Genomic DNA, 144179 nt, shown 5'->3' on the forward strand with positions numbered 1-144179 from the left:
TAAAATCAATTACAATTTAAAAAAAAATAATAATAATAATAAACAAGTAATTAAAACCAAACTATATGCCAAACATTTCAATCACATTCTGTCTTTGCTATCTTCTCATCTCAACCACTCCAAAGCATCTTCAATTTTCATATTTAACACGCCATTGACTGTCTCCAAGCACTAGAGATAAATTTGTCCCACACATTTTTCTCAAGAATGTGCTGTTTGATTTGATATGAGCAATTTTATCCTATATTAAAAAATTGACGGCCTAATTTGTTTATCATCCTAATTGCATAAAAGCCAAGGGTAGTCAAATCCCACAATTGTAAATTATTGGTTTCGTTATGATTATATAAGCTTTCTTATTTTTAAATTAATAATCTTTAATTTTGTATTTATATTACATACATTACGGATAAATGATTTCATCTTACGAAAAGAGTTATGTTATACATATCTATTTTTGAGTATACAGATGAGTACATACATGATGTATTATTATATAGTTGAGTATTATGTTATTTTTAATTTAAAATTATTTAATTACTTGATAACACGCATCAAATATATATCTATTTATATACTCAAAATAGGTATACATAATTTTATTACTTATGAAAAATCACAAACTTTGAAAAGGATTTTAGATTAATGATTTTGATTTTTGACAAAATCTTTTGGAAATTAATAAATGTAAAAATAAATTTTCATAAGTAATTTTAATTTGATTTTTAAGAGATTAATTATTTTGATAAGGTATACCTTATATTAATGATATCTATATAGAAAAATTCTCAAATGTACTTATAGTCATGATATATTAAATTCACTTTTCCATCTTATGATTTTAATCCTTCTAATATTAATTTTTTTTAAAAATATTATATATTAAAAATGTAATTACATTTTTACTAAAAAAATTAAATAAGATTACATACCAACCCCCCTAACAACTATTGTGGTTGAAGTAATTGAGTCTCATTTTAATTGAAAAGTTGCAATAATATATCTACATATTTGACTTTGAAGCAAAGAGGCTTAGCTGTAGTTGTTGCACTATATATGAAATTATTTAGAAATCCAAACCCCATCCCATGTGCAATATTTTATAAAAAAAAAAAATTGAAAAATATTTCTTGTAACTTTCCATCATATTTAAGTGCCCATTTCCACTTTTCTCTCCTTTTTTTTTTTTCCCAAATTTGAAATTTTTTTTAATCTTGATAAATAATGTAGCTCTTTAATTTATTAAACACTTTCAAGTAAATTTATCATCAACTTTTTTTTTTTTATATATAGTAATTTTATTTTTATCTCTATTTTTTAATAGAGTAATACTACACGTACCTATTTTAGGTATACAAATATATATATACTTATATATATTATCATATGATTGAGTGTTGTTTTATTATAAATTCAGAATTATCCCATTATATGATGACATATATAAATATATCTAGAATGAGTACAAAAAATTTTATTGTTTTTAATAATGCATTTGTTCATGTCAACAAGATCAATAATTGTTGTAAAAATTTGAAATTTCAAACTCACTTGAAAATTATTTTTTTGTTTGACTCCTAATTTTGTTTAAATTTTCTCATAGAGCTATGATGATTTATGTACCCCAGAGCAATGGAGCGTATCTTCATTAGGAAAGACGTTTTTATCAATAAAATTTTGACCTTTTATAGACAAATTATGTTTATCTCTGCAACTCGTTCTCCTTGAAATATAAACAAGAACAATTTTTTTTTTTTTTCTGATGAACTCCATTTTGCAGAGCTCGACCATCCCTTTAAAACAAAACTCAACCACTAAGTCGGTAGCCTTGGAAAAGGAAACATGAATTATTATTTCTTGCACTCCATTTTTCTTGTGATTTTTTTCTTTTTTTTATTGTAAGTGAAATTGGTCACAAAAGCTGCCATGGCTTTTGATTCATCCACATGCCACTTCAATAATTGAGAAATCACATGCACTGTTCCTACTGGCCTAATCCTGTTTTCAATTAGACATTAATTGTTTTTATAATTTAATTAGCAGGAAGAGCAGTTGGTGATTACTTCTCAGCCACATGGAGGAATCAAACTGATTCAAAATTTTAATTTTAGAGTTAGAGTAAATTAAATATTTAATTTTGAAATGGTCTGGCCGACTGGGGAAGCTGTATTTGCTGCATTAATCCAAAGCAGAAATTAAATAGTCCCTCTTTGACAGCTCCCGCATAACGACTACTACTCTTATTTAATCTCACTCTCTCATGCAGTTCTAACTCATACACAAACCCTTCTCCTCCAACTCCATCCCTGGATAATCCTGAATCCCACCCACATTGGCCGGAACTGGGCTCCTTGCCGGGAAATTGATGGTGATTCCAGGTTTGAAACCGGCCACCGGTCGGTTTTGGCCACCATTAGTGGTCGCATTGGCCATGGTACTTGTTTCTAGTAATGTAGGTCAAGTGCATGGTGATCCTTATCTTTATAATTCACCTCCTCCACCATCTCCATCTCCTCCTCCACCTTATGAGTATAAGTCTCCACCACCACCATCTCAGTCACCGCCGCCACCACCTTATGAGTATAAATCTCCACCACCGCCGTCTCCTTCGCCACCACCACCTTATGAGTATAAATCTCCACCACCGCCGTCTCCTTCTCCACCGCCACCTTATGAGTATAAATCTCCACCACCACCGTCTCCTTCGCCACCGCCACCTTATGAGTATAAGTCTCCACCTCCTCCATCACCTTCTCCTCCTCCACCTTACTACTACCACTCTCCTCCACCTCCCAAGGAGTTTCCTCCACCACCTTACTATTACAAGTCTCCTCCACCACCATCCTTCACCACCTCCACCATACTATTACCACTCCCCTCCACCTCCCAAGAAATCTCCTCCTCCACCTTACTACTATAAATCCCCGCCACCACCTTCACCTTCTCCTCCACCTCCTTACTACTACAAGTCTCCTCCTCCACCATCTCCTTCACCTCCTCCACCATACTACTACAAGTCTCCTCCACCACCGGAAAAATCTCCTCCACCACCATACTACTACAAGTCCCCACCACCACCTTCACCTTCTCCTCCACCTCCATACTACTACAAGTCTCCCCCACCACCTGAAAAATATCCTCCACCTCCGTACTACTACAAATCTCCCCCACCACCTGAAAAATATCCTCCACCTCCGTACTACTACAAATCTCCACCACCACCCGCTCCACACCATTATCACCATAAATTTATTGTCAAGGTAGTTGGAAAGGTTTACTGCTACAGATGTTATGACTGGAAATACCCAAAGAAGTCGCATGACAAGAAGCATCTCGAAGGTAAATTTTCTTTGCATAATTTCATCATTTAGTAAATTATCCATATAACAAGTTTTTTATTTTTAAAATTTTATTTAATTACGTTTAGTTTCGATGATTTTTGCATAAAGCTGGTAAGAAAGTTTCTAAATTTCCCACTTGATAGGCAATGATGACAATGAAATCATATTAATTATCCCATGTTTCTTAAAGTCATATAGTTTATCCAAAATAAATGGCACCGTTGTCTAAAAATACTGTTATAATATATAGTTTATTATTATTATTATTTATAAATAATGTCCTTTAAATTAATAGTTTCCCAAAGGCAAAGAAAGTTGCTCATTAGTTGTATGCATAACTGAATACGCTGTAAAGTAATTATTAATTGGCAATTTAGCCCTTTGAAAATCAGACCTGTTTCATTGACTCATTATTCCTTCACGATCCCTAAATTTATTTTTTAATTAAACAATTAAATAATTTAATTAACCCACTAAGGCAAACGGCAAAAATTTAATTCTTTAATTTTATGACTGGCAACACTTGAGCTTACATTATTCGTGGGGTATTTTAATTCATTTTGTTGTTTCATTTGTAAACAGGAGCTGTTGTTGAGGTGACTTGCAAGGCTGGTAAGAAGAAAATTAGAGCATATGGGAAGACGAAGAGCAACGGGAAATACAGAATCACTGTTAAAGGATTCGATTATGAAAAATATGGAGGAGAGGCTTGCAAAGCTAAGCTCCATGAGGCACCAAAGGATTCTCCATGCGACATTGCCACTGACCTCCATGGGGGTAAAAAGGGTGCTGAGCTTAAAGTGAAGTCCAAAACTAAGCACGAAGTTGTGCTTGAAGCCAAGGCTTTTGCCTATGCTCCCAAGACTCCTTACGATGAGTGTGAGAAGCCGAAACCCTCACATAAACCACCTCCTGCTCCCTACTACTACAAGTCTCCTCCACCACCATCACCGGCTTATATATACAAGTCTCCGCCACCTCCAGCATACTATTATAAGTCTCCGCCACCACCAGTTTATTCCCCACCATATCACCACAAATCTCCACCATACCACTATAAGTCTCCACCACCACCACCAATTTACTCTCCACCATACTATTATAAGTCTCCACCACCGCCAGTAGTTTACTCTCCACCATACCACTATAAGTCTCCACCACCACCACCAGTTTACCCTCCACCATATTACTACAAGTCTCCACCACCACCATCACCAGTTTATTCTCCACCATATTACTACAAGTCTCCACCACCCGTAGTTTATTCTCCACCATACTACCATAAATCTCCACCTTACTACTACAAGTCTCCACCACCTCCAGTATATTCCCCACCTCATCCCTATTATTACAAATCACCTCCACCACCATTGCCATCTCCTCCAACACCCTACTACTATAAATCTCCTCCACCACCGTCACCATCTCCACCACCTCCTTACTACTACAAGTCTCCTCCACCACCTTCGCCATCTCATCCGAAACCTTACCACTACAAATCTCCTCCGCCACCATCACCATCCCCACCACCTCCTTATTACTACAAATCTCCACCACCACCGGTACATTCTCCACCACCTCCATACTACTACAAGTCTCCACCGCCACCATCTCCCTTACCACCTCCACCATATTACTACAAGTCTCCACCACCCTACTATTATAAATCCCCACCACCTCCATACTACTACAAGTCTCCACCGCCACCATCTCCCTTACCACCTCCACCATATTACTACAAGTCTCCACCACCCTACTATTATAAATCCCCACCACCGCCAGTACATTCTCCACCACCTCCTTACTATTACAAATCCCCACCACCACCGTCACTATCTCCTCCACCTCCTTATTACTACAAATCCCCGCCGCCACCATCACCATCTCCACCTCCTCCCTACTACTACAAATCTCCACCTCCACCATCTATATCTCCTCCACCACCTCCCTATTACTACAAATCCCCACCGCCACCATCAACATATCCTCCACCTCCCTATTACTACAAATCCCCGCCACCACCATCACCATATCCTCCACCTCCCTATTACTACAAATCCCCACCACCACCATCACCATCTCCACCTCCTCCCTACTACTACAAATCCCCACCTCCACCATCGCCATCTCCTCCACCTCCCTATTACTACAAATCCCCACCTCCACCATCTCCATCTCCTCCACCTCCCTATTACTACAAATCCCCCCCACCACCATCACCATCTCCACCACCTCCCTATTACTACAAGTCTCCACCACCACCATCACCATCTCCACCACCTCCCTACTACTACAAGTCTCCACCACCACCATCACCATCTCCACCACCTCCTTACTACTACAAGTCTCCACCACCACCATCGTCATCTCCTCCACCTCCCTACTATTACAAATCCCCACCACCACCAGTACATTCCCCACCACCCCCATACTATTACAAATCCCCACCCCCACCATCCCATCCCCCCCACCTCCCTACTATTACAAATCCCCACCCCCACCATCACCATCTCCTCCACCTCCCTACTATTACGAATCCCCACCACCACCAGTACATTCCCCTCCACCCCCATACTACTACAAATCCCCACCTCCACCATCCCCATCTCCTCCACCACCATACTACTACCAGTCTCCACCACCACCAATAAAATCTCCTCCACCCCCAGTCTACATTTATGCATCTCCACCACCTCCAACTCACTACTAGTCTCTAAATGCTTTGCCACCAACATTGAATATTCATGTAAGAATTTCCTTAATTTCTCTTCAATTTATTATTAATATTTGACATCAAACAGCTAAATAACTTTGAATTAATCTCATTATATTCGTTTCAATTTTTAGGTTTGAGTTTCAACAATGAAATAAAAGAAGGCTCCAGAATGACAAGATATGAACATCAAGCTTCCGATCCAAGTCAACAATCTAATAAGAGTCTAAGAAGTGCATTGGATAGCTTCCATTTTGATCTTACGGACCAGATTGTTTCCAGTTCTCTAGTGGCCATTTTACACATGCTCATATTGTACTGTTCTAGTGAATTGCCTTCAAATGGTATCTTCAAGAAAAACAGGATCAGGAAGTGAGATTGGAGATGTGTATAGGACTTGGAAGTCATTGTTTTAGTTTGGCATTATCAGTTCTTTGTCGAATTATTTAGCTTTTCCCTTCTAATTTATTGTCGTTTTATAAGGTTAAATTTGTCTGAGTATTCTATTTATTTATCGTGCGGATTTGTTTCTCGAGCCTTCTAGTGATTTGTGCACTCAAATTGTCAGTAATAAAGGAAAAATCTCTGTCACACTCTTGATTCTTTTGTCTCATCTTCTTCATTTGGTGCATGCAATGCAATATTATTTCAATTATTTCACTTTATTTTTTTACGTTGGTTTTTCAGTTTATTACTTTTCATTTGTACGAAGCATGCAACTTTCTCCCTTTGATTCTTTCTCTCTCTCCTGCATGCCGATAATTAAAGCCCTAATACTGAAGCATATTCAAGAACTAAAAATTATTGCCAGAAATGATGACTCATTATTTAAAGCCAACAACATTGCACAAACTAATAACTACAACTTTTTGGCCAACGAATCCTTTGCACTTTATGAGTTTAATTAGGGGTGGATATAAGTCAATTAAATATCAGTTGGCTCAAGTTTAGTTCAAATAAAAAATAATTCAATTCGAATTTAACTTAAATTTGTCAAGTTAAAAATAAGAGTGATTTGAGTTTGACTTGAATAAAAATGATTCGATTTAAATTTAGCTTGAGTTTGACCCAAATTTATGATTTGAATTCGTAGATCGGATTCATAGTTCCAATTTGTGATTGATTGAAAAAATAACGTTGTTTTATTTAATAATAAATAAAATGATATAATTTTAACAATTGTTTAACATAATACTAGTCAAGCTACAAGCTAAGTTTGAATATAATTGAACTATTCACTTGACTCCTGAGTTAAACCCTCTGTAACCCAAGTTTTGTTAGCATTCAAAAATAAGCCAAACCTTCTAACTCAAACTCGATTCGAATTTAAGCTAAATAAATTCTTGCCGAGCCAAACCGAATCGAACTGACTTTCGAACTCGATCCAACTCCGTTTGGGCCATCCTTAGATTTAATATACTATGCCGCTACATTAGAGATTATAATGTTTCATTACACGAATTTATACACAGAGTAGGCTACATATTATATCTCTTGACTGATTCCTTTCAAATATACTTGCTACTAAAACATATGAATGCTGATGAAACTTATTACAAAAATTGAGTTATGTATTCATGGGACATTCTTTTTTTTTTTTAACTTTTTTTTTAAATTTTCTTATAATAAAAGTTAATTATGTAAAACATTTTACAGATGGAGATTAATGTTTGAATGTTGTGCAAATTATAGAGAAAGTTTTAGATTAGATATGTGTCACGCCACTTATTCATAGGTCTGGTAGATATCAAAATAATCATAATAATAAATAAATAAATGTAAATTTCTAACAAATGACATGTTATATATAAATTCATCTCCTTTTATGTGGTTTAGAGAATCTGATAAAAACAGTTTCATTAAAATTATGTGTATCTAGTTTTTAGTATTAATTAGATATTTAGGTAATATATTATCATATAAATAAATTATTTTAAATTAAAGATAAAATAATATATTATGTCATTATCCCAAATAAGTACTTAAAATTAAATGCAAATTCGGCTGATCAAAAAATTTTTATATCCTTAAATTGCCATTATTCGATGGAGCTGCAACTGCTAAAATTAATGGGCACTAACATTAAATCCTATGATTGCATTCAATGCCATAGATGGTTAAAGAGGATACCAAATAATGCAGATATTTAATACATCCATTGATTTGACAAAAATTATTCACAGAAAACATTTATTTCTGTACACTAGTAGTTGCAGTCTCTATCATTTTTCTTTTAAAATATGAAGTCCTAAGCTTCCATGAAGCACGTGAAATTACAGCTAGGAAGTCTTTATCATCATCAGCTGCTACTTGTCACAAGCTGCCAAGTCAAAAGTTCATTACTAAATAAAAAAAACTTCATGGTTTTTATTATTATTATTATTATTTTGGTTGCTGTCTGTTTTATTCTCCTAAGTCTCTTTCTAAGTCTTATTTTGCTTTTTGACACTGAGGTGGAATACTTTTCTTCTCATTTATCCCAAAGCTTTCGTTTTCTTCACTTTGTGTAGAAGAAGTGCTTGCTATCGACTTTTGCTTATATGGGGCGGTAAATATCAATTCAAGTATCAATAATGATTCTCAATTGTATCAAAATTCTAAGCAAAATTCTAAACACTCGGATATTTTTGTCAACAAATCTTGGAATCTGGTGCAAGAAAAAAAGAAGAGGAAAATTTAGGATAAATCTTTCTATCAACTTTTCCCAATTTTATCATAGGAATTTTTACTATATACCTTCCAATTTAAATCAATTTAAGACAATACTATTTCCTTATTAGATATTATTTTATCATTAATTACCAATCACATGATAACATATTTTTATTTGTACATAAATTTATACACATTATTTATTTATATAATTTTATTGTATATATAAATACATAAGCTAGAGTTTTTGAAACTATAAAAAAATTATTTTATATTAATATCAAAGGGTTATTATTATTTGTAGGACATTTATTTAAAAAATATTATACAAATGAAATTTGTATAAATTAACAGATATATTATTATCACTCGATTGACATTTTTTATAATATATTCTAAAAAAAGATTTGTAGATCTACTTATATAAATAAGACCAAATGACTTATTCTTGCCCAAGGTTTGGTGCAAATACAAACTTCTACCTACAGGATTTCAAAACCCAAACATTTATCTATTGTCCAACTTTTATTAGAAATTTTTTTTTGGATTATGGGTAAATTTATTATTTAACCACTAAACTCTAAAAGTTTATATCATTTTCTCATATTGTCTTGAAAAACTAACAAATTTTTCTCAGGATTAAATTTTGAAAAGTTATTATTTTTCCCCTAGGGTTTGGAAAACTAATCCAGTGAAATTATAACAAACAACATTTCTCTCCTAACAATGTCTCCTTCTCTTTGACGTTTCTTTCCCGATGACATTGTCCAGACAAAACCTTCGTTTGGACGACAAAAGGGTCATCCAAAAGAATCATCTTCTTCTAGAGGAAGACAAAGACAATCTCTTCGAGAGCGAAATGTCGTTGGCCAAATTAGTTTTCCAAACCCTAAAGATAAAATGGTAACTTTGCAAAACTTAATCATGAGAGAAATTGTTAGTTTTTCAAATCAAGAGAGAAAAATAATATAAACTTTTAGAGTTTTAGAGTTTAGTGGTTGAATGACGATTTTACCCTTAACTCTAATAGAAAATTATAATAAAAGTTGGATGACGGGTGGATCTTTGAGTTTTTGAAATCTCGCAGGTGGAAGTTTGTATTTGTGTCAAACCTTGGGTGGGAATAAGTCTTTTAGCCTATAAATAAACAAGTGTTTATTGATTGATAAAGGTTTCATAAGTTGATGACTTGATAACGCCAAATATATTTCCTATAATTAGTTTGGCAAATAGAAGATAATACAAGTGTTACTCCATATCAAATAAATATGTAATTTCTTATGCCTTTGGCTACTATAGTTGATCGGGTATGAGATGTGCAAATCTCGGTTCGAAATTCTTTTTCAGGCTTGAGCTGTGGATACGCATATAGTTTCATTTAATTTTAGTTTGCAAAAATCTAACTTGCACGCTTTGACACCTTGAAAATTTTCCCGTGTCATGATTTACCTTTTTATAGTTTTTGTATACCAATAAAACCATATGTATATATTTTTATTATATAATTAAGTACACAGATTATGTGTCATTATATGATTAGATGAGTTTAAATTAATAATAAAATAACATCTAATCACATTATGATATATCATCTATGTATTAAATTATGTATTCAAAAGTATATATAACTTAATAATGCTCTTTGTATACTATTGATTGATATTGTATCATTTTGACCATATACATTGGTTTAAATTGTACCAGTTTGAACCAATTACATATTTGTATGCCTTTACACACTGACTAGGGAAGCAAACAAATCAAACTAAGTTGTGTAGTGCTTGATTCGAACTCGATTTGATAACTTTAAGGAGCTCAAGCTTGCTAAGCTGATAAAATATTTGCTCAAGCTTAGGACATGAACGAATGACTTGAGCTTGGCTTTAAACCTTTTTATTTTAAAGAATTATATTTGAACTTTAAAATATGTATTTTTACCAATTACTTCATATATAAAATTAGAGGATAAGATTTTAGGAGTATAAATACAATATTTGAAATTATTAGAAGTTTATTAATATTTTACTCGAATCAAACTATGAGCTTCCATGTTCAATCACCAAGTTAGTCAACATAAAGCTCGAGCTCAGCTCAAAAATTGAACTGAAGTTAAGTCAAACCGAGCCGCAAACTACTTGTAAATGGTTCAATTCATTTACATGCCTAACTCTGCCCCCATTTGTAGGAACATTTGAGTTTTAAAAGTTGGTTTTGTTTTGGTGGTTGTGATTAATAATCATTTCTTTTATAGTTATTAGTATCTTATGATAAACAATATGTATTGTATAATACGATATGATACAAGTGAAAAAAATATGCATTTTAAGATGTATCTAAAATTATACGATGAGATGAATATATTGTATGATATATATTACCAATACAGATTGATATACTTTTTTTTGGAGAAGTGATGATGTGATAGGGGTGAATTGGAAAAATTTTAGAATTTCAAAGGGTGTTGTGAAATTTTCAAAATGATGATAGCGCAATCAAATTCCTTATAGTATGTTTAAAAAAATATACCCTACGATACGATATAATATATAATACAAAATACATAAAATTAGATTTTAGATATACGACACCACACAAGATTTGACTATCTTGATCTGTAAGAAATTTTTTGATATAAGCTAATATTAATTATGTTTTATGGTTTAATAAAATCAGATAATTAAATAGTTCAATATCAGTTTATAGGTGAATTTAAGTAATCAATAAATATAAGTCTCATATACTAAAAAGTTATGATATAGTGGCCAACATAAGTACGAGTTTTGAGGTTTATTAGACTTTGATTGGGGGGGGGGGGGGGGGGGGGGGAGAGCAAGGTCAATTAACATACTATATATTAGTTAGTTCTCTGTTCTAAAATCTAATGTAGTATAATTTGCTTCATTGGAAAGTTATCATTCATAAAGATTTCTAGAATAGAAGATCAAGTCATATCGAAAGGTAATCTCGATGGTTTTATAGATTCAAATTGCATGGTGATCTTGGTATTCCTATAATCCTAAATTTAATTCAGTATTTTATAATTTGTTTATAGATCTTAAAATTATAGTTGATTGATTTATTTTATTGAGTTTATACTAAATGAATCTTATGTGATCTCCTTTCCTCTCAAAGAAATGAGGAGACTCTACAGCTTCATCTTCCATGTAAGTCATCAACTTTTTTTGATGTTAGAATTCATTAAACGTAAAAGCTAATATTATTACACTATTTTCATGGGATTTTTTCAGGTCGCCAAAGGTTTCATCTTCATCGGAGTTGCACCTCAATGTACATGGTGTACCTTTGAGTGAGACATTTAAATTCTCTCATTTTCTTTTCTTTCTAATTACATATAAACAATTTAATTGAATTTTTTAAAATCATGTGATCCTTTTAAATATTAATTTCTAGGAACTTCTGGCTACAAAATCTGCCAAGTAGTGGTTGCTACATCCCATGAAACATTTCAATTGATTTAGTGACTTAAGAGCTTGTTGCAAGATTTGGGTAGTTAGGTTTCGACCTTGAACGACAAGCTTGAGCTTGAATAAAATTTCGGACAGAATTTTTGCCCAAGCCTAGTTCTCATTTGAAATTTGTTTAATTCAAATAATCTTTTTAGGTTGAACTAGGGCTAGATATGAATCAAGCTGAGTTTAAACACCCCTTACATTAAGTTCGGTTCAAATGAAAAATGGTCTAATTGAGTTTGGTTCAAGTTTGTTGAGCTAAATTTAAGGATGGTTTGAATTTAACTCAAATAAAAATGATTCATTTCAATTCAATTTAAATTCATAACTCGAATTGACGATTCAAATTTGTGGCTCAATTTAGTTTGAATTCATGGTTTAAATTGATGATTCAGAATTGTGACTCAAATTCGTGAGTCATTAACAAAACGATATCATTTATCCAAATAATTGTCAAAACCACCAATTTGGCCATGAATTCGAACCGAACCAAGCCTCGTATTCGAAACACAAATTCAAGCTAAACCAAATTATACATTTAAATATCATATTCGAGCTATAAATTTGAGTCAAACATTTCTTAACTGAAGTTTCGCTTGGTTTAAAAAATGAGTTTAATCTTGCAACTCAAATGCAAGCTAAAATGAATCAAGCTAGCTGACTTGGCTCAGATCTAGACCTAGGCTGAACTTTCAATTCAATTTTTGGCTTTATTTGACTCATTGACTTACGTTGTTTATTTGCAAGCCATTCTTCCTAAAATTAGGTCATATTTAGCATGTTATAGTATACTGCATACAACATTTTGTGTATAAATGATTAAATTATACAGTGCATATATTTTGTAATTACATTATAATTATGATTTTTTAAATTGTAGACTAATTAAAAAATATTTAACCTAACGTAATTATAAGTAAACATTACAAAAATATTATTATTTGTGACAATTTTTGTACTGACAATTTGAATGTCCACATGTTCATTCTAAGATATAACAAAGGCATGACCCAATTCATATTTGGGTAGCTCTGGGCAATATTGGGGCCAAACCCAACCCGTACAAAAAGCTCATGGACTCGATCCAAATGCAGGTTTTATTATATAAGCCTACGAATTCACATAGAATAAAGAAATCATTTTTCGGTCCCAAGAAAATTTACTTGTTGCTCTTGAAGTGGATATGAATCGAATCAAGTATAAATATCCTCTATTTTGAGTTTGGTTTGAATAAAAAAATGATTTTATTTAAGTTTAGTTTGAGTTTGTCGAATTAAAATAATGGATAGTTCAAGTTTGACTCAAATTAAAAATAATTCGTTTCGTTTGACTCAAGTTCGAAGCTCAAATCCGTAGCTTAAAATTTTTAGCTTTAATTTATGATTTGAGTTCATGATTCATTAATAAAACGATATTGTTTAAGTTCATCCAATAATATATAAAATAATACCAGTTTGACAATAGTTTAACACAACATGAATTGAACTTTAAGTCAAGTTCAAACCAAATCGAACTATCTCTTGGCTCCCGAATCAAACTAAGTAAAATATTTCTTTAGCTTAAATTCAATTTAATTTAAAAAATAAATTGACTCTCTCAATTTGAGTTTAATTTAAATTCAAAATGAGTTAAAACAATTTTCAAGACCGGGCACACTTGGTTCAAATCCGACCTTAATTGCTGCCCCTATTGAAAAGACAGATATGTAATATAAACGGTACTTTGCAAAGGAGCAGACATATTTAGATTTATTTTATAGTGAAAATGGCTATCATTTTAGCCTTTCGGTTATTAAAATCTCCCATACCTAATCTTGTTTTATTCCATCATTCAATATATTCCAGTTTGTGTCATTATCTGAAAGCATATATATATTGTCTCCCTCATTCTTATTTTGCCTAAAATTTACCTTACTTTTATTCTTTTTCAAATTATTGGCATGCTCAAACTTATTATTATCTCCTTTTAAATTTGATAATATTGATGCGAAAGTAATGGATTGAGTAAGTCTTCTAACATGGTTTTTGTTTAATGTGATTTTTTGTCACTAACTAATGTATATAGTTTAAAGCTATGCAAGATAAGCTATAATAGTGACAATTAAAATATAAAAATAATTGGGCAAGTCAATTATAGGTGTTTAAAGATTAATCTGGAGACAAGTGATGGAAACTAGAATTGAAAAGGATTATGACTTTGATATCAAATTTCATCTAGGTAAAGTTAATGTAGTTACAGACACCCTTAGTAGGAAAGTGTTTTTGTCATAGTTAATGGTACAAAAAGAGATTCAAACAAATTTGGATTGAGATCAGATTGAGTTAGTAATTAAGACTTTAGCTAGATTGGAGACCAAATCCATTTTGGTGGAGGAGATCAAGATAACCTAACTTTAAGATGATTGGTGTAAGCGAAGAATCGAGAGGATCTAAAATGGTCTCAAGACAGATGTTTAGGTGATAGATGGTGTCCTCAAGTTTAAAGGTAGAGTTTGTGTTCCACTTGTGACAAAGTTAAGGTAGAAGATTCTTGTGGAAGCCCACAGTTCTTTTTACATTGCCCATCTTGGGAGTGTAAAGATGTATCAGGATTTGAGGAGGAGTTTTTAGTGGTCTGACATGAGGAGAGATGTGGGTGAGTATATTGTTAAGTGTCTCACCTATTAGTAAATTAAGATTGAACATTAAAGACCATTATGGTTGCTTCAACCTTTGAGTATACCTAAATGAAAATGGGAGCATATTTTCATGAACTTCATTGTTAGGCTCCTAAAAGTTCAAAGTGGTCTTAATGTGCTTTGGGTAATAGTTGACAGATTGACCAAGTCAATACATTTCTTGTCTATTAAAGACACCACCCCTTATAGATCTGTTGAGGAAGTTAATGTTTGAGAGATTATCATATTACATAGTTTGTCTAAGACGATAGTATTTGATAGAGACACGAGGTTTATGTCAGCTTTCCAGAGGACTTTACATAGATAATTGGACACTTATTTGGCTTTTAGTATTGCTTATCACTCACAGATAGATGGGCATACTGAGAAAACCAACCGGGTGTTAAAAGATATATTGAGAGCCTGTTATTTGGACCATAGGGTAAGTTAGGTTGAGATATTGCTTTTAGTGGAGTTCACCTACAACTTAATCACAATTAACAAAATAAGTACATAATAATAACCATCATAAAAATTACCACCCATAGAAACTTTATAACCAATTTTTATGACTAGCCATAGATATACACATATATAGATATATATATACACAATCACATATATACATATAGGAAATAAAATATATACATATCTACCAATATTTATATAAAGTATATATTTATGCATATAGTCACATATACATCAAGACATATAAATCAACAAAAATATGGTGTCTTTCTCCTTTAGCCTCATGTCTCACTAGTGCTCTTCAAGAACCTTTGCTGCAACTCTTTACCTGTAAAATATTAAATTAAACAGAGTGAGCAACCATGACTCAATAAGAAAATCATACTCAATACTTAAAACATTTTATACCAGTATTAATCTCTTCCATACTCAACGTGTCTGGGCTATTCACATACAAAATAATTGACACGGAACACGTATTAAACACATATTATAATTCTCTTCTTTCACCCATTTATTCATTTCCTTACTATACAAATATGATTCACTTGTTATGATTTATGCATGTATGAGTGTCATGACTTTTCTATTTTCTGATCGTATATCTTTCTCAACTCTTTATCAGCCACATAGGCTTGCATGCATGATTCTAATGCAAATGACTTTCATAAAATATTTGCTAATTCTTTCTCTTTTTTTTTTTTTTTGGTCAAATATTTTCATTGATCGGTCTAGACTACATAAGACATTACTCGCAGTCACCATACAAGGTACAATCCTCTCTTACATGCATGTTTCTCTTTTTTTTTCTTTGTTGTCCATACAGTACAACTCGCGTGTAAGGATTTTAAGCATGCTTTCTGTTTTCCTGTATCATATGAGTCATTATAAAACCAAAAACATTTGTTTTCCATTTTCTAAAAACATGCATAACTTAGAAAATGTTTTTCCTCCATCTTTTATTTTCTGAAATCATGCATGTGTTATGATTCCTCATGTATACATGTATAACTATAACATGAAATATGCCCATTCATTATTTTTCCTTGTTCTTTTCAAGCCTCATCGAGCATCAGATTATTTTCTCAAGGATTTACATATATCTCATGCATTCCATATGAATATACATATTTATTATAATGGTTTTTTTACACATATCATGCACATAATTAAGCAAAATTAACCTACATCACATAAAATGACATTTTTTCGATATAAGGGTTATGCCACATATCATCCACATAATTAAGCAAAAATTAACCTTATGCATAAAATTACATGCTTACCACAAAATCCTTTCATCAATTCATCATTTCCCATCTATTCAACACACAAAATCCACAAAGCTAACCCTAGGAATATGAAATGTCTAAAGTACCCTTATGGCCAAAAATTACATCATGAATCCTAATAAATTTCTTTATCCTTTTTAAGCATAAATCACCTTAATTCTAATACCTTACACACTTATACAAGTAAAGATTATTTAAATAACCTAACTCAAATTACTTCAAGTATGTAAAGTATGAAATTCTTACATTTTCTTTGCTAATTAGGTGATTTAAGTCTATCTTCCTTCTTTTCTTCTTCTTAGCAATCTGAATTCGAGTGTTACACCACGCCTAGTCAGCATCATAGGTTTTGTAGATTAATATGTCTGCTCCAATTTTTAATCTTCTTGGCCTAACTTACTCCAAAATATTCAAAGTTTTCTAAGTGCAAAAGATAAATAATTTCATTAAATTGAATTAAATTTCCTCACAACATAATGGAATTAGAACTGAAAATAATAATAATTAACGACGTTATCAAATTCCCCCACATTTATCTTTTGCTTGTCCTCGAGTAAAACAAAAACAAAAACAAAAAGGTTCCATCAATCCCTCTTCTCATGATCCCAAAAAGTGTGCATACCTTAGGATTCAAACCAACCAAGACTCAAGCAACAAAACACCTCATCATCAAACTTTACAAGGAATTATGCACAAAGACAAATCAAGACAATCACATTCTATAGCATGTATGAAGTTTTGGTGAATCTCTTCACGGTTATCACTTATACCAGTCATGTGTTTAATGGTTCAATGTTTTGCTCAAATTCTTCCAATACAAACATTCTACCATAGGCTTGCTTATGCACCAAATCTCCACCACTTAGATTATATACATGCATAAATCAAAAGGACTTTATTTTAGGTTATAATGGGGCTTTGGGTAAAGGTGAGGATTAATGGATACAAAAGGTTAAAACTATGATCATTAACAAAGCATTTAAACACATAAAAGGAACAAAATATAAATCCGAAAACACCACATTCACCATATTTCTCTTTTGTAATTTCTTTCTATTGCCTTTTTTTTTCTTTTGTCTTTTTCTTTTTTTTTTTTTTGTTTTTCATTTTTTTGTTTTCTTTTTTATTTCTTGAATAACTAAGGGAATTGGATAGTAAAGATAACAACTTAAGGCAGTAACAATAACAATCTTCATACCAACTTTTTTCATCATCTCATCCTATACATTTAAGTCCCATTTTCCCCCACACTTAAATTTTTCAAGATAGTAAATTCACCAAGCAACAAAATTTAGTTTAAATGCCCTGCTAACACTCATGGTTGGGTAAGGATTTTTCCTTGAAGGTTTGGGTTTGTAATATGGTTTTATCTTAAAGAATCAAGGCTTTGTCAGGCTCAAGGGGATAACTAAGGAAATTAAAACAGGTTGGCTTTTTAAGCTAAAGGGTTTAAACAAGAATGTCTTTATCATTTTCATGTAGGTATATATCAAAGCAATCTCAAAACGGTTCAAAGCAAGTTTTAGAGATATATTCACATGGGAGAATATCACTCATCAAAGAAAACATAGATTAATATGTATGTTTCACTTTTTTTTTTTAGCTCAAAACTCACGGGTTAAATCAATTTACCTCAACTTCAAACAAAGCTCTATCATTTAATTGCCAAAATTTGTTTAAGTGCATACCCCTAGTTAATCTAACAAATCAGTGTACATTGTTCTCATACTTAATTAGCTAAATCCTAAGGCATGCATACAAATTAATTCATTCAAAATGAAATTAATGGAACTATTTGGTTGACTAAAAATAGGGAAGAATACACCAACTGCCACATCAATGAAAAACAAAAACAAAAACCAACTTTAACCAGCAACGAACAACAACATAGATAAAACAAGACAAAAAATAAGGCATAACCACAAAAAGAAAAACACAAGACAGAACAGAGAAAAAAAAAACAGAGTAAAGAAGAATAGAGCATAGAAGAACAAAACATAAAAATAGAACATAGGTCAGAATAGAAGAGCAAATAAAAAAAAAATTGAAGACAGGTAAAGAAAAACAGAAAAAATAAAACACACCCCACACTTAAACCAAACATTGTCCTCAATGTTTAAACAAAACACACAATAATGAAACTGAAATATAAAAGAAAAGGAAATGGAAAACTTCTCTGGATTTTTTTTTTTGGAAAAAGAGTAGCAGTCAGCATCATGGAAAGTTACGATTGATGGAGGATTCTTCAGGTTTTGGTGATGGCTCTGGTATATGAGGTTTCCGACAGGTGGATCTTACTGGTCTTTTATGCTATAAGCAGGTTCTGACCATGGCTTTGCAAAATGAGGAAATGGACTACTAGGGCTCAAATGGGAAAGAAAGTGTAGTTTGACGGTATTGACAAATATGATTTCATATAACCCAACATTATACTTGCACATAAGCATATAGGCCCCTTATGTTTAATAGAATAACAAAGCAAGAGCTGGACTTTGACAGAAACACATGACCCAATTCTAGAACACCAAAATACAGATTTTTCCCCTATGAACATTTACAGAAGGCTAACTAAAACCTGGCAGAAGGAAGAAAATGAGTGAACAGTAACATAAAATAAATTAAAATGAACCTAATCGAAAAATCATAAAATAATTGCTAATTAGACATTCAAAAATCCTAAAACTGAAATTTAAAACTAAAATTGAAACACATAAATCGAAATTAAAAACAAATGTCCAGAAAAATTAAAATTGAAGTATTAATTAAAATAAGATTGAAAGCTTGGGTTGTATCCCAAGTAGCGCCTTTGTTTACAGTCGTCGACTTGATGTAATGCCTTCGTCTATTTATCAATGTAAACGAAGCTTTCAACTCCACTTCTTCGACATTTGCAATTTGCATTCCTTCGTAAAATGGTTTAAGTCTATGGCCATAAACTTAAAACACTTTCGAGGTCGCTAAACTCTGAATCTCTATTGCACCATGAGGAAAAATGCTAGTAACAACAAAAGGTCCAATCCAATGAGAACGTAATTTATCTGGAAGCAATCGAAGTCTTGGGTGATAAAGAAGAACTTTTTGGGCAATTGAAAATTCTTTTCTTGAAATCATTTTGTCATGAAATGCTTTTGTTTTCTCCTTATAAATTCTAGAACTCTCGTAAGCGTCATTGCGAATTTCTTATAATTCTTGCAACTGCAATTTCTTATGTTCACCACTCTCATTTAACTTCATGTTGCATTGCTTGACAGTCTAATATGCTTTATGCTCTAATTCAACTAGAAGATGGCAGGCATTACTAAACACCAACTTGTACGACAACATACCAATTGACGTTTTGTATGTTGTTTTATATGCCCATAGCGCATCCTCCAAGTGCAAACTCCAATCCTTTCTTTTTGGACCAACAGTTTTCTCAATGATGGATTTAATTTCTTAGTTTGAAATCTCAGCTTGTCCATTGGTTTATGGATGGTATGACATAGCAATCTAGTGTGTTACACCATATTTTTTTAACAAAACCTCTATTGTTCGGTTACAAAAATGTTTCCCTTGATCTCTAATTAGAGCCTTTGGAATGTCGAACCTATTAAATATGTTAGATTTAAGGAAACCTGAAACAACTTTACAGTCATCAGTTCTAGTAGCTTTCGTTTCTATCCACTTCGAGATATAATCAACCGCTTATAAAATATAAACATAAATAAACGAAGATGGAAAAGGCCCCATGAAATCAATACCCCAAACATAAAAAATTTCACAAACTAAAATAGAAGTTTGAGGCATTTCATTTTTTTGTGAAATATTACATGTTTTCTGACAGCGTTCACAAGATTTACAAAAAGAGTATCTGTCTCAAAATAAAGTTGGCCAGAAAAATCTACAATCCAAAATTTTTCTTGCTATCCTTTTGGCTCTAAAATGGCCTCCACAAGCATATGAATGGCAAAAGGTAATAATACAAGAAATTTTAGTTTCAAGTACGCACTTTCCTATAACCTGATTAGCTCAATGTTTTCACAAATACGAATCATCCCATACGTAATACTTTGCATCATTTTTCAGTTTGTCTTTGTGAGCCCTAGATAAATCAGTTGACAGTATGTTAGTAACCAAATAATTTACAATGTTTGAATACCAGGGTAGCTTGTAGTTTGCTGAAAATAACTGCTCATCAGGAAATTGCTCTTATAGAGTCTGCTCTGTTTTCACATGAACCAGATGGCTTAAATGGTCAGTAACACAATTTTCTTGTCCAGTTTTATCCTTGATCTTTAGGCCAAATTCACTCAGCAGAAGAATCCATCTTATAAGCTTTGGTTTTGCTTCCTTCTTTGTTATCAAATACTTAAGGGTTGCATGATCAGAATAAATAACAACTTTAATACCTAATAAATAAGAACATAATTTTTCTAATGCAAAAACAACAGTCAAGATTTCTTTTTCAGTGGTTAAATAATTTTTCTGTGCATCATTCAAGGTCATCGAGGCATAATATATAACATGTGGCACCCTTCCAACTCACTGGCCCAAAATAGCTCCTACGACGTAATCACTTGCATCGCACATTATTTCAAATAGAAGACTCCAATCAGGTGGTTGAATTATTGGTGCAGAAGTCAGTAGTTGTTTCAACTTGTCAAATGCATTTTGACACCCTTTATCAAACTCGAAAGCCACATCTTTTTGCAGTAACTTGCACAATGGCAATGCAATACGCGAAAAATCTTTAATAAGGCGTCGGTAAAAAGCTGCATGGCTAAGGAAAAAACGAACTTCCCGCATACTAGCTGGGTAAGGTAAAAATTGAATAATATCAATTTTAGCCTTATCTGCCTCTATACCCCTAGCTAAAACTACACGCCCCAAAACTATACCTTGCTTAACCATAAAATGACATTTTTTAAAATTTAAAACAAGGTTAGTTTCAATGCATATTTGTAAAACAAGTGTGAGATTATGCAAACAATGATTAAATGAATCCCCATGAATAGTAAAATCATCTATAAAAATTTCTATAATGTGCTCAACATAATCTGAAAATATACTAACCATACACCTTTGAAAAGTGTCCGACGCATTACAAGCTCTGAATGACATTCGTCAATATGCAAAGGTTCCAAATGGGCATGTGAAAGTCGTCTTCTCATGATCTTCTGAAGCAATTGCAATCTGAAAATAATCTAAAAAGCCATCTAGAAAACAATAGTAAGCTCAGCCAGCTAGTCTTTCCAACATTTGATCAATAAACGGTAACAGAAAATTATCTTTACGAGTTACAACATTTAATTTACTATCATCTATACAAACTCGCCACCCATTTTATACTCGAGTGGGTACCAATTCATTATTTTGATTTTTTACTGTCATGATGCTGGTCTTTTTTTATACAACTTAAACAGGGCTAACCCATTCTTTGTCTAAAATTGGATAAATTACTCCAGCTTGAAGCAACTTCAAAATTTCCTTTTTTACTACTTCCATCATCAACGAGTTCAACCTCCTTTGTTTTTGCCAAATTGGTTTAGCTCCCTCTTCAAGAAGAAGTCAATGCATGTAGGTAGAGGGACTAATTCCTTTAATATCAGCAATGGTCCATTCTATGGTTGTTTTGTGCTTCTTCAGAATCTGCACCAGTTTTTCTCCTTGTTGCTTATTTAATTTACTGGAAATGATCACTAGTAAGGTCTCATCATCTTTAGGGTATATATATTTGAGGTGATCTATAAGAGGTTTCAGCTCCAGCTCAGGTGCCTGCAAAATAGAAGGTACCAATTTTTCATTAGGCACTGGCAACTCAATCTAAGATACATTACCTGTATTTTTCAACTCCCTGAACTCATTCATTTCTGCACTGTATTCTACACATGAATTTAATTTAAATTCATCACTTTCTTTCAAAAGCTTTTCATGGTTAGCCACTTCCAACTCATTTTCACTATCAAGTTCAAAATATCCTATGCTAGAGAATCAATTAAATCAACTGAATAAATAGGAAAATCCACATCAGGATATTTCATAACATCATAAATATTAAATTAGACAGCTTCACCATCAAACTCCATGGTCAATGTGCTTTTATGAACATCAATTTTTGTTTTAGTTATTTTCATAAAGGCTCTTCCTAACAAAATAGGTGCAAATTGGTCATTATTTTCCATATCGAGAACATAAAAATCTGCTGAAAAAATTAACTTATCATTAACCTGAACAAGAACATCTTTAATCAACCCCTTAGGATATGCATTTGATCTATCGACCAATTGAATAACTACACCAGTTTTTTCTAAAGGTCCAAGATTAAATGCAGAATAAATGGAATATGACATTACATTAATAAATGCTCCTAAATCTAACATGGCATTTTCAATTTTAGTGCCACCTATTTTGCAAGAGATATAAAACATACCTGGGTCTTTGCATTTTTCAAGAAGACTTTTTCGAATTATGGCTGAAACATTTTCTCTTACCCTTATTTTTTCACATCTTTTGAGCCTTTGTTTTCTTTTCAATGTACACAGCTCTTTTAGAAATTTAGCATAGCGAGACACTTAGTCACTACATTTTCGGAAGAATTATTTTCTACTACCATTTCCTCTATGTTTTCTGCTTGTTGCATTGTTGCAGGTGGTGCTTTAATCAGCATCTCTAACTCTTTTCCACTCCTCAACACTATTACACTAGCATTCTCCTTTGGGTTCACCATAGTTTAGGATGGCAGTTTGCTTGAATTCTATGCTTCCTGCATACTGATTGTAGTAGCCATCTAACTCATTTGATTTTCTAGATTTTGAATGCTAGTTCTAGTTCCCTACTGAAATTTCACAATGTTAGTAGCTAAAGTTTTAACAATATCTTCAAGAGATGTACCTAAATCAAAATTTTGAGTTAGTTGCTGCTATCTAGGAATGTAAAGCTGTTGATATAGTTGAAAGTTATTCGAAGGTTGATTCACATATGCATTCCCATAACAAAGATTAGGATAATCTCTCCAACCCAGGTTGTAAGTATTCGAATAAGGATAATAATTATGATTTTGCTATTGTTGTCCTAGAAATCCACCTACTACATTAGCTTATTCAAAGCAGTCTTCTTGAAGTGTTGGGCATATATCAGTTGGTTGCCTCTCTATTGAACAGATTCTGCAAACTTTTGCTGCCTTCATTTTTCCTACAGTCATTTGATGTACAAGAGTAGTTAGATCATCAAGTCATCTTTCAAGAGAAGAGACATTTACCTTATTGACACGACAAGACGAATGGTCCTATTCCCAAATTGTTGTGAATTCGACACCATGTTTGTAATTAAATTTCGGGCTGCTTCAGGTGTTTTGTCAGCCAATGCTCTATCACTCATTGCATCAATCATATTCCTATCATTTGATAAGAGTCCTTCATAGAAATATTGAATAAAGAGCTAGTCATTAATTTGGTGATGTGGATAACTTGCATAGAGTTTTTTAAAGTACTCCTAATATTCGTATAAAAACTCTCCAGTATGTTGTCTAATACCATTGATTTCCTTTTTGAGACTGGCAACTCTTGAAGCTGGAAAAAATTTCTCCAAAAATAGTCTTTTCATCTCATGCCAAATGGTGATACTTCCAACAGGTAAGTAATAAAGCCAATCTTGCACATCATCTTTCAAAGAAAACGAAAAAGCTCTCATCTTGATTTGTTCTTTGGTTACTCCATTCAGTTTCATACCTGTACACACCATATGAAATTCCTTTAAATGTTTATGAGGATCTTCACCTGCGAAGCCACGAAAAATAGGTAAAAGATGGATTAGTCTAGATTTTAATTCAAATGTAGTATTAACATCTAAATTAGGAAAAGTAATGCAGTATGGTTGTTGATTCAAATCTGGAGCAGCAAGCTCTTTTAAAGTCTGATTTTTAGCCATGTTTTCCTTTGTTTCGCGAACAGATCTGTGTGCTTGTAGTCTCTTTTTTGTTTTTTTTTTTTCAGCCTTTTTGTAGTCTTTTCAATCTCTAGATCAAATTGTAAATCAGATTGTTTCGAAGATCACATAACAAACATACAAATTAAAAACTCCCTAATAACGACACCAAAATTTGGTACGTGCTGTCATCGACACCCAAATTAAAATTCTAAATTCCTGTAACAAAAATATAGTAAAAGAAAGTAGGGATCGTTCCCTCGAAGAGTTTTAATTAGTACGTCGTCAGAAATCAATTAAAACAAGGAAATAAGGGGGGATATGAATTAAACGCGAATTATAATTAAAAATAAATAAACAAAAATTCAGTGAAGTAATTTGAAAGGAATAAATCAATTTAACAAACTTTGGTCTACAGTCACATCCACCATTGAACTATGATTGATCGTTAATACCAAAAATATCAAATTAATTATTCAAATATTCGTTGCGGTATTAATTACTTGTCTTTCCTTATGAATAGTTAACTAAAAACATGTATTCCAATTAACCTTTATTGATTAATAATTCGGATACAATCTCGAATTTAATTAAACAATATCATTACGAATTAGAAAGACCAATGAAGCAAGACAACACAAGTGTACGATGTTGCATTTAATCCAGTTGATTATTTTCCTAGGATTTATAGTTCCTGACACAATAAACAATAAATCTCAGTTGCCACTTTGATTAGATAGATTGAACAATTACAGATTCAGCATCTAAACTAGTAGTAGATTATATTAATTGATAAACTAATCGTGCATCTTAGCAATCAACCAACACAATCATGAAAAATAATTCAAAAAGATAATCAATACCTGAATAATTAAAAGATGCATTAAAAAACAAAACTTAATCTCACAATTATTATAATTTCATGGTTTCAAATCCCTTCAACTAAGAGAAAATATTCAGCCACTGTAAACCATATTTAGCTCTCTAATCCTCCAATTACAATGATAAATAATCCCCCATCAAAATAAAAATAAAAGTATATATATTTTCTTCCTACTCAGATATGGAAATAAAAGTTAATCATAATCTCTTAATCCAGCCAAGCAAAGATGATCCATATCTTCCCAAAAAGAAAGGAAAAGATATATATTTTAATGTATATCCTTCCTCCAAAAATATTATTTCTTATCTATCTCAATTAATCCCCTTTTCTAGCTAATAATCATCCTTTTTCTAGGAAGCAAATCTTGAGATTTTGTGGAATATCTCAGTTGATCTAAACATCCAGATCAATTTTCGAATTCTGCTTTCGTCATTTCACATGCCCACTCTTAGTCAACGTCACGGATTTTGTAGATTAATAGGTTTGCTCCAATTTTTAATCTTTTTGGCCCAACTTACTCTAAAAATATTCAAAGCTTCCTAAGTGCAAAAGACAAATAATTTCATTAGATTGAATTAAATTTTCACACAACATAAGGGAATTAAAACTCAAAATAATAACAATTAACGATGTTATCAAGTTTTGTTATTATTATTGTTGTTTGTTTGTTGTTATTTATTATTGGTCATGACCATACTGGTTCATTCATTTGTATATGGATAAATACACATATATATGGTTAAGATACAACATGTGTTTCAAGATAAGGTTTCTTTTAAGTATAACAATTCTATGTGTATGTTTCACGAGTATCGAGTAAGGCTGAAATATACGAGTTTCATTGGAAGCAAAGAGAGTTCTCTTATTTCTTTTGAAATATAAGACAAGAAAATTCATAAAAAAAACTAACAGAGATATAGCAAAGAGAGTTCTCTTGTCTCTTTTAAATATAACAATTGTATGTGTATGTTTCATGAGTATCGAGTAAGGCTGAAATATACGAGTTTCATTGGAAGCAAAGAGAGTTCTCTTGTTTCTTTTGAAATATAAGACAAGAAAATTCATAAAAAAAATTAACAGAGATATAACACATGTTTGTGATCACTTTATTAGATGTTATTTTTATCATACTCCTAAATTTGATCTGTATTGATTTGATTATTGGTAATTGTGATCAAAGAAGTTCTTATGTTGATATAAAACATAAGTAACGCTTTGGTTCGTTATTGATGATCATATTAATTAGATTATTTATTAAAGTGTAATTTATCTTTAGACTATTTTATTTTTCAAAATAGTGGTCATTTAAAGTTAAAATGCTGATTACCTAGGAATCAAAAATTTTTTTCTTTTTTTCTTTCTAAAAATAAAATATAACAAAAAATAATTAATGTTGCCCAAGTGAAAGAATGTTAGAAATTTCTTAATGTGGGTAGCATTAATTATGATTTTGGTTTAATAAAATTGGATAATTGAATAGTCATATGTCTGTTTACTAATGCGCTTGAGTGATCAATAAAGATAAGTGCAATACACTTAAAGATTATGATTTAGGTGGACAGTATAAATGTGGGTCTTAAGGTTTATTGGAACTTGATGAGGCATCAATTAATCTACCATAAGTATTGGCTAGGTTCATGTTCCAAAACTTGATGCAATAATTGTAGTATAACTTACCCCATTGAAAGCTATCATTTAAAGAGGTTTTTGAAATAGAAGACCAAGCCACGTCAAGAGGTGAGAGGTAATCTTGGCAGCTTTACAGATTTAAATTGTATGACGATCTAGGTATTCTTATAACTTTGAACTTTAATTCAGTGGTTTTATAATCTATATGTAGATCCTGAAATTAGGATTGATTGATTTATTTTATTGAGTTTATACAAAATAAATCTTAAATGTGGCAGTACACAAATAGGGTTTAAAATCTGAATTTTTTGAAACTAAAATCGGGATTATACAATCTGAAATTAGGATTTGATGATTTTGAGCCCCCTACCATGCACAAGGAGATCACTACAAAACTATCCAACGTCAATCTAATGCTTCCATCTTCCATATATGGCTCAAGAAATCCTATGAACTGAACTGACAGAAATGCACATGAATATTAAGATCTTAGGTTTGCCCGTCAACAGAGGTAATTGATATACTCCAATAATGGAAAAACTATTTTCGAAAGGTTGATTTTATGCCCAGAGAAATCATTATTTAGAATTAAAGCCGTGGTGTCTTGAAATGGAAATCGCAGAAAGCCAAAGATTTGAACCTTCATGGTTCCTAAGTATAGAAGTAAAATGTTTTTACCGAAATGCTCTGTGGCAAAATCAGCAATAGTTTTTAATAAAAAGTAAAGACTGTAATTTAATAAATGTACTCACTTATTCTACCTTTCATATTAACTGAAGCATTCTATTGTCTATGTTGTGTATAATTAAAAGCGGATTTGCTTTGTGCTACTAACAGGACTGATGAAAGTTAAGATAAAGCTAGCAGAACTGTAATGAAAAATTTGTTCTTTACTGTAACAAGGTCACAGAAAAGACCCCAACAAAATGAAAACCTATTATATCTTGCATCAAATCTGCTTCTTGCAGGTGATCTAATCATGTTTAGTAAGAAATTTAAATACAAAATAGACAGAAAGAGAAATAGAATTAACTCAAAACCCCAAACTAAAACTAATTCTCCAACATATCTGCTTTCATATATGTACTTTAAAAGAAAAAAATCAGTACCATGAGGTTGAACAATGTGCACATTCAACCAGCAACAATGGACCATTAAATGGTAAATGACATCCAGTGCAAACCTTTTTTTGTCAGAATCTGGAATGTATATATAAACAGGAAAATAATGCTAAATCGGATACTGAAATAAATAAATTATATTTATTTTTTGTGCCAAGCAAAAATGGGTCTCAATTAGAATTTGAATGAGATTAATGAAAGGAGCAAGATTGCAACATGCAGTAAAGGATACCCATCATCCCTAAGCTATTTCACAAACAAAACCATAAGTTTTAAACAATTTACTCTGGTTTTACCATTTAAACCGAATTATGCACACCTTTAATATCCACTATGGTAAGATATAAATTTAATTTATGAATTGTGTGTTGGATTGGACACATGGAGTTTTTTATGTGGTCTAGCAAGAAAATCGGAAACCTACGTGCATGGTTATGTTATTGATTATATTCGATGCAAGAAATAGTTCCTAAAAATGACTTGATTCTAGATAAAGATCCCAAGTAGAGTAATATGCTAATAAACTCAGCTCCACCTCTTTTCCCCTCTTTTGTAGTGGTCTTTTCTATTTATAGAACAACAACGAAAAATCACAATTAATAGGTGTCAATGCATTCCTAATTCAAATATAATTCTTAAGTTTCATTTTTATTTTAATTAAACTAAATATAATAATTACATTAACAATACAATCCTGATTCAGTGAAACAATATAATTTTCCCTTACAAGCAAGGGATGAAAAGGAAGAGATTGTTGTAGGTGTTAAAAAGATATATTATCACAAGGACTTCTTGTTGTCTTTGAGTAAGAGGTTTACCCATGCTCCAAATCAATTAGTCATATCTATCGTTGCTCTATGGCTAGTAGTTGAACATAATATTCTAGGTGTCATACACGAGAGCTCAAATAAGGAGGAAATTCTCATTTTACAATTGATCATCAGTTTTTGAAGTGCACATTAGACTTCAAAAACTCTCTGGTTTTTTGTTTGTATTGGATCCGGGTCTACCCATGATGGGTCAACCTGACCCGATTTGATTAACTGCCCAAGGGCAGTTATTGGCAGTTGGATTGGCAATTGGACTCTTATTTAAAAGTCCTAACTGCCTCCCCAAAAAAAAAAAGAACGCCATTTTATTTTTACAGAGAAAATTCTCCACCCAACATGCAAAAGCACAATCCAGTCTCCCAATTGGAAAAGAAATACGTGAGCAAATGGCGTCGTGGAAACAAACTAACGTCAACACCTCGCGTAGAATTTGAAGACGCTTCATCGAATATTGAAACGGGTATGCGAAATTTGTATTTACAGTTTTCACAGATTTTGATCCTGATATGTTTAATTATTTCCAACATTGGTATCAAAGCCTAGAATACGTATTTGTTATGTTTTTCTGTGGATCGTATTGCATATATTGTGAGATTAGAACTTGTATATTAAAAATTGTTTAAAATTTCGTTTTTGGGCATGAATTTAATTCGGCCAAAATTGCATGAAATTGGTGTTGCAAAACATGTTGGATGAATGATTAGAATAATATTACATGTTTTAAAATGAAAAACGACTCGAATTAACATTGAAATCGATGAAAATTGACCCAAAATCGAGACCCAACACATGTTATTCTTCATCATCGTTTCAATAGATTTCGACGCCATCGATGCCAGAAATTGGAACAAATAGGCTCAATGTCGACAGGGATATAAAAGCCTCATGGTATTGTTGTCGGAAAGTCACCAAAAAATGGCCAATTAGATGGACAGAGAATCTAGGGTTCATCAAGTGATTCTAGGTCAAAATCGGGTTAAGAAAACCCAATTACCTGATCTGATTGGTCAATGGGTTAGTCAAACTCGATGGTCAAAGAGTTAACCCATTTAGTCAACTAGGTCGACCCAATCTCAATCCTGACCCACGGGTAACCTGGTCAACTGTTGATTGGTCAACAGTCAAATAATTGACCAATCAATGGTCAACATTTGACTGTGCGTGATAACTAGTCCTAGCGTATAAAGGCGCATGAATTGAGTTGTTTAGCGCATGAATGGGGCGTTAATTGAGTCATTTTAGTGTGTGAATGCACGTGTAGACATATATACAATACGTGGAGGTGCGCGCGCTATTGACTCGTTGCGTGAAGGGGCATATGAGCTTATTATGGCATGTGATAGCACGTGAAACCTGTTTTCTAATCCTTGGATGTTGTGTAGTGCTCGGATCTGTATATGAGATGTGTTCCATAGGTCTCACGGCGTATAATGATATGTAATATCTTATTCCAACTCCTGAAAACACATATTGGTGTTTTGAAATACATGTTTCTACTTCATGCAAGTTTGTTAACTAGGGATCATCGCATTGCATGTCGAAACTATTAATATTCTGTTGAATTCTTTTAATTGGAAAATAGAGAATATCCATGCATGAATATGAGCCCCGTAATCAATGATCTTATTCGGGATGTAATTTGAAACTTTTTGGGACTGAGTGGATTCATTACAGCTTGCTATAGAGCGACGTTTAGTAATGGACGAAAGAATATCCATTAGTTTATTGTTATTCCCAAAACTATCGTGATGCGAGGTATTTGACCTAACACAAATGTAATAAAGACTTTATCATGGATAAAGTGACTCAAAGATCAATAGGGTTGATGAAATGGTCCTAGTCAAAATAGATGATGCATTTATTATATCATATATATTAGTTAAGTGTGGGAATTCTGAGATTAGTAGAATTTAATGAAATTCTCATCCAGAATTAATATTAGCGCAATTAGATTAAAGTTTAAAATGTCAAGCATTTGTGTCATGGAAGATGATTAGGAACATAGTGAACTTTCAATTCTGTGTCTTATGTGAGATATTTTAAAATTTTAATACGTAATTGTGACAATTGATGTGTATTTGATTGCATTGATAGTGTTATGTCTGATAGATATGTCTCTGTGATCTAGTTAACCAAAACATCTTAGAAAATGATGGCTGATTTAAATGAAAATTATACTAAATAAAGATAATTAAACCATGTGGCATTTGAAATGCACAATATCCTAGATGAGCAAAAGGCTTTGGAGGCCGCAGATCAAGTTAAGATAGAATTTTGGTTGACTAGGGATAGAAACGAAAATGAGTGCCTTACACAAACGTGACGTGGATGTGCATCACGTATGTAAGAAGCAAAATCCACTTTGTGTGATATCTTGATCAGTTTCATGAATAACGATCTAGTATATGAGTCTAGTAATGTTCAACTGCATATGCCATAAGTATGGTTTTAGTTAAAAAGTTTGAAGGAACTGCAGTTCCCAAATAAAGACAATTGATTATTGAATTTGATTGAATATCAAATATGATCATGAAACTAAAGTCAGTTGCATGTAACCTAATATATGAACAATAGGTTCATTTAGAAAATGATTTCTTCTCAATAGTAGGAGCGTATAAAGGTACATATGACCCACAATAAAGAAAGAATGACTTTTGTTAGTTGTTATAGCCATATAAAATTGGAGGACAAACGCCCTTGAGGCAGTTGAATTTAATACTCATGCATACGTTGCAGAATCAACTTTTAAAAGTAAGTGGCTCAAGTCCTAATATAGGAAGGAGATCGTTTAATGCTCAAAGAATAAGAACAAGGAATTGAAATGAGAAGAATGACAAAAGTACTAAAAGAAGAGACGAAAACAAGATGAGTAGTTGCAATAGAAGCAACAAGAATTATATCACCTATGAATGAACAAAGTTAAAAATGATAGTCTTGTTTAAAATAAAGTGATAAAACTTTGATTTTCTAGTACTGTGATATTAACTGAGTATTATCCTACGTGGATTATGAACTCAGAAACCACTGACCAAGTAGCTCATGATAGAAGATCTTTGGTAGATTTTTGTCGAATTCTGAATAAAGTGAATTGGATATATGGAGGCAATAACACAAAGGTTGTAGTAAGAGGAATAGACACGAGCAAATAAGTTTTGCAAATGATCGAATCCTATACCTACACGAAATCCAATATGCTCCAAATATTCAATAAAACTTGGTCAAAGTACTTGCTCTTCTTAAACTAGGATATAATTTGAATTTCTCTAGGTGTTTTATTGAAATGTGATAGAATTGATTTCTACAAATTTGGTTTGTTGGTTGAATGGTTATATGGTGTTTGTCACCTTACATTTTTGATAATGTTAAGTTTTTCATTATTTACTTCTCCTATGTGTATAGATATGAATGCAAACATATGGCATGTTACATTAGGACATGTTGGCCAAGATGGGTTGAATAAATTGGCCTATGAAAGTTTATTATGAACTTTCACATAAAATATAATTGTTTATATGTAAGCATTGTCTAATTGGAAAAACTTCTAGAAAATCATTTGACAAAACTATATGAGTTTGACTTCTTTTGCAATCTATATACTTAGGTATATATTTACCTATGAATGTAAAGTTTGAGAATGTATCTCATATTTCATTACTAATGATGATAACAATGCTCGATTTGGTTTTGTCTACTTGATCTCTCATAAGTCAAAAGCAATAGACTGTTTTAGACATTATATATAATTGAGGCTGAGAATCAATTAGACAAAATAGATAGGAGTTTTATGAACTCACCAAGGTCTTGAGCATTTATTCCAAAAAGTTTAAGGAACTGAGTAATGCAAGAAATAGTATGGTAAATAGTAATTCCAAAACTTCGCAACAACCAGTGTAGTGAAGAAGAGTAATTAAACTCTATTGGAAATGGTTAAGTCAATGAAAACGTAAACAAAACGTCAAGTCACTTTGTGATGATATGATATTAATTGTTGCTTGAGAACTTAACCGATTGCCTACTAATCCAGTTGCTTTTACTCCCTATGAGTTATGGTCAGGTAGAAAATCTGAGTTAATTGATTGCAACCTTAGTGGTTAGCAATATTATCCCATAACTTTTCCTATAAATTTGAATAATAGGGACTGAGAAGAAATAAATGTATCGTTATCAGATATATTGAGCACTCCAAAGGGTATATGTTCATTAGGGAGGATTTCGTTGGAAGATTAACTGAACTTGTATTAGAGATACTACATTCATAAAGGATATTTTTCTTAATAGGGATGAAGTTGATAAAAGGTCTCATCTGAATAAGATGAGAAATAACGAAGATGGGTATATCTTAATGACCATTAGTTGAGTCCTAAGATATAAGACCTATACTTGTTCTAAATAATAGAAGCAAATGCAATTAAACTCCAACCTATTTCGGATAGTGGGAGTAATGATTTTCAAGTGTTTGCTTTGCTCATCTCTCCTTAGTAGGAGCATTGAGATTAAGTTTTAATCTATTTTGGATAGTGGGAGCATTAATTCTCAATTGCATTGGAGTGGATGTCCAAAAATATTCAAGTGACGTTTTTAAAGTGAAAACAAAGTTTTCATAACCAGTCCCCAAGATGATGAAGAACCTGAAATAAATGTCCAATCCTTTGATAAGAAAATTTAGAAATGCATTGGAAGAAGAAATGGAATACCAAGAAAACAAACCAATTCTAGGTTTTGGTTGACTTATCGCTAGATCAAAAATTTATTAGGAATGAATGAGTTTCCTGAATTAGTCGTAAAGCGAATGACTCAATAATAGATACAATTTCGCTTAATAGCGAAAACTATACCTAATGAGAAGGTATAGATTGTGTAGAAGGATATCTTCGTCATATATAATATTTACTTCAATGTGTTTGGTTCTAGCTGTAATAACGCATTTGAATTTAGAATTACACCAGATGAATGTCAAGACAATTTTTCTTAGTGGAAAACTTGACAAAGAAATCTACATGAAATGAGATATAGATCTCATTATTATAGGTCTGAACGTAGAGAGTGCAAGCTTCAAAGATATTGAATGACCTAAAACTGTCATCTAGATACTGGTACTTAAACTTTGAGATGATTAATCAAGACTATCATGTCTATGTGACAAAGTCTGATGATAAATTTGTAATTCTATCAATTTGTGTGATGATGTATAGATAGCTAAAAATGATTTGAAGTAAGTGATAATCATCAAAGGATAGTTGTCCATATTTTTGACTTACAAGATGTGGAAAAACAGAACACATATTGTGAATTTATATTTAGAGGAATTGTTCAAAGAAACTTTTGACTCTGTCATAAGAGCATAATATTCAAAAGATTCTAAAACAATCCAATATAGTATACTGTGAACCCGTTGATATTCCTGTGTCAAATGACGAATTATTGAGCCGAAAGAGAATATCCCAAAACTTAAGATAGAAGCAGAGAAATGTCAAAAGTTACCTATTCAGATGTTATCAGATGTATTATGCATGTTATGGTGCATACATGCCCAGATATTCATTTTGATTAGGCCGGTTAGTCGATATAAGTAAATGTTAAAAAGAGCACTGAAAGACTGTATGTAGAATTTTGATATTTTAAAAGACTCTGTGGATGATTGATTATGTGATTAAGGATTGAACTTACATTTGATTGGCTATTGAGATGCTAGTTGGGGAAGTGTTTTTTAAACTAATGCAAATTAAATTACGGCTAAGTTTTCTTACTCCAAAAGGGCCCATATCCACATCGGAAGCCTAGTATATAGCCTGTTCAGTAAATGTGTAAGAAATTGTTTGATTAAGAAGATTCTTCATGAATATAAGTAAACAGGACGATATTGTCGGAGCAATGGTTGTCTGTTGAAATATAAGATCTTGAGTTTGTTACAAGATAATCAAACATATCGACATTAGACATAACGTAATAGGTGACTCCATTTTCAAGAGGAAAATGAATGTACAATATAATTCTATGCATTGAATAGTCACTGATCCTTTTGATTGAGATTCTTCCAAGAAAAGTATATCTTGCACATGTTAAATTTCTTGGATTGCGTAGACAATGATTGATGAGTGTTGAGCTTATAAATTGTACTGATGACACAACGTCGAAAACCATGAATTTAAGTTCATTTTATGTTTTGAACTTACGTCTTGAAATTCTTAGGTTTTCACTGCATATACATCGTTTTTAGTTTAACAAGATTGCAATGTCACACAAGTTAGAGATTGACTCACTCACACGAGCAATCGCCTTTGGCGTTGAAAGGGAGAGTAAAGATGAGACATTATTCTTGAGAAATGTGATGTTGAGAAAGCATACCGATGAGAGACAAATTTCTCAAGAAAAGATTTATTGAAATAAAAATGTCGCCTTGCTGATTGATCAAAATGAGGTCATAAATAGATACATTTGAAAATGACCGATTTGGATTCCCCACGTCCAAATAACTTATGAATGTCAGATGTGAGTTCTTAATATAGATTAATACCTACAAGTGTGAAGATAATTAAGAACTCAGGTTAGGCGCTTGATATAGCAATTGAACTAAGATATGTACAGTGTTGTGAATGACATTTGAGAAAGTACACACTGTAGCATATGATTCATACCATGTATGCATAAGTAAGACGACCAGTTAAAGTAATAGAAGGATGAATCTCTGCTCCTTCGCTGTGTGAGACTTTATGAGGATTACCTCATGTTGGTACCCTTTGACTTTTTACTGTTGTTCAATATTTACTCTTAGTGTTGCTATCTTAGCTTGGAACCTATGGCCACACATGATTCGGTCTATAGAACATGACTACAAAAGTAGCTAAGTTTAAATTGAGAATTTTGAGTAAAAGAGAAAGACTTAAATGTTACGTGTCTATTGACCGATCGATCATGTCACTCATATGGAAATTGGACTTGATCATGGATACATAGGAAAATAACACAATGATAAATGAGAGATTAAATGGAGCTAATGTTATCGAGTAAGTCTAGGGTGCTGCGAGTCTATCGCTTTATTTTTGTTTTATTCGGGTTGAAGTAACTATGCTATTCCTAACAGATGCATAGTATTTAGCTCCCAAGTGTAGGTTACTCGCGAGGTCGCACGACACATTTGTAAGTATAAAATATACTGCTATATGGGATTTCTGTGGCTAAGCATTTGGTTCGGGTCTTCCATCATGTGTGAGTGGGAGATATTGGATTCGGGACCACTTATGATGGGTCGACCCGATCTAATTTGATTAACTGCCAAAGGGCAGTTATTGGTAGTTGGACTCTTATTTAAAAGTCCTAACTGCCTCCCCCAAAAAAAAAAGAACGTCATTTTATTTTTACAAAGAAAATTCTCCACCCAACATGCAAAAACACAATCCAGTCTCCCAATTGGAAAAGCAATACGTGAGCAAATGGCGTCATAGAAACAGACTAATGTCAACACCTCGCGTAGAATTCGAAGGCGTTTAATCGAATATTGAAACGGGTATGTGAAATTTGTATTTACAGTTTTCACAGATTTTGATCCTAGCATGTTTAATTATTTCCAATAGTTTGGATTGATGACACCTAGAGATTTAAGATAGATTACAAAATATTATGATTATGGCATCCATACATTGAATTTAATGCATCATATGCTCATGTATTACAATAATTCATGATATCAAAGAGCCTTGATGATCATGCTTCATTGCATAATTGGCTTGATGACATGCATCATAGGGTTACAATGGGTGGCATGGATTATTTTCCACCTAGCCTAAATTAGTCAACTCAACATTAGTCAAGCCAAGCTTGAGTTGATCACGAGTAGGGCTTGACTTATACCCCTTGGGAGAATTGACTTCATAGATCTTGCACATGGTCACATAATAGTCTGATTTATAGGTAATCTTGTTTGGAACTCTTATCAACTAATGATGTTATGAATTAACTCTTAAACTTGTGAGTTTAGGTTCGAATTTTAAGTGGGCACCCAATAATTTCTAAGACAATTGTTTGTGTGTTAACCATAAGAAGAAAGACCTCTAAGCCTTGGGAGATTTTCAATAAAATTATATTTAAAATCACAGTTATTAGTATTTTATGATATATAATACGTATCTTATGATATTGTATGATACAGATAAAAATAATACGAATCCTAAGGTTTATCAAAAATTGTCAATATAGTGGATATATCATACGATATAATACATATTCTACTATATAATACATATTACTGATACAAATCAATACACCTTTTTGAAAAATTGATGATGTGGCAAAGTTATATTTGAGAAATTTTATCATTTCAATAGATGTTTGTAAAGATGATGATGTTGAAATTAGACATTTTAATTATTATTATTATTTTTTTAACATTTTATATAATACAAAAAAATTATATTTTTAATATATAATATGATATACAATTCGATTATTATATTTGAAACAACAAAAGCATTTGTTTAAGGGATTGGCAACAAGGCCTGAAAACACATATGAATTGTTAACAAATTTTTTCCATTAGCGAAGCTTAAACTTTTAATTGTTCGGTTTGATGAACTCATTGGCTTAAATATATTATCAATAAATTATTAAAAGTTTAAAATTTTATGAAGTTCAACTATAATTTATTGAATGGAACTCGAATCAATTGTTTCTATCCTGAGCTTGAGCTCAAGCCAAAAACTTCTCAACTCATGAGCTCAAGTTTTGTCTAAATACAATCAAACTGAGCCTGAGTCAAACAATACTCTATTCAATTTGATTGCAACCCTAATCTTGATTGCTCATGAATGAGGCCCAACTTGAAATTAACTTAAATTTGAAAAAATTAGTTCAAGATCAAACTGAGATCGATAAATTGAAGTTTAAACTTTCAAAAAACTATTTAACTCTAAATTCAATTTTAATCAACTCAAACTTTAAGTTAACTCATTTTATGAAAACGACTCATTTCTCAACTTGAACTTGACTCGTTCAATTCAAGTTCGAGCTTAAATCGCTCAAACTAATTCTAAAACTAGCTCTATTATAAATTTGAGAAGGGTAACTTCCGTCATCGTGTAAATTAGAAAGTCTAACCATTTCTTAAAAGTTGGGGTGTGTTTGCTCTTTTTTAAACCCTGGGGTTGACAATTTCGTCTGTGTTTGATCTTTTTTCAGTTCCAAGATTAGCATAAACCTCTTCTAGCACTGAAGAGGGGAGTTCCTTGAAATTTTATGAAATTTCTCAAAAAATTGCATATTTTTTAAGCAAATCAGGTCACCTGTAATTAAGTTAAACTTTGATCGAGGTCAGTGAGATCTATTCTATTATTTTTAAAGTGTTTGTGGTAGATTTTGAATGAAGCTTTAAAATGCACTTTTTCTTTTCTTCGGATGGGAGCTGTAGCAAGTCATTATAACATACAAAGTGTAGCAAGTCAAATTGTCAAAGGGACAACAATTATATTTTGCTTTAAAGAAACTATTGGTAAACGAAAGGAGGGACAACCAACAAGAATAGATAAGGAAAAAGCTTTATCACCATTCGCCCAATAGCAAGGTTCCACGTTGCCCGATAGCTCAAATATTCCTTATCCTCAATTCATTATAACTTTGCCTTTCATCATTCAATACCATGGCTGAAGCAATTGTTTCGTTTGCCTTACAGCAACTGGGTTCAATTCTTTCTGAGCAGACGCCTGGCTTCATCAGCAAACAAGTGAGCCTTGTTGGGGATGTTGAAGAAGAATTTGACAAGCTTAAACACCACCTTGTAGCCATTAAAGCTGTGCTATCTGACGCAGAGCAAAAACAAATGAAGAATGAAGTTGTGAAAGTATGGTTACATCGTCTCAATGATGCACAGACTCGAACCAGGCTCGGTGATTCTGTTAAATAAATGCATGATGCTTGAAGTTGAGGTGATATTATACTTATTTGTTCTTGCCTGTTTCACCTATTTAATTTTATTAATTGGCAGTTTGTTTGCCATTACGCTTCATTTTCAGAGTTAGAAGCAGAGAGTCTTGTGAAAGTCCTTCCAGGAGTTAAAACTGTTGAGGAAGGTATTCCATAGTCTATTTAAGCAATCAAATAGACGTTCTTAGTTTAAATTTCTGGGAAGACAAATACTCTGCTTTGTTCTAGGAGATGGCTGGTTCAATAAGAGCCTTAGAATTCGGGAAAATTTCTATCTTTTCATCAATTGCATAATCATTCAGGATTAATGGATGAATGGCTGTTTCAGGTGTGCAAATTTATAGGTATCTTTACGTGGAGGAGAAGGAAAGGCTCAATGGTGTCCTTGCAATATGTATTTATAAACTGGCTACTCAGCCTTACATTACATGGCCACTATTCTCTCTGTGAGCTGCTTAATTACTGCAGTCTTTAGTTTTGTGTTTCATCCGTTGGTAGGTTAATTTCATTTTTTTGATTCAGGGACTGGGTTATGAGGGTGTTCAAAGTCTTTTGGGCCTTGCACATACTTCTGGAACAATTTCGGATGCCCTCCCCCCACCAAGATAAACTCTTCTGTCATCATTCTTGTTGCCATTTAAACCAAAGGTAAGATAATGATTTGTTAAGGAATATATGTATGCCTTCATTGTAAAATTGGTTGAAGAGAAATATTTGCTGTATCTAGCTCAAGATACTTTCCTCTTTCTCTTATGTGTTGCAATAATTAACCTTTCTGTTTAATTGGTTGAGGTGAAAGGTAGTACCTGAACTCAAGGAACTAGGGCCTTGGCAAAGCATGTTAATAGGGGCAGCAATGGATACTGGGGTATTTTTCATGGAAGTAGTTAGGGTTGGGACATTTTTAACACCAAATCAAATTATATATGGTATTTTTTAAAATATAAATTAACCATATTCTATAATATATATATAGTGTAAGTATATGTTAACAAAAAAGCAATAACCCTTCTGACAAGAAGGCTAAGAACAACATACACTCTTCTTTCTGATGGGAAGAATAGCTCAAGGTGTAGGTTAAGGCTAGTCAATACCTCCATAAGAAGAGCTAATATAGATTAGCATCATCTTCTCTTATTTATTTGATATAATTTTTCAATAAGTAATTAAGGGTACAATTTATTTTTTTATATTTATTTTTAAATTTTCTTTTAGTGTATATTATATAAATATTTTATATTTATTTTACATATTTATATTATGTTATTGAAAACTATAATTCAATTAATTTTTATTAAATAATATATATTTAGAAGTGAATAATTTTAATAAATTCAACCCATAATCTAAAATAGATCAAACCATATTATTTCAGTTTGAATTAAAACTTAAAATGATTCAGTTTGGTTTAAAAATTTTTCAAACTTGATCATGCATACTCTTAATAGATGTATTTTAGATGATAAAAAATTCTTTATCATCTTAAGGAATGTCTCTGGTACCCCATGCAATCCCTGTTGAGTAAGAAGATCAAGAATATGTACAAAGCAATTAATCTGAAACACTTTTCTGCCCCGATCATAACAAAGCCAGTGCTTTACATGATTAACTATCTTAACAACTTCCTCATCACTACTCACTGCAGTTATACAACACACCTTTTTGCCAATGTTCCATTCAAGTAGCATTCGTTTAAGAGTGCCACTAATGGATTGCCTTGTAACTCTTTTAAAATCAAGAACCATCTCCTTCAGTTTCCAACCATCATCAATTAAGTGTGAAGTCAAACAACAGAATATTCTTGTATCAATCATTTTCCACAAATTTACTGTTATGTTGGAATGACCTGATGAGAATTTAGTAAAGCTTTTGCGGAGTTTTTCCTTCTCCTCTTTGAAAATACGACGTATGTCAAACTTCAATTTTTCAGGTTCTGGAAGATTCTGTAGAGGCTGCAAATCATTTGCCAACATAGAAAGTGGATGCCCCTGATTAATAATCATTCCGGCTATCTGTTGGAGAGGAGAGGTAACTTTATATGAGGGAAAGGCTTTGTATGAGAAAATTATTTGAGAGGAAGAGACTTATAATTTTTATTCATGCTTCAAATATAAAATAATTAGAGTATTTATAGGTACAAGAATGACTTTTAAAATCCTAAATACATGAACCTAACATTGAACTTGTATATTAGCCATTAACACTCTAATATTGTACTTGTGCTACTAACATTGAACTTGAACTTGTATATGAATCATGAACTTATGTCAATAATTTTCAATGATAACTTCTCGTTCAATCTTGTAACCTCATCCTTCTGATGCAAAACTTCATCTTTTAGTCTTGCATACTCATCACGCTATTTAATTTACTCGTGTATTATAGCCTTCAATCGATTTAATTTCTCATTCAATTTTGACGCTAAATTTTCTCCCGCTTGTCGTGCTTGCCTCTCTTGATTTAATTTCTCATTCAATTTTGACGCTAAATTTTCTGCCGCTTGTCGTGCTTGCCTCTCTTGATTTAACTCCTCAAGCAATTTTTTATATCTCTTGATAGAAACCTTCTCTTCAAACATATTGCTTTCCTCTCTATTAAGATCAACAGTTGCTTTTGCTTTAGTCTTTCCAGTTTCACGAGCAGGTTTATCTCCGCTGCCACTTTGAGTACATGGCGTATGTTTTAACAGGTTTGAGGTTCCATTCTTGCTTGAATATTTATACTTCGTTGGGCAGTATTTACATTGTGCCCATGTTGTCCCATTTTCCGAAACCACATCAAAGTGGTCCCAAGCTGGTGAGGCCCCTGGCCTCTTTCGACCAGTAAGTGGTGATGGTGTTACTTCTGAGTCAACAACTTTTTTTCCATTATCATCTGTTTGAATAGAGTCAGCCGCTGCAAGTAGTGGTGGTGCTACTTCCGAATCAACATTTTCATTTTCATTTCCATTTCCATTTCCATCCGTCTGAGTAGATTCAACTGGAGCAACAGTTGGAGCTACTTCTGAGTCAGATTTTTCATTTCCATTATCAACAGGCTGAGTAGATTCAGCTGCAGCAACTGGTTGAGCTACTTCTGAACCAACCTTTCATTTCCATAAGCAAATTTTTTCGTATCAAACAGTAAAGACATAGACATTAATTTACACCTAAAATTCTTGTAACTATATATATGTAGTTAAGAAAACTCATCGCATGTATATGATGAAAACAAATTAAATTGCTTAGAAACGAGAATCATATTCCTTAGATGTTCATAATGAGAGAAAAGAAGACAAATGGATTTATCAAAACAATGTTTTTGGTTTATTTATGGCATGGCGTCACTTACAGTCGGAGCTTGAGAATTTTTAAAAGAATAAACTGTACAAGCATGAATCTATTGAGACAGCCTCAGCTTTTTCTCATTTTTGGAAAAATTGTATGTAATCTTTTATGTTTTTTTTGAGTGAGATTATAATTTGTAACAAGATAGAATTGAGAGAGAAGGAGGTGAGTACCTGTAGCTGTTGTTCAAGTTCTTGCAAAGGGCACCAGTTATCAGTTAAAAAATCCAAAGTACCAGGTGACTGCAGCCAGAATTTGTCAAGTTCTTCAAAATTCGACCAGCTCTCAATTAAAGAATCCAAAGTACCAGGCGACGCCGGCGGGAGGTTTCCAAGATAGTTCAGATCCATGAAAATGGCTTCTCAGAATCGTCGAACTTTCACAACCTGTGAATCAAAATATAAAATTAATCATCCTCTGAAAGACATTAAAGAGCTTCTCTCTTTGCTCAATGAGTAGAAGAAAAATTGACTGGGTTGATTTATGGTTGGCAGTGATGTGGTTTTCTCTGTTTTATAGTGCCAATTGAAAAGGGTAGTGCCACTTGACTGAATTCAAGCGACATGGAAACGAAGGCCGAGTTTCGGTTCGGATTATAATTTGCATGAAAAATTATTTTTGTGCCTTTTAAAAACAGAAATAAAACTCTAATATTTGATAAATAAATAATTAAACTATATTTACATACTTTTAATAATAAAATTAGTTAAATGATATAACCTAATTTAATTTTATAAAACTCTAATATTTAATGAATAAATAATTAAACTATATTTGCATACTTGTAACCGTGGAATTAGTTAGAAAATAAAAAACATATTATTCACATACTTCACTATATTTGTAATCGTTGCTGGAATAATTATGGTGTCAGAATAATTAAAATCAAACACTCGGCTAAATATTGTTTCAGAATAATTAATATCAAATCGTTAAACACACGCGGCTGATCCGATTTGATCCGATAATCCGATAGTCCTGGGAAGAGAAACTGTTTTATGGTATGGCACAATAGTCATTGACACATGCTTAAAAGTCACAGGGGACATGGGACATGGACATTGTTTCAGAATAAATTTTCAATATTTTTTTAATTCTTAATTAGTATTTTATAGTTTATATTTTTTTTATAACTTTACCGGATAGTATTAAGCCAACTTAGCCTTTTTCTGTTTTTTATTAGACTGATGTGGACAATGCCAAATTATACAAGGTCTGTGACAAAGGGTCAAAATCTGTCGTAACTTTTGCAACCTACCTAATATTAAATAATAGCTTCCTCAATTTTGGTAATTATAACTAAAAAGTAATTACTTTCTTACTTTATAGGAATCACGATGCCGTCTACTAAACTACCAGTTTTCGCACTTTATAAGACAATATTGCATGTAACCCTAACTTCCATAGAAAAAAATAATTCATATCAATGAGAGGCTTAAGAGAGGGATAATCCTTAGCATTCAGTTGTTGCTTTAGAATTACAACTTTGTAATATTACTCCTTAAAATAATAACATTATCATGAACATAGACTCTTGGTACTTATAACTTAATTACATTAAAAACTCACTCTTCATTTTCTTTTGCGTCTCTTCATATTCATGCACATTATTCCATTAGGGTTTGGTATACTTTTCATCGACGAAAACTTAGACACCAACACATATATCCTTAGTATGTTGAAATGTATCTACAACATCTATTTTTGTATAGCTTAACAGTGATTAGACATATCCATATTTTTTTTATTTAAATGTAATTTGAAATATTTTTTATTTGGGACGTATTCACGAGGTAGACAATTATTTTTGCCTTTTTTTTATTGTCTTCATCGGGGAACTATCAAAACAATTAATTCCATCCAAATTCAATCAATATATTGTCTCAAATTTGGTATCTCTACGTTATCTAAAGGTTAATCCAAACAATCAATATTAATAAATATCCATCTATATGAATTTTAAACAATTTTTAGATGCCAAAAATTTGATGAATCCGCACATACTAAAATGAATGAGTATGATTAGGTTTAGGTTATTGAATTTGTGGCATTAAGACTAAAGTGCTGTTTATCAAAAAGGAAAATTTGAAAGGGTTAGTTTTTAATAAAGGGTTAAAATACTATCATATAAAAATGCAATATAATTCTTCTTAGAGAAAAATTACATTGTCCCACCCAAGGTTTAGCTTAAGAGCCCATTTTCACCTCTAAATGACATAAACAATATTTTCTCAATCAAAATTAAATTTATTTAAGAAAACTAAAGGTGTAAGGGTAAAATAATAACTTTATCATCTATTAATTTAAAAAATAAAAAATAATTTATTTAAATATCATATTCAAATATTTTAAATATGATAATTTAATTCTTAAAAATGTTTGAAAATTTATAAATTAATCATTGAAATGTTTTGGAAATGCTAGTCATAATTATGCCCCTTCAAATATTATTATATTCATCCTATAATTTTGAAAATACTATTATGACTTTAATGATTTGTAATATAACATTTATATCTCTAATTTATTTTGCTCTATTCAATTTTTTTAGGGTATAATTATCATTTTTGAAATTAATTAAGAAACATATTAAAATTACAAATTTAAAAAAAAAACCCTAAACTTTTTTGAATTTTCAAAGTCTATTAAAATTTTTATTAACACCTTTAATATTTTTAAAATTTATAGTTCACTCACACTTATGATTATATATTATTGATATCTTTATCTATATTTTTACTAGTATAATTACTATTATTTCCTGTCTTCAGTCTAAATCTAAAGCCATAAAGAGAGGAAGAAGAGGTGGAAATGAAAAAATAAACAACATAAATAACTTTTTATATAATTTAAATATTTAAAATATTTATAGGAGATTATATGACCAATTTACAAAATAAAATTGGATGAATAAAATAATAATTTTATTTTTTAAGATTATATCAGAATTTTTTTATTCATTTCATGTCATCTATGACAGGACAAGTGTCCTTAGGTCAAACCCTGGGTGGGGACCTGTAATTTTCCCGTCTTATTTTATGCGCCTATTATTCACAATTCAAATATTTGATTTCTCTCTTATCCCAAAAAAAAGCCACTCATAATTTTTGGGGGCATTGTGTAATTGTTTACGTGCATTTCCTAATTATTGATGCCTTGTGTTGAAGAAAAACCTGAACCCCAATAAAGTTTTTTCCATTATTAGCAAACCTCAAGTTAGGTAATTTTTTCGATCTAGAATCTTCTTTTCCATCAACCTATCCGTTCAGATTTCGTTCGGTTCTAAAAGCCGTCCTATCAATTTTTGTAATTCTAACTTTTGATTGAAAAGCTCTGTTATTCATCGATCATCAGCTATGGTATGTTCCTTCAAATTTTTTTTCCCTCTTTCCCATGAAATTAATTTTTTGATGTTGTATGGATGATTCTACAATTTTGGAATGAAGTGGTTTCTGGGTGCTTTGTTTTTTCGTTCAATTTAGTTTAGGAATTTTTTATTTTCGTTATAATGTAACCACAATAAATGTTTTGGCAAATACTTTATCGATTGAGCGTTTTAATTTTGACGCCTCATATTTGGTGTAGGTGGGCGTTTGGGTTTGCAATTTTTTTCTTTTTGGGTGTTACTTTGTTGCTTTTTATGAACTTTCTTCTGTGTATGTGAGAGGGAGGGGAAGGGGGATTTGAAATGCAACAAAGTGGGATCAATGTGTTCATGGCTATCGACTGAATATTGAATATGATTAATATAACTTGCTTAGATACAATGTGGCCAGCAACATCGGTGAATTATGTGAAGCTATGTAAGAGAGGATTTGAACCATATTCTTGCATGTTGAGGATTTAGCAAACCAATGCCTTGCCCGCGTCATTAGCGCAGTGTAGAGTAGTCAGCATTTAGCTGACTGTTTTTAGGTTCGATACCCACCTGGGGAATATCATTGATTCTGAATTGAAAATTTCTTTCTTTATTTTGGATTATTTGTTATCATATCACTTCATCTGTCTTGTGAAACTTGAGAATCATTGTTAATATAATTATCTGTTTTTGCAGGCTGCAAAGATATTAGCCAATTTAATTATTATGGGCTCTGGGATATTGGCTAGGGCTGTGGTTCAAGCTTATCGTCAAGCACTTGCAAGTAAGTTATTTGGTTGAAATTGCTTTCTTATAGTCTTTAACAACGTTACCTTCTTTAATGTTCCCTTTATAATTTTGTATTTGCTTTTGCATCCTTGACAATCCTTGTTCTGTTTAAGAGTAATATTTCTAGTAATCATAGTTTTTCAATGTTAGGGTTTAGAAGCAAGAATGCGATCATTTAGGTCAATGTAATGGTAGACAAAGTAAAACTTAACAGAAAACTATTGCTAAGATATTGCAAGGTACATCATTGGGCAGGGTAGACTTAGATTTCTATCTTTTCAAATGTATCATGGATAGTAGCAAAATGAACGTTAAGGAATCTTGAGCAGATGTATATAAGAATTCAATCTTTTCCTACAATTGTGATGTTAAAACCAAACTGACCCAATCCCTTATAGTGCTGTTAGAATGCATTAAGTTTGATCTCTTAGCCAATATGCATGCATTAATTTTAAATATTTTGATCCCTTAGCTGTTATACATGCAGTTACTTTAAATATTTTGATCCCTTAGTCGATATGCATGCATTTATTATTTATTTAATACCTTATTGATATTTTGAATATTCTTGTTTCGTGCCAACACGCATGCATTTATTATGTATTGATATTCTAAATATTTTGATCTCGTAGCTGATATGCATGCATTTATTATGTATTTAATACCTTAGCCCATAATGAATAAAAATACGTCGACACGCATGGTATTTTCCAGGTAAATCGCATTCTGGTTTTCCTTTGATCTAGGTACCAAAACTTGTTCTACTTTGACAAAAACAACATATGTTGCTTTTATACAAGTACTGTAGTTATTTTAAGTACAAATAACAAAAGAAACATCATATTTAAAACGAAAAAACAACATGATTTCATTATCAAAAACTTGAAACTATCAACACTAACCTAAACGAATGAAAGTTTGTGTTTTCATTATATAGATCTGAGTCAAGACACTTGGAATATGATGATCTTGTAGGAGAAAGTACGTTTCGATTTTAAGGGTGCTTGCCGTTTGTTGTTTTGAAGGGAAAATGTTGAAGAAGAAGCTAATATGGTGGAAAGGGTATTTTGGTACAATATCTGGGTTTTGCTTAGAAAGGTATAACTAAAATTGAGTTACCTAAAAAGGTATAAGCACTAAAAAATTTGCTTATTTTAATTAATTTCCCTTTTCCACCTGATGTTTTATTTGTTAAATTTATGATATTTTTTGTCATTCCCATGAAATATAGTGGAATTCAAATTGAACTACTGATTCATACTGCAAAGGTCAAAAGTTATAAGGGACACAATACATAACAAAGAAGGAAACATCAATCTTAAATCTAAACTCAAGCGAGCTTTATCTCTTAACCCTTTGCTATTTTTTCTAGGGGTGAAAATTGGGTTGGGGATCCCCATCCCCAATTTTCCCAATACAGGGATGGGATGGGGGTCCTTATGAGTCCTGATCCTGGAATTTACTGAACTTTTTAGACCTGACAGACATGTAAAAACATTTTCTCAAAAAATGTAATAAAAGAGAGAGAAGAAATTAACAGATGAGTATTAATAATAATAATTTTAGACTATGCTAATTCTAACTTATGAAGTTGCTCTTCCTTTGTTTTGGTAGCTAATAAGACAGTTTGCAGGCTATAAAAGAAAGCCACTAGCTATATCATTATTAGTTTAGAAAGTTCACTTGTTGACCTACATTGGAATTGAGCTTGAAACCCCTGTTAAAGCCATAGATTTATTCTCTAACAGAACATTCATATATCTGAAACTTTTTTTATCTTACATTCTGAAAATGATTGGCCAAGTCACAGTCTGAAAAGAAAATGAAATTCCTTGCAAGAACTAGTCACATGAAAAAATTACAATGGCACTCAGTTTCTACTTTGAAAGCAACAACTTAAGTGGTTAAGAATTTTCCTTGAAGATTGTCTCATTACATATTTGCTGGTGTCATCAATATTATTGCTTTTACTTTTCCTTTACCCAATTGACTGGCATCTCCAAAATCATCTATGGCATCTTTTGCTACAACGACATGTATAGTTAGTTAGTTGCTACAATATATTTGTATCCACATATTACTTGTAATTTGAAATCTGATTATTGTAATTCAATAGTTCATAGCTGGGCTTTATAGGACGAGAAAAGAAAAATAAACTGGTGTTTTTTTGTTCAATTTTTATATTTATATTTAGTGCTCAATTTTCAAGATACAATGAGACTTCTTATTCTTATCCCTGCCCTAATAAAAATTTGGGGTCTCCCAATCCTTCCTGTTCCCATCTAGATTTTTGCCATCTTTACTTCCTCTTGCTATTTGAACTTCCACTAGATAAGGAAAAGTGATAGGTCTCCTATTAAGTTCTTCAGATCGTGACCTGGACAAAAGTTGATCTTGTTCCATAGCAAATGAAAGCCCTTCTAGTTTCTATAGATTTTTATAGTTTCCCTGTACCTTTTTTGTTAATTTTATGGGTGGAACAAAAATGCAGGTATAACTATTAATTGCTTTTCTTTTTCATATAAGTCTTTTTTTTAAATAAATAATTTGCTCTAGGACTGTAGTGATGAAAATTTCTCAAAATTGTGGTATAATAGAAATTGAATTTGTCTATGTAGACTCAACCATAGACAAAAATTAGATATTACTTGATTGTTTTCACATTATGTAGACATGCAAAGATTGAGACTATATTTGCATATTATTTGCTTGGTTAGTCCTAAAGAAAATTGAGGCAATTAACTGATATAAATTGCTAGTTCTTAGCTAATAATTATTTAGTCATTTAACATGCATTATCTCTTTCTGATTCCCTTTTTTGCTTTATAGCTAGCATATTGCATTTGGTGTTTAGTAACAATTAGTGAGAGTTGGTAATGTTATTTTGAACTAGATCTAAAATAATCATAAGGTTCATAAGCATAAGCTAAATGTGACATGCATTAGTGTTATGTCATTTGGTATGTACCTGATGGCTGCCAAAGAGCGTGGTGGCTTTCCAGTTGCCAAAATCAGGTTATTCTTGTCAACTGTCAGATTTTTCTCTTACAATTTTTGTTATTAGATCACCTGGTAACCAAGAAAGCACGGAAACGCATAGTGCGATCCTGCTTTTCCGAAACTGCCCGAAACCGATACGAAACGTTTCGGGGCTGTTTCGGTTATTTTGCAAAAATACAAAACACGTTCCTTGACATATCCCTAAGAATAGGAAATGTCCCAAAGCAATATGCTTCTTCCTTATTCCCAATTTCATTCAATTTCCAGTAAGCTAACATCTCTCCATCCCAAGCATACGTCTTGGCTCCTCACCGTCTCTGACTCTGACTCTAACGCGGCATCTCAACTCCTCACCATCTCCGGCGGCTCAAAGTCTTAGGCAAATTTGTTACGTTATTCTTTAACCTTCATGTTCTTCTGCAATTTTCATATTTGTCTTCAATATTCAATTTGACGATTAAACTGTAGAGATATGAATCAGTTTTTGGTAAAAAGAGTTTCTCGAGTAGTTATTAAAGGAACATGTGATACATCTTGTTGTTAGAATTTTGAAGATCAGAAGAAGGATAGAAGAACAAGAGAAAAACCTAAAGAGAAGTTTGAAATATGTTGAGGGAAAAAGTAAGAAGAGACTGAACAGTAAAATATTCATTCAGAAATTAGTGTTGGATTGCAAATACTTCCTGGAAGAGTTGGAAAGAGTGTCCAATTGTTGTGTTTTTTCTTTTTAAAAAAAAAATACAAAGTATTGTATTTTCTTATAAAAATTTGGTATTTATAAATAATCCCAATATTTTTAATATTTATACGTTTCCACACGTTTCTGTTTTCTATATTTTTGAAAAAATGCAATTTAGCATTTTTGTTTCCGCATTTCGACGTTTTCATTTTTGTGCTACTTAGATGGTAACTTGTTTGGAGTTCAAAACTGACAAAATGTATATACAACTAAATGAAGTGTTCCCACCAAGTTTTTTGTATTGAAATTTTACTTCTATTGTTTGCTTGTGAATCCAATTTTATAGGCCTTGATTTCCTGTTTGAAGGTTGTGTTCAAAAGAACCAATAGGTGGTTCTGTTTTTTTCTCTTTTTTTTGGGGTTTATATTCAGAGGTTCCGGTTCTGACATTCTCTAACTTTGACCTTTTTTTTGCACACTTTTCAGGAACATTTCACCTAACTGTCAGGATCTTTTTAGCCGGAAATTACTGACAAATGAGCTGAACAAATAAAATTATAATTTATCATTTTCTCCAAGCTTATTCCAAATTGACTTTTTATTTCAGATTGTGGCAAAATATGAGCTTTGCCAGTGAAGTAGGGAAATAACTGTAGTCTTTAAGGTTGATTATCTACCTACAAAAAAAAAAAGTTAAAAGATGCTAGGTTTCAATACCATATGTTCACCATAACCGACCAATATGTCTTGACATGCATGCTTTTGAGGGTGACACAATTAAAATGATAACATTTATTGTGAATCTAGCATTGTGGTGGCTTTAGATTTTGTCTTTGTTCATAACTAACATGGAGATTATTGCAGATGCAGCAAAAACTGGTGTTGCCCAGGAGGCACTACAAAATGCAACTCGTAGGGCAAGCAAAGCCATGACCGAGCAAGAGGCTAGGCAAATTCTTGGTGTAACTGAAGAAACAGCCTGGGAGGAGATAGTGAAGGTCAGTTCTGTCTGTGTCTCTGTTCTGGGCAGCTCTCTTTCTGTCTATCAATTGAATTGTGTAACTTTTTGCTTTTCCTTGAGCAGAAATACGATGGTCTATTCGAGAGGAATGCTAAGAATGGGAGCTTTTACCTTCAGTCAAAGGTTCACAGAGCGAAGGAATGTTTGGAAGAAGTCTATCGAGGCAAAGCAGACGGTGGTACCCCTAGTTGAGTTCCCATCTTCAAGCTTAACCCTCTGTGCAAATCATCCTCACCTTTGTATGATAAACGATTCTGTTATGGCAGATTTCGTTAAAAAACAGTATTCATAATTTTCTTTTGATATATGTTCGTTTGTTGAACGACATGCTAACAGCATGCATTAATCTAAACTGTTAGTTTAAAGGGTTGTCTTACCAAAATAAGGATCATGGCCATCAATAATTTGATTTCTATAATGATCAAACTGTTTGAAGGAATCATTGTGGTGCTACTTTCTCCTCTCTGTTTGAAAAGTTGAGTGCTTTTAGGAAAGCTATTTTTTTGCTTTAGAATGTTCTTCAACATTATTTTTTTTTCTTGCCATTAATGGGTAAGTAAACTTGCTGATTTCTTCCTTTTCATTTTCAGGCGGGAACCTTTTATTGTTCCTGGCAGCTCAAGGGCATTAATTTCAAATAATACTTGGGGATATATATTATTTGTACCCAGTTGTTTGAGTATTCAATTGACTTTTCAAGTCTGGTTAAACTATGAGTTCGTCAAAATTTAACTTGATTTGATTCAAATTCGCTTCTTATGTCAATACAAGAAATTTTCTCGGAACTTTTGATTTTCTATGCAAATTGTCATTTAAACTTTTAATATAAATTTTGATCAGATCATAAAAGTGTCTATTAAGCATATACACATAAACACATCCTAAAAGATACTTCAAATTCAATAACAAGTAATGTATTATCTTATATAAAATTTTTTGATATCTCAAAGGCCAAAAGAGTCATTTTCACTCAAGGTTTGGTTTATTTTCAATTCTCATATGTAAAGTCTTAAAAGTTTAAGCACCTATCTACGTTTTTGTTAAAATTTTTTATTATAATTAAAAGTAAAATCTTCATTTAAAAAAAAAATTAAGAAAAAAACTAAAATTTTATTTTATTTCCACTCTTTAATTTAAACAACTAACAATTTTCTCTCACCTAAAGTTTAAAAAGTTACGTTTTCCTTTTTAAGGTTTTTTTTTTTTCTCCTTCTCTAGCAACTATCTCTGATCCAATCGACAATTTATCTTCACACCAACTTGTTTTCCCGTTAGATGCCGACGTTTGATGACCCTTTTTGTTAGATGAAGAATTGTCTTCGTCTGTTGTCTCTTTAGTTTGTTTTCGTCTCTTCAGACTGGACGTCCACCCAAAGATCAATGTCAAATGACTAAAGATTGACCATCTTCGTCTCTCAAATAAATATGACACCAATCTTTGGTCAAACGAAGATAAATTATGTTTGTCTAGTTTGAAGAGAGGAAGATGATGAATTTTCTTCGTTTGACGAAAATGGTTGTTGAGCATTAGTGTTTGACGGGATAATCAGTTGGTGAAAAGGTTGACTATCGACTAGTATGAAGATGGTCACGGAAAAAGGAGAAAAAAAAACCCTTGAGAAGAAATAGTAGTTTTTCAAACTTTAAGTATAAGAAAATTATTAATTTTTTAAATTAAAAAGGAGAGAGAAATAAGATAAAACTTTAGTTTTTTTAATAATTTTGTTAAATGATTATTTTATTCATAACTCTGATAGAAAATTTTAACTAGATAATAGATATTTAGATTTTTGAAATTTTATGGATGAAAATTGGGGTGTTGATCAAAACTTGGGTGGGAATAAGTCTTTTGGCCCATTTCAAAGTGGGCGAGACAAGGGAAGAGGCATGTTTTAAAATCCTACCCTATCCTATATAAAAGTCCAATTTAATGGATAAATTATGAGGGAATTATTATGTTTCATCCGAACTCATTTTTCTCACCTACATGTTAATGTTTTTGTTTTTTCTATTGGTAAAAATCAAAAGACAAAATTACCCTTTATATTTATTAAGCTTAATAACAATTTACCTTTGAAAAAACTTACAAAATTTTACCCTCTTGATTAGCACTCATAAAAACTGAAATTTATACAAAATGGCCAATGAGATTGTTCCTCTTTCGGTGTTGTCACCCAAACATGTTAACTTTATGCAATTGTATGACTAGACCTTTTCATTGTCACTATAATTTTTAACTTGTGCATAAGTTTCGAATAATTCTGTCTTTGCTCACATCCAATTTATTCTAAATTCACTAAATCTCATTTATATATATGTATTATTTATTGTCTATATCTAGCTTCGTTTTAGTTACATTTACTATTTTCATCAATTTTAATATATCTTTTCACTTATGCAAGCTCTGATCATGTTAATATCTGTTAACTTATTAATGGGTATTTTTCATCGACCAAGAAAGGAGGGGAAAAAAGACAAAAAAAAAAAAAAAAGGATGACAGTTTAATTTTGACGGCAAGTGGAAAATAAAAATTTTCCAAACTAAAAAAAGTTGGCTCCTCTATTTCCAAATTCATGGCCATGCACGGTATAAGTAGGCTTGAATGGATAAATTGCTCCTGGACTTGGTGTGGTGGTAAGTGATACATGAATAATAATAGAAAATAGATTTCACGTCAAGCTGTTGAAATGAAATTAATTTGTTGGTAATAAAAATTAGAAAAGGAAAAACATGGACGCCTTAATTCACTGCGTGTAAGTTGCGCTGTCTTTTTTCGATTTTAATTATTCAGAGTGCTTTCTCTCTCTCTCTGTCTTCCCGATTTAATAGAAAGAATAACAAACAAACGATTTACTCCCTCTCAACCCGACCAACTCAATACAGAGACTCCTCCCCTATTTCTTGGTAAGCATCTTTTTCCTTTTATTTTTATTTTTTTAAATTTTTTATGCCGTTTTAATATGAATTAAATCATCAATTTACCTTCAGATCCGCCCTTCATTTCCATTCCTTTTCCGCTCTATTCATTCATTTTTTATCTTTTTTCCGCTTTTTCGGATCTGGGTTCGTTTCAATTTCTCTGATTATGTTTGTTTCAGATCTTTAGTTTTCATTTTTTAATCTGAACCAGCTCATTTCGGGTCAGTTTGATTTTGATTCGTCTAGATCACGTCAATTCCGAATGTCACATTTGTTTTTCATGGTTTTACGTAATCTGGTTGTGAGTGAAATCGTTGTTTTTCGGAATTGATTAAGTAGTATGCTGCAATTTTATTTAATTTTCTCGTCTGGGTATGTCTTGGATCTCCTAAAGATTTTGTGGGTGATGAATCATTTTTAATTCCTTTTGTTTTATTTATTTGGATTAATTGTTAATTTTTGTAATGGAAAATGATATTTGATTTTTGATTTGTGACATAATTTATTGTTGTTTTTATGCAAGGAATTGATGGTGATTATTATTTTTGTTGGAAATTTTGTTTTACGTGGATTTAATATGTGTTTTTTATATATATATATATATAAATCTGTTGAAGAGTCATCATGGTTTTAATGTGAATGAAATGAGGCTTGTTGTAATGAGTTTGAAGTTTCATGCTTGTTTATTGATTTGTGTTGGAAAGGTTTGTGCGATTCATAATTATTATGGTTTCATTTTATGGCCAGCACAAAACCTGTTTAAACAGTGCGTAAAAAGATTTTGAAGTGAGCCTATCTTTATTTGAATTTGGAGTAGAGCAAATAGAACAGCTACTGGAAGAGCACTAAGTTTGGACATAGCCCGCGATGAAGAAAGCCTTTGATCAAACTGTTAGAGATCTGTAAGTCTGAGAAATATTTCAGTTAGTTACTACTATGTTAACCTTATTAATATTTCAAACCTTACAAATCTCTATTTTTAAGAATTTATTGTTACCAAAATTTATCTGAACTGCTGTTACACGTGCTCTTTTGATGGCACAACACTTTTACCATTCAGAACCACTTACTTTATTGGCCCTTGTTTGAATTTTTTTTGTCCAGGGTTGGTTCATTAAATCCTAGAAACTTGTAAACATTTTGGCTGATTGTTTTCTATTTTCTTGCAGTAAGAGAGGAGTTAATAAGAAAGTTCTTAAAGTTCCTGGCATTGAACAGAAGGTAAAAAATGTTACACAGATTAGTTTATAGTAAGCCTTTAAATGTGATACCATCTGTGCCTAGCATAGAAGCATAAAATAATAGGGGTAGTTTTTTTTTTTTTTTCAGGTTCTTGATGCTACTAGCAACGAGCCCTGGGGTCCTCATGGAACACTTCTTGCAGATATTGCACAGGCTACCAGGAACTAGTAAGCTTGAACATTTAATTCATGTTTGCTTACCCTCACCTAGTTTGGTACAAAAGAATTCATTGGTGAAACATTTTCGCAGTCATGAATACCAGATGATCATGGCAGTAATTTGGAAGAGGATTAATGACACTGGAAAGAATTGGCGGCATGTGTACAAGGTTAGCATTTCTTGGGATGTATTGGTTGCATTAAGTGGCTTATACTAACTGTTCTTTTTCTTGCATCTACTGTTGGCTTTTTCTGATGTTTCTTCTAAATTTTTCTGTGTTATAATTATTGATTATTCCCTTTGTTCAAACGTTTTTTTTGGTGCTCATCTTTTGATTTTATGATGCACCCTAATTATTTTCTTTTTCTTTCTCATGGTTTCTGGTTATAGTAGAACTGAAATATCTTTTGTCTGATCTTCAGGGTTTAACAGTTTTGGAATATCTAGTTGCCCATGGGTCAGAGCGTGTGATAGATGATATCAGAGAACATGCATATCAAATATCAGTAATGATCAGGATTCAGTTCCTTAATGCTATTTGTCAGCTATAATTTTTCATCAGATGCTCAAAAACCTCTCTTAGCATCTTTATTATTTTCTAAAAGTAAAAGATATTGTTTTCCTGTTTTGTAGACGTTGTCCAATTTTCGATATATTGATTCCAGTGGAAGGGATCAAGGTAACAATGTCAGAAGGAAGTCTCAGAGCCTTGTGGCCCTAGTAAATGATAAGGAGAGGATATTAGAAGTTAGACAGAAGGCTGCCGCTAACAGGGACAAGTGAGTCTGCTCTATTTGATATTCAGCTAAAATGCATTAGCTTGGAATTTTGAGTATTGGTGTCTTTGTGTGTTACTCACTATATGTATTCTCAGTATCTTCAGTGATTCTTTCAACTGTTGAAACCAAACCATCTAATAGACTTTTTTTCCCCCTTTTTTTTAAAAATTTTATAGCATATTATGCATTCTTACAAAAGAGAATGTCATTTTCAATTGTTACTCACATGCAAAATTAGCATTATTGTCAAAGGTGAAAAGTGCCAAAAGACAATGAGGGGTCCTATTGCATAGGTGAAAAAGGCGAGGCGAAAACGCTGCTTTTCTACCTAAGGCGATTAAAAAATTCAATTAAAAATTTTCCAATTTCCATTAAATTTAAAATGATTTTTTACTACATCTACTATAAAATATTGACCGGCAATTTCATCAGTAGTTTCAAATTAGACCATTAACTAGTTATGATGTCTAGTCTTCTTTGACAACCATCTATAAGGGATTAGTGACTAGCGACCTATTTGGAGACCTTAGATCTCTCCAACAACCTCTCTGATAATTTTAGAACTTGTCAACAATCTTTTTGGTGGCTTTAGAGCTTGTTTTCAACCTCTAGGTGATCTCAGAACTCACTGGTGAGCTCTGAAACGACCTCAAATCTTACCATAGACTTAAAAAATTGTCAATAACCCTCATACCTGGTTGAAAATTGCCCAAAATCTGTTGGAGAGCCTGAGTGTGTGCTGAAAACTGCCAAGAAATTGCCGGTAACCCTCAGATCTGGTTGGAGATAGACTAGGTGATAATAAAGTGTGCTTTTCCCGTGCCTAAACCATCGGTCACCTTGAGTAACAGCGTGCCTTTGACAACTATGAGAAATAGAGTCATCTTGCTTTTTGGTGTTTTGCAAGATAGAGTTTATTTCAACATTTTGTTTACAAGTTGCCTTTTTTGGTATCTGTGGAGACATAGATCACATATCACTTAGTGGCAATTGTTCATCTTATTACTTTAAGTTATTTTTCTTCTAGTAGCATCTTTGATGAGCAGCATAATATAAAAGTGAAGTAAGATTGTTTTTATGTTTATGTGTTTGAGTAATTGCTAGTTTTTGCTTTTATGTGTTCTCCTGACTGTATGAAAGAATGCTACTGCATTATTTGCAGTTCTCATTTTTTCTGTAGGATTGGCTAGGATTTCTGGCTCCACCATTAGGGTGGGTTATGATAAGATATTTCAGAATTTGTTATTATCCTACTTGTGATAAACTATAATTCTATCTTTGTAAAGCATACAAACCAAAATTGTGTTATATTCATGTTGTACAATTTAAAAAGTAAAAGCAACTATTTAGTCTTGAATGATAAATATTGGGAAAAGTTAAATCTTGTAAAAAATCCAATTCAAGGATTGACATGGTTAGGATGCAACTGAATTTGACGGTCAAGTGCTCTAGAATATCTAACTACTTGCAGTGTGACTTAGATCCACATCTGTTACTGCTGTGAAGATATGGCAGCTAATTTATGCCCTCAACAGTTCAAAAGCCTTTTAGGGGGTTATATAAAGTGAAAACTAGTATTTCTTTCATGGAGTAATTGCTGTTGGTGTTATATGCCTAGGTTTCATGGGCAATGTGAGTACAGTAGAGCACATTTAATTTGTGGATTTATCGTCTGCTTCTTATTCAGAGGAAATGGCAGCTCTGAGTGATATATTACTGTTTTCTGTTAAACAGATTTCGCAGCCCATCGACAGGTGGAATGTATCAGCCAGGAGGATATGATGACAAATATGATTATGATCGTTATGAAGGCTGCTATGGAAGCAGGGATGATGACAATGGTTATGGAAGAGAGAGAGATTATGGGTATAAAAATGATGATCGGTATAGCAGAAATGGAGACTCTTATGGTCGTGATGGTGATCGTTATGGCAGAGATTATGAAGATCGCTATGGCAGAGATGGGTACAGGGATGATGACTACCGTGGAAGTAATAGTGTTGACCGTTACCAAGATGGGTCAACTAGGAGCTCTGATACAAACCACGTTGACGATGGTCAATCATCAAATCGGTACCTATCAAGTTGTGCAAAGAATGATTGACAATTTTTATCCTGATCTGAAGAATTAATAAAATTCCACCATTTTTGCTCTTGTTGGCAGGCAACTTGAGCGGAATTTTTCTGAACAAAATATTGGTGTTCCTCCTAGTTATGAAGAAGCCTTTAGTGAATCTCGAAGTCCTGCTCGCAGTGATAGGTATTTATATATGTTATGGAAATGCAGTGATATATTTCTTGCAATTGTAACCAAGACTATGGTTAGTTCTAACTCTTATTTTGCTTAAAGGGATGGAGAAAATTCAGCGGCATCTTTTCCTAAAGCTTCTTCTCCAACTGCTCCTGCAAGTTCTTCTCAACCTGCTGCTTCTGGGGGATTACCTCCACCTGTTCATCCAGCAGGTTCTTCTCCAACTGCTGCTCCTTCAACTTTTTCTCCACCTGCAGGCCCTAGTCCAACCCAAGGAACTAACTCATTCAACAATTCTACATCTGGGAACGAGGAAGTTTTGGCTTCTGATGAATTTGATCCACGTAATTCATTTTCAGGTATGCTAATTCCTGTATAGGTGTTAATTGTTTTGTTCAAATAATGAAAAGCCTTGTAGTAGTGTCTTTTTTTGCTTTTATATTTAGACCTCATAAATTCTCATAATTACTGTTTCAAACATTGAAATAGGGTTGATGGTATTTTTATTAAAAACTTGATTTCTTTTGTCTGTTTTAATTCATTATTCAAATGTGAGCTCACTGTTTTGGTTCCAATTTTGTGATAGCAGTGCCGGCTTGAGAGTATGTTCTTGTTTATTTGTAATTTATTGCATTGGTTCTTTTTAATTTCAGTTCAGTTCTGACTGTCTTTAGTTATGGAATGCATATGTTGATTTTAGTTTCCATACTTGCAGCATATGAGAATTTATATATACCAAAAAAAAAAATAGTACTATGTGCACAAACAATGACATGTCACTATATGACTGGATAATTTTAAATAAGAGGTAAAACAACACCCAATCACATGGTGACATGTCATTGTTTGTGCACAAAGTTGCGCATATTGTTTATGCACATATTTTTATTGAAAAAAACTTCGATACTTTTCAAGTGCTGAGTTAATTCATCTAGGTAATTGCTTCAGGTTTTAGGAGGGCAATGTGTCAGTGGCACTGAAAATTCATCAAATATAAATATAAGTTTAGAGAATGAGTAATGCTATGTGTTCTGAGAATGAGTACCAATTTGGATACCAATGATAATGTGTTATTATGTGATTAAGTATTATGTTATTAAGTATTATGTTATTCTTAGTTCAAAATGGCTCAATTACATGGTGACTTATCATCAGTGGTATGCAAATTGATTGTGATTATAGGTGCACATAGTTTATTGTTAGAGAATATGTCAACTCATTTGGAGAATTTGGCTGGTATTTAAGTCTAGGCTTCAGTTGTCGTGGAAACTTTCAATTTGAAAAAATATGAACTAATTTTAGCCCAGAGCCATTCTGATAGAAGGAGCAATTTGTTAAAAATTTGCATTATCAGAAGGTGGCACTGCAGCTTGACAATAGGGAAAAGGCTGTTCTAATTTTCCCTTCTTGATATATATTTTTTTTCTTTTTGTAAAATTACTGGTATCTCTCTTGTGCGACATGATGCACTGCTATTGACAGCAGGTTGGGGCTTTCTGTATGTAGAAATAATTTTTTGAAGAGTTTGTTTCTTTGTTTCTGATACTATTCTATTGGGAAATCATATTTTCTTCTTTTCTTTTATCAGCTGTCCCTACTGTTTCAAGCACTCCTGCCCCTACGACAGCCAATAGTGCTGAATTGGACTTGCTTGGCTCTCTGTCAGACTCGTTTTCTTCAAATGCATTGGCCATTATGCCAGCCATGCCTGCAAATGCCAGTACTGAAGCTGATGCACAAGCTAATACTGGTTCATTACCCACATTCACTGCAACACAATCACCATCTAATATGATGAATCAGGTAACAGATTTGTGTAATACATTGATCTTGAAATCCATTTTCCTTGGGTTGATACGTTATATAAAGCACAGATTTTATTGGTTCAGAGCAAGTTTAATTTCTCCTGGGAAGTGATATCAGCAGACTAATTGATTTTGCCTCTTAAAGGTGTAACATCATATGGTTTTGAATATTTTGACACAACAAATTCAGTTGTTGGAACCCTTAAAACACTATATTTCAGTTAAATAGGAAAAAGAAACTTGCAGCGAGAAAAATATTAGTGATCAGTTTTTGAGGTGTTGGCGATTTTTGCTTATAAAACAAAAGTTATGTGTTAATCTAATTTTCATGGAATCCAAGTGCTTCCGATAAACATGGACAAGAATGATGTAACTTCTTGAACATTAGACGTATGGTATTCTTCTCTATTAATTTGAAAATGATATTATAGTATTTGTAGTGTGAAGGTAACTTTCTCAACATAAATGAAACAGAGACAAACGGTTTTGAGAAATGTTTTGAAACTTACAATATGTGTGAATAATCTCATATCTGTGGGATTTCCGAATGCATAGTATGAATACTGACTGACAAGATGTGTTTACCCTTCAAGGTTAGAAATATAATATTCATCCTGGATTTTTCTTTTATTAATTTTGTTGATGTGTAGTACTTGAGGATTATGTGGATATTTTACTGTGATATTCACTACATGATTAAGAGGCTAGCTCAATCAGAAAAGGAAGCTTGTAATTGCTGCAGACTTCTTGTATTTCTTTATTTTTATAATTCTTTTGTCATATTATTATAGTTGTTAAATGAACTTGTTTTCTTCTGTGTAGTCATTTGATGATCCATTTGGGGATGCACCTTTTAGAGCTATCCCTTCTGCAGATTCTATAACAGTTCAGCAACCAATTTCAGCATCAACAGCTTCTTTCCATCCAAGTCAAAATGCCCAATCACCCCAGCCAGCTGCCCCCAGCATGGAATCGGTTCCCAACTTTGGGGACTCATTATACGGCATTACATACTCATCAACAAGTGACTCCAATAGTCAGCCTCCCTCAGTAAACTCACAGTTTTTGCCTCAAGAACTATCGCAGCCAGAGACTGACATTCTGGCAGACATCCTTCCTCCATCAGGACCTTCACCATCTGTAGCATCACAGGTAGCCTTTTCAGCTCCAGCTGGCCAGCCTGCACCAACCCCTAATATTTATGGGAGCCAGCCTACACAGTCTACTGCTAATATGTATGGAAACCAGCCTGCACAGCCAACTGCTAATATGTATGGGAACCAGCCTGCACAGCCAACTGCTAATATGTATGGGAACCACCCTTCACAGCCAGCTGCTAGTATGTATGGGAGTCAATCTGCACAGCCAACCACTAGTACTTATGGGGGCTTTCATCAACAGCCAGGATCTGTGACTCCACATCAAGGATTGACAGGTCATGTAGCTCCAAACATAGCCCCTCAATCCCCATCTGGTTCAGTTGAACAGCTTATCAGTGGGGCCTTCACACCGCAGGGCACCTCTACTACCCCTGTTGCTTCATACATGGCTCCTCAAACTCTAGCTGGACCAGCTGCACAGTTTAACAGTGGAAACTTTCTACCACATCAGAGTTCTGTAGTTCTTTCTACTCCACAAAGCCCTCAACAAACCCCACCTAATCCACCTGCACAGCAGAACAGTAATTCACTGAGTAACCCTCTTCCTCAAGCAGGACAAAGCCCTATGATGGCTTCACAACCATCTCTTTCATCTTCGTCAGGTGCGCTTGCTTTGGTACCTCAATCTCAACCATCTAAGGAAAAGTTTGAGCTGAAGTCAGCAGTTTGGGCTGACACTCTTAGCAGAGGGCTAATTGATTTGAATATATCTGGATGTGAGTGCTTTCATCAGTCACAAAATGTAGTGCCACAATTTCTTGTATTTAATATTCTGTCTTGCTTAAAAGTTTGAAATCATATATCTTTCTGTGCAGCTAAGACAAATCCTACAGCGGACATTGGAATTGATTTTGATGCCATCAATCGAAAGGAAAAGAGGATGGAAAAGAAAACTCCACAAACTCAGGTAACATCTAATGTTACTATGGGTAAAGCTATGGGATCTGGTTCTGGGTTAGGTCGTACTGGAGCTAGTGCTATACGGCCTCCATCAAATCCTATGTTGGGTTCTGGCATGGGAATGGGCATGGGCCCTGGTATGGGTATGGGCATGGGCATGGGTGGCCAGAGCATGGGAATGGGCATGGGTGGTGGCCAGGGTATTGGCATGGGCATGGGCGGTGGCCATTTTGGCATGGGTATGGGTATGGGTATGGGTATGAGCCGTGGCCAGGGTATGGGCATGGGCATGGGTGGTGGTTCAGGAATGGGCATAGGAAGCTATGGAGGCATGAACCAACCAATGGGGATGGGGATGGGAATGAACAATGGCATGAATATGGGTGTTGGGATGAATATGGGAATAGGGCAAGGAGTTCAGATGCAGCCACAAACTGGGATGCCTCCTGGCACAACTATGCCAGGTGGTTATAGGCCCATGACAGGTACAAGTGGTTATACTCAACAACCATACGGGGGTGGCTACTGATGAGACAAAAGCTACCTCCCTACAAAGAAGCAGGAAGGGCGGTAGATACATGTTACATTATGAGGTAAAAATGTTTGGCATGGCAAATCTAGTTTTATCATCATTCAATTGAGTACGATAAACTTCATGTTACATATATATGGTATTGAGAGCTGTAATTTCTTTACCAACAGTTGTCATTTTCTGAGGTGTGGCCCAATGTTTTTTTTGTCATTGATCACATTATGCCTTAGTCATTTAGGGCCACGTTAGGTGTTTCGGTAAAGTTGCTTTCATCAACTGTTGTGAAGTTGTGTACTAGTGAGGAAAACCTGTTGTGGTAGATTGTTTCATTTCTTACATTATATTCTTTGTGATTTTGAAAAAAACATCTACCATACGTGTTAGTGAACACAGAACAATAAATTTCATAATTCATTTTTGTACTTAGATTTGTTTCTTCTAAGTTGAACTTACTTCTTTCATGACTTTGAGTTTCGAAGATTGAACAAAGACATTAAATCTGAACAATCTACGGATATGTAACGACCATAGAGATTTTGTTTAATCTGCATGACAATACGTACAAATTGATGTAATATTACTTGACTTTTTCACATTTTTGTATGCACATGGAGATTTATTTGCCAGAGTACATGAGCGTTGTTACATGAACTAATATATTATTCATTTCTTCTTTTATATCATGATCAACATTAAAACTGTAATGGATTTGATATCTTTTGCCGGGAGTTTGATCTTATTAGGTTCCGATATGGTTTGTAACTTCTAGCTATTGCAAATAAAAGGCCTCTCGTGCTTTGAAATCTGGCAATGAGAGAATTCAAGGTGATTGCGCCGTTGAATTTATATGAGCAACGTTTGCATTTTTATGTTGCGGGGCTTGGTTGCAGTTGATCTAGTAATAATTATGAAGTGGTGATGGCTCTATCCAACATATGAATCATATCTCTAAGGAAAAATGATTGGATCTCTCTCTAAGAGTAAAAGGGAATGTGTCGAAAAATTACAAGAGTTAAATTATAATTCTGCCCTTGTACTGATTTATATAATAATCCTTATTTTGCCAAATGATGTTTATACCCTTAAAGTGAAAGTTTAAGACAATTATATTACAGTTGCGATAGTTTACTTTGATTTAGTGAGGAGAAATAAAATAAGAAAATTGTCTCTATAAGATAACTTGAGTGGTAAAAGTTAGAGTATTTAAACAACAAAAAGAGAATAAATTTAAAGGATTAAACTTTTGATTTATCTAATATATTGGTAGAGGTTCTAAAAATTCGAAGGATTGTCATCTTCAAGGATCTCATTTCTTTTTTTAAACCACATTAAGAGTGCAAGCAATCTAAAGCCATTTATACAGGGTGTTTAACAAATCTTTACATCAAATACATTGTGTTCCCAGAACTTTGGATTGGTTCCCATCTCTATATTCAGAAGGATATTTTACTTCTTATAGGATCTTTTTGGGTAAAAGATCCTTGTAATTCTATTTTTAATAGGATTCATATATGTATAACAATTGTATTCCTCTTTAAATTAACTTATAAAAGAGAAATAATTTTACAAGAAAACAATTATGAAAATACGTTATATATCCCAAGAATCTCTACTCTTGGCAAGCTTTCCGTCATAACGACAAACATTAGAAGATACACTCCCTTATCATAACTTAAATGCATGTTAGTTTGTCTTTGTTGTGCATCTATCATCTTGAGACAACTTATAATTTGATAACTTCTTAAGGAGATCACACAACAGAGAAATAGACATTCAAGATAAATAATTTGAAACTATAAAAGATATGATATTTATATGTTTTGACATATACAAAGGAAAGGATGTGAGAATACAATACATTTGATGCAAGGGTTTGCATTATAGTGCATTTCTCTCATCTATGGATGTTAGTGGGTTATATCGAACCACATGAATACCCTATATCTTTGTGTGGCATTTTATATTATCATATTATTTATCTCCAAAGTTTTTTTCCTTTACACGAGATCTAATAAAAGAAATAGAGTAAAAGAATAGTTGAGTTTAGTGATGAAGTTGACGTTCCCATTTCCATTCTTTTCAAGATTGGATAATTCGGCTAAATGCATAATGCCATTGGGGAAAACTTAGAACAGAGATGAAGTCTTATGGGATTGGAAGAATATGGGATTGTTCAACCATAGAACAAGCTAACTTTCATATGTTTTGGTCCCCAATATACTACTGAAGATATTGGATTTCGGGTGGCTAGTATAATAAGAGGTTGGTGTCCCCCAACAACTTTGTGTTTGTGAATTTTTTTGCTCTCTCTTATAGGAGAATACGTTCACTCTTTAATTAATTACGATAAGTAGTTATTATAGAATGTGAAGAAAATAATTGTTATTATTCATTTTACAATAAATAATTTATATATATATATAAAATAAAAATGAGATGGCTCAACTTAGCAAGTAGTCTCTTTAACCACATAACTTTGCAAATCCTTAGTGTCATTGCTCTAAATTTAGCATCAACACTGCTCCTAAAAACAACTGATTGTCTCTTGCTTCGTCATAAAATCAAATTTCTTCGACATGAAGTCACAAGTGTGTCAAGAGGTTTACATCCAAACATTTGTAAATCTTCTGAGGTAGTCAAAATGCATAGTTATGTTGTGAGACGTAATTAAATACCCTTCTTTGAACGAGCTACCTTCATTCCTAGAAAGTATTTTAGATATCCAAGTCTTGTATCTGAGATTCCTTTGCTAGAATTTCTTTTGGGCCATAGATTTCTTCCTCATAATTGCCTCTTAAAAGGTAAGAATGAACTTTTCACCTTCTTTGAATGATCCATCGGACACAATGAATCCTCAAACTTCTTAATTGTTTTTTCAAATTTATCATAGAGAGACTTCTTAATTGTTTAATTATCTAGATCTTGTTGAATCTTCATAGAAACTTCTTTCTCAATATCTTGTTAAAGAAGACATTTCTTTTTCTTAATATCTATTTGGTGCACATGCCAATGAAGATTGGTTATTATTGACAAGAAAACTCTGAGCAAACATTCTTCATAATCAACCTCATAGGACTAAGTAAACCTTTTTGCAATACCTTGAATTGGTATATACTCCCATCTGCCTTGTGTTTGATGGTGAAAATCCATGTACACTGAACTGTTTTCTTGCTATTTGGTAAATCAGTCCATTCCCAAGTTTCATTTTTTCTTGAACCATGACTTTTCATTTTGGGTGTTTTAGAGCATTATGAATGTTGTTGGACTTTGAATAGTAGCAAATTCAAAAATAAATGCCTGAAAACTAGGACACAATCCTTTATATGAAACAAAGTTGGACATAAGATGACAAGGGTGACAAAGTGCAAGCTCTCACACCCTTCTTTAGAGCAACCAGTCATTCAAATTCACTATCATGAGACATTCTAAAAGGATTTGGTTCTCAAACAATATCATTGTTTGAATCTCTTGAAATTTACTGCAATGATCTACATAAGATACAAACCATTTAGAGGAACCATCATTTTGCTTGCACTAGGTAATTTTTCCCGTATCGTAGTACAAAAAATCGGTAGCAAAAGCAAATGTTGCAAATATGCCTATACTGACCAAGCTCCCACCAGTGAACTTTTTAACTAAGCCAAACCAGAGTGGTCCATTAAGTGCAATTGTTCAATATCCAACTGATCACTCATCTTCCCTAATTTTTTAAGCCATAGTTTTAACTGCAATTTCATATAATGACCTTTTCTCTAGCTTATTTTTTCCCTGAAGTGAGGTTGCTTTACAGTTCAACTCTCTCAAATAGTGCTTGTAGTTCAAGTAGTGCAGCTAAAGAATGGAGAACCAGAGCTTTAAGGCAGCAATTGTTCTTTAGCTTAATTATGTAAAATAAGATTGATCTTTGCTTTAAATACAAATAAAGAAACCTTACCGTTGACTCATGAAAGCCAACTGGCATTGAATTCATTCAAGAAACACCTGAATCCTGTCACCCATTGCATCATTGAAATCTAATAGAAGCTTTCCTCCTACTTCATCAGCTGCATCGTCCAAAAGTTCTTTGAGGTTTACACCCCCCAATGCTGCATAACATAGGGGAAATATTTTTCAGTTATTTACTCAAGAACTAATCCAATGAAGATGCAAACTATGAATATGAGAGCTCAATATATTATACCTGGAACCATATTTGTGATTCCTTCTAAGAACCCAGCCTGTGGAGGAATTAATAACCAGAAACAAAAAGTTGATAGTTACTCTTCCATAAAACAAAATTAGTGCAACATTATGGAAAAATTACTGTTGTTGATTACTCAACCTTCTATGGAAAGCATGGTTGTAGCAAGCATAATTATGTCCTAAAATAAGCTGGGAATGTCACCAATCTGACTGCAAGCAATAAAGCTTACGACAAGATGTAAATTTGTACGTTCTTTCAAAGACAAACAAAGGCAGACCAGCCTAGCCAGTTTTAGCGAAAAAAGATAAATAATTTATTAAGAAATTAATCTTATAAATACTATAGGCTATTCCAACATGCCATCATTAAACATCGTGCATTAAGTTTTTCCTATTCTCTTTTGTACATTTAGTTTTAACATTAGTAGGCTTCTTCTTCCTCTCTGCCTTAGTTGACCAAAAAACAAAAAATCATAGGTTTAGCATAATTAGAAATGCGTAAAATTTTTCAGATAAATAAAATAACTATGTCTATATATACCTGTAATTCCTTACAAATAAATATGCCTCTTATCATGAGGTACACTTGATAAAGGAATCTAGCTACGCAGTTGCTGTATCAAGTCAAAACAAAAAGAAAAAAAGGTTTAGCCTGTTATAAGAAAATGTCCTCGCTAGCCCCTAGAAACAATTCAAGCTTGTCCAGCATATTCAGAATGTTTAATCTCAACATAAATTAAAATATCATACTGTATAAATTTAATTCTAAACTGAAGATTTAAAGCTGTTTCAGATAAAAGAAAATTAAAGGAGTCAAACAATTGTTTTCTAAAATGTAAGTATATTTTTGCATCATATCATGACAGTTATATGTGTCCATAGTAAAAAGATAACTTACAGGAATTCTTACGTCAAGTCTCTCAAATCCATCTCTACCAGTTATTTTGATTCCCAGAGTCCGAGACCAAATCCCGGCAAAGGGGCTCCTTGAACTATCTGCACCATGGTTATCCAATACTTCAGGAGTTATAACTTCAATTACAGGATCTGATGAACTTTGGCCACTCCTCGCTGTATCATCTTGAACCTTTGGTTGTCTATAGTATGAGTAACTGCTCACTGACATAACATATATATAATTATGTTAGGTACCTGGAGGGAACTCAGTAGCAGTAGCTAGCCTGCCCTTCCTTGACTTCCAGGGATCGATGCCAACAGCTACAAGTTCACAAGCTAAGGAATCACAAGAAGCAGGCACTGCTTCCTGAACTCAGGAACTCAAGATCCAATGAGAAAATGTAATAAAGACAGCTGAGATAGACTCAGAAGAAAAAGCCAATATTCTCAATGTATAAAAACGAACTTTGTATGTTTAGCATGTTGATATATAAAAGTCTAATAATATTTCTAGATAAAAGATAAACACTGTCTTCCGATTACAGAAACATATAATTCTTATGATACTTCTCTGGAAGCACCAATTACGGAAACAAATACAAACTTAATAATAAGAAACAACCTGCAGCCTTCAAGAGGTCTGCTCTCCCCTCAATTCCCTCCATTCTCTGATTTTTCTGCTTGCCCTCTCTTTTCCTCCCTCTTTCTCTTTTATATCCCTTTAACCGTTTCTGCAGATGTTGTCTGTGGCTCTGCTGTCCTTTGTTGGTTCTGAAAGACTTGGAGCCTGCTGGAGTGACACCTGTCCCCATTTGCTATTGCCTTTGATTTCCTTTCTTTAGAGTGTTTTTTCTTGCGTGTTATGTATACATTAGTCCTAATATTTCCCCTCTCATCGAAAGGCACCTTGTCCTCAAGGTCAAATTGTGGAAAGAGGTTCCAGAAGGTTGTAAATAATTCCCAGGAATTTTCAGTGAGGGAGGCCTTCCCATTTCACTAAAATTTCCAGTTCCCCATGCTGAGAGTATCGATGTTGTAATATTGCTGATGGCTGCACCTGTAATTCTCCATTGTCGGTCAAGCATTCAGGAAGAGGTTGGCAGGTTACTGTTGGACCAACTCTTTTCTTCAATTGTGAGACATGGAATACTGAATAGATCTTTGCAGTAGGAGGTAATTTCAAGCGGTAAGCTACCGATCCAATTTTCTGTAGTATCTCGAAAGGACCATAGAATCTCCGGCTGAGTTTTTCATTTGCTCGGCTCGCTAATGATCTGAAACGATACGGTTGGATTTTTAGGAACACATAATCACCCACTGAATATTGGACTTCTCTTCTGCCTCTGTCAGCGTGTTTTTTCATTTTTTCCTGAGCTTTTCTCAAGTTGTCTTTGAGCTCATCGAGCACCGCATTCCTTTCCTCAATCATCTTGTTAACTTCTTCTATCTTCGATACCTCTTTGACCCATCTTAGTAACGCCAGTGGTTCTCTGCCATACAGTGCCTTAAAGGGTGTCATGCCAGCGGATGCGTTGTAAGATGTATTAAACCAATACTCCGCCCATAGGAGCCATTTTGGCCATTGCTTAGGTTGACGAAAGCAAAAGCACCGCAAGTAGGTTTCCAAACTCCGATTTACTACTTCCATCTGCCCGTCAGATTGGGGGTGGTACACCGAACTAAACTTGAGCGTGGTTCCTGCAATTTTAAAAATTTCCGCCCAGAATTGGCTAAAAAAGAGTCGATCACGATCAGAAACAATTGATCAAGGAAAACCATGCAATTTCACTATTTCTTGTATGAATTTCCTGGCAACTTCAACAGCTGTGAAAGGGTATTTTAGTGTCAAAAAATGTGCATATTTCGTCATTCTGTCAACTGTCACTAAAATGGTGTCTGCATGTGGCGTTTTTGGAAGGCCTGTGATGAAATCAATAGAAATATCATCCCATACTTTGGTAGGGATGGGCAGTGGTTGCAGTAGTCTAGCCGGAGATGCTGCTTCGAATTTCATCCGCTGACAAGTTTCGCATTCTGATACAAATTTCTTCACACTAGCTTTCATCCCCTCCTAATAGAGCACACTGGAAATTCGCTTATAGGTGTGAAAAAATCCAGAGTGTCCACCATACAGAGACGCATGGATTTCCGTTAGAAAAATAGGAATGAAGGAAGAGGTTTTCGAAAGGACTAACCTGCCTTGATAAAGTAATCTTCCCTTCTGCAGCTTGTGGCCTTCATGAGAGTTAGGATTCGTCAACAGATCCTGCACTATTCCCCTGAGCTTCTCATCCTCTGAAATTTCCTTTTCAACCTCTTCCAAGCCCATTATTTGCGTTGTGGAGATTGCCCAAATTTCCCCATTAGTCTCTGACTTTCGAGAGAGGGCGTCCGTTGCTTTATTTTCATTTCCTGGCTTGTACAAAATTTCGAAGTTGTACCCAAGCATTTTCATTACCCATTTCTGTTGGTCAGCTTCGATGACTGGTTGATCAGTCAGAAACCGAAGACTCCGCTGATCTGTCTTTACCTTGAAATGCCTTCCCAACAAGTAGTGACACCATTTTTAAAACGCCATCACAATTGCCATTAGCTCCCTCTCGTATATGGATTTGTTCCTGTTTTGAATCGAAAGTGCTTTACTAATATAAGCTATTGGCCTTCTGTCTTGCATAAGAACAGCACCCAATCCCACTCCTGATGCATCCGTTTCTATAACAAATTCTTTCGAAAAATCTAGCAAGGCTAATACAGGGGCTGACGACATCACATGTTTCAATTTCTCAAATGCTTGGGTGGCTTCGTCACTCCAAACAAAAGAATCCTTTTTTAACAATCTTGTGAGTGGTTCTGCGATTTTTCCATACCCCTGAACGAACCTTTGATAATATCCCGTTAAACCCAAGAATTCTCTCAGCTCTCGTAAGTCTTTCGGAATAGGCCAATTCCTCATTGCTTGAATTTTAAGTGGATCTGCTTCAACCCCTTCTGCCGAAACTATGTGGCCCAAGTAGCTTATTTTCCTCTATCCAAAAGCACACTTTTTGAAATTTAAAACCAATTGGTGGTCATTCAACAGCTCCAACACTATACGAAGATGCCTCGTATGCTCCTTATAATTTTTGCTATAAATCAAAATATCGTCAAAAAAGACGAGAACAAACCGTCTTAAATAAGGTCTAAAGATCTCATTCATCACCCTCTGAAAAGTTGGAGGTGCATTTGAGAGACCAAATGGCATCACGAGAAATTCGTAATGCCCATAATGCGTACGAAAAGATGTCTTCTCTATATCTTCGTCTCTGATCCGAATCTGGTGGTAGCCAAATTTCAGATCCAGCTTACTAAAAATTGTTGCTCCAGCCAATTCCTCGAACAATTCATCAATGGCGGGAATCGAAAATTTATCGGGAACAGTAACCTTGTTGAGAGCGCGATAGTCGACACAAAATCTATATCCCTCATCCTTCTTTACTAATAACACGGGACTAGAGAACGGGCTCACACTTGGCCTAATTACCCTTGCTGTAAGCATTTCCTGAACAATTCTCTATCTCGTTTTTCTGGAAATACGGATACCTGTATGGTCGGATATTTGGAGGCGGGGCATTGGGCAAAAGTCTAATAGCATGATCTTAGGTTCTTCTCGGAGGCAGGTTAGTGGGTTCACGAAAAAGATGTTGGTACTCCTCTATCAGCTCCTTCAGGCATGGCTCTAAGTGCTGTGGATTAAATTCTCCCACCTGCGACAATCCTCTAAACTCCACCCAATATCCTTCTCCACCTTCCCTCATAGAATTTATTATAGCCTTCAGGGAAGATTCAACTCTGCATAATGAGACATCTCCCTTCAGCTCCACACGTCGTCCTTCCCATTCGAATTTCATTGTCTGGGATTTCCAATTAATTTTCACCTCCCCTAGTCTACAGAGCCAATCCATTCCTAAGATTACATCTACGCTTCCCAGCTCAAAAGGGAAGAAACTCTTAATGATTTTAATCTCTTGACATTCGACTTCAACTCCGTCGCATCTCCCTAATCCTTGGACCCTTCGTTCATCTCCCAAAGTGACTGTAAACTTCACGGGTGACACCTGTAGTAGTAGTTCCGCCACCAATTTTTGAGAAATAAAGTTGCGGGTTGCCCCACTGTCAAGGAGAATCACAACCTTCCATCCTTTAATCGTCCCTAAAAATTTTATTGTTTTCGGACTGCATATTCCAACTACCGAACTACTGTTTAAAGACAACTCCAACTCCTTTTCTTCTAGAGTCGTTTCCTCCTCCTCTCTTAAGTTTTCCGCCTCCTCCTCCTCTTCTTCTTCAGACGCCACCATGATTCGGAGTTGTCTAAATCTGCATCGATGCCCTGGGTAGAACTTTTCATCACACCGAAAACACTGTCTCTTCTCCAACCTTGATCGGAACTCTTCGTCAGAGAGCCTTCGATATCGATGTTCTTGTGGCGGTTGATTAGCTGATGCAACGGAGCTGGGTGCTCCTTTGATAGAAGAATCAACCCTAATGTCTGCAACCGGAGAAACTTTGGAATTGGATGCGAAATTGGTGCTATTTAAGGGCCGGTTTGATCCGGTCAGTGGGGTGGTTTGGAAGCTTGAACTGGGTCGGTCAGTTCGCGTGTTGGGCTGCGATGATGGGCCGAATGTTTGGGCATGGGTTGGAGTCTGGTGTGGTCTTGGGTTTGGGCTGGTGAGGTAAGAGTAAGTTGGGCTGGAAGTTCGGGTTCTGTAGTTTAAATGGGTAGTATAGATTCCGGATTGGGCATCAATAATTCGATTTTTCTCCTCGATCTCCTGTGCTCTCAACATCGCCTCCTTCAGCGTTGTCGAGTGAAAGAGTTTCACTTCTGCCCGAATCTCTTTCTTCAATCCGTTCATGAAGGCTGACAATAAGACTTCCTCGGCGGCGTCCTCTATTGGTGCAAAAATGGCCTCAAACCAACTTCTATACTCCTCCACTATTCCCGTTTGACGCAGCGCCATCAGGTCCTCATATAAAGACCCCTCTTGTGCTGGACGGAATCTTAGCAGCATTTCTCTTTTTAGTTCTGTCTAGTTAGCGAATCGTTGTCGAGTTTCATTCCATCGGAGCCACCTTAACGCTTTGCCATCCATGCATACGCCCATTGCTATTAATTTCTCCTGTTCAGAAAGTTGATTGACAGAGAAATAATGCTCTGCTAAAAAAACCCACCCTACCGGGTCGTCTCCGACGAACACCGGTAACTCCAGACGTCGATGAATCAGTTCACGTCAAACACCTCCTGTATTATCCTCCACTTCGGTCCTCTACTCTCTGGCTCCTTCGGTTTGTTCAGGCTCTTTTGCTCCCCTTGTTGGTAGAGGCGTAACCTCCCTCGTTGGTGATATATGCGTAGGAGTTGGCGGAGTCTCCATGGTTGCTTTGCCTTTGTCAGATGGTCCACTGTCCTTCGCCACCAAGCGTTCTCTCACTTCCCTCAAGTATTCTTTTATTGTCTCCATTACTGTTTCCACCCCCTACATTCTACCTTTAATTTCCTCCACATTACCGCTCATGCTCTCTACTCTTCTATCAAGCCCTTCTAACCTTCCTTTCATGGATGCCACTTCTTCTTCCAATCCATCTACTCTGGCCTCCATCCTAGTCATTTGCTCTGATACCAAGTTGTTAGGTACCTGGAGGGAACTCAGTAGCAGTAGCTAGCCTGCCCTTCCTTGACTTCCAGGGATCGATGCCAACAGCTACAAGTTCACAAGCCAAGGAATCACAAGAAGTAGGCACTGCTTCCTGAACTCAGGAACTCAAGATCCAAGGAGAAAATGTAATAAAGACAGCTGAGATAGACTCAGAAGAAAAAGCCAATATTCTCAATGTATAAAAACGAACCTTGTATGTTTAGCATGTTGATTTATAAAAGTCTAATAATATTTCTAGATAAAAGATAAACACTGTCTTCCGATTACAGAAACATATAATTCTTATGATACTTCTCTGGAAGCACCAATTACGGAAACAAATACAAACTTAATAATAAGAAACAACCTGCAGCCTTCAAGAGGTCTGCTCTCCCCTCAATTCCCCTCCATTCTCTGATTTTTCTGCTTGCCCTCTCTTTTCCTCCCTCTTTCTCTTTTATATCCCTTTAACCGTTTCTGCAGATGTTGTCTGTGGCTCTGCTGTCCTTTGTTGGTTTTGAAAGACTTGGAGCCTGCTGGAGTGACACCTGTCCCCATTTGCTGTTGCCTTTTGATTTCCTTTCTTTAGAGTGTTTTTTCCTGCATGTTATGTATACATTAGTCCTACAAATTACATGCCTAAACAATGGCTCAGTCTTCAGTCAATTTTACTCAGGGCAAACAAAGAAGCTCAAAAACTTTTTAGAACTATAATGGTGTAATAAATGAGGCAGAATAGGAATGAAATCCCAAGAACCAATAATCAATAAAAATTTAAAAGATAAACAGCATGTCCTGAAAAGGATAAAACGGCTCACATCTCAGTTATGTCAACAAAAAACTCATCAAATAATTTTTCATTCGAACTTAGAAGGCAAAGATCCATATCAGTCAACTAGAGAGATTAGGTTATCATAGTGACATTGATAATTAACAGCAAAAAGCTGCTGACTGAGATTTAATAGGTCCAGATTGCACCCACCTTTCTCAGAAGCTGAGGGACTAGTAATGGCATACCGCTTCTCTTCTTCATAATAGGCGTTGAAACCTAATAGCTCTTTCAGTTCTTCAAAAGATGGCATACTTCCTGGAGGAGGAATACGACCTCCTTTAATTGCAGCGAGTGCATCCTGAAAATGGGTGGCAAAATTTGACTTAGTACCAAGCTATAGGATCCAAATTCTAGTCATGGATGAGGAAATATGGTTTAATGGAACAATATTTAAAGTTAAATTTATCATCAATTCCTTGCAGCAGATTCCAATGAAAGATGACATCATCTTAAAATTACAGTAAAACTAAGAATATAACGTAAATCTCAGCTACTAAACACATAATTCTTTTATCTTTAGGTTTCCACCAGTTTAGCTACCCACAAAATTACATGCTTCGTGCATATATATCGTTTTCCATTGACAGGTGATGGAAAAATCAAGGCAATAATCAAGTGATAAACAAAATGAAACATACATGGTAAATGATAGCTGGAAGATTCAAAGCTGCAGGTTTTCACAATTGGCCTAATGACCCATCAACTAATATCAACTAGACATAAAAATGTTTTCAAGTCCAAATAAGACACACACAGAATGAATAATCAGTTAACAAAAACAAATTCTGCTCGATAACAAAAATAGTTATCAAAAGATGGCCAAGAGAGAAACAACTGTATAATAAAATGTATACAACTCAAAACTGAGCAATCGAAATTCTATCTCATTAAGTAGGAAAATAACAGTTATTCTTTTTAATTTTGTGCATGTGAAAGAATTTTGACTAAATGACCATCCTCAACAAAAAACCAAAATCTCATGCATCCTATTTAGGAGTGGATTCAAGCCAAACTAACTCAAACTAGATTGCTAACTCGACTCAAACGAGCTTGATATAGGCGAACCCGAGCTCAAACATAAGGATTTTTTACTGTTGTGCTCAAGCTCTTTGTAGGTGTTTGGCTTGCCATGCTAGGGAGTCAAACGAAATAGGATCCGAATTATTTAAAATAACGTCATTTTGACCAATATGTATCAAAATAACGTTGTTTTGATTCATATTGGCTCGGTTGCAGTAACAAGCTGAGCTTAGCTCTTAGCTCAACACTATAGTTGAACTCGAGCTCGACTCCCCTTAAGCCGAGCTAAGCTAAGCTAAGCTTAAGCTGATTTGAAGAGAGCTCGACTCTTTCAAATTGAGCCAAACTCAAGCTCGGGCTTAGCTCAAATCCACCCCTAATCCTATTTCCCTTTGCAATTAAACAAGTGCTCAATAATCTTTTAATGTTTTGTGCACAGTAATGGTGTAGAAACCTGACCTGCATTGCTTGAATAGATACTCCTATCAAGGAAAGAGGATAAACCACAAGTTTAAATCCAACCTCCTCAAGTTCAAGAGGATTAAGAATAGGTGTTTTTCCTCCACCTTCAAGCATATTGGCCTATGTAGGAATAAAAGAGAATTATCAGAAACGAAAACTGAATTTGAAATAAACTGATATATTTTCACTATGGCATGAAAATCTAACATGCGCCAACATTATATATAGAAGAATGCAAGCTAAGCAGATGAAAGACAAAAATATTTGCCATGGAAATACAAACACAAACTGGGAATACATGACATCATACCAGATCTAATTTATTACTAAATTCATTCAAAATGTGAAAAATTGTTTATACTCTAGTTTACAAAATAATAGCAGTTCCAACTCATCAAAATTCCCAGGCCTATAAATTATAGCTACTAATCACAATAAATGCAACCAAGAACAGAAAAAGAAAATTCAAACTTATGGGCAATTACAATATATTATAATCAACAGTGGACAGAGCCATAAAGCACAGGAGAAAATACGCATTATTTTCACTAAAACTATCATTAGATATTTGTCAGTTTATATGCTGGGAACTCTACAACTATGAAATTAAAATTAAAAGGAAGATATTGTTAGCCCCCGTCCAGATTATAATTGTTGTTAGACCTAACAATCTTGTGTATGTTATATTACAGTACCGAAGATTCAGTTCTCCTAACATGCAAATAGCATCATTTACACACTATTAGATTTCACAGGGTGTTATATCAAGACAAACATACCATACCATTTTTGGAACTAGAGGAGAAATTTCACAGAATGCTTTCATCTCTTCTTTTGAAGCCAGTGCATCGATGAAAAGAACATCAGCCCCAGCATCACCAAAAGCCCTAGACCTCCAGAGTGCTTCCTCCAAAGACACTGCTTGACGAGAATCGGTTCGTGCTACAATAACAATGTCAGAGCCACTTTCTTTCCGAGCATCAACTGCCGCTTTTATATGCATCACTGCTTCATCTCTAGACACCACTTTCCTGCCACGTGTGTGACCACATGCTTTTGGGGATACCTTATAAAAGAAATTTTGTATAATGATCAAACAACAATACTCATCGAAACAAGTACAAGGAGCAGATTGCAAATACTTTCCTAAACTCATCAAAACAAGTTCACTAGAATTATACAACATAAAATTTTGTCCATCTTCCCAATTTGTGGACTCAAAATCCCAATTGCAAGGGCATATTACAAGCTTAATATTGCATATTTATTTTTGAACTTGTAGTTATTTAGAAGTTGAAGCAAGCTCAAGAGTATAATTAGCATGCCTTTTGAGAAATCTAATGTACTCTGTTTTCCAAAAGCAAACATTTATCTCAAATAGTAATTATAATTAGTTTGAATTTCTTTGTGATCCAGTCATTTTTGTGACTCATAAGAAGAGTCTTTCCATGAATTCTTCAAGTTTTTTTCCTAATCCTTCAATTCTAACAGAAGATCAAGTTCTTTCAATTGCCTATTCTAAGTTTCTATTCATTTTTTATTTTTTTAACACTTGAAATCGAATATTCTCTGGCAAATTTTAACCTTCCAAACCAATATCCATAACTTCACTCACAACCTCAAAAATGTTTTCAGTCCTACTTCTACCATTTCTTTCTCCACATGCTTACAAGCCTAAAGAGTTTTGAGGCTTGTTTGCTTAAAACCTAATTTCACATAAGTTCTAAATCAAATTTAAAACATGAAGTTTCTTTGAATCCCACTCATAAAAAAAACACCTGCACTACAACTCATGCTTGAACCAGATAAATTAGACAGTAAATGAAGTTCTGGAAAGAATTTTGAAATAAAACAGAATAGAGGCAAGAATACCCATTTGTGTCTTAAATATTATCTACAATGAATCTAATTGGAAAAAAAAAAATAGGCATCTGACTTCTAAAGGGGAAAAATACAGGCAAAGGGCTTAGAGCAGCATAACTATTAAAGAATTTTATAAATGTTTAAACCTGATCTTCAAGAATGATTCCTGCAAAGCCAGCTCTGATAAATTCCTCGACAGTTCTCTTAACATTCATTGCATTACCGTACCCATTATCACCATCCCCTATAACAGGAATCGTCACAGCTTGGGTAATCTGCCGGCCCTGATCCACCATCTCCCCATAGGACAAAAATCCAGTGTCTGGCAAGGCCAGCCGAGCAGCAGATATAGAAAATCCTAGTTGAATCATGTAAGGACATTAAGAAACTTGTTGATCAATTAAGTGAGAAAATATGTGTGTCAAATTATGTCATTTTTATATAATTTTGACAGTCAACATTATCATAATGTTTTTTCCCTTTTATGGTTTTCTTCACATTTTCTCCCTAATTTTTGTTTATCTCCTTGAGAAAAGAATGAGAAGTAATAGTATTATATCCCAACAAAACAGGATACATTAAGTTAAACATCCCGCAAATCCTGATTGCCTAAAAAATTATGCATCCATTTTAACTGATAACCGGTAAAGAAATATCAAATGATCATATTAACAATTAATAGTCTGGGGAACACAGAAAAAAAGGAGCCTACCAAAGCCATGGTACTTATTACCTTCTGTTTTCTCAGATAGGATCAAGAACAATGAGATATTCATTAGACAGAAATAATCCAACAAGAAACGCCATATATATATGCAAGTATAAATACATCCTCCACTGAAATAAAATAAAATGTTTTTCTCAGACAGAAAGTACTTTTTACTTTCTGTTTTTCTCAGATAGGATCAAGAAAACCTGGAGTTTATCAAAAACACAAAATAAAATGTTTGACCATTATCTGTCGCAATTCCAACTCTTGAATAAGTACCGTGGTCATGTGATTGAAAATTGAGTAAATAGATAAAATAAAATCTTAAGAACAGGATAAAATATCAATTATTTTCAACCCATATACAATGCAAACCAGTGATTCTCAAAAGTAAAATCTATCAAAACCTCTAACAAATATGATGAAATCTCATCACGTGTTTCAACTGTGCATTAAAACAGCTGCATTTTAACATTCTTAGCCCGAATTAATCAAAGAATTTCATATAGACGATAAAAAACACAATTAAAAAAAAAAAACCCATATTACAAACAGAACTCCACACCAACTACAATAAAGCCTACATGTTTCACAACAAAACCAATTATCCCAATGAATAACGTTCCCAAACTCATGTAATTAACTCAATTACAAAAATCAACACAAGCCCCCCACCTCATTCAATCTCAGTGATAACCTAAAAAAACCCCTCCCCTAGAAGCTTTACAGTGAACCCAGATCTTTTACAATGACAGAAATTTAACCCAAAAAAAAGGACCTCAAACTCAAGTTCTCAACCAAAGTGAAAAAAAAAAAAGAAGAAGAATAAAAATTCGTAAAATTTCATTTTGATAAATAAGACAAGAAAGCACATAACATAATATTACCAAAAATTAAAAAAAAAAAAGGGAAACAGCCTTCGTAGAGATGAAGCCAATCATCCCGTATTTAATAAAAAATCTTAACCTGGCCTTTAAACTTACTACCTCATAATGAAAAGGGGAAAAAGAAAAAAGAGCACACACACATTATGCAATGTAATTAACCATTTAAAAAAAACAAAGGAAGAAATAAAAACCTTTCCTACAAGGTTCACTATCCCCAATGAAGAACAACAATTACAAAATCTGAAACTGACCGATATCATACAATCTAATTAATCAAATAAAAAACATACAAACAAAACAAATAACTAACCACTAGTGAAACAATAAGGAAACCCAGCATTTTGAATAAGCTTAGCACTGAGAGCATCGAAACAAGCGGGACCCTGATGGACCCCGGGCAATTCAAGAATCTTCCGGAGCGTTTTGACCGGAGAAACTCTCTCCGGCAAACAAGTTACGATGGTTCTGTGATGGGTTCTTGTTCTGGCATTGTTAAGCTTTTGAAGTGGGGAGTTGGAGGGCAAGAAAAGTGACCGTTTGAGAGAACAAAAAGGAGCTTTGAATTCCAGAAATGGTGATGGGTTAGAGTGACGAAGATACATATTTCTTAAAAGTGTAAGTGAAAGTGAAGAATTCATTCCTTTCAGGCGTTTCAAATCTGCAAATGATGAGCTTGGTTGGAGAATTGAGTTGAATTTAGGGTTAAAATGAACAGTTTTGGTTGATCAAGTGTTTTTATGTAGAAGGTTGGATTCCAACCTGGTTTAAGCCCAAAACGAGCTAATATCAAATAAGTTTAAAATTTATTTAATAAAATTTTAAGGACAAAAGGTTATTTAGCTTGTGGGTTTTTTTGTCTTTTCAACAATTTTACAAATAATTTAACATATAGGTGAAAAATAGTTCTTTTTTCAAATTTAAAGGGTAAGAATTTGTAAGTTCATCAAACCTTGATGGGAAATAGTTATTTTGATTTATATATATTTAAAAAAAAAACATGGTTTATAATTTGATTTGATTTGATTTAAAAATCACTTAAACTGTAAACCATTTTTTTAAAATTTATTAACCAAAATTTAACCATTTTATAAATTAAACTAAACCAAATCTTAACTGTTGAAATATTCAATTTATTTTTATATTTTGAACCAAATTATTCACACATTTAATAAAACAATCTCTGTAGTGTTCTCTTAATGAACTTCACAAATATAGTTATTAGCAAAACATTAATATTCATGGATAATGCATGAAAGGACTTTACAATATTAGTTATCATAATATTATCTCTAAGATAGATAAGTTTGGATTCAGATAAAAAATCATCCTTCCTATGTCTTAAAAATCAAAGGTGTGATATACTTTGGAAGCTTGCCAATGTAAACCCTTAATCGCCTTTGTCCTTTTGTACTTGGCACACATATTATGCTTCATGTGCTAACAACAATAATGTTAGGTTGTCAGTACAAAATAAAAAACAACTCGTCCTTCTCAAGGGACAGATTGGTTGTTACCATCGTTTCCAACTGCAATAAAAAAGCTTTTGAGAAATTTACATTCTTTAAGAATGCATCGTCATGCATATGACTGGATGAATATAATCTATGATGCTTTTATTGAACACCCTAAGACCATGAAAAAGAACTTAAACTGATTTGACATTCATCTCAATATATGTGATGGTCCAAAGGTTATGCAACTCTAATTGTAGTAATAATTTGGTAATAACATGAATGACTTTTTAAGTGAATCTTTCAACTTTTTTAATGTTTAATTTTTTACCTATCATGTGTGCCTTTATGAAATATCGATCTTATACCTTTTTGTCATATCAACCATAATTTTCTTAGGTATGTATACCATAATAAAAGTTTTTTAAATAGTTATCCTAATGATATTATATTATTTGATTCTTAGGACAACTATGGTCATTATCTAAACGATGAAATTGGAAATACTCATAATCATCTATCTTTGTTCCTTGTGTCTGCCATTGGAATTTTTCATACAAATATTTTATTTCCCATTAAGATCTATTGGCACCAGTCCTTTGTATTAGAATCCAGTTTTTAGAACATGTCTCCTGAATGCCTTTTCTACACATCCTTATCATGGAATATACCATTAACCCTACAACCCCTTTTGCCTCTTCCAAGAACATTGGTAGTACCCGGATTTGGAAGGTGTGGAAAAGGTTGTGGTTAATGCATCAAGTCAGAAATGGTCACATGTACATTAATCTAAGTAGCACTATAACAAATGGGGCGTCAATGCACCCAACATCACTGCTATGGTCCACATTCACTTTATGACCACTCATTTCCATGTTCATTGTATCTTTGAACTCATGATCTTCAACAAAAGTATTATCGATTTCTTTACCTTGATCAAAAGTGCCCCAAATTTGAACATTCTACCCCTGTCCACACCCAATTCTCAATGATCGACAATAACACTAAACCAAGTGCACTATCAAGACCATCAAAACCAATATCAACATTTACATTACACTCTTCATCTTTATCTTGTTTGAGTCGATTACCACCCTTTTCTAGATTATATTATGGGTGTGAAACTTCTACATTAACTGGAAATAAAGGACAATGTTGTTCCTTTTTAAATTAAGTGGAAAGTCTAACAATTTGTTGTACTTTAGAATCTTTGTCTTGAAACATTGTTTTTCTTATCGTACGAGTGAGGCAACTTGTGACATCTTTTTTGCTAGGACATTACTTGAACAAATATCATCATCATTGTGAAACATTCCCATTAATGGATTTTTTCAATCTTCATGCTTATGTGGATGCAATTCCACCTTATGTATATACACAAACGGGAGCTCAATAACTCCAACAAACCTTGGTATACCATATCTTGTAGGATTATCACCATTTTCTATTTTTCACCAAAATACGTCATTGTTTGTAGAAATTCACTACCTTTCATACCCAACGAAAACTTCAACTTTTGACATTTTGTTCAATCTTACAAGGGTAGAAATTAAATTAAATTAAATATGTAAGCATTAGTACTAAGAAAGATATACTGAAAATATGCAAAATCGAAATAAACAATATCGTTTTATCTTTACATGGTAATATCATATAACCCCTAAATATATTAACCCCTAACAGTAAAAATATTATTTTACCCCTATAATGTAAAATCGCAAAACACTCCAAATTTCATATAACACAAGGAAAGTTATGTTTTGGTCCAATAGGTGTAAATTTGCCTTTTGAAGTAGATCATGACTACCTATCCCACCCAACTGGTTAACATGATTTTGATAGACCCCAAATAATCAAGACTTATAAAAGGAAGGGCAAAATGGGGATTGAAATACCAGCAACTACAATTCAGATGGCAATTCAGGATAATCATCATGCAAACTTGGCAACTCTGGATAACCATCAGACAAACTTGGAAGTACAACTGAGCAAACATATAAACAAGGAAGCAACAGATCACATGCACGTAAACATAGGAGCAAATCACACAAGCAAGGAAAGAAATCAAGAGGAGCATGCAATCAGGAATGAGACAGATCCTCAGGGATGCAGCTTGGCGTTAAAAGGAGAACGAAGCTTTAGGAGTGGGGCATTGGGGAAAACATAATTGTTTAGGTTTTGGTTTGGGGGCTTAGGCCTAGGTTATTGGTTCAATGCCACAACAGTGTTGGTTGTATTGGTTTTCTTGGTTCTTTGATCTATTTCAAGAAGCCATTGTAATCTGCACTATTCTATTCAATGAAAGTAGCCATTACATTTATTCATATAATTCTGTCTTTTACAATCATTCCGCAATTAGCAATATACAACCCTTTTACACAAATATAATACACTTAACACGTGCTTAGCAGTTGACTTCTTCTCCAGAAGTGATCCAGCTCCTGCAGAAAGCAACACCACAGAATCAGGTACGCAACAGATTTCAAGCACAATTTACCCTAAAATCCTATTAATCATTGATAAAAATAGTAAAAAAGAATCCAAATATACACTTAAATGCTTGGATTTGAAGAATTTTTTTTTGTTTGGTTTTGTGTTTTTTGAGTAAGAATTTGATAATAAGCTTGTTGGAAGTGTAAGTTATATAATGAAGAGTGTTAATGTTTCCTAAATATTAGAAGATCAGGGACGATGACAGATATGTTATTATTGGAGATGTTTGACAAACCCTAAACCCTAAACCTTTAGAATATTGACTAGAATCATATTCCCCCTCAAATATGGTTAATTTAATTAATTGTACTTAATTTTTTCTTTTCAATTCATAATGTTATATTATATCAGAGTTACTTATAAAATATGAAAAATTTCTTTTCAACTATTTATAAATAAATTGTGAAAAAACTTCTTTTATTTTAAATGATTCAGGAAGCATTGAGCAGGATCATCCGAATCATATTCTGACAACAAATTACTATCTGACTCCAGTTCAGAATCATATGCTATGCCTCTGAGTCAATCGTCACATAGAAGCTTTGATGGGTCCTCCTGATCAGCACCAGCCATTTTCTTGTATAAGCCCCTACTCTTGTCCAAAAATCCTTTGCTCAGCAGGCTTGCATATTTTTCCCGGATTTCTACAAGGGGTTGTTTTTGGAAGAGTTTTTTGATGATCATAGGATTCCCTAAGAACAATAGTCCGAATATCACCCTTTTCAGAAATGTTAAAAATGCCCGGATGGCGCTCAAACACCTTTGTAAATTTTTGAGGCAGTGACAATAGCTTGCGAAGATTGCTCACATTATTGTGCTCTATTTTCTTTTGTATCATAAGGTGTAGGAGCTCATGAAATACTCCAACTATTCTCTTCAGACATATCAGTTCATGGATCCAAATGGGAGGCATCAGTGTAAGGTGAAGTATATGGCAACCTCTGCGCCATTCTTCTAGCCACTTCAAGCACTTCCTCTTCAACCCAAAACCCCTCGTAAATCTAATTGGAAATGCCAAGCAATTATTATCTGTTTCCTTTTGTTGTAAAACACTGTTCTATTGCAATTGTGATACAGCAAGGTGATCAAACCAGAATAGAAGTTTCAAGCCAAGATGATCATCAGGGAGATAGACCATAGAAAACAAACCAAGATGATTTAGAAAAACAGAATGCTGGTAATCATAGGGCAATCCCAAATCCCATTTCAGCTGGTCAATATTTTGCAAAGGTAGTGTCCTGTCTTTAGTAAGCATGAGCAGTTTGCAGAGCCTTTCAAGAATATCCTTCTGACTGCTGAATAATATTAAGCTCTTTCTTGTGAAGATCAACAGCTTCAAGAGTCAATCCAAAGGCAGGGACACTAGTCCCTCCACCATCAAGAACATGCGACTCGTCAAAAATAGTAGGGTACTTCCACATAAAAGTAGATAGCTCAAGATCTAGAGGTAAATTAATTTCGCCACGGTACCTGGAGAGGTGGCAAATAGGGACAAAGTGATGTGAAACAGAGGAAATTACAGAAACAAGGATGTAGGCTGCTCTAAGATCCATCTCATCAGCCACAACAGCATCCAATGACTTCTCCTTCACCCATTTCAGCTTCACATTCACCAGACTAAATTTTTGCCGGTAATTAACTCCTTTCTGGCATTCACACAAAAATCTAGATGAAAAAACCCTTTGAACCATCTCATTGTTCTAAATTAAGATTATAGCAGGATCAACAATTAACCCAGTCCAAGTCCATGATTGATTGTTCTCTAGCAGCAAGTACTAGCTATTTTAAGCAGCATTAATCAACTATAAAGTTCAAAATAGAATAACGCCAAAAGAAAAATAAAATAGACCCTTCTAAGGATTATGATTTTCTGTAAGTTGCTTCTCTTTCAGACATTTTAACAAACATGTGATGTGAGGTGCAATTTCAAGTAAGATTGCCGCATTTTACACCCAAGCGCAACATAAAGTGATTTTATCAGTAGCTCTTGAAAATTTTCAAGTAACACAAAAACTGATAACCCCTGAAGATGCCACAGTTATGATTTTTACCTGAAATTGCGATTTTCGTCGTCATTTCGAAGCAGCTCACAGATTTTTGTCCTCCCGAGAATTTTTCTATTAAAAGAAAGCGTCTAAATTCAAATTGAAGGAGTCATGGGGGAGCTTGACACGGGCTCAGGTTGGAAGCCGTTTCAGGGGCTTGGACAGCTACAAGTGATGGGGTGCTTAAGAGTAAGTGTGCGGAGTCATTGGGTTCATGGTTTCCTTCTGCTTTGGACTCAGAAGGAGGGTGGCTCCAGCTCCCAACTGAGTCCAACGAACCGAAAACGAAAATTTAAAGACAATCGGTGGTAGTACGAAGTACCTCTGAAGACTGAGAGTGATGCAACCTGTAAACCAGAAGCCACTCAACAGAAAAATAATTTAGAGAGAAGAAGAAAGTCACGCAGAAGAAATGGAGAAGAAGATGAATATTCTCATTCGGTTACGAACGCAGAATCTTCTTTCCTTCCCGCCCATGGCAAACGACGTCGTCTATGGAATGCGTTGGTTCAAATTCGTAGTAGAGAGTTACAAGACAAACAGAGAGAAGTTAACAAATTATTAAGCACAGACATTCTATGCATGGGTCGAATGGCATCTTTCAAAATTATCTGACAGAGAAACACAAACAATTTCTGCTAACTCTACAAATATACAATGAATAGCATTTTTGTAATAGGTTGGTTTTATGGGGCCATAACCATAACATTTGTTCAGGCAACCTTTTGCACAGATGATGCTGCACTCATTCTTGGTGTTTCTTTAAGTCCATGGAGCTACTTTTTCAACTTACGCTTGTTGGATTGGTTTTATTATCAAGATCTGGTAGAACCATATAAACATGTTCCTCAATATCTTATTAAGGAAGACATTCTTAGTATCTATTTGGTCGGAGACGCCAGTTAAGATTGGTTACTATTAACAAGAAAATTCCAGTCATATTGAGTTTTTCCATACGAGCAAATGTTTCTTCGTAATCAAACTCATAGGACTAAGTAAACCATTCTGCAGCAAGTTTTGGAACGTTGTTCGGGGGGTATGATCCTCCTCATATACCAGATTCAAAGGATTAGTGTACTCTTCAAGGCAGCCTAATAACATTCTTTTGGAAACACACACAAAGACCTTATTTGGGAGTTGAACTCTCTCAATTAGTGCAGCTAAAGAATGAAGAAGCAGAGCTTTAAGGCAGCATTTGTCTTTTAGATTAACTATGCAAATAAAATTGATGTATGCTTTACATACAAAGAAAGAAACCTTACCGTTGACTTGTAAAAGCCAACTGGTGTTGAATTCATTTGAGAAAAACCTGAATCCTTTCTCCCATAATCTAACAGCAGCTTTCCTCCTACTTCATCAGCCGCATTGTCCAAAAGTTTTTTCAGGTTTACACCCCCCTAATGCTTCAAAACATAGCGGAAATAATTTTCGGTATTTACTCAATAACTAATCCAAAGAAAAAGCAGATTATGAGTATGTGTGCTCAGTAAATTATACCTGGAACTATATTTGTGATTCCTTCTAAGAACCCAGCCTGTGAAGCAATTAAACCAGAAACAAAGAGTCAAAGGTAATCTTCCATAAAACAAAATTAGTGCAACATTATGGAAAAAATTACTGCTATCGATTACTGCACCCTCTATAGAAAGAAATGTCATAGCAAGCCTAATCATGTCCTTAAATAAGCTGGGAATATGGCCAGTATGACTATAAGCAATAAGGCTTACGACACGATGTAACTTTCTGCATACTTTCAAAGACAAACAAAGGCAGAGCATGCATTAGTTTTAGCCCAAAAGAAAAAAAAAAGGCTATTCCAACATGCCATCATTAAACATTTTACATTTAGTTTTTCCTATTCTCCTTTCGACTTTTGGTTTTCACATCAGACTGGCTTCTTCTTCCTCTCTGCTCCTTGGTTAACAAAAAAACAAAAAATCATAGGTATATTTTATTAGAAACGCATAAAATTTTCCAGATAAGCAAAATAACTAAGTCTATCTATATCTGTATTTCCTCACAAATAAATTTGCCTCTTAGCATGAGGTACACTTGATAAAGGAATCTAGTTAAGCAAATGCTGTATCAGGACAAAACAAAAATAAAGGTTTAGCCTGTTATAAGAAAATGTTAGCCTCTATAGACAATTCAAGCTTGTCCAGCATATTCATGATGTTTTAGCTCAACATAAATGAAAATTTAATATTATACAAATTCAATTCTAGATTGAAGATTTATAGCTGTTTCAGATATAAGAAAATTACAGTGGCCAAACAATTGTTTTTAAAACATAATTATATTTCAGCAGCATATCATTATGGTAATATGCGTCCATTTTAGAAAGATAACTTACAGGAATTCTAAAATCAAGTCTCTCAAATCCATCTCTACCAGTCAATTTGATTCTCAGAGTCCGAGACCAAATCCCAGTAAAGGGGCTCCTTGAACCATCTGCACCATAGTTATCCATTACTTCAGGAGTTATAACTTCAACTACAGGATCTGAGGGACTTTGGCCACTCCTTGCTGTATCATCTTGAACCCTTGGTTGTCTATTGTACGTGTAACTGCTCACTGACGTAACATATATATAAATACATGCCTAACAATGGCTCAGTCTTCTCTCAATGTTATTCATGGAAAACATAGAAGCTCAAAAACTTGTTAGCACTAAATTGATGTAAGAAAGGGGGCAGAATAGGAATGAAATCCCAAATAAAAATTTAACAGATAGACAGCATGGCTCGGAAAGGATAAAATGGCTCAGAACTCAGTTTTGTTAACAAAAAAACTCATCAACTTCAAATGCTGGTTATATTTTCATTCGAGCTAAGATGGCTAAGATCCATGTCAGTCAACTAAAGAGGTTAGATTATCATAGAGTAAGAACTTGTATGGTATAAAAAGGTTTTTTATATATTTTGATTTGTATTGGTACATATATATAACACTATACAAGAGGCTAAATCTGGTAAGAATCTTAGAGAATAAAAAATAATTGACAGCTTTAATTGACAACTATTCATTAGCTATTTTAGGAAACTAAAATTCAAACAAATCACACTAATTCAGCCTAATTAACCCGTGAATCTTGCAACACTCCCCCTCAAGCTGGCTTAAAGATGTCTTCCATAGCTAGCTTGCTAACTAGAAGTTCAAACTGTCCCTTGTGTAGCCCTTTGGTGAGTATGTCTGCTATTTGATCTGTAGTTGGTACATAAGAGAGACAAATTAACCCACTTTCAATCTTCTCTTTGACGAAGTGCTTGTCAACCTCAATGTGTTTCGTCCTATCGTGTAAAACCGGGTTGTGAGCGATTGAAATGGCTGCCTTGTTATCACAATATACTTTCATAGGATAAGACACCGAGATCTTCAAGTCTTCAAACAATCTTTCAACCAAATTGCCTCGCTAATCCCATGAGCAAGAGACCTGAACTCAGCCTCAACATTACTTCGAGCCACAACATTTTGCTTTTTACTTCGCCATGTAACAAGATTTCCTCCAATAAAGGTGCAGTAGCCTGAAGTAGAATGTTTGCCAGTAGTACAACCAGCCCAATCCGCATCAGTGTAGACTTCTATTTGTAGGTTGTTATTCTTCCGAAACATAAGGCCCTTTCGAGGAGTTCCTTTTAGGTATCTTAGTATTCTATAGGTTGCATTAAAATGTTCTCGTCCAGGTGAGTGCATATATTGGCTAATCATACTCACAGCAAAAGTTATATCAGGACGGGTATGTGACAGATAGATTAACTTCCCTACAAGTCTTTGAATGTTTTCCTTATCAATCACATCTTCAGCTTTAGCTGGATCAAGTTTCAAATTAGCATCAAGTGGAGTATCTGCAGCTTTACAACCTAGGAGACCTATTTCACTGAGAAGATCAAGGATATATTTCCTTTGGTTTACAAAGATACCCTTTCTTGATCTAGCGAACTCCATACTAAGGAATATTTTAATAATCCTAGATCTTTAATCTCAAAATCTCGTGCCAACTTCTTCTTTAAGTTTGCTAATTCTTCAGAATCATCACCTGTCAAGATTATATCATCCATATAGACGATTAAGATAGAGATTTTACCTTTCTCCGATCGCTTATAAAACATTGTGTGGTCAGCCTGGCTTTGATGATAACCATGACTTTTCACAGCTTTTCCAAAACGTTCAAACCAAGCTCTCGGAGACTGTTTAAGGCCATATAGGGATTTTTTAAGTCTACAAACTTTATCTTGTCCCATCATCTCAAATCCTGGAGGTAGGCTCATAAACACCTCTTCTTCTAAATCCCCATTCAAGAACGCATTCTTGACATCTAACTGGTGTAATGGCCAATCATAATTAGCAGCTAAAGACAATAATACCCGGATGGAATTGATTTTTGCAACAGGGGCGAAGGTTTCCTGATAATCAATTCCGTATGTTTGAGTAAACCCTTTAGCAACTAATCTCGCCTTGTATCTCTCAATACTTCCATTTGCCTTACATTTCACTGCAAACACCCATTTACACCTGACGGTTTTTTTATGTTTGGGTAAATCAACAACTTCCCACGTTCCACTTCTCTTCAGAGCATTAATCTCTTCCATTTCTGCTAATTTCCAATCAGGATCATCGAGTGCTTCTTGTATGTTTCTTGGGATAAATAAGTTAGATAACTTAGATATAAAGACATTATGTTTCTTTGAGAGTTTAGCATAGGAAAGATATCGGGATATAGGATGAGAGGTACGTTTAGCTTTCCTAATAGCTATAGGAATATCTAGATCACTAAACTCAGTATTAGGTACTGGATAAGGAATAGAATTAACATTTGGGTCATTAGGGACATGAGTATGAATAAGAGGAATGTTACCTGGAGTAGTTTTAGGTTCTGTTCTCGGAGCAGCTGATTGAACTGTTGCTAGAGGAACCATGACCCTTTTTTTATGACCTTTCTTCCTTGAATAAGTTAGGAGCTCTTTACCATGTTCTGTGAGAACTATGGGTAGAATTTCTTCCCCTGTTGAGGATTCAAAAATGTTTGGCAAAACAGATTCAGGATCACTTGTTTCCTCAGTATTATTAATTTCCTCTTTATTTAAAAATTTATTTTTAGATGTGGGACCAGGTATAGAACCAATAATAGGTGTAATAGGATCAGTAGAATCAATAATTTTAGGTAAAGGAATAGCAGAAATATCCCAAAAATTTCCTTCTTCTCCTATCTCCCCTTGAAGAGAATTTTTTTGAAAGAAAGGTTGACTTTCAAGAAATGTAACATCTATAGAGACAACTATTTTTTTAGTTTGTGGATTAAAACACTTGTATCCTTTTTTGTTTGGAGCATAACCAATAAAAATACATTTTTCTGCCCTCAGATCAAGTTTAGATCTTCCTTTACTATTTATGTGGACATATGCTATGCAAATATTTTAATAGGAAGATTTGAAGGTATTCATGATTCAGGAAAATTTTTTTTAAACAATCAAGCGGAGTAATATAGTTCAAAACATGAGTAGACATTCTATTAATAAGATAAGATGCAATTAAGACAACTTCGCCCCGTAAATATTTAGGAACATTAATTGAAAACAAATAGCTCGAGAAACTTCAAGAAGATGTTTATTTTTGCGCTCAACAATACCATTTTGCTGAGGTGTATCGACACAAGTAGTTTGGTGATGAATCCCTTTTTCAGTGAAAAAACTTTCAAGAATTCCTTTAAAGTATTCAGTTCCATTATCTATGTGAAGAATCCCAATTTTGGTTTCAAAATGGTTTTCAATCATTGAGTAAAACATTTTAAATAGTTTTTCAACCTCAGATTTTTTCGATATTAGGTAAACCCAACATAAACGGGTATGATCATCAATAAACGTCACAAACCATTTTTTATTTGAGGGTGTATTAATCATTGATAAACCCTAAATGTCACTATGGATTAAGTAAAATGGTTTTGAAGATTGATAAGTTTAAGGATGATAAACAGTCTTATGACTCTTAGATAAAATGCAATTCTCACAATATAGTTTAGAACAATCTAAACCTTTAAATAAACTAGGAAATAGTTTTTTAAGATAAGGAAAACTAGGATGCCTTAGTCTATAATGCCAAAGGATAATTTTATCCTTAACTAGAGTAGAACTAATACCACTTAAGCCTTGAGCTTCTTTATTCTTGGAATCTTGATCTTCAAAATAATAGAGGCCATTGATTAATTTAGCACTGCCAATCATCTTCTCCGAGTTCAGTTCTTGGAAAACACAATATGATTCAAAGAAAGTAACATGACAGTTAGAGTCTCTGGATAATTTGCTAATCGATAATAGATTACAAGTAAGTTTAGGAACATGTAAGACGTTCTTTAAGGAAATATTTTTTGAAAGAATTACCACACCTTGCTGGCTATAGAAGAATAAGATCCATCTGCTATACGAATTTTTTCATGGCCAGAACAAGGATAGTAAGAATGAAACAAGCTAGACAAACTCGTCATATGATCAGAGGCTCCCGAATCTATGATCCAAGGAGTAGAATAATTTAGTGAGTGACAAGATAATGCCTTAAAATCATTATCTGCTTGAGCCACCGAATCACCAACCATTTCATCACCATCGAGTTCTCCGCGTCCCACGTAGCATAGCTAGAATCATCAGATGCAGGTTCCTTCTTTTCTCCAATCAAATATCCCAACTTGCCCCTACCACAGATATATATGCACACAGATTGAGACCAGCGCAAGAAATTCTCTCCATTTAGTGAGTGACAAGATAATGCCTTAAAATCATTACCTGTTTGAGCCACCGAATCACCAACCATGTCATCACCATCGAGTTCTCCGTGTCCCACGTAGCATAGCTAGAATCATCAGATGCAGGTTCTTTCTTTTCTCTAATCAAATACCCCAGCTTGCCCCTACCACGGATATACATGCACACAGATTGAGACCAGCGCAAGAAATTCTCTCCATTTAGTTTAATCATGGTAATTTGAATAGAGTGAGATTCTGAGATGGGAACCTGAGTGGTAGTCGTGGATGTAGGCGGGTTTGTAGTGTTGGTTGTCTTTGAAATCTCAAACATGATGATGAAAAAGATTAAAGAAGAAGGAGATAGACTGATACAGATGAAGGCTAGGAATTCAGGAAATAGAGTTCCTGCTCTGATACCATATGAACTTGTATGGTATAAAAAAGTTTTTTATATATTTTGATCTGTATTGGTACAGATATATATAACTATACAAGATGCTAAATCTGGTAAGAATCCTAGAGAATAAAAAAAAATTGACAGCTTTAATTGACAACTATTCTTTAGCTATTTTAGGAACTAAAATACAAACAAATCACACTAATTCAGCCTAATTAACCTGTGAATCTTGCAACATAGAGACATTGATAATTAACAGGAAAAAGCTATCGATTGAGATTGCACCCACCTTTCTCAGAAGCTGGAAGATGAGTAGTGGCATACCGCTTCTCTTCTTCATAATAAGCATTGACAGCTAATGGTTCTTTCAGTTCTTCAAAAGATGGCATACCTCCTAGACCTGAAAATGGGTTGTAAAATTTGACTTAGCACCAAGCTATAGGATTCAAATATTGGCTTTTAGGTCCCTTCCTATATGGATTATTGGAGACGATTATTGGATTGTAAAATTTGACTTAGCACCAAGCTAAAGGGTTGTAAAATTTGACTTAGCACCAAGCTATAGGATTCAAATAAACGACCTCGATAGCTCTTGAGAGATCCTTGATAACGATTATTGGAGATCACTTGAGCCGGATGAGTCTTTTTCCTATTTCGACACTACAAGCTATTAGCTTTAAGCCAACCAATGATACTTATCATTACTAGCTTGCTTAGGCCTTATTAGTAGTAGGAGCACATGGACTAGAGGAGCACTTGATAGGTATAAATACTACCCCTAAACCTTTCTTGATTGTTAAATCAAGTGATGATTTGAATGAAGTAACCATACCTAATAGTTAGTATTCATTGTGGAAGGGATATGATAAATTGCTTATGAGATGACTTATATCATCAATTTCTAGTGATTTTTTTAGTTTGGTGTCCAGTTGTAAGTCTACTAGTGAGATGTGGAATCCCTAAAATCCTATTGATAAGGCCATTAATTGTTACTATTTTGATTTATAATTCTCTTGTGTTGTGTGGAAATTTGATTCAATCTAATGGAATTACTTATCTTTTTGTATTTAGGAAGCTTTGAGCATTTTTGGAATAAGTTGGGCCAAAAAGATGAAAAACTAGAGCAGATCTATTAAACTAGAAATTTCGTGATGCTGACTAGGCATGGGCATGTGAAAGACGAAAACAGAATGCGGAAATAAAATCTGGACGTCTAGATCTGTTACAAGGGTCCACTAAATATCAAGATTTGCTTCCTATGAAAAGAGATAATTACCAGCTGCGAAAGAGGATTAATTGAGATGGATAAGGAATGATATTTTTGGAGGAAGGATATACATAAAAAATACATATCGTTTCCTTTCTTTTTGTTAAGATATGCATCACTTTGCTTGATTAGATTAGGAGATTAGGATTGACTCTCAATTTCCAGATTTTTAGTAGGAAGACAATATATATACTCTTATTTTTATTTGAGAATTATCAACCATTGTACTTAGAGAATTAGAGAGAAAAGCATGGTCTACAGTGGCTGAATAATTTATCTTGGTTGAAAGGATCTAAAACCATGGAACTACAATGATTGTGAGATTTATTTTTGTTCTTTAATGCATCTTTCTGAATTATTTTTCATGATTGTGTTGGTTGATTTCTAAGGTGCGCAATTAGTTTATCAATTAATATAATCTATTGCTAGTTTAGGTGCTGAATCCATAATTGTTCAATCCACCTAATCGAAGTGGCAACTAGGTTTATCGTTTGCTGCGTCAGAAACTTTAAATCATAGGAAAATAATCAACTAGATTAAATGCAACGTCGTATGTTTGTGTTGTCTTGCTTCGTTGGTCTTTCTAATTCGTAATGCTATTGTTTAATTAAATTCGAGATCGTATCTGAATTATTAATCAATAAGTGTTAATTGGAATACATGTTTTTGGTTAACTAATCATAAGGAATGACAGGTAAATTTAATACCACAACGAATATTTGAATAATTAATTTGATATTTTTGGTTTCGATAATCAATCGTAGTTCCAATGGTGGATGTGACCGAAGACCAAGGTTTGTTAAATCGATTTATTCCTTATAGATTATTTTACTAAATTTTTAATTAGTGTTTTTCATTATAATTTGCATTCACTTCAAAATCCCCTTTTTATTTATTTGTTTCGATTTATTTGTGACGACATACTAATCAAAGCTCTTTGAAGGAACGATCCCTACTTTCCTTTACTACATTTTTGTTGCAGGAATTTAGGATTTAATTTGGGTGTCAACGACAGCACGTACCAAATTTTGGCGCCGTTACCGGGGAGTTTTTTCATTTGTATGTTCATTACGCGATCTTTGAAACAAGTTAGTTTACAGTTTGATCCAGAAATTGAAAAGACTACAAAAGGGCTGAGAAAAGAAGCAAAAAGGAGACTGCACGCACACAAAGTAGTTCACGAAACAGAGGAAAACATGGCTGGAAATCAGACTTTAAGAGAGCTTGCTGCTCCAAATTTAAATCAACAACCACATTGCATTACTTTTCCAAATTTAGATGTTAATACTACCTTTGAATTAAAATCTGGACTAATCCATCTTTTACCTATTTTTTGTGGCTCCGCAGGTGAAGATCCTCATAAACATTTGAAAGAATTTCATGTGGTGTGCACCGGAATGAAACTGAATGGAGTAATCGAAGAACAAATCAAGATGAGGGCTTTTCCGTTTTCTTTGAAAGATGATGCGCAAGATTGGTTGTATTATCTACCCGCTGGAAGTATCACCACTTGGCATGAGATGAACAGACTATTTCTGCAAAAATTTTTTCCAACATCAAAAACAGCCAGCATAAGGAAAGAAATCTGTGGCATTAGACAGCAGAGTGGAGAGTCTTTATACGAATATTAGGAGTGCTTTAAAAAACTCTGTGCAAGCTGTCCACATCACCAAATTAGTGACTAGCTGCTTATTCAATATTTCTACGAAGGACTTCTATCAAATGAGAGAAATATGATTGATGCAGCGAGTGGTGGAGCATTGGCTGACAAAACATCTGAAGCAGCCCAAAATTTAATTGCAAATATGGCGTCGAATTCACAACAATTTGGGAATATATTAGACCATTCGTCTCGACATGTCAATGAGGTAAATGTATCTTCTCTTGAGAGACGACTTGATGATTTAACTACTCTTGTACGTCAAATGGCTGTAGGAAAAATAGAGGCGGCAAAAGTTTGCAGAATCTATTCAATAGGAGGACATCCAACTGATATGTGCCCAACACTTCAAGATGACTGCTCTGAACATGCTAATGCAGTGGGGGGATTTTTAGGATAGCAGCAGCGAAATCATAATTATAATCCTTATTCGAATACCTACAACTCAGGTTGGAGAGATTATCCTAATTTTCGTTATGGGAATACAAATACGAATCAGCTTTCGAATAATTTTCAGCCGTATCAGTAGCCCTATATTCCTAGACAGTAGCAACCAACTCAAAATTCTAATTCAGGTATATCTCTTGAAGATATTGTTAAAACTTTGGCTACTAACACTGTGAAATTTCAACAGGAAACCAGAATCAACATTCAAAATCTAGAAAATCAAATGAGTCAGATGGCTACTGCAATCAGTAGGCTAGAAGCACAAAATTCAAGTAAACTACCATCACAAACTGTGATAAACCCAAAAGAGAATGTTAGTGCCATAACATTGAGAAATGGAAAAGAGTTGGAGATGCCAATTAAAGAACCACCTGTACTAACACAACAAGCGAAAAACAGAGAAAAAGCGGCAGTAGAAAATAATCCTTCCGAAAAGGTAGTGACAAGTAAATATACTTCTTTCAGCGAATACAAACCTGTTCCTCTTTTTCCTGAAGCTTTAAAACTGAAGTACGAACGTAATGCAGATTTATATGAGACCTTTCGAGACTGTGAAGTCAATATTCCACTGTTTGATGCAATAAAACAAGTGTCTCGCTATGCTAAATTTTTGAAAGAGCTGTGTACATTGAAAAGAAAGCAAAAACTCAAAAGGTATGAAAAAATAAATGTAGGAGAAAATGTTTCAGCCATAATTCGCAAAAATCTTCCTGAAAAATGCAAAGACCTAGGTATGTTTTGCATCCCTTGCACCATAGGAGGAACAAAAATTGAAAAATCCATGTTAGATTTAGGAGCATCTATTAATGTAATGCCATATTCCATTTATTCTGTTCTTAATCTTAGACATTTAGAAAAAACTGGCACAGTTATTCAGTTGGCCGATAAATCAAATGTATATCCCAAGGGGTTAATTGAAGATGTTCTTGTTCAAGTTAATGATAAATTAATTTTTCCAGCTGATTTTTATGTTCTTGACATAGAAAATAATGACCAATCTGCACCTATTTTGCTAGGAAGACCCTTTCTGAAAACAGCTAAAACGAAAATTGATGTTCACAAAGGCACACTGACCATGGAGTTTGATGGTGAAGCTGTCCAATTTAATATTTATGATGCTATGAAATATTCTGATGTGGATTTTCCTGTGTATTCAGTTGATTTAATTGATTCTATAGCTCAGGATATACTTGATGATGATGATGAGTTAAAGGTGGCTAACCATAAAAATATTTTGAAAGAAAGAGATAATTTAAATTAATTTCAGATGTGCAGAATGCAGGGACAAAGATGAATGAGTTCAGAGAGCTGAAAAATACAGGTAATTTATTTTATATTGAGCTGCCAGTGCCTAATGAAAAATTGTTACCTTCTATTTTGCAGGTACCAGAGCTGGAACTGAAACCTCTTCCAAATCACCTTAAATATGTGTACCTAGGAGATAGGAAAATCTTACCAGTGATCATTTCCAGCAAGTTAAATAAGCAGCAAGAAGAGAAACTGGTGCAAATTCTGAAGAAGCTAGAGATTCAGAGCTTAGTGACATCAAAAGTATTTCAAGTTAATGGTCATAGACTCAAACTGTTTTACAAAGGAGTGCCAGCTGAAAACATCGGAGAAGTGGAGTTGAAAGATCCCGAATAAATAGATGAAGGCATTACGTTGAGCCAATGACTATAAACAAAGGCGCTACTTGGGAGGCAACCCAAGCTTTCAATCTTATTTTGATTAATGCTGCAATTTTAATTTTCTAGAAATTTGCTTTTAATTTCGGTTTATGTTTTCCAATTTTAGTTTTATGATTTTTAGATATTTAATTAGCAATTATTTTATGATTTTTGCTTAGGTTTATTTTAATGTTACTGTTCAATCGTCTTCTTCCTCCTGCAGGTCCCAATTAGTTTTCTGTAAATGTTCACGGGGGAGGAATCTGCAGTTTGGTATTCTGGAACTGGGTCATGTGCTTTTGTCAAAAGTCCAACTTCTGCTTTGTTATTTTCTTAAATTCAAGGGGGCCATATGATTTAGCGTAATTATAAGGCTGGGTTTATTTGCTTCCAGAGACCATATTTGCCAAACCTACGCCTCACAATTTCTCTCCAGCTAAAATAAAAACCTAGCAGCCTCTTTCCTCATTCTGCAATGCCATGGTCAGAACCCGTTCACAAGCATCAAAGAGCAGTAAAAACCCACCCATCGGAGGCCTCCTACACCAGAGCTGTTATCAAAATCTAAAGAATCCTCCATCAATTGCAACTCTCCAAAAATTTGAACTACTGTTCCTTTTCCCCAAATCCAGAGAAGTCTTCTTTCCCTTTTCTTTTAAATTTCAGTTCTTATTATATTCTGTTTTGTTTAAACATTGAGGACAATGTTTGGTTTAAGTGTGGGGGAGGGTTTATTTGTGTTTTATTTTTCTGCTGTTTATTTTTCTGTTGTGTACTATTCTATCCTTCAGTTTTATTTTATTTATTTATTTTTTTCTGCTCTGTTTTGTTTACTTGTTCTGTTCTTCTCTGCTCTAGTCTTCTCTGTTCTGCTTTTATTCTATTCTGTTTCTCTGTCATTTTTTTTTGTTGTTCTGTCTTCCTTGTGTTAGGCGTATTCTGTTATGCCTAAAATTTTTGCTTTGTTTTGTCTATGTTGCTGCTCCTTGCTGGATAAAGTTTGATTTTTATGGCAGCTAGTGTATCCTTCCCTGTTTTTAGTCAGCTAAACAGTCCATTAATTTTACTTTGAATGAATTAATTTGTATGCATACCTTGGAATTTAGCCGATTCAATAGGAGAGCATTGTGCACCGATTTGTTAGATTAATTAGGGGTATGCACTTAAACAAATTTTGATAATTGAGTGCTAGAGTTTGTTTGAAGTTAAGGTGAATTTATTTAACCCGTGAGTTTTGAGCCGAAAAAGATTAAAACATTCATATCAATCTATATTTTCTTTGATGAGTGATATTCTCCCATGTGAATATATCTCTAGAACTTGCTTTGAACCGTTTCGAGACCATATTGAAATATGCATGCATGGAAATGATAAAGGCATTCTTGTTTAAAACCTTTAGCTTAAAAAGCCAACCTATTTTAATTTCCCTAGTTAACCCTTTGAGCCTTACAAAACCCTTGATTCTTTGTGCTAAAACCAGATTACAAACCCAAGCCTTCAAGTAAAAATCCTCACCCAACCATGAAAATTAGCAGGGCATTTAAACTAAAATTTGTTGTTGGGTGAATTTGCTATCTTGAAGAATTCTAAGTGTGGGGGAAAAGGGGACTTAAATTCTCTTAGTTATTGCCTTATGTTGTTATTGTTACTGCCCTATGTTGCTAGCTTTATTGTCAATTCTCTTAGTTATTCAAGAAAAAAAAAATGCTGAAAAAGGAAACAGAAAAGAAAAAAAAAGGAAAAAGAAAAGAAAGAAAGAAAAAAAAAAAAAGAAAAAAAAAGTTGAAAAAGAGAGAAGAGAAAGGCAATAGCAAGTAGCAAAGAAATGTGGTGAATATGGTGGCTTTAGCTTTACATTTTTGTTCCCCTTAGGTGTTTAAATGTTTTGTTAATATTCATGGTTTTAACCTTTTGTATCCATTAATCCTCACCTTTACCCAAAACCCCATTACAACCTAAAATAAGTCCTTGTGATTTATGCATGTATATAATCTAAGTGGTGGAGATTTGGTGTATAAGCAAGCTTATTGTAACACCCCAGGTCCAATAGCCCAGCCCACTATTAAGATATTGTCCACTTTGGACACACAGTCCATCATGGGTTTGCTTTTGGACTTTGCAACCCAAAACGCGTCTTAACAGTTAAGGAGCTCATAGACTATTTAACCAATCTAATTCTCCCCCCACTAACCAATGTGGGATCCATAGACAGAGCACACACAGACCCAACATCTCTCCCGTGCTTTGTCAATATGGGATTCGCCTGAGGGTATCACATACACCCCCCCTTACAGGACTCAGCGTCCTCGCTGAGGTTTGCCCCACCATCGTTCAAGAAGACACGCGGAGTTGCTCTGATACCATTTGTAACACCCTAGGTCCAATAGTCCGGCCCACTATTAAGATATTGTCCACTTTGGACACACAGTCTATCATGGGTTTGTTTCTGGGCTTTGCAACCCAAAACGCGTCTTAACAGTTAAGGAGCTCACAGGCTATTTAACCAATCAAATTCTCCCACCACTAACCAATGTGGGATCCATAGACAGAGCACACACAGACCCAGCATCTCTCTCGTGCTTTGTCAACGTGGGATTCGCCTAAGGGTATCACACTTATGGTAGAATGTTTGCATTGGAAGAATTTGAGTGAAACACCTAACCATTAAACACATGAGTGATATGAGTGATAACCGTGAGGATGATTCACCAAAGCTTTATACATGCTTTAGAATGGGATTATCTTGATTTGTCTTTGTGCATACTTCCTTGTAAAGTTTGATAATGATGTGTGTTGATGCTTAAATCTTGGTTGGGTTGAATCTTAAGGTATGCACACTTTTTGGTATCGTGAGAAAAGAGATTGATGGAACATTTTTGTGTTTGCTTTATTTTTGTTTTTGTTTTACTCTAGGACGAGCAAAAGATAAGTGTGGGGGAATTTGATAAGGCCATTAATTGTTACTATTTTGATTTATAATTCCTTTGTGTTGTGTGGAAATTTGATTCAATCTAATAAAATTACTTATCTTTTTGCATTTAGAAAGCTTTGAGCATTTTTGGAATAAGTTGGGCCAAAAAGATGAAAAACTGGAGCAGATCTATTAAACTAGAAATTTCGTGATGCTGACTAGGCGTGGGCACATGAAAGACGAAAACAGAATGCGGAAATAAAATCTGGACGTCCAGATCTGTTGCAAAGGTCCACTAAATATCAAGATTTGCTTCCTATGAAAAGGAATAATTACCAACTGGGAAAGAGGATTAATTGAGATGGATAAGGAAGGATATTTTTGGAGGAAGGATATACATAAAAAATACATATCTTTTCCCTTCTTTTTGGGAAGATATGCATCACTTTGCTTGATTGGATTAGGAGATTAGGATTGACTCTCAATTTCCAGATTTTTAGTAGGAAGACAATATATATACTCTTATTTTTATTTGAGAATTATCAACCATTGTACTTAGAGAATTAGAGAGAAAAGCATGGTCTACAGTGGCTGAATAATTTATCTTGGTTGAAGGGATCTGAAACCATGGAACTACAATGATTGTGAGATTTATTTTTGTTCTTTAATGCATCTTTTAATTATTTGAGTATTGGTTATCTTTCTGAATTATTTTTCATGATTGTGTTGGTTGATTTCTAAGGTGCGCAATTAGTTTATCAATTAATATAATCTATTACTAGTTTAGGTGCTGAATCCATAATTGTTCAATCCACCTAATCGAAGTGGTAACTAGGTTTATCGTTTGCTGCGTCAAAAACTTTAAATCCTAGGAAAATAATCAACTGGATTAAATGCAACGTCGTACGTTTGTGTTGTCTTGCTTCGTTGGTCTTTCTAATTCGTAACGCTATTGTTTAATTAAATTCGAGATCGTATCCGAATTATTAATCAATAAGGGTTAATTGGAATACATGTTTTTGGTTAACTAATCGTAAGGAATGACAGGTAAATTTAATACCACAACGAATATTTGAATAATTAATTTGATATTTTTGGTTTCGATGATCAATCGTAGTTCCAATGGTGGATGTGACCGAAGACCAAGGTTTGTTAAATCGATTTATTCCTTTTAGATTATTTTACTGAATTTTTAATTAGTGTTTTTCATTATAATTTGTATTCACTTCAAAACCCCATTTTTATTTATTTGTTTCGATTTATTTGTGACGACATACTAATCAAAGCTCTTCGAGGGAACGATCCCTACTTTCCTTTACTACATTTTTGTTGCAGGAATTTAGGATTTAATTTGAGTGTCAACGACAGCACGTACCACCTATTTCATATCAGAGTCTAAGATCAAAATTACAACTCTTAGAAACACTTTTTAAACTCTTAGAAACACTTTTTAAACTTTTAAAAAGGGTAATATGTCTGTTCAGGAGTACCTATGTAAGATGAAAGATATCTTTGATACCCTAGTAGCTAATGGTCAATCTTTGAGTGAAAAGGATTTAATTCACTTCATTTTAGATGGGTTGAGTACTAAATTTGAGCCTATGGTTGTCCATATAATAGCTAGAATGGAGTCTTCAACTAAAAAACTGAACTTACCTAAGATAAAGTTTATCTTGCAGAAGTATGAATAAAAATTGAGTAAAATAAAAGCTTTACCCTTTGATTTTAATGCAGGAAGTGTTAATGTGGTGGGTAAATCAATGGTTTTGGTACTAATCATGGCTATCTGAGGCCTAAAGTAATAGGAGGTAATAATAGTCTTCTTTGTTAATGCAAGCATTAGAGTGATTTTAACACTAGCAGTAACTTTTTAATGGGTTGTCCATCAAATGGACAAAAATAATGCTTTCCTAAATGGAGATTTGGTTGAGGAAGTTTACATGAGTCAGCCACAAGGCTTTGTTGATAAAGATAGACCTTAGTTTGTATGCAAACTCAAAAAAAGCTTTCTATGGCTTGAAACAAGTCCCCAGGGCTTGGTTTGAAAAACTAAAACATGTTCTACTGATTAGAGGTTTTACCACAGCGGTGTCAAACTCTAGTGTGATACCCTTAGGCGAATCCCACATCGACAAAGCACGGGAGAGATGTTGGGTCTGTCTATGTATCCCACATTAGTTAGTGGTGGGAGAATTTGAGTGGTTAAATAGCCTGTGAGCTCCTTAACTGTCAAGACGCGTTTTGGGTTGCAAAGCCCAATAGCAAAACCATGATGGACTGTATGTCCAAAGTGGACAATATCTTGACAGTGGGCCGAGTTATTGGACCAGAGATGTTACAAATGGTATCATAGTAGCTTCGCGTGTCCTCTTGAACGATGGTGGGGCAAACCTCAGTGAGGACGCTGAGTCCCGTAAGGGGGGGTGTATGTGATACCCTTAGGCGAATCTCACATCGATAAAACACGAGAGAGATGCTGGGTCTGTCTATGTATCCCACATTGGTTAATGGTGGGAGAATTTAAGTGGTTAAATAGCGTGTGAGCTCCTTAACTGTCAAGACGCGTTTTGGGTTGCAAAGCCCAATAGCAAAACCATGATGGACTGTGTGTCCAAAGTGGACAATATCTTAACAGTGGGCCGGGTTATTGGACCAGAGATGTTACATCTAGCCTGTTCATTTTAAGATCTACAGAAATTAGAGTATACATCCTTATTTATATGGATGATATACTCCTCATAGGGCTTGACTCAAACTATATCCGGAATTTGATTAAAGATTTTAATGAGGAGTTCTCCTTAAAAGACTTGGGGTCTTTGAATTTTTTTCTTGGGATAAAAGTGCATAAAGATTAGTTTGGCCTTCACTTATGTCAGTCTAAATATGATACTGAGTTGTTATAAAAAATTCAAATGCTAGATTGTAAGTCATGTAAGACTCTTAAGGCTGTTGGTACCAAGCTATACTTAGGAGATAGTGAGCCCTGTTCTAATCCCATAAAATATAGAAGTGTACTTAGTGCTTTTCAATACCTAACCATAACTAGACTTGATTTATCATTTGTTGTGAATAAGCTCAACTAATTTCTAAAGGATCCTAATGAATTAGAAGAGAGTCCTTAGATATATTAAAAGAACTCATTAGTATGGTCTGCTTATTAAACCTACTAAGATTTTGACTATAAAGGCAGTCATAATTGTTGATTGGATAGACAACATACGTGATGAGAGATCCACTGGTAGGTTGGCTATGTTCTTTGGCTCTAACATGGTTTAGTAAGGTTCCAAGAAGTAGAAAGTGATGGCCTTATCTTCAACAAAACCTGAGTACAGGGCTATCAGTCAAGCTTCCACTGAAATAACTTGGCCACAGAGCCTCTTGTCTAAGATAAAGGTTAATACTTTAAAAGACTATTGTTGCCTTTTAAATTTAGTGGAAAGTCCAACAACATGTTATGCTTCATAACCTCCTTCTTGAAATGATGTATGTTTTTCTTGTCTTAGGAGTAACTATCACATAAAGAGAGGCCACTTTTAGCATCTTCTTCTTTAGGACATAAAACAGAGCAAACATCATCATCATCCTAAAATTTGTATGACATCTCATTAATGGAGTTTTTCAAGCTTCATGCTTATGTGGGATGCACTTCCTCCTTACATATATAAGAAAACGGGAGCTCAATAACTCCACCAAGCCTTGCTATGTTGTATCTTGTTAGATTATCACCATTTTTGCTTTCCACTAATGTACAACATTGTGTTGTTATTCGTGGAGATCTACTGTCTTTTGTACCCTACCAAAACTTCAACTTCAGCCATTTTGTTCAATCTTGCAAGGGTAAAAATTAAATCAAATATGTAACTACTAAGACATACTAAAAATATGAAGAATCATTATGAACATGATCATTTTATCCCTTCATGGGTACTATCATACAACCACTATCTATAAAATATTAATCCCTACTCATAAAAAAATTATTTTGCTTTTATAATGTAAAATAACATAACACTGCCAATTTCATATGATAGAACAAAAATTACATTTCAGTCTGATAGGCGTAAATTCACCTACTTAAGTAGTGTAACACTCCCACTCTAACAGGTTAATATGATTTCGACCACAATCTATCTTAAAATCTTGTTAATCATTGACAAAGATATTAAAAAAAAAACCAAATATACAGTTAGACACATTGATTTGAAGAAGTTTCCCATTTGATTTTGTGTTCTTGGAGTAACAATTAGATAATAAGCTTGTTGGAAGTGTGATTTAGATTATAAACAGTGTTAGAGTTTTCATAAGTGCTAGAATGTTAGGGATGATGACACTTTACAGTATCCATATAACCTTTAGAGTTTTCTATTTATAATGTTATATTATATTAGTTATCAATACTGTCTTATCAATTAAAAGTCAAGTACAAAAACTATAGACACCATAGAAAATTTTGTTGCCCCCTGTAACATTATTTTTATCATAAAATTTATATAATTTATTTTGACCCTTCTAAGGATTATGATTTTCTGTAAGTTGCTTCTCTTTTAGACATGTTAATCAACATGTGATGTGAGGTGGAATTTCAACTAAGACTGGCCCGTTTTACACCCAAGATCAATATAAAGTGATTTTATTAGTAGCTCTTGGAGAATTTCAAATTACTTAATATAAAGAGATTTTCGTCGCTTTTTTAGGAACATGTGAAACAATAAGGGAAGTCTTTCTAAGGATTCGGCAATTTCCCAATTGGTCCAAGGACTATTATCTTATTAGGAACATAATCTTGAGAGAGTTATATTTAACTCAATAATCGGAAAGTGAGTTAGTCTTTTATTAATATTCTACTTGTAATTAGGAAAGTTGAGTTTGTCTTTTATTAGGACTCATTAGGAAATCGGAGTAATATAAAACTTGGAAAATTGAAAAAAGAGATGGCTAATAAAATTACTGGGAATAGAATCCTCGGATTTGAGTAATGCTGCGTTTCTATGGAGGGTTTTACAACAATTCCCAGTAGACAGAAAGAGAGGGCAGCGCCAGGGCCATTCTTTCCGCATGAAATTATACACGAAATCCTTCTCAAACTACCCACAAAATCTCTCTTGCGATTCAAGTCTGTTTGCAAATCATGGCGTGAGTTAATCTCAACTCACGAGTTTGCCATAAATCATCTCACTGAAACATCTGAAAAGTTCCGTAGAATTGGAGTCATCGAATTAGAAAACTTAAGGTATGACCATATTTCTCTATACAGTCTTGCCCCTCAAGGCGCATCGCGTGCTGGGGAAGCAAAAAAAGAAACAATTTGTTTCGCTCCTACAGCCAATGAATTTATTTTTACCAGGATATGGCCTTACGATGGCAACAGTAGAATCATCTGCACCAAGGTATTGGGGTCGTGTAATGGTATGTTACTGATACGATTAGAAACTGATGAGGGATCCAATGGAGTCCCAGTGACATTCCTGCTATGGAATCCAACAATTAGGGAATTCAAGATGATTCCAGGATTCTATATTAGAAGTTCTTTTAGTTTTCAGGTTTCGGGGTTTGGTTACAATTCATCTATTGATAATTACAAAGTGGTAGTGATTATGTCTAATTGGAACAGTGATTTGGTACATGGTTTTATTTATAATCTCAAGACAAATTCATGGAAACAAGTGGAAAATTTTTACTTCCCTCCCAGTCACATTTACTTACCTGATGAAATAGGAACAACACTTGTGAATGGAGCCCCACATTGGGTAACACTGAGCTTAAACGAAGGTGAGGTTAATAAAATAATTTATTTTGATTTAGTAGAGGAGGAGTTCAAGGAGTTTCTATCTCCTCCTCCTTCATTCGGTACTTTCAGGACTTCTTTGGGTATTTTTGAAGGTTGCCTTTGTGAAATTCGACTTCGAAGGGAAGAAAATTACACTGAACATACATTAGAGGTTTGGGTTATGAAGGAATATGGAGTGACAGAATCATGGATTAAGTTGATGAATTTGTCATTAGGTTTATGGCTTAGTAATACAAGACACATAAGGCCATTAACTGTTTCAAAGAATGGTGATGAAGTGGTTATGATTATATATTGGCGTAACATGGTTTCATTCAACCCTACAACAGGAGAAGTGAAGAATGTTTCGTTGCGTGTTGATAGGGGTCATGTGATAGCTTCTTATGAGGAGAGTCTTGTTTCACCAAATCGATTCGGTACGACAGGCTCAGAAGATGGTACATACTAATATTTCTTACTCTTTTATTATGTTGTTGCTTGTCTATATGCAAAAGAAAGATCATATCTGAGGGTTTTACTGGTATGCAATAGTTAGATATCTATAGTATTATGTTTTAGAGATACCTCAAATTTTCGAACTCATAAGTTTGATTCAGTTATTCTGAGAATAAATTTCTTATTATTACTTAATTACAACAATAAGACTAAGAACAATATGGCTCTTTAAACATATCTTGTTGAGTTGTCAGTTTCTTTCTGCAAGCACGCGGAAACAAGAGTTGCTGGATCTGTTTTTCCGCAGTAACTTCAGATGTCACCTGCAAAAATGGTTACACTAATTATTAATCAATCAATTAATGCAAAGTAAGCCAAGTCTCTCCATGAAAAAGTTGTTAGTTTATGGATGATCCGTATAGAAACACAACACTAGACAATGGATGACGACAACGAATGGTCTGCTACAGTTGACGGCATGTTGTGTTAACGGTTATATTTACAGTCGTTGATGACGACTTTGCAGGCTCAGACAACGATTGACGATGACGAACTCCGGTTGCTACTGTGACTAACGTTTCTTCTTCAGTGGCAACAACAGTAGGCTAGTGAATCTTCACACCAAACATATAAATATGCCAATTTTTTATTTCAAAACTTACTCTATATAGTAATATATAATGAATAGCATTTTTATAATAAATTCGTTTTATAGGGCCAAAACATTTATTCAGGCAGCCTTCTGCACAAATGCTGTTGCAGTCATTCATAAACATCCATAACAGTACTGAATTCAGGTATCACATGACACAGCGTTAAACATACAAATTGCTAGTTGAGACAAGTGTCCTAAAAAGCATGGCTAATCAAGCGCACACATATAAGATAAGAAAACCAGTATATGAAGGTTAAAATCTTTTTACCTCAACATTAAGACCTTTCTTCTTACAGAGCGCTTTAAGAGAAACATTGCACCTAATTCCCTTTTCACTGAAGTGATCAATAATTGTTGAAGTAGAGTGTACAAGGGGGCATCAAGCTCAGCACCTTGATAGTCTTGAAAACTAATTGGATACTGCACATAACAAAATGATGCAAATTTTGAATGCCAGGTTCAAAATCTTGTACATGAAAACCATTGTAGTATGACACGATCTTATTTTTACATTTAAGTAATTGGACTAAATTACTGGACCGGAACGTTATCAACAATTGGTAAAGAACCTACTTGTTGGGAGCAATCACACAATGACACAATCTAATTGTAAATTCACACAATCAATCAATATGCAATAGAATTACTTTTCTCCCAATCTGTGTGAACCGAAAAATATGGAAGCAAACAAAAACCAACAACACAACATATAAACAAGTTTTAACATGGAAATCTCCCCAACGTGAGAAAGGAAATACCACAGGACTGTAGTCCACCCAAAAATTTCCACTATCAACAAGATTGGATACAAATCTCTCTGGTTAAAACTAGAAGCATAAATCCATGACGACTCAAGAACAAATCTTCTTGTCGAATGCAACAAGTTTCCACAACGAATATAGAAAAATCTCACCAAAAACAGAGGTGCGTTCAAGGGTTGAAAGGTGAATTTCTCAAACTTCAAATCTGTTCCACCATTCAGAATGAAGATCAATGAGTCTTGAATGTACTCATAAAATTTCACCACAATCAGACCATGGATTGACCTTGATCGAGGTTATTGATTAAACCTAGACAGACTATAAATATAAACTTATAAATCAATGTTTAAATAAGTAAAAGTTGGGTAAAACAAAGACATTTAAAGAAATATTTTATAATTTACTAACATATATATATATATATATATATATATATATATATATATATATATATATATATATATATATATATAACAAAATATCTATATAACTTACGAAAACCAAAATTTATAGATTTAACTATTATTTACAAACATACAGGATCAAAATCAAACATTTATATATGTACAAAATAAATAGTTTCTACTTTGATTGAGAACAAAAGTCAATACAACTCTTACATGTTCAAGCTTTCACACAACAACAAATTCAGATCCTAGCCACACGTTCAATGAATTCAATTTTTATCAAGAAACCTTTTGAAATATTCTTAAATTCTATTGAAGAACCTCAATTCAAAAATAATTTCACAAATTCTCACAATTCTCAAAAGATAAACACTAGAGCTAACATATGCTTACACTATAAAACCTCTGTTCTATTAATTTTATAAATTTTTACACCAATTGAAATATTACTACGAAACTTGCAGAGTAAAAAAAAACATAAAAATGGTTCACAAAAAATATATATATTTAGCTTAAAAGGGATATAAAAACTTGTCTAAAATAATTTTTTTTCCACAGATCAGGAACACTGCCAGCCATTTATCGAAGGTTTAACACTCAATCTTATAATAATTTAACAAATCATTTATAATTTGTAAAATTACAAAAATTTCATCAAAAATTTATATATAAACAATATTCGAATTGAAAATGATTTTAAAAAGTCCACAAAAATAGCTTCTTTCAAAGGTCACAAACACTACTGAAAATTTTCTAGGTTCAACAAATTAAGATCTTAGAAAAATTTATAAAATTTTTATTACTTATAAAATCATGAAAATATTAAGAAAAAGGTTAATACTATGTTGTGATATCTTAAATAAAATTTGCTTCAAGTCCTTCATCAACAATGCTTTTCCCTTCTCTAAAGATAATAATCATCATCTCTCCTATTGTTTGTTTAGAGTGTAAGTTAGGGTTTACCAAAATTCTAACATATAATTTTATTGAGTATACAACTTTGTCACCCTTGATATCCCAATATTGAAATATATCTTATTATAATTAAGATTTCAACCTTATCCTTATTATTAAAGTCTTCTTCCAAATAGATTTAAGGTAATTAAAATCTTTATCTCAAATCTTAATATTCAAAATATATCTATTCCCTTGAAATGGAAGTTGAGATAATTATCTCTTATATTTAATATTTAAAATTTTGTCTCATCTTTTTCAAAATTTAAACATATCCCATATCCTTAATGATCAAATTATATCACATCTCTAATCCTTATCCCAAAACATGAGAATAATAAAATAATAATAACAACAAATATTGGATATTACAGCTATTGGGTCACCTGGTTTCATTTACTCTTCAAACCGTGCAATTCGAGAAAAAAAACAATGGGTTTTTTTTTTTTTTTTTTGGTAGAGGAAGAGCTCCAAGTGGAAGAAATCTGAGTAGAAAATGAATAAAAATACAAGTGAATGTCTAGAGGAACATGTCTAATGGCAGTGTTGCTTCCGTCTCAAAGGGAAACCAGTACGTACCGAATTGGAAAACTAGGAAGAGAATGCGATGTAAATTTAAGTTCGTCGAATAGGAACATGTGCTTTAGCCTACTTAGGGGAAGGATTCCACAATTTCCCATTTGGTTCAAGCGCTATAACAGTAATATTAAGAAAATAATCTTGAAAGAGTTATACTTTAGGGAAATTTTAAAAATTAGGCAAAATTAAAGGGGTCTAAACAAAATTGCCCCAAAAATTCAGGTTTAAGCAAAAATGCCCAGGTTTTGTGAAATGACGAAAATGCCCCCATATATAAACACGGCAAATTTTCATTGTGCAATTCAAAGAAAATTTGAATTTTTAACGCATCCCACGGCAATCCCACGGTGAACATTATTTTCGCCGATTTTCTTGCTTTCCGGCAACCGAAAATGGAAAATAATGTTATCACATCTCCCGTTATCTTGTTTGGATCAAGTTATTGCTCATATTATTGAGATTTGATTGAGATTTTTCGGTTTAAAATTTTAGGGTTTACGGTTTGAACAATGCTTAAAATATTTTGATTCTTGGTTGTTTTTGTTGAATTAATTGAGGGGTTTTGTGTTATACAACGTGTAGATTCGATTTATGTGAAAATCGGTGGCTGAAACGACCAAAATTTGGCCGAAAATGACTGCCGAAGAGATCGGCAGTCCGACGTGGGAACAGTGTTTCCCACGTCAAAATCATCAATCCCACGTTCAGCCAAATTTAGAGGGGTAACTTAGCTTTTTAAAACAATTGGGGTGTCGTGGGAGCCCTTAGCCCACGTGGGGTTTTTTTGAAATTTGTCACGTCAATGTGAGTTTGGCGAAATTACAAAAATGTCCATATATATAACACAACAAAATTTCCTATTTCCCACGTTAATATTAGTGAATTTACTGTGCATTTCTCTCAAATTTCAAAACATTTTCACGTCACCACGTTCATCCCACGGGCGATCTGATTTCCGTCGATTTTCTTGATTTTCGGCATCCTCAAATGGCAAAGAAGGTTAGTATATCTCCCGTAATCTTGTTTGGATCAAGTTATTGCTCATATTATTGAGATTTGATTGAGATTTTTCGGTTTGAAATTTTAGGGTTTACGGTTTGAATAATGCTTAAAATCTTTTGATTCTTGGTTGTTTTTGTTGAATTAATTGAGGGGTTTTGTGTTAGACAACGTGTAGATTTGATTTATGTGAAAATCGGAGGCTGAAACGACCAAAATTTGGCTGAAAATGACTGCCGAAGAGATCGGCAGTCCGACGTGGGAACAGTGTTTCCCACGTCAAAATCGTGCATCCCACGTTCAGCCAAGATTGGCTGTTTTTAGGGGGGTAAAGTAGCTTTTTTAAAATATTGGGAAGCTGGGGAAATTCCTTAGAACACAGTGGACCTTTTAGAGTTTGAGTTTTCATGAGGGGGTAAATTGAGATTTTTCTTATCTAGGGTTTTTGATTGTGTAGTTTTCGAATTTTATATCCGTTTTTTCTGTTCTACGGTTTTTCAACTTTTAGAATTCGAATTTCAATTCCGTTTTTTCAAATTTCACCGTTTTACGAGATATGGACTCGTATTTTTCAGATTTCCAAAGGATTTTTTGATTGTTCCCATTCTAGGGTTTTTCAACTTTTAGAATTCGAATTTCAATTCTGTTTTTTCGGATTTCACCATTTTACGAGATATGGACTCTTATCTTTCAGATTTCCGAAGGATTTTTTGATTGTTGCCATTCTAGGTTATTTCAACTTTTAAAATTGGAATTTCAGTTCCATTTTTTTGAATTTAATCGTTTTATGAGATATGGACTCGTATTTTCCAGATTTCTGAAGGATTTTTCGATTGTTCCCATATTAGATATATTTATTAATAACTAACACGTGAACTTGTTTATACCATTTTAACATGTGGATTCCTTTTTGGCTTTATTACGTCGACAGCAGGACGATCACCAGTCGACTATCTCACAGCATTGGACGACTGCCCACACATTCTTTGGAGGCCATATTGAGATGGCCTGGAAGAGTTGGCAGACCACACCGATTGGAGAGTTTAAGTTTTCGGGGCTCTTCACGAGGATGGTTGATGCAGCGTACACCCCGGGATTGTTGTACAAACCATAGGGGATGGTCGATCAGGTAGAGTTTATATATATTTCTTTTATATTCAATTGGTTAACGACAACGATAAGTAACTAAAATGTCTCACTGTTTATAGGTTTTCATCCCTATAAACTTCGAGAACGCACATTGGGTCGTCGGAGTTATAGATTTTCGTGAGTGGTCGATTACGGTGTACGATTCAGATATTTCATATTCGGGAAATATAGGGACTCTGGAGCAGCGCATGTGACCGTACATGACCTTTATTCCCGTGTTATTAGAGGCGACGACTTTTTGGACAGCTTCTAGGAGGACTCCACGACGTGATCCCCTCACTTTACATCGAGCGTCGGATGTCCCTCAGCAGGGGTTGGGCTCCGGTGACTGTGGCATCTTTATGTTGCGATTTTTTGAGTGTTTGGCGTTGGCACGGAGCTACGTTTTTCCCCGAGAGTCGTCTACCTCTATGCGTTGACGATTAGCGACGCAGTTGTATTTTCACTGTATCGAGTAGCTCACGAATGTATATTTATCGTTATTCCTATGTTTAGATGTATATATTTATTGTATGTGTATATGTGTATGATATACTTTATTTGTGGTTATATATGGATGTGTATCGTATTTGATTTCATTTTTAAAATAATCTTGTAATGAAAAAACAATAAAAACGTATGATTACTCAAACATTTACACACTTTTAATTTATTAGAGAAAATAAAGTAATACTGAAATAACTCATACGAAACACTAAATTTATTACATCAAATGACAATACAATTACACGTTTGAAACAATAATAAAAATACATCGGTTACATAAAACTGAAGTACAACAATGAAGAATCATATAACAAACAAAATTGAGTATAAGCATGTCAAGATCTCGTTCCTTTGCCTTTTGTATGTGAACGTTGGGGGGCGGAGCTCGGGACCGGTGCTGGGGATTTACATTGGGTTCACGTATGCCCCGGTTCATGGCAACGACTGCAAATCCTCGGTGTAACAATTTCTCCTTGCGATGGATGTCGATTTCTATTGGATGGACGACCTGGACGACGACTATCGAGGACGGGGGGCAATATAACTCTGTCTTCCGGTGAGTGTAACCAATCACATTGATTTCCAAGAGGATTGATTGGTTCCTGATATATTACACGATAAATATCGGTGCGGAAGAATGGATGAACCCATGCGTGCACATTCGTCAGTCTCATATGTCGTGCAACGGCAATGACATGCTTGCATGGAATACATGAAAGCTGAAACTTTCTACACGTGCAAGACATGTTACCAAGGTCCACAATACCCATGAATCCACCAAATCCAACAACCTGATACCGAGTAGGTGTAATCGGTCAAACATCCAGACTCGCAGACTTTGAAAGACGATTACTGATCTTATCTTCCGCCCAAGGGGTGAGGAAGTTATGACATTCACCTGTAATTCAGAAAAAATATTAAGAACACATTTGGTAATATGATTAACAAAGTGGAAAAAAGTATATGAGACAACTTTTAATTAATATCAATTTGATACTTACTTGCATGGGTTCTCCTCTGGTAAAACCATCGTTGCATTGTACCACGAATAAACTCCAAGAGCATGGTTATAGGTAGGCCCAGTGCATGTCTGACAAGGGCATTAAATGACTCAGCAATATTTGTGGTCATAATGTTGTATCGATGTCCTGGAAAGTACGCTCTACTCCAACGGTGAAAGCCGACATCCCGTAGATAAGCTCCAGCTTGGGGGTTCATTGAGTCAATGGATTGCATCATCGAACCAAATTCAGACTCTGTGTATGATTTAGCGGCTTTCCAATATGCACCCGTATCCTGTAAGAGGGAAAAAAATATGAAAACTTATTGTAAGCAAAATGTTTGAAAATGATAAACTGTTATAAATTTAATTACTTGTTTACAATATACCTTTGAGTCCCGTTTATACTTTGTCTGCATGTTACACAGAAGGTGATGACAACAACATCCATGGTGGATATCTGGAAAGACTTCAGCCATTGTCGAGTAGATAGCATGATGTCGATCGAAGATTATTGCAAGCTCAGAGAGGTCAGGTATGCATTCTTTAATTCTCATAAGAAACCAACACCACGTGTCGTGATCTTCTTTTTTGCCGATACCGAAACCAATAGGGTATATTTGATTATTACCATCAAGAGCCACCGCAATAAATAAATGCCCCAGATATCGACCTTTAAGGAAAGCAACGTCAATGCAAATAACGGGGCAAAGATATTAACTAAACGCACGAACGGAACGTCCTAACGCCATGAAAAAATTTGTAAATCGATGCTCATCATCTGTTTCAATAGCAGTAACGGTGCCCGGATTAGTACGTTGTAAATTGTAACAATAATCTGGTAACAGCATAAAAGATTCCTCCGGTGAACCCCTCAATGAATTGATAGCCCAATTTCTTGCCCGCCAAGCCTGTGAGTAGGAAATATCAATTTTATATCGGTCGGCGATGTCTACAATTATTTCTTTAGGCCGATAAATTCGATCAATCATCACAAACTTTGATCTCATTAATTGACCTAAAGCTCGGACGCCAGCTTGTCTGTGATGTGGCAAGATTTAATCAACTAAACATGTGTGGGTAGGATTCATAGAGTTGATACCCCACACATCACCAACAGTGGACTTGGTTGCATATATATACCACTTACAATTTTCAACCGTGCACTTAATTTCCCACCGTTTCTTGTCAGACTTTTTGACATCAAATTGAAATCCTTTCAGTAAGGCAAATTGTTTCACAGCGTCTTTCAATTGGACTTTATTATGAAAAATATCCCCTATCTTGACACCATGCTCCTCTCGGATCGATCTGGAACTACCTGATGATGCTGATGGCTGTGGAGGAAAATCAGGAAGCCACTTAAATGGATCAGTGGGGACATTGTCAAAAAATGGCCCAGAATAATTTCCACCACCTGAAATAGGATCTTTAAGCTATAAACTATCCATACCCTCGGTAACTGATGTCATATACTCAGGCTCTACATCTTCTGAAGGAATGTCGGGCATATCATTTCCATCAAAGTCACCCCAATAGGGAACTATATCTTTTTCTCTATGAGCCCATGAGTTTGCAATATACAACGGGTCATTACTGAAATCAATCAACTTTTCCAAATCATATTCTTTTTTGACCCAACTACTTTCGTTTTCATCTTCATCTTCATCTTCATCTTCATCCTCCTGCCCTTCAATTGGGGTACATGTAACAAATACAAGAATACATTCCTGAAAGTACTGGGACATATCAAGAAGACCCTGGACATCTTCATCATTTTGGATCTGGATGGGGCCGTCGAGCTCAATTTTTCTTGGCTTTATTGATACTTGAATGTAGTTTTTTATTGGATCAATACTGCAAGACTCCGTCAAAAGCTCAATAAATCCCTCGAATGTTGTTCCATAAGGGATTTTAATCAATTGTTTGGCTCCTCCAACACATTTCATTGTGTTGTTGCGACCTTGAATCCATTCTCCCTGATAACGAACTGATGCATAACCATCCATTTTAATTATGAATCCTGCAATGACCAGTTTTTGAAGATAATTATTCATATATAATAAAAAAATCAATAATAACTATGAAAAACAGTCGTACAATTATTAATAATTAAGAAAAACTCCTAATATTTTTCTAATAATTTATTTATCCCCCTATAATTATTTGACAATTTATATAACAATTTATATAACACTTTCGTATGTTATTTTACCCCTCAAAATGCATCTATATGTTTGTAACGTTCCATTTAAAACGTTTTTATAATATCTATACTTTGAAATAGATATTCAAATTCTATACTTTGAAATGCTTTAAAATGTCAATAATAAAAAATTTCTTCAGAAATCTGGAAAATACTAGTGGATATATCTTAAAACGATAAAATTCAAAAAAACAGAACTGAAATTCAAATTCTAAAAGTTGAAATACCCTAGAATGGTAATAATTGAACAATTCTTCGAAAATCTAAAAAATACAAGTTGATATATCCTAAAACGGTGAAATTCAAAAAAACAGAATTGAAATTTGAATTCTAAAAGTTGAAATACCCTAGAATAACATCAATCGAAAAATTCTTCAGAAATCTTAAAAATACGAATCGATATATCCTAAAGGGATGAAATTCGAAAAAATGGAACTGAAATTCGGAATCTAAAAGTTGAAATACCCTAGTATGGCAACAATCGAAAAATTTTGCAAAAATCTGGAAAATGTGAATTGATATATCCTAAAGGAGTGAAACTCGAAAAAACCTATAATTTCAATTATAATGCGCCTACCATGTTTAATATGAAAATGCGCCATAATTTTAATAACATTTCATTTGACATTTTAGAAAAAGTAATTAAATAAATAAATAAATAAATATCAAAATGCCTTTATAATGTAAAATATCTAAAAACCCCCATATTTATCTTAAATTACATTTAACCCCCTATACTTGTGAAGCATTACATTTAACCCCCATATTATGACATAAAAACTAAACTTAACAAATGAAATTAAGTTTTAGACTAAGATTGACATAAATACCTTTTTTTGATGAATAGTATTTTTCCGAGTCGAACATAGAAATACGAACTTCTTCCGTCCGAACGAATCCCTACTAATTGATGTTGAATAAAAATGAAAGTGAGAGTGAGTGTTTGAGTGATATGAGAAGTGTGTGTAAATAAAGGGAGTGAGGAGAGTTTATATAGATGAGAGGAAGGGTAATTTTGACATTTTAGAAAAAGTAATTAAATAAATAAATAAATATCAAAATGCCTTTATAATGTAAAATATCTAAAAACCCCCCATATTTATCTTAAATTCTTTAACCCCCTATACTTGTGAAGCATTACATTTAACCCTCATATTATGACATAAAAACTAAACTTAACAAATGAAATTAAGTTTTAGACTAAGATTGACATAAATACCTTTTTTTGATAAATAGTATTTTTTCGAGTCGAATATAGAAATACGAACTTCTTCCGTCCGAACGAATCCCTACTAATTGATGTTGAATAAAAATAAAAGTGAGAGTGAGTGTTTGAGTGATATGAGAAGTGTGTGTAAATAAAAGGAGTGAGGAGGGTTTATATAGATGAGAGGAAGGGTAATTTTGACATTTTAAAAAAAAGTAATTAAATAAATAAATAAATAAATATCAAAATGCCTTTATAATGTAAATTATCTAAAAACCCCTCATATTTATCTTAAATTATTTTAACCCCCTATACTTGTGAAGCATTATATTTAACCTTCATATTATGGCATAAAAACTAAACTTAACAAATGAAATTAAGTTTTAGAATAAGATAGGCATAAATACCTTTTTTTGATGAATAGTGTTTTTTCGAGTCGAACACAAAAATACGAACTTCTTCCGTCCAAACAAATCCTTACTAATTGATGTTGAAAAAAAATGAAAGTGAGAGTGAGTGTTTGAGTGATATGAGAAGTGTGTGTAAATAAAATGAGTGAGGAGGGTTTATATAGATGAGGGGAAGGGTAATTTTGACATTTTAAAAAAAGTTTGAAATAAATAAATAAATATGAAAATGCCTTTACAATGTAAAATATCCAAAAACCCCTCATATTTATGTAAAATTATTTTAACCCTCATAATGAGTGAGGGGAGTTATATAAATGAAGGGAAGGGTAATTTTGATATTTTAGAAAAAGTTTGAAATAAATAAATAAATATCAAAATGCCTTTATAATGTAAAATATCTAAAAACCCCTCATATTTATCTAAAATTACCTTAAAACCCCATAGTAAATGGGAGAGTTTATAAATATGAGGGAAAGGGTAGTTTTGGTATTAAAAAAAGTCATAGGCATTTTTTTTTGGAACAGTGATTTTAGGTATTTTCGCTTGGAAATAGTGATTTTGGGTATTTTTGCTTAATGGGAGGGCATTTTGGCTATTTTCTAAAATTTCCCAATACTTTAAGTCAATAATTATAAATAATTCATTTAGTATTAAGTAATTAGGAAAGTTGAGTCAGTCTTTTATTTATTAATATTCTATAAGTAATTAGGAAAGTTGAGTTAGTCCCTTATTAGGATTCATTGGGAATTGGGGTTAACCCTGGAAATTAAATAAAGAGGCAGCGGAATAGAATTGCTAGATTTGAGTGCTACTGTGTTTCCATGGAGGGCCTTACAATCTGCAATACACGAAGGGCAGCGCCAGTGCCATTCTTTCCGCACGAAATTATAGAGCAAATCCTTCTCAAACTACCTGCAATATCTCTTTTGCAATTCAAGTGTGTTTGCAAATCTTGGCGTGACTTAATCTCAACTCACGAGTTTGCCATACAAAATCTCATTGAAACATCTGAAAGGTTCCGCAGACTTGGAGTCATCGAATCAAAAATCTTAAGGGAAGGTCGTATTTCACTATACAGTCTTGCCACTCAAGCCTCATCGCTTGCTGAAGAAGCAGAAGAAGAAACAATTTGTGTTCCTGCGGCCAACAAATTCGCTTCTGTCAAGATATTGGGGTCCTGTAATGGTATGTTGCTAATATGTTTGAAAAATGTTAAAGGATCCAATTTGAACCCAAGGAAATTCCTGCTATGGAATCCAACAATTAGGGAATTTAAGATGATTCCACCCTGTGATTTTAAAAGTTCTTGTCGTTCTCTGGTTTCGGGATTTGGTTACAATTCATCTATTGATAATTACAAAGCGGTAGTGGTTTTTTATGAAAGAAAGAGTGATTCAGTATGTGGTTATGTTTATAATCTCAGGACAAATTCATGGAAGCGACTTGAAAGTTTTTACTTCCCTTACAAGTGTGCGAAGCTACTTTACAATCATAGAGATATTTACTTGCCTAATGAAATAGGAACAACACTTGTGAATGGAGCTCCACATTGGGTAACTTTGAGCGTAAGCGTATTTGAGGTTAATAAAATAATCTACTTTGATTTAGAAGATGAGAAGTTCAAGGAGTTTCAATCTCCTCCTCCTTCTGCGGGTACTTTCAAGACTTTTTTGAGTATTTATGAAGACTGTATTTGTGAAAATCGACTTCGACGGGAAGACAGTTATATTGAATTTACATTAGAGGTTTGGATTATGAAGAAATATGGAGTGAAAGAATCATGAATTAAGTTGTTGAATTTGCCATTCGGTTCGAGGTTTTCTTTAATGAGCAACATAAGGCCATTGGCTGTTTCAAAGAATGGTGAACAAGTGATTATGGTTACAGACTGCAGTAACATTATTTCCTTCAAAACTAGAACAGGAGAAATAAAGGTTGCTTTGTTCTTGGAAGGAGAAATGATGAAATTTTCTTTACGTATTGTTAGGGGTGATGTAGCTTCTTATGAGGAAAGTCTTGTTTCACCGAATCGATTCAGTATGACATGCTCAGAAGATGGTAAATACTAATATTGCTTACTCTATTATCATGTTCTTGCTTGTTTCTAAGTAAAATAAAAACAATATCTAGGGTTTAATTTGTATGCAGTAGCTAGACATCTAGAATTTTGTATTTTAGAGATGCATCAAATGTTCGAACTCATGGGTTTGATCAAAGTTATTCTGAAAATAAATTTCTTTATTAGTACCTGAATATTTGAGTAAGCATTCATAAACTCTTCTATATAATGTCAAAAGTTATCATCTCAGACAGAAGCTACAGGAGGTGGAAGATACTAAGCGAAGACCTCACTTTTGCAGCAAATACAAACAATTCCGGGACAAAATAAGAACAAAATCTAATTGATGATACAAAATCATTTCATTTATATGAAAAAAATGAAATAGCTTGTTTGATAAATATACAAGGTTTGATCAGATCTAGGTACCTTCTTAGAAACGTAAGAACCGGCGTTGGGTACCTATATGACACTATTCACAAAAACAATTTTTTTTCCTCCCCATACTATAAAAAAACCTAACAATGACAAAAAGAAAATAACATGTAGATAAACATCTAGTTATTATAAATGTTATTTTTATAATTTTAATGACCTATTATTTATATTTTTGTTAATATTAAATAAATTTATGATTTTAATAAAAAAAATTATTGCTGAAAATTTATTAATTTTCCGTTGTTAAAAAATTTTAATAATGAGAAAACTTTTGTTATTAAAAAGTTTTAATAACGAAAAAACATCATCGTTATTTATTGTTTTACCTTTTTCTATTAAAAATATTAACTATGAAAATACTTTTAACGGGAAACTATAACGGTTGTATAATAACAAGACTTTTTTATTGCTAAAACTTTTTAGTGATGGGAAATCAACTATTAATAATCATGTTCCTCTTGTTAAAGTCATAATTAAAAGGTTTTTAATAACAGTATAAATAACCGATTATTAAAATCATGAAAATAATACTTATAATGACTAAATATTTTATTTTTCTCTTGTTATCGCCAGTTTTTTATCTTTTTTAAGTCTTGGTTCACACGTTTCATTGATGAAAAATGTTCAAGTGTTCATTCTTAGAACAGATAGTTTGTTTTAACATAAATAGAGTCTCCTTTATATCATATTTTGTCCAAATAATTGAAACTGATTCTCTAAAAATTAATCAATATTTGAAAGAGAAAAAAAAAATATACAAACCCACCAAATCTAGTTGAGTTTAATCATGATTCACAATCGATGCAAAAGAAAAAAAAATTGAATTGCTTACCAAAAAAAAAATTTGAATCTAGTTCAATTTACATAATGAACTCTCATGGTCAATATAATTTTATTTCAGAACCAATTATTGTCTAAGCAGTGTCAAGAAAAAAAATCATGATTGTAAGTACATTCGTATCATATTGTAAAATTTCTCAAGAAATGATGTTGGCTTGTATATAAGAAATCAAAATTTTTGTGGGCTTGGATCGATGTCCACCACCTTCATTGCCACCACCACTGGTGACATGACCCTTCCCAGCCTTCCTTATCCCATAAGATCTCAGCAATCCTATGAGACTTAGGACACCAAAACGCATCATGTAAAATTGATTGTAAAAACAATTCCTTCAAATTTCCATAAGTATTTGATAAACAACATGTCTAGGCCTTTGACCTCACAATTTATCTACATGGAATTTTCTTAAAAAAAGAAAACATACCCTTAATTCAATGAAACAAAATATAACAAAAACATGCTTATTTTATTTTGAAATTTATAAGAGCAATTTTGTTAGGTCTTTGATCTTATAACATTTACATAAAATTTCTCAAAAGGGTTTACATCATTAAATGAAAAATGAGACAACATATTGAAAGTAGCTATGTCGTGCAACACAACTTTGAGCGGAATCACTACCTAACATTGACAAGACCCATCCCGATTGGTTAATCTCATAACCTCTAAAAACACACTTATAGGGTTTAGAAAGCCGAAATGCATCCTGTAAATCTGTTTAAGATTTTCTACATCATATATTAGCACTTAATGTAACATCATGTATAGGCCTTCGGCCTTACCATAATTACATACCAAAATAACATCCTAGTTTCAAATTCAAAAGAATCATGAAGTAAGTTTTTAATCAGGCCTCTGGTCTTATCATATATGTAACAAAAATTTTACATCCTAATTCAATTTAAAATCATGAAATAGTTTAGTTAGGCCTCTGGCCTTTCAACATTTCATAAACTTCTCAAAGGAAAATCAAAATAGATATATGCAAAATGGGACACTTACTAAAGATGCTATGTCGTGGCAAAACCTAACGAAACACTACTCTGCACGATCTGGAGGGAAAATTTATAAGGTTAAGCTAAAAGGGCTTAGTGAGTGAGCAATTTAAATCCTTGAGAATATTGAATGCATGTCAAAGGAATAAGTAATATGTCATAATATATCAACCATACACAAATGTTAAATTTTAAAGTAAAGATTGGAAGCATCCCGACTATAGCTATACTTAATCCAACACAAGTTAATTATGCTTAAAACCACGTGCCCACATGCACATTAACTTGAAAATGCTCATAACATAATTCTCTTATTCAAGTTCAACATTTACAAGGAAAAGAAAATGATATCTTAGAAGCATTAAGGCCCTTTGTGGTTGTGTTAGACAGGAACTCCGACACAATCACATTGTTGCTATAGGTGAAAGTTTAACAATACTTACCTTATCTCAAATGGACTTTCAAATCAATCATGAATTTTCACATTTAGCTCAATAACCGTTGTGATATGTAACAAATCAATTTAGAGGTTTCTATGCATACTAAAATTTTAAAATAATTATATATATTTGGAAAAATATCATATTAAGTAGAAGATTGGTATTCAACAACTTATAATTTATTCCTGTTGTATATCCAACAACTTATAATTTATTCAACAACTTATATAGCATCTCACCAAACGATCACCTGAATTGTTGCTACTTCTAATACCCTTAAGAGAAATTTGTTATACCCAAAGGGCATCCCCACATAGACAAAGCAAAAGGGCAAACTATCAAACTTGATATACTGTAATCTCACATGGGTAAAACACTCAAATCTGTCATATTTGGCATGAATTGCTCTGCAGGTAAAGCAGTTAAATCTATCATACCTAGCATGAATCACCGCACAAACACAACATTTAAATCTATTGTACCTGGCATAAAATACCATATAGGCAGAGCACTTAAATTTGTCATACTTGACATGAAATACTGCATAAATAAAGCATAATCACATAATAGGTAATAGTCAAGAACATATAAATGATACACTTTTTATCACTATATTTATAATCAAATGACTTGATATTATAAATTTTGGGACAATAATCATCGAAAACTGCCACAACCACAATATAAAAATAAATTTATGTGCAACTCTACAATCAACTACAATACTAACTAAGCAAAACCAACAACATGCTCATACTTAACATTGAACTTAGATTTCCTTTGGCTCTACGACCATACAACATGTCCATTAACTCACATTAAGCAAATTTAATCATACACTAGATTTAATTAAACACTTCTAACTTAACTGCAACACAAAACATCAATTAAATTGATTCCCACACTTCCAATTGGTCACCAAACTAAATTTAATCTATTAAAGTTCTTAGTTACACACAACATAATTTAATTAGACATTCTGAATTCTCATAATAATGTAACCTTTACCTTATAGCCACCCATAACCAAAACCCATAACATGCATAAAGAAAACTATTATTTTCTTTTGTTTTGTGAGAGATTTCCATAAAAAAAATCTATGCTTTTCAAAATAAATACTATAAAATTTGCAAAAATGACTACAAGTAAAGGTTTTGTTCCCACTCACGGATTTGGGTATTTCCCAAGCCGGTGTTGAAATCTGCTACAAATTTTCCTTCTTCTTCACCCTATCCCCTTTTCATATCAATTTCCTCTTCTCTTCCTTCTCCTTTCTCCTTTTCTTCCTTTTTCTTCTTCTTTCATTTCCTTTCTTTTCTTCTCTTTCTCCTTTTCTTTCTCTCTTTTCTCTCATCTGCTCCTCTGTTTCTGCCTGTTCAAGAAGAAAAAGCCTAATGGCTTTATTAATAAATAAAGGAAAATTTTTGCTTAAACCCCATACTTGCACAAAATTTCACATAACCCCTTAAGTTCACCTATAGCCTAAAATATTTTGGTATTTCAAACATGGTTTTAAAGACATCTTGGAGAGTAAAATCTAATAAATGTGAGTTGAAAGGCCCAACAAGAGGGTGATTTATAAATTCCCTCTTGAATTTTTGAAAATGTATTAGTAGAATAAAATATAATATTAATGAAATTGCTAAATTTCTTATATATAAAATAAAAGACCAATTTTTTTAAATCATCACAACCGTAACAAAATAATGTTATGCTATAACTATGATTTACAAGGGGCATCATAATTACACTAAATTCTGGGAACTTCTCAATGAACATAGAGAAATATAAACAACCTCTAACTTTTTTAAAAGGGCTTCCTGAAATTTTCAACTAAACCAAATTTATAACTACTTTTCGATATTGAATTTGGTAACATACTCACAACAATAAAATTGTAAATAGTTTCAATGCGTATTAAAAATTTTGAAAGAAAATTAATGGAACAAAAAAGTCATATAGGTTATATGATATACTTAAATTATGAAAATAACATGTCTAAAAAATTGGTTAAGAAAACTTATAATAAAAGTTTTTTGAATATCTCACTAGAAATAAATAACTTGAACTGTTCATTACCACTAGTACTCTAGGAAAAAGTTATCATACTTGATGTGCATCCCACACAAGTAAAGCGAGGGAGACTATCATACTTGATAAGAGCTCTAACATTGCTCAGGCAAAGCACTTAAATATTTTATACTTAACATATGAATCATTGCTCATGCAAAACGCTAATTAGATGATTTTTACACGAAAGAACATCTAAACTATATATCATATCCAATTGAAGAACTAATTTTCTTTATAGGAAAAGCTCTTCCCTTCCCTTGCATGATCTTTCCAAAATTATCAACCTCATTCACTAATGCCATACTCTTAACTTAACAACTCAACATGAACTTTAAATTAATCATCATCAATATTCAATATCATGTAACCATCATAACCCCACACACACCACTTAATTATCAATATTCAACTCTATAGCCACATACAACACTAAATTAAGCAACATTCAACAATTAGTCATACACAACACTAAATTAAGCAACATTCAACTCTATAGCCACCCACATCACTCAATCAAACAACATGCATGAAATTTTAATTGATTTCATAAAATAATTATCTTATGATCCAACAATATTTTGTCAAAACTTAAAATTTTAAAGTCTATATGAACAAAATAGAATCAATTTGTAAATTAGAATTTTGTTTCCTCTCATGGATTAAAGTAGACCCTAAGTTGGCATTGAAATCTCCTAAGATTCTTCCTCCTTCTTCAGATGTTTCAACCAAATTTGAAGCAAACCCAATTAGAAATTCCAACCCCCAATTTGAGCAATTAATAATTAAACCCTAGATGCTAAATGTGGATGCAAATTGGGATATTTCTCTCATTTTATCTTGTCAATTTCATCTATTACTCTTCCTTTCTATTTTTCTTCTCACTGTCTTCTTTGCCTTTACTCTTTGGTTCAAAATGAAAAAAATAACAAAAATGGCTTTGATTTTGAGTTTTGATTTTTCTTGGCAATTTACCCCTTAACCTCATAATTGTTGCACATATTCACTTTACCCTATACATATTACAAAATGGTCTTTTCAACCAATGCAAATTTCATCCTTTCAACAAGAATAAAAGGTATTTTCAATTGGTACTAGCAACCGAGCAACCAAAGGTTCAACAGGTTGAGACAACAACATCTTGTCATTATCAAACTAGTTCTCAATTATTGCCTCAAAGAACAAGCTTTCTAGAGAGCTAATCTTTAGGAGATCACCATGGCTATACCTCTTAAACGATGAAAATAACATGATTGTGGGTTTTGATTAGGATCACTTGTCCTTGGATTTGGATTGTGGTAACTTCTACTTGTTTTAGCTTGAGCTCAAGCTCGAGCTTGGATCAAACAACTCTGAAATGGGCTAGGTTCAAGTGAGCTCAATAGTAAGAATTCAATATTTTAAGCTTGAGCTCAACTTTAGGGGTATTTGGCTTGTACTGCTCTCGAGCTTAAAAAATTCGATATAAATAGATTAACAATGTCGTTTTGACCAACACGTATTAAAACAATATTTATAAAAAAAAAAATCCCAAGTAGGTAATAATCCTAGAAAGGGGGTGAATAGGATTATTTAAAACTTTTAACCAAATTTATAATCAAACACAATCAACCAAATAAATTCAACAAGATCTTCAAACAATTAAACACAAACTATGTTCAATAATTGAACAAAGCATGTAACACATATGTAAGCATAAACTTTTCTTAACAACTTATCACAAACACAATATAATTGTATAATCTTTCAAACAAATATTTGATCAAACTCAAACACTTAAGCAATTTCAACAAGGATAGTTAAACAAAAACTATATTTAACTAATTCTCAAGGACACATCATCAATTTATAAAACTCAAAGTAAAGAGAAAGAGATTGAAATGTTTGATAGCTTATAGTGGTTCAAAACTTTCTCTTTCAAGCCTCCTACATCTACCTCTTCAGGCAACCCACTTGAAGTTTCAATCATAGAGATATCATCTCTTTACAATAGCTCTATAGGATTTTACCCATATATACTAGATATCTAGGATTACATCTAACTCATTAGTTATCCAGGATTTTGCCCAGAAAAATAGTTATATAGAATTTTGCCCAACACAATAGTTATCCGAGATGTTACCCACATGTTTAGATATAGAAAAATTGAGTACAAAATGCCTCTACAAGGCTAAAACAAAGATTAAGTGCAAAGTGTCTTTTGATGATATGAGTTATAAGCTTTTGGAGTGAATTTTGGAGAAGAGAAAAGTATAAGATTTTATATTTGTAATCTCTAACCTATTCCCATCAAAAAGTCTTTAATTTATAGCCTTGGATGGCTGAAATGGCTTAAATGACCATTAGTTAGGATAATATATCTATTGAGCTTCAAAAATGGTGTTTTGGCCTTGAAAACATGACAGGATGGGCATCCTTTTACACATACTGACTTTGTTGGCTTTGAATTGATTTTAAATGGTTGAATTTTTGAAATGCGCCACTCGAGGGACTGACGTTCCTTTTACCAGGATAGGCATCCTACCTTGCACTTTTAAAATTTTGAAATGCTTTAGACATGAAAGGACAAGCAAGGAAACGAGCATCCCACCATGTTGACTTTGTTGACCATCAAAAATTAGTTTTTGAATATATTGGAAAGGGAATGGGCATCACATGGTCTTCTTCTAATCCTGGGTGGGCATCCCTTTATTTGAAACAAGCGTTTTTATCCATTTGACAAAAATTTCTAAAAGCTCTATAATAGCAAGGATTGACAAGTCATTAAAATTACATAGAAGTTGCTCAGAAGTTGTCGACCCTAGAGTATTCATTGTTGACTTGACATGCAAAGATCAATTTTCCTTTGAAGTTCAAAATGTAGGAGAGTATGATGGCAATAAGGTAGTAATAGTTTTGTTAACATTCTTAGAGGGAATTGCAACAAGTTATATCAAGCAAGTGAATGGTTTTTAGAGGTGTTTGTGGAGGTATGGATAAGATAAATTTGATCTCAATGTCTGCAAAAGCTTAGCAATTGTTTACTATGTTGCAAACAGTCTACTACCAATGAGGATAGGCTATTTGCCAGCAATAAAAAATTTCAAATGGTTAGGTACTCTACCTTGTGGTAGACATTTATGTCACAAATTGTCCCTGTATTTTGGCTTCAGTGTGGGAGGCATCTTTGTCATTGTTCTTGCAATTGAACTATCTATATGGTAGAGGCAAAGGTGAAATGAATAAATACTCTTTGATGTTAAGGAGTGACATCATGAAGAAGTATTCCTTAGAAACTTGAAAAGGTTCAAATTTGTGACACATTCACGAAACAATGTTGTTTTATTTAATAATAGGCAAAACTATGTCGTTTTAATAATTATATAACATAATTCAACTCAAGTCACGAGCTAAATTCGAAATGAATTGAGTCATTCACTTAGTGTATGAGTTAGACTTACCTTCAAATTAAAAAATTGAAGATAAGTGACCTAGCCCTACCCTTGATTGTAAACAAGTTTGAACAAAAAAATTTAAAGATATCTTACTAGGCCCACTCTTAGATGGGCTAAAATTAGAATTAAAGGATATATACTTATCTTGATGCAAAATAAAACTCTAAACCTAGTGTATAATTGAATTAGGTCATCACCAAACATCACATTTGTACAAAAAACCAAAGCCATGGCAATTGAAATTAAGAAAGTTAATTTCAAAATTTGGATTTCTTCTTCCAAATCTTCAACTTGATTTCAACAACCATACCTCATGATTTTGTTTCCAAAGACAAGATTTCAATCTTTTGAAAAATAGTGTTAAATTAAATAATTGACATTCAAATATTTACTATTCTAACTTTACTTTGTATCATTAAATAGGGAGACATATGGATATTTAATTTAGGAAAATTGCATTTTGATTTAACGACTAAATTTATAGTTATAAAACCTAACGATTGACTACTTATCTAGTAACTTTAATAATCTTCTCGTAAATCCTGGTATATTTTACTTGTATTAGAATTGTGATTGAACTCTAAATTTGCATGAACTATTTTTTGTAGATTGTGACTAATATAAACACTTTTGATTATATTAGATTTGAGACAATCGTTAGATCCCTATGGCTTTTTTTTTCTTTCTTTACATTAGAAAAGCTTTTCTACCTAAAAAAAATACTTGTATTATTGTATTCTCTAGTTTATATTATTTTCTTTAATCAAGGATTGGTGGTTTTCTTTTTTTTTTAAGTTTTCACTACTTGATTTCTAAATAATGATAAAGTCGTGGAGGTATACTTAGATCCAAACTGATCTAACTTGATCTTGGAAGCTAGCTCAGTTCAAATTCATGGCTTCATGGCTTAAATCAGTGGTTTTGTCTATTATTTGAATAAATGATGTCATTTTACCAATGAGCCACAAATTCAAACTATTGATTCAAGCAAAACGAAGTCACAAATTCAAACCATGATTGGGTCAAATCATTTTTTGTTCAAGTGAACTCGAGTCATCATTAATATTAACTTAACGAACTTAAGCATAGCTCAAACCGAACTATATTTTATTATAGCCAAACTTGAACGAAAGGGTTTTTGGGCTTGATGTGGTTCATATTCACCCCTATGTGGAGGCCCTCCCACAACAAAAATTTTGGGTCTGCCACTGGGTTCAACCATATTTGGATAAAATGGCTCCAAAATAAAACATGCTAAGAGCAAAAAATGGCTCTAATACTATTTGAAAGATTGTGAAGAAGAATACAAAGAAGGATGCAAGAATCAAGCACAATGAAAGCAAGCAAAGAGAATGTCAGAATATTACCTACTCCAAGCTTGTTTATTTGATTAAGGATGATGGAGAAAAACTTCACACTTGTCAAACTTCCAAAATGTCCACCAAACCAAGCTTTTTCTTCCTTGGACGAACTTTTAGAGTGAGAAAGAAGCAAGAGAAGTGTTTTAGCTCAAAATGAATTCATACATCAAAAAATGAACTAATTTTGGGTTTATGCATTGGTTGACTTAGTTAGCAATCACATAATTTTTGCATGGTCATTGTAAATTCTTAATTCAAACAATGACCACGCATGTCTATCATACATATACTTTAGTCACCCTAATTTTATCTCATAAACACTTCAACTCTTAAAGTGTTAATTTACATCCATATAACACTATATAATGTAATCTTTATTACTCTTCAGAAGGCGTTGGCCAACCCTAAATAATTAATCATCACTCTCTAAAATGTTTGGTTTATTGATGTGATCCTTTAGGTTTACCATGGTATAGTTGTAAGGCATTTTCAAACGATCCAAAAATACTTCTGAAAACTCAATAACTATAGTGAACATTTAACAATATGTCATAACCCCTAAACCACGATAAAAAAACACTTCATTGAACCTAATTTTCCAATCATACGATCTGAGTAGGTAAAATTCTTCTATTGTCCAATCCTGGTCAATTTTAGGTTCATCGTTTGTTAAAACCCTAATCTCGATGTTATACAAATTGTCGATTGATATAGTCAAAACACGTCATTATGAAAAACCTTCGTATAACTTATATTGTACTCTAGCCAACCATTTTGGTTTCCAATATATATCAGCATTCGTTCAAAAACTCGAAACTTGATCGAGTCAATGGATACCCTAAATCCAATATTTTAGAGTTAATGGATCTTGTATTGATCATCATTCATCTCTACATTCAAATAATAATGTATGACCAACATGGTCTTTCATACGAAATATGATTAACCCTATATTTATACACCATACGAACCATATGTATTCGCATCAGATTTGACCATGACATCTCAAATTAAAGGATTACTTTATACAATAATACAATCATATGATTAGTCATTGACTACGATTTAATGAGTATGCGACTTGCCATTATCAGTCACATTCAAAAAATAGTTTACAAACTGTTAATCTACACCAATACTCTAATGACATGTGTATCATTATCATCCACACAAATATTATCTCATGATATTCAACAAAGATATTTAGTATACCGTGTGATATTATTACCCGACTTATATCATTAGGGGTGTGCATAATTTAGTTCAAACCGTAAAACCGGATCAAACCGTTTGAAAATTACAGTTTGGTTTGGTTTGGATTATAAAACGGTTTGGTTTTAGTTGAAAAATTGTTTACAAAAGGTTTACGGTTTGAACGGTTTTCAAACCAAACCAAACCGTAAACCGTATATATATACATATATATATACATATATATCTGTATATATACATATATATATGTATGTATGTATGACACGGATTAGGGCATTTGGAGCTAGGAAAAGGCTACCATTTCCCTGATGGGTGTGTTACAAATCAGTTTTAAAGTGTTTTATGTTATTTCTGTTTATTTGTTTCTTTACTTTCTATGTGGAGATTCTTGTATCCTTTCTAAATGTGTCCATAGTTATGTTATCCGGAAGTGGTGCTACTTGTATATGCAAGTTTTTTTTTTGGAAAATTAAAAAGCTTTTTTTTTCTTGTCTATATGTTGAATGTGCTTTGTTTTAGGTTTGCGTTTATGATGCTATTACTATAAATTAAACACGCTATATTTATGTTAGTATTATTATAATTTTATTAAATTTCACATATGAAAGACATCAATGATGATTTTTCATTAATTATATCTTTTAATCATGGTTATTATTCATTTATTTTTTCTTGAATTTGAAAAATTGAAAGTGAATATTTTTTATTCGGTTTGAACCATAAACCGAACCGCACCAAACCATATATTTTCAGTTTGGTTTAGTTTGGTTTGGTTTGGTTTATAATTTAAAATGGTTTAGTTTGGTTTGAAATTTTTTCAAACCGTTTTTTTCAATTTAGGTTGAAAAATATTGTAAACCGCACCAAACCGGACCGTGCACACCCCTACATATCATATTCATAAGGAACTATTCATCAATTTAGTTTTATAAAGACATCATGAGTTTTAAAATTCTAGAATTTGAATGCATTATTTATTCTAGCTACAGTAGAATTAATGAAGATATGTTAAATCCAGGGGTTTATCTGTTAGAAAGAAATTCAAAGCAATAGCATTTTCTTAAGACATGATTCATGCAGCTGTAACAAAGTTAAAAATTTTGAGCAAAAACCACATCAGTCATATGAAACGTAAATATCCAAGTCTAAAACTAATTACCATCTTTGCCTATCATTGATTCAATCAGCAGAGTGATTTGGAATATTGAGCACATTTGTGTCAAAGAAAAATTATCCATCCTGTCATAATACCTCCATCCTTATTAGGAAAGAAAAAATAACCAGTATTTAAAAAAAAAAATTCTTTATAAACGGTATAAGATAGGTGAAAATGTTAATTTCATTTCGGAATATAGCACCTCGTACAAGATCTTTCTAGTTTATATATATTATTGAAGATGAAACCAGACAGCCAACCTCAAACCAGACAAGATATCAAGGCCCAAAATGTCTCTTAAGAAACAGCTAAATGATATTAGTTTGAAACACACTTTAACCATTGATGCAAAGTCTCCAGCTGGGTGGCTTCGATAAGGCTGTAATCAACCACCACCCACTTGCCTCTTCCAAGAGTCTTCAACAATCAATTCATCAACTCCCCAATCTTCGTAACTGGACATTCATATGAAATCCATACAAATTACATTATTTATGAAGGATATTTTATATGTAAAAAAATAAAAAAGAAAACTGAGACAGCACAAATATTATTTTCTTGATAAATTCCACAAGCAGTAACTCAAACTAACATTCCATAATCAAAGTATCAAACCACTTTGATGAAAAAAATTACAGAAGTAATAAAAAATTAAGAATCTCACCTTCCATCAGGAAGGTAGCGACGAATCGTAAATGGGATTTTTCGCTCCCGAAGCTCCTTCATGGCAATCTATACAGATGGAACACAACATCATTAAATTGTAGCATGAATGAAAACATCACGATATCAGTAGATTAATATTAGAAGTAAAAGACCTCTTATTTAATGCATAATAGTGAAGAGCAAAATCATTACTGTAGAACAAATGTCTGTCAAAAATGGTGGAACAAAAAGTGCATAGCCAAAGTTACAACACTTAAATAAAGAGCTATTCCTGTAGTTTGGCTGAATAGTTTATTCTATTTATTAAAAGAATGTGCAAGGGGAGTTCAGAGTCCTAACCAGGTGACAAAAACAGGAAAAGACCTATTACCCAGGTGCAAACACTATAATTAGTCTGGGGCAATGAACATGTGCATACATTCAAGCTTGAAAATGCTATAAAACAATATGTAAGCCACAACATTAAGGCAATAAAATTGACAGCATAGCCTACAATTTTACAAATGGAACTGAATATTTAACAAGTAGAAAGAAACACCAATACAATTGTGCGAATTATGTACTATGGCTGATAGTACAAAGAAAGATAGGTACACATTTCATTATAACACCAAAATAAGGAGCAAATATTGGATGTCCTATTTATTTGTTTATTTGGTATGTAAATGAAGTGTTCATTTCTAGTCCAGTATCCACTCTTTCGTATGTTTGTTCTTCATGCGCATTTAAACTCAGGCCAAATATGTCCAGAAGCAGAGTCTAGTTTACACATTCAAGTCTTTATAACCAAAAAATCTTCAAAGCAGTGAATAAGTAACAAAACCCTCAAGCACCATTCATTATGTGCAAATGGAGCACAGTTAACAGGTTAATTGTTCGAACCCAATAGATTCAACCAATAACACTCTAACTATAGAAAGGAAAAAAACTAGTCATTCAAGGTTACTTCCAAGGAATCTTACCTCAAGTGGATCAGTCTCACCCTCCAACTCAACCATCACAGGAGCATTCATGCTGATAAATGAAAGGAAAACTTATTATTGCTTCAATCCAAATATAAAGAAAAAAATATAATTTTATACCATTAATACAATACAAAGGAAGAAAAACCTGATCTGCAGAGCCCGGGTACCCAAGATTCTGGCTCGTTCATATTTGGTCATATATTTTGATGTTTTCCGAGCTCCCTTAACTTCCTCATCTTCTTTGTCCTCAGTTTCTATAGGTTCTCCAGGAACATCTTCATTATTATTGTTCTCTACATCCTCTTCGGCTCCTTCCTGTTTCCACAACACTCAGACCGAAGTTCCTGTTAGTTCATTAAAACAGAAAAAGAAACAAAAGTTCCCTCTTTTTTTCGGTAAGTAAATCAAACTAATAACTCCTTACTTCAATCTCAGGCTCCAATGGCTCATCCTCATATCTGCAAAGAAAAAAAAAATTAACTCAACTTACTAAGCTCAATAACCATGTAAAAAGAGAAAAAACAAAAAAGTTCGTACCTTAAAAATGAATAAACATATGCATCATGTTATAACAGTTTTATTATGATCTTTTAAGATAATCACACATCTGAAAACAAGTTCTTTAGCTGAAATACAAAGAACTAATTTATTTAATTAACTTTCCAATTACCAATTTCCTAGTCAGATTTGCAAGGCAAACCCTAGCCTATATAAATTTCCACGGTGAGTAGTTGAGACTTAAGTTGATTATCCAGTAAAACTTTTTGTATTTTTCTTAGTTATTAGCATCTTCTTCCTCCATCGCTAATATCTCTAGGTTTTGACAAAGATGCCAAAGAGAAATAAAATAAATGAATAAAAATAAAGAATTGAAACGCTAAGTTCCTATTAGAGAAAAAGAGGACTAACCCCATATCCATATCATTGTAATCGTCGTCGGCCATGCTGATTCTCAAGCTAGATTTCGCTTCCGCAGAGCCCGAAAGCCCTGACCCAAAACAGGGAACAAAAAATTCTCAAATGCTTATATAAATTTTACTATTATTGAAATATTAAAAAGTATAGTCTAATGCACTGGAGAAAAACCCACGAACGGAGAGTCGACTATAGACGCCTGGTGGTGGTTCAAAGTGGCGGAGAGGATTGGGGGTTGCGACAGTCCAGGCCTGAATGAGGGAAACGCGGGTTCGTCGACAGCGTAATGTAAAAAGGAAAAAATATTTTATCAGGATTCGCTTGTTACTTTCGTTAATAGAGAGTTTCAAAAGTACGATTTCATCCTCCAAGTTCTTAAAAATAACAAGGAACATTATTTTTGAGAGAGGCCCTGCTTTGGAGATGTAAATAAAAAATTTACCATTGACATGTTATCGTAGGATTTAATCTTATACTCTTATTATTAACATTCCTCTTATATTATCATTTGATAACAACTTTGGCCTTTTTAATTAAAATTATCGATAAAATTAAATTAACATCACATTATGTGACCGCACGTCATTCTTATTTTTTTTTATAATTAGAATTTTGTCTATATTGATTAGATTGATAAATTTGAATATAATGATCAGACTCATAATCACTATATCAGGTCTTTTTTTAAAAGTTTTAGTATTTTGTTAGTTTTACTAACCCTATAAGTAGACCACACGACATTCTTAATAATGTCTAAATTATAATAAATTCACATTTCATAACTCAAATTACGTTTTACTCCTAATCTATCTAAAATTTAAAGCAGTATAAAACTATGTCATATTATAAAACACCTCCCTACCTGCGACAATTCAATCTAATTGTACACCAATCAAGTACTTACCTTTGGTCTGGGAGGACCTGTAGTGTAAGGAAACTAATTAAAAAGTTAAAAATGCCCTCAGATGGGTTTGGACCTTGGACACTATACAAAGTAAGGGGTGGCCAAAATAGATCTGACCCAACTACATGACATTGGGTCAAAATGGGATTCATACGTAAATCAGGTCAAAATCATGTTAGAAAATGGTCAACTTGATTTTCATGTCCAGTGCTGAGTAGAAATGGCAGGGGCAGGGCGAGGGAGAGGATGATGGCTATCCCCATCCCTGACCTTGTAAAGTGAGACATATATATCCTTATCTATGCTACGAGAATCACGGGGAATTCATGTCCCCTACCTACGTTAATTCACTTCTCATCTCTTCCCCTTCCTTGCTCTTTCTTTGTCACCTCCACTTAAGTGTTATCATAGTAATGACATTATAATATATAATTAAAAATATAATGGATAATTTTGTAAATTATGCTCTAAAAATAGGTATGTGATAGGAAGAAATGAGACTAGACAAGGATATATCTATCTTCATCCCTGTTTCGTCCTCATCCCTACTTATTTAGAGGAATGTTTTTCTTATACAGAATGGAGCAGGGCGGGAATCCTATTTTTAAGGTAAAGTTGTCATCCTTAGTAATTAGTCTAGTCACATGAACCCAAATATGAAATTTTCAAAAATTTATTTGTTAACTAGTGAAATAAGAGCCTTAACATAAACCTACTCACGTTAGATTATTAGATATAAATATTATATTTTAGGAAGTCAAATAATCGAGAAAATGCCTTTCTTTTTTTTCAAGTAAGTAATTTTTTTTCTTCTTCGTTCAAATTTATTCACTATATATTGGATTCTCTCTTTCAATGAAAAATTAAACACAATTTCAATTATACAACCCCTTTACTATCATCATTCTAAACCTCTCATCTCTCTCCATTCTTTCAATCTCTATTAAGGGCTAGATTTAAGTCGTGATGAGCTCGAGATCGGCTCAACTTGATTGTGAGACCCTTATAAGCACATTAGGTGGTCACTCTAGAAAGCCTTAATATATTAAAACTAAATGAACAAATAATACAGTTTGACTATAATCATGTTGCATGACTCTATCGAGAGATAATAATAGATCTCACATATTAAGATTATTTGTTGTTAATCTGGTACAACACATAGGTATTTATTGTCTATAAGTTTACTAGACTAACCTGTCAAAATGATTTCATATAAATGTTAATCTAAGTGTCTATGAAATAAATCATCTAGCGAACAGTGGTGCATATAATCCTTAAACTCAAAATTACAATAGCATCTTATGCATCAATGGGTGCAGTTTGATGTTATTTAACGTAATCCTTAATTTAGGGTTATAATAATGTTAGTTATTGGTTGCACTGAGAAGTGTACTAAAACTATGGTGGATCAATAACATAGAATTCATTACTCATGAGAATAAGAGAATATCTATCAACGTCTTTTAATGGATGAGAACAACCATTTAAATATATGTCCATATTGGTGAAGATTGACTTGTTTCTCAATCCAATACTCTTTGATCTTATTCTAGAAACTAAATAATTTAAATCAATGGATGTTCTAAGATAGACAATTCTTTTGTATCTCAGTCTTGATAAAATATTATATGATGAAAGAGTTTGATTGCATGGTAATACAATCGTTAATATGTTTACATTTTCTATTGATTCTTCATCATTATGAGTGGTCATGATGTCTTATTAGAGACCAATTTTGATTTGTGAATTATGATTTTATTCACTATTAACATGATGTAGAACCTATGTGTTACACACAATAAGGGTTAATGACCAAGGTATAGAAGCTTTAGATTTATTTTGGTTTAGAGTGAATCACTAGGAAAGGGTGATTTTGATCTCTATTAGACTTAGCTAATCACTAACTTAAGGGACAAAAATGAAATAACCAAAACTAAAATGGATTGGGATTGAGAATTTGAGGTGAAGGACTTTCATTCTATCTTGAGGAATAACTGTTGTCATCTGTCAAGTGCAAGAGATTCAAGGGATATTGCATAAGATTCATTCAAAGGGGATAATTCTAAGTAAAATTTTCCAATAAATACTTGTGGTTTGTGGGTGCCTTGCCAAATAGATTTATCAACACCAAAAAAGGATACAGTGATGCAAATTAGATATATGATAGAAAGGATTTGAAGTCTATCAATAGATGTGTTCATACTAGAAGGTATAGTTGTATCATGGAAAACATTAATAGAGTTTTATAATCAAATGACTCAAATCCATTATTAAATCTAATCTTATTGCTTTAGATAAGTGTGGTGAAAAGGTTGAACAGCGAAACCAATTCTTAAAGGATATTCCAAAGTGGCCAAGGTTTGTGCCAACAATATGCTTTTATTGTGATAGTCAATCTGCAATAGGAAGATTACAAAGTAATATGTATAATGATAAGTCTAGACATATATGTCATCTTTAAAATACCATTTGACAACCACTCTCAATTGGAGTTATTTTAATTGATTATGTGAAATAATGATAGGGACCAAGATTTTTAACAAATATAAATTAAAAGAAAGGCTAAGACATGAAAATAAAATAGGTCAGCGACAAATTTGATATGAGAGGAAGGTTGGGTGGAAAATGTAAACGAAGAGAAAAATGATATTAATAACATTAAAAACTTGTGAAAAACATAAAAAACATTGAAGAAACAAGTCAAATGCAAAAGGATGATGTGATACATGATTTAGGTGGCCATAGATGATGTGGCAACTTGTTTGGCAATGTGACGTGATGACATGGGTGTGCATGTGGAGCCATATAGGAAGTCATATGCTTGTGAGTTAAGGATTTCTAGTTGAGAGGAGTTGGTTTAAATCAAGTTTACTTGTGTAGTTTAGTTTAACACAAGTTTCTTACTCCAATTTAATTAATCGAGTTTTTATTAATAATAGTTTTCCTAAGGAGTCGTTCGATTCTAGGGATTTAAAAATTACTTTGGTAATATATCATTTATTACTTATATTATCTTGTTTGATTTGTCAATAATAAAATATTACAGTAATCCTCTATTAGCAATACTAACGTGGGAGGTAATATAGATGGTAATCTAATTACTACCTTCATCTTAGGTATTAAAAGATTACCAATGTAATCTTGATTTTATTATAATTATATTATTATTTAATAATTTTTTGAAACAAAAATAAATTTATTTTTAATTAATATAAAAAATATTTAAAAATAATGATATTTAAGGGCATTTAAGTAAAATAATTTATCAGTATTTTTTTATTACCTTTAACCAAACACAATAATTATTTATACCTATCAAATTTTATCAAACATAGTAATCATTTATACCCAGTAATCTTTTAAGTAATCTATCTTCAAAGTAATTTCTCTATTTTAGTAATAAAATATTACTTAAACCAAACACCCCATAATAGTTAAGAGTTCTATTTTGACTTAAAAAATAAAGAATTTTTAGAATTTCATTGTTTAGAAAAGCTCAATTTTAGTAAAGTCTATTAAAATTATTTACTAGAGTCATAACTTTCTAAAATTTGGAATGAATTAACATTCATGATTCTAGTTAAACTAGTATCAATGAGTTTTTCTAGTTTAATAACTTTCCCTAATCTTGCTAAGAAAATAAGTCTATATAAAAGCATGAGATTTGTAATTTAATAATCAATTTATCAAATTATGAATAAAATTTAGTTAAATTTTCTTCAAGAAACATTGCATTATTAAGCATTGTTCTTGTTATCTCTTCGTTTGTTGAACGATATTAACCCTTAATCATCCTCGTGAACAATATTATAACTCCATCCACTTTTGTTCTGTATCAAATAATTTAGCTAATTTGTTAACAAAATAGAGAATTTGTTGAAATATCATCAAAGGGAATAAGACTAAGACTGTTGAAATAATATGTCGATATAATGAAAACTCAACATATTTGACTAGAGATCCCAAGATTTAAGTTAAAAGAGACAACTTAATTATAAAGACTTAAATAGATCACTCTGAGAACTATCCTCAGTCTATTCCTATGATTAAACGAAACATTGATGCTCGTAGGGAAAGAGGTTAAGCAAAACTTTTTCATGATTTTAATGTATCAAGATTTCGAGCGGAATAATACCAGTCATTTTTAAAGAAATCACCTATGCAAGAAAAAAATAGGGCTTTTTTTTTCTTTGGTAAGTAATTTAAATCAAGTTTTACGAGCATAATAGAAGTTTGAATCTAGGTCTTCTTTTTGAAAGTTATAATTCAAATAGGCCACTTTTAAGGGAATTTTTAGAGCTTAATTCTTAAGAAATCCTTGCAAAACTAATAATATGTTTATGGCCAAAACAAATATAATAATGAGAACTGAATAATGTTAGGTTGGATTCTTGTGTGACAAATGACATCATTTATATAAACGACAAATTACTTCAAGGACACTTTGTTTATTAATTAGTCAATAAAGTAAACATAATTTCACAAGAAAAGCTTCAAAGGGTAATACCTACCTATACTATGTAGGTTTCAACTAGCAAACTACATCATTGTGTTGGTTAAATTTATTCATGAGGGGGATTGTTAGGAAAATATAAGAATTTTATTAAATTTTTAGAGGTTAAGAAATTAAAAGGTGAAAATGTGTCACAGGTTATGGAATTGAAAGATGAAAAGGTTTAGATTTATAGTAAAATTCAAGTTGATATTCAGTGTATTGTACCTTTGGAGCAGTATAGAAAGGGGGGACGTCGTCTCTTTTTTAACACAACTCGAGAATTTGAGCTCTTTCTTTTCATCATTCTTTGGTTACTCTCTTAGTTTTAAGTGTTCGACAAGTTGTTTTGAGTTGAATTTCATGCTCGATTCAATATGTCATAATAGAAGAGTAAAGTTTCTCTTGTTATTCTTTTATCGTTGTATCCTAGAAAATAGATAATGTTCAAATTCTCGTACACTCGAATAAAAGAGACAGATCTATGTTAAAAAAACTATGTTATATAGATCTTGACGTTCAACCAAATTAGTTATCATTTTTCATTACTACCTTTTGTTTATCATATTGAAGGCTATTATGCTCTCAATCCAGAAGTCAGTATATTTAATTTTAAATACTTTTATATTTGAATTATATTCTTTATTTGGGATATTTCTGCGGTTCCAACATAAATTTTCTTTTTTAACAAAATAATATCATTAATACAGTGCCAGATTTGCTTTGATTCAAGGTTATGCAATAACTATCAAGAAGTCAAAGCATAACAAATTTATAAAATTCGACGTCGCACAAAACTATAAAATTCATTGCATAAATTTGTGCAATAGATCTATGCTACGGCCGACATATAGATCCATTGCACAAATTGTGCAATAGATTTTTTAATTTTGTGTGACATCATTCAACCATTTCAACTGGATGACGAGTGGTTTCTACATCAAAAAACCATCAAGGAGGAGTGAATTGCCAAGAAGAACAGTTGCTGAAAAAAGAGAATTTTTTTTTTTTAGTATAAATATAATGTTTTAAACTTTGAAAGGGTAATTGTTAACCCTAAAATATAAAAATCCTAGATGATAGGGGTAAAAAAGTAACTTTTTAAAATTAAGTTAAGAAGAATGGTTAATTTTCAAAATTAAGGTAGAAACATAGGATAAATTTTTCATTTTTAAAATAAAATATTAAATAACTTTCTTATCTCTAACACTAACTACAAAGTTTGGAAATACAGTAAACGTTCGGCGGGAATAAGTCTTTCAGCCTTAATTAGTTGCTTAAATACATAGTTAGATTAGTTAATTTTTTTGGATTAGCTACTTATCATATTTTGCTGTGTATTTAGTCAAGTTAATAATACAAAGCACCTCGTCTAGTTACCATGCATAAAGAAAAACATATTGAATAAGAGAAAGAATGATGTTCTGTGTACAACTTTTCTAATATGTCTATAGGTATAAAAATGATATACCGTCATATGATTGAATATTATTTTATCTTTAATTTAAAATTTTTTAATTATATAATAATATATTATTATTTATATATTTATTTATGAACTTAAAAATATATGTATATAATTTTATTGTGATACGAAAAGGATGTGTACGTAGATAAAAAACAAATGGGGCTCCCGAAAGAATATTAAATGAGTTTCACAAACCGAAGATAAGCACATAAAGAGTATATTCTCTAGAGGAAAAAATTTATAAAGTGGGTCTCACAAATAAGACATTGAATGAGTATCACAGAGCAAAGTCCCATAAAGATCACCAAAGTAAAAGAATGGAAAAAGTGTGTAGGGTCAAGCTCATCTAGATAAGTTAAGATAAAGAAATATATTAGATGTAGATTTGTTCCACCCAAAGTTTGATCTAAAAACACATTTCCACCCCTAGGCAACCTAAATAACACTTTTCTAACTAAAACCAAACTTTATTATTGAAAAAAAGCTTTAAAAAGTAAAATTACCAATTTATCCATACTATTTCATTTTTCCAATTATCATATCTAAATTACATAATAAAAATTTTAAGGAATTTTAAAATTTGAGAAAAGTTTGAGGGTGTTTTGTAAAATTTTAAAATTTCAATTTAACCCTTAGTAGTGTAAAAATGATATTTACACTTTGAAATAACTAAACATTATAAAATAAATAAAGAGTGTAAATATTATATAACAAACTATTAGGTCACAATAGCGTTTTGAAAATATATGGGTTAAATTGTTGTGAGTTTATGAGTTTTAAAATTTCAACGATTGATTTGTGAGTTTTCAGACATTCTTAAGGGTAAAATTGTTATGTTTGAAATGTTTGGGTCTGATATGAGAGGAAGTTATTTTTAAATTGTATGAAAATTAATAGAGGGTAAAATTGCTAATTTAATTTATATGGTTAGTTTTTTCTTTTTTATAAATAGAGTTTTATTTTGGAAAAGAAAGTTTTATTTATAAAAACTAAGGGCAAAAGGGTGTTTTTAAGTCAAATCTTATTGGGAAAAATTCAATTTACTCAAAAAAAAAAACATTAATTGGTGTACTAATGATGACTTGTCACAATATGATTGAATATTACTTTTTTCATAATTCAAAATAACACAATTACATAATGATACATCATGATTATTACACAAAGGCCAAAAGATTTCTTTCCACCCAAGGTTTGGTCCATTCCCAAAATTCTACCTATAAACTTCAAAAACTCAAATACCCATCATTTTATTAAAATTTTCTATTAGAGTTAAAAATAAATCTTTCATTATACAAAATAAATATTTAGAATAACTAAAATTTTATTTCATTTCCCCCTTTAGTTTAAAAAACTAACAATTTCTCTTTATCCAAAGTTTGAAAAGTTACTTTTTCCCCCTAGAGTTTTTTTTACTTCTCTTCTCTAGCCACCTTCTCAGTTTCGACTGATAGTCGGCCCTTCCCACCCATTTTCTTCTCCCACTCGAGAGACATTGTCGATGCTTGACTAGATAGATGAAGATGAATTGTCTTCATCTGTCTAGTTAAGCTTTGGGAGACACTTGAATGACGCTTGAGAGATGATAATCATTGGCTAATTACCATGAATCATCTTCATTTCATTTCTCTCAAGTGCAACAAATCATGGCTGACACAACAAATCATTATCATGAAAGGAAATGAAACGAAACGCCCAATCGGTTGGATTCAAAGGAGAGCCAACCGAGAGAAGGAGAGTGTTGACAAGGAAGATCGGCTCGAATCCTTTAAAACTAAAAGGGATTAAACCTAGAAATGGGGGTGAAATGAAAGTTTTAAAAGCTAAAGATGGAGAAAAAATGTTAGTTTTTTAAACTAAAGAGGAAAATTAAATAAAATTTTAGTTTTTTAAATTTTTTGTTAAATAAGGATTTTATCCTTAACCCCAATAGAGAATTTTAAGAGAATGATGGGTATTTAAGTTTTTGAAACTTTGTTAGTAAGAGTTTGAGAATGGACCAAATCTTGGGTGGGAATAAGCCTTTTAGCCTTATATAAATTAATATTCATTATTAATATACAATTTCATAGTATAATATATGGTAGTATCTCTTAATTATCCTATTATATGAAAAAGTGATAATTATAATCTTTAGAGAAGGCAAAACATAGGAAATCCTCACATGGGGAGTGCTTTCTCTCATCTCAATCCATTCCAAAACAACATGAGGAGGACACATCAGAAGACTAATATTAATTATATAAATAATTGCATTAAATATAAATAATGTTATGATTGAGTAATCCATTACTATATAATATATATGTCTAATAAAAAAAAACCAATCATGTCCATCTCATGCAAATCATATCATCATGTCAAAATCTTTCTAAAAAATAAATGTAAATATACTAAAGATAAAATGTGTTCACTATCACTTTTATTCCTTTTTTTTGGTTTCATCTTGGAAATATATAGTATTATTATTAGTATTTTACGATACACTATATTTATTGTTTGATATTATATTATATCATCCCTATTGTTTTGTAAACTCATGGCATGTGTCGGCTTTCAAAAATTAATTTAATTAGTCATTACCTAGAATTTTGAAAAATCATCAATGACACCCCCATCCCCTTAATCGTCTAACTTCCATTAGCAAAACTATTTGAAAAAAAACTAAATTGCCCCTAAATAATTAAATGTCTATAATGATAAGAAGAGGATGAAGCCGGGTTGAGGAAGAGGAGAGGAGGAATGAAGAAGAGGTGGTGGTTGTTTGGGGTGAATTGAAGAAGGTTAGGGGTGGTTGGTGGATATATTAAAAAGGTAAGGGTAGTTATATGTTTCTTAATTTAAAATGATTTCTTATTTTTTATTTATAATAATGTTAATTTATAATTTTATATTATATCATTTTGATTTCATCAATAAATTATTTATGCATTTTTTTTAATTTTACCACTTAATATTTGGGATTCATGAAAAAGGAAAATTTCAACCTTCTTTTGTTAATGGAAATTAGATGTTGCTAGATTGAAGGGATCTTAATGATGAGTTTTCAATATCTTGGGTGTGATTGATTGTCGAACTATTAACAGGAGGGCTCTTATTTAAAAAATTAGTGAAAAAAAAGCCATAAAATTTCTTTGTATCAATAAACAAATATTTTTTTAATCACTTAAAAAATTATTTATTGATTGATGAAAAAAAATTTACTGTTATAAAGATTTTTCATCATTAATTGATATATGCAATTCAAAATTTAGTGCAAGTTAAATTACAATAATAACATTGAGGATTCGATAAGGAATCCTAATTTTCACTATATTGTAAAATAGATTACAT

The 144179-nt window shown here is 33.1% G+C and overlaps 8 protein-coding genes, 1 non-coding gene and 2 pseudogenes across 14 annotated transcripts; 6 read left to right on the forward strand and 5 right to left on the reverse strand.

Moving 5' to 3' along the window:
• The first annotated feature begins 2243 nt into the window (after positions 1 to 2243).
• Positions 2244 to 6647, forward strand: LOC123205724 (annotated as a pseudogene).
• Positions 6648 to 38479: 31832 nt separating this feature from the next.
• On the forward strand, positions 38480 to 42807 carry LOC123205691. 3 transcript variants are annotated; one of them, XR_006499887.1, is made up of 6 exons: positions 38523 to 38871; positions 38931 to 39015; positions 39198 to 39315; positions 39392 to 39517; positions 40800 to 40897; positions 42344 to 42807. XR_006499887.1 is itself a non-coding variant. In XM_044622708.1 (5 exons), exons 1-5 carry the CDS (start codon positions 38806 to 38808, stop codon positions 40816 to 40818), a joined length of 414 nt encoding a protein of 137 aa, XP_044478643.1. In that variant the 5' UTR covers positions 38527 to 38805; the 3' UTR covers positions 40819 to 42807. The 3 variants fall into 3 exon arrangements, 1 of the variants encoding a protein (XP_044478643.1); XR_006499888.1 differs by having other exon boundaries at positions 38480 to 38871; positions 38959 to 39015; positions 40800 to 42807; XM_044622708.1 differs by having other exon boundaries at positions 38527 to 38871; positions 40800 to 42807.
• A 2561-nt stretch (positions 42808 to 45368) lies between these two features.
• LOC123205695 (mitochondrial import inner membrane translocase subunit PAM16 like 2-like) lies at positions 45369 to 51481 on the forward strand. The gene is made up of 4 exons (XM_044622712.1): positions 45369 to 45554; positions 46250 to 46337; positions 50886 to 51019; positions 51106 to 51481. The coding sequence occupies exons 1-4, from the start codon at positions 45552 to 45554 to the stop codon at positions 51232 to 51234; spliced, it is 354 nt and encodes a 117-aa protein (XP_044478647.1). The 5' UTR covers positions 45369 to 45551; the 3' UTR covers positions 51235 to 51481.
• A 2310-nt stretch (positions 51482 to 53791) lies between these two features.
• On the forward strand, positions 53792 to 63216 carry LOC123205723 (clathrin interactor EPSIN 2-like). Of its 2 annotated transcripts, XM_044622748.1 has the most exons (14): positions 53792 to 53947; positions 54710 to 54864; positions 55132 to 55183; positions 55292 to 55371; positions 55454 to 55532; positions 55786 to 55869; positions 55997 to 56142; positions 57877 to 58215; positions 58307 to 58402; positions 58493 to 58752; positions 59982 to 60196; positions 61021 to 62074; positions 62174 to 62412; positions 62533 to 63216. In XM_044622748.1, exons 2-14 carry the CDS (start codon positions 54830 to 54832, stop codon positions 62785 to 62787), a joined length of 2934 nt encoding a protein of 977 aa, XP_044478683.1. In that variant the 5' UTR covers positions 53792 to 53947; positions 54710 to 54829; the 3' UTR covers positions 62788 to 63216. The 2 variants fall into 2 exon arrangements, with proteins under 2 accessions (XP_044478683.1, XP_044478682.1); XM_044622747.1 differs by having other exon boundaries at positions 62174 to 63216.
• Positions 63217 to 66643: 3427 nt separating this feature from the next.
• Positions 66644 to 86848, reverse strand: LOC123205721. Of its 2 annotated transcripts, XM_044622744.1 has the most exons (3): positions 67871 to 68253; positions 66971 to 67007; positions 66644 to 66875 (listed from the first exon to the last, which is right to left on the reverse strand). In XM_044622744.1, exons 1-3 carry the CDS (start codon positions 68096 to 68098, stop codon positions 66757 to 66759), a joined length of 384 nt encoding a protein of 127 aa, XP_044478679.1. In that variant the 5' UTR covers positions 68099 to 68253; the 3' UTR covers positions 66644 to 66756. The 2 variants fall into 2 exon arrangements, 1 of the variants encoding a protein (XP_044478679.1); XR_006499890.1 differs by lacking the exons at positions 66971 to 67007; positions 67871 to 68253 and adding an exon at positions 86807 to 86848.
• LOC123205720 (2,3-dimethylmalate lyase-like) lies at positions 68359 to 80094 on the reverse strand. The gene is made up of 6 exons (XM_044622743.1): positions 79631 to 80094; positions 77871 to 78082; positions 76646 to 76927; positions 75859 to 75981; positions 74530 to 74677; positions 68359 to 74147 (listed from the first exon to the last, which is right to left on the reverse strand). Exons 1-6 carry the CDS (start codon positions 79956 to 79958, stop codon positions 74005 to 74007), a joined length of 1236 nt encoding a protein of 411 aa, XP_044478678.1. The 5' UTR covers positions 79959 to 80094; the 3' UTR covers positions 68359 to 74004.
• On the reverse strand, positions 83066 to 85298 carry LOC123205719 (annotated as a pseudogene).
• Positions 86849 to 95274: 8426 nt separating the features above from the next.
• LOC123205729 lies at positions 95275 to 95381 on the reverse strand. The gene has a single exon (XR_006499891.1). It is a non-coding gene; the product is annotated as a small nucleolar RNA R71 (small nucleolar RNA).
• Positions 95382 to 105379: 9998 nt separating this feature from the next.
• Positions 105380 to 106627, forward strand: LOC123205699 (F-box/kelch-repeat protein At3g23880-like). Its single transcript, XM_044622721.1, has one exon. The coding sequence runs from the start codon at positions 105380 to 105382 to the stop codon at positions 106625 to 106627; it is 1248 nt and encodes a 415-aa protein (XP_044478656.1).
• An 11548-nt stretch (positions 106628 to 118175) lies between these two features.
• On the forward strand, positions 118176 to 119211 carry LOC123205700 (F-box/kelch-repeat protein At3g23880-like). The gene has a single exon (XM_044622722.1). It carries the CDS (start codon positions 118249 to 118251, stop codon positions 119209 to 119211), a length of 963 nt encoding a protein of 320 aa, XP_044478657.1. The 5' UTR covers positions 118176 to 118248.
• Positions 119212 to 131598: 12387 nt separating this feature from the next.
• Positions 131599 to 134310, reverse strand: LOC123205713 (DNA-directed RNA polymerases II, IV and V subunit 6A-like). 2 transcript variants are annotated; one of them, XM_044622734.1, is made up of 7 exons: positions 134155 to 134310; positions 133974 to 134052; positions 133489 to 133522; positions 133210 to 133379; positions 133062 to 133113; positions 132098 to 132165; positions 131599 to 131888 (listed from the first exon to the last, which is right to left on the reverse strand). In XM_044622734.1, exons 2-7 carry the CDS (start codon positions 134006 to 134008, stop codon positions 131819 to 131821), a joined length of 429 nt encoding a protein of 142 aa, XP_044478669.1. In that variant the 5' UTR covers positions 134009 to 134052; positions 134155 to 134310; the 3' UTR covers positions 131599 to 131818. The 2 variants fall into 2 exon arrangements, with proteins under 2 accessions (XP_044478669.1, XP_044478670.1); XM_044622735.1 differs by having other exon boundaries at positions 134151 to 134294.
• Between the last annotated feature and the right edge of the window lie 9869 nt (positions 134311 to 144179).

The sequence above is a fragment of the Mangifera indica genome, unplaced genomic scaffold (assembly GCF_011075055.1).
Source record: "Mangifera indica cultivar Alphonso unplaced genomic scaffold, CATAS_Mindica_2.1 Un_0013, whole genome shotgun sequence".
Taxonomy (NCBI): Eukaryota; Viridiplantae; Streptophyta; class Magnoliopsida; order Sapindales; family Anacardiaceae; genus Mangifera; species Mangifera indica.

Coding starts and splice junctions, on each gene's coding strand:
- LOC123205700 (XM_044622722.1), top strand. CDS start 118,249: ATGGAGGGCCTTACAATCTGCAATACACGAAGGGCAGCGCCAGTGCCA.
- LOC123205699 (XM_044622721.1), top strand. CDS start 105,380: ATGGAGGGTTTTACAACAATTCCCAGTAGACAGAAAGAGAGGGCAGCG.
- LOC123205695 (XM_044622712.1), top strand. Junction 46,338..50,885: donor TTATCGTCAAGCACTTGCAA/GTAAGTTATTTG, acceptor AGATTATTGCAG/ATGCAGCAAAAACTGGTGTT. Junction 51,020..51,105: donor CCTGGGAGGAGATAGTGAAG/GTCAGTTCTGTC, acceptor TTCCTTGAGCAG/AAATACGATGGTCTATTCGA.
- LOC123205691 (XM_044622708.1), top strand. CDS start 38,806: ATGATGCACAGACTCGAACCAGGCTCGGTGATTCTGTTAAATAAATGC. Junction 38,872..38,930: donor GCATGATGCTTGAAGTTGAG/GTGATATTATAC, acceptor ATTAATTGGCAG/TTTGTTTGCCATTACGCTTC. Junction 39,316..39,391: donor ACATGGCCACTATTCTCTCT/GTGAGCTGCTTA, acceptor TTTTTGATTCAG/GGACTGGGTTATGAGGGTGT.
- LOC123205721 (XM_044622744.1), bottom strand. CDS start 68,098: ATGTCAGTGAGCAGTTACTCATACTATAGACAACCAAAGGTTCAAGAT. Junction 67,008..67,870: donor GACTTGACGTAAGAATTCCT/GTAAGTTATCTT, acceptor ATTCCTCCACAG/GCTGGGTTCTTAGAAGGAAT. Junction 66,876..66,970: donor AATCACAAATATGGTTCCAG/GTATAATATATT, acceptor TATGTTATGCAG/CATTGGGGGGTGTAAACCTC.
- LOC123205723 (XM_044622747.1), top strand. CDS start 54,830: ATGAAGAAAGCCTTTGATCAAACTGTTAGAGATCT. Junction 54,865..55,131: donor GATCAAACTGTTAGAGATCT/GTAAGTCTGAGA, acceptor ATTTTCTTGCAG/TAAGAGAGGAGTTAATAAGA. Junction 56,143..57,876: donor GCTGCCGCTAACAGGGACAA/GTGAGTCTGCTC, acceptor TCTGTTAAACAG/ATTTCGCAGCCCATCGACAG.
- LOC123205720 (XM_044622743.1), bottom strand. CDS start 79,958: ATGAATTCTTCACTTTCACTTACACTTTTAAGAAATATGTATCTTCGT. Junction 76,928..77,870: donor GAATCATTCTTGAAGATCAG/GTTTAAACATTT, acceptor TTCTTTTATAAG/GTATCCCCAAAAGCATGTGG. Junction 74,148..74,529: donor TCCCTCAGCTTCTGAGAAAG/GTGGGTGCAATC, acceptor CATAACATGCAG/GAAAAAACACTCTAAAGAAA.
- LOC123205713 (XM_044622734.1), bottom strand. CDS start 134,008: ATGGCCGACGACGATTACAATGATATGGATATGGG. Junction 133,523..133,973: donor TACAATGATATGGATATGGG/GTTAGTCCTCTT, acceptor TTTTCTTTGCAG/ATATGAGGATGAGCCATTGG. Junction 133,114..133,209: donor ACCCGGGCTCTGCAGATCAG/GTTTTTCTTCCT, acceptor TTCATTTATCAG/CATGAATGCTCCTGTGATGG.